The 121355-nt window shown below is 43.2% G+C and overlaps 3 protein-coding genes across 5 annotated transcripts; 1 reads left to right on the forward strand and 2 right to left on the reverse strand.

Annotated features, from left to right (window-relative positions):
- Positions 1 to 18993: 18993 nt before the first annotated feature.
- LOC118788939 (ecto-NOX disulfide-thiol exchanger 1-like) lies at positions 18994 to 69859 on the forward strand. Of its 3 annotated transcripts, none has more exons than XM_036545156.1 (15): positions 18994 to 19176; positions 45191 to 45346; positions 47182 to 47319; positions 52053 to 52220; positions 53666 to 53872; positions 54410 to 54643; positions 58817 to 59029; positions 60568 to 60674; positions 62513 to 62630; positions 63670 to 63866; positions 64228 to 64335; positions 65482 to 65535; positions 66307 to 66406; positions 68276 to 68361; positions 69096 to 69859. In XM_036545156.1, exons 2-15 carry the CDS (start codon positions 45337 to 45339, stop codon positions 69225 to 69227), a joined length of 1872 nt encoding a protein of 623 aa, XP_036401049.1. In that variant the 5' UTR covers positions 18994 to 19176; positions 45191 to 45336; the 3' UTR covers positions 69228 to 69859. The 3 variants fall into 3 exon arrangements, with proteins under 3 accessions (XP_036401049.1, XP_036401050.1, XP_036401051.1); XM_036545157.1 differs by having other exon boundaries at positions 47185 to 47319; XM_036545158.1 differs by lacking the exons at positions 68276 to 68361; positions 69096 to 69859 and having other exon boundaries at positions 66307 to 66717.
- Positions 69860 to 77021: 7162 nt separating this feature from the next.
- LOC118789030 (dnaJ homolog subfamily C member 15-like) lies at positions 77022 to 86831 on the reverse strand. Its single transcript, XM_036545313.1, has 6 exons — positions 86721 to 86831; positions 86240 to 86291; positions 84995 to 85068; positions 81859 to 81935; positions 79761 to 79831; positions 77022 to 77106 (listed from the first exon to the last, which is right to left on the reverse strand). Exons 1-6 carry the CDS (start codon positions 86829 to 86831, stop codon positions 77036 to 77038), a joined length of 456 nt encoding a protein of 151 aa, XP_036401206.1. The 3' UTR covers positions 77022 to 77035.
- A 26224-nt stretch (positions 86832 to 113055) lies between these two features.
- LOC118788650 (tumor necrosis factor ligand superfamily member 11-like) lies at positions 113056 to 119228 on the reverse strand. Its single transcript, XM_036544627.1, has 4 exons — positions 119034 to 119228; positions 116590 to 116625; positions 113981 to 114119; positions 113056 to 113516 (listed from the first exon to the last, which is right to left on the reverse strand). Exons 1-4 carry the CDS (start codon positions 119226 to 119228, stop codon positions 113080 to 113082), a joined length of 807 nt encoding a protein of 268 aa, XP_036400520.1. The 3' UTR covers positions 113056 to 113079.
- Between the last annotated feature and the right edge of the window lie 2127 nt (positions 119229 to 121355).

Genomic DNA, 121355 nt, shown 5'->3' on the forward strand with positions numbered 1-121355 from the left:
TTGCACTTCACTGCGCAACGACGCATTATTCGAATGGTTTCGGCCGTTGCGAGGCACACCCACGGGTCCGGATCAATTTGTTCTTTCCGCGCACGAGCTGCAGAATCATTCTGCCTAATGCGGCCGATGCCCCGCAGGAAAGCCCGGGCGCAGGAATGAGCGAGCTCGACGAGGTGGAAATCGAACAGCGGTCCTCAGCCTCCGCCAGCGCAGTGACATTCAGTCACGCTCCGTCTCCAGGCTGAGAGGAAATTACATCTCCCATGCGCTGGAACAAGGAGCGGCATTGTGCTATTGAAGTCAGCTGTCCTGAGACATGGAGAAGGCGGCTCAGCGCTGAAGTGCTGACGTTGCAGAGAAAATATCTGATCTGTTTGGTGGGTGCATTTTTTTTTTTTTTTGCAGGGTGGCAGATGTTTTTAATGCCCAATTGAGTCACTGATAAGATTCTGGACAATTAAAGCATACAATGGGAAGTTCTTTGAACAAAAGAACATTAAAAAAGACCTAACAATAACCATTTAATATGCATATCCTTATTTGGAGCTTTAGTTAATTGTTATGTTTTCTGGAAAAGGATAATACTTTGATAATAATTTGAAAATGAACCTCACTGACAGTATTTAGTTGGGAAAACAAAGTGCACTGAAGTTACTAGGCTTTACCAGGCAGATTTATACAGGATACAAGATTTGGCCCACATTTTATTCATTTTTTCTTCGTGGAACCACTACATTTAAATAGGGGTCATATCTAGAATGGTTATGAGTCAGTACGGTGAGTACTGCCTTGGAGGATGTTTTTTGCTTTGATGGGCAGAGGAAGTGGAGGTATGTAACATGAAGAGGTATGTCCCACAGCCCCACCCTGGAACACGGCCTGGGCCATCTGTAAGCCACCTGAAGTCTTCAGTGCCTCACCCAAACGCGCCACCCCATCTGTGTCCCTCTCCTTCTCCCCACCCGTAACGTGACGTTTGAAGAGACCATTCCTCATGGCGGTGCGAGGGAGGGGGGGGGACCGGGTGGCAGCCCGCCTTCGTCACCCCTGACCACCTTCCCGACTGCGTGCCTGTTTGACTCTCGCTGACGGCGCCTAATGAAAGCCGCTCCTGTTTACACGTAGCAGATAGCCTGTGCGTGCGACCAGCACCCCTCTCCAGGCGCTGCCCGCTCAGGCTTGGTGACAGCTGTCAGGGTGGATTCCGGGAGAGGAGCTTCTCCTCTTCAGCGTGCTGGCAGCGGGCCGCATACCTGGTGCTCTTGATGGAAATTGTATGTCAGCTGGAAGAGCGCTCGGAACATTCAGACTCGTTTGTCGGTGGCGTCACCCGAAAAGCCTCGGGTATTTCACAAATCGTTCGAATTCGTTCTCGCAACCGTGATCCAGTGTTAACCCACTGAATGTGAAAAAGAATCTGCTTACAGGCAGGTGCAGGTATGCAGAGACGCATAAATGTGCCACTCACGTGCGCAAAAACAAAATGACAACTTTTACGAGCTCGTTCATGGGAGATTTGGACTGACACTGTGCAGCTCACATCTTGCAGAGGCATTCTCAATGAGTTACAATTGAGCTCTCACACAAAACACATAAAGGCCCAACACAAAAACACAAGCACAGAGATACATACATCCTCCTCCACTTCTCTTCTGATCTCTTTCTCATATCTCCTATACAGCCATCCACTTACAGCGTCTCCCCTACAGTTTTGGCACAAATGTTTCCCCTGACATTTTTAAAGGCAGATTGGAGGCGAGAAGGAGTCCAATCTGATACGGGTGGTGTCATCACTGTTCTTTGAACAGTGCCTTCGATGACATGAATTTCAGTGCTGATTGTGGGATGTATCAGTCCAGCCAACGTTACATAACCCATAATAAGTCTGAGTTTCTTCACTGAAGTCAGATGCCCTCAAAGATCTGAAATAATTGGGAGTGCAGTGTGTGGGAAGCCCTGATTGTAGACTTCTTGAAAATTAGCCATGGGTAATTGTGTTTGAAAACTGCATAAATGCATGAAAATATAGCTGCGAGGGAAGTTTTCTACTTTTCTTAGATGAGAATTGAAAGAACTTTGGATCAATCAATGAAGGTAATGAAGTTAAACCAGTCCAGCATGCCTAACTGGGATCTGTTTGTGTTTTTTTGTTTTGCTTTTATTGTTTTTCGCTGCTATTAGGTTTGTGGTAGCATCACAATTTCCTGCATATCTGAAACACACAGACATGAGACTAACAAGGGCCAAACATTTAACCAGCTGCTCTTCAACTTGGATATGCATTTTTTTGCAACTTTGGAGTTGGTACACAGCTGGAGAAAACCAGATCACCTCTGCTCCCAGCTGTGTGCCTATGAATGAAAACCAATGAAAGAAATCTATTATTTGATTTCAGGAGCTTATGGCTGATACCTGTGAAGATCAGCCTGTAGCAGCCCCATGACAACACCAAAGTGAATTTGCAGTCTACTGCTTTTTCATCAAATCACAAGCAATGTACAGCACAAAGAAGTTACGTCTGTGATTCACACATCGTTCACTCCAAGAACTAATATAAAGAGGCTGAAAATACCAATAAATACATTCTACAGTTCATCACCTGGGTTTTAAGGCAAAGTCTCTTCCGCCTGAGTCTGTTCTTGGCACTACCCATGTGTGTAAAATGGTGGACATGTAGCCTGAGCATTGTTGCTGTTCTTCTGTGCTGTTACTGGCAGGGTTGTTTCCAGCACTGGGGTCTGCTTGGTAGACTCAGTCTGCCGTGACAATTCATTTTGTACAGCTGCAGGTGACACCATACTTCCCTGTTGTTTGCCTGTCTCTCTCAAGGGTCATTTTGGATGGTTAATGTCTTCATTTCCCATTTGCAGGCAGTTTTGAACACGGCTTTGTTTTTCTTGGTTGTCTGTCACAGTCAGATATTTCACTGGAAATTGGATCTTGCATATGTGCACGGTCTTGAGGGTTCACGGTCCATTCTTCACATTCAACATAAACAAGGCATAGGGACACCAGGCTTCAGTGTCTTGGTATTTCAGATACCGAAATGAACGTTTTCCCTCAGGATTGATGTGGGAATGTTTTCTGTCTCCTGGAATCATGGGATACATCATCTGATGGATGCCCATTAAAGAGACGGACTGCGGCCACGCCAACCCAAACAGGCCTGATTAAAAAGACAGCGGAGCTGCTGAGCACACAGGGCTCCTCTCAGAAAAAAAGCACGCCTCCACCCTCCTGCAAACCACATAAGTGCGTACGTACACAACCTGCACGTGTGCGGATTATTTGTCTAAGGGGTGGTGTGTGAGTGCTAGGCCTCGGCGGGATTGTGTGCAGGATGGCTCGGGGGGGGGTGCGGGGAGGGGTGGGTGGGGGGGTAGAATGGGGAGACTGTGCCAGTGGCCCGGGACCTGGGCGGGGGTGGGAGCGGGTTAACGGGTCAAGCGCTGGATTCCCTGAATTTTCCTTTCATCCCGAGTCGCTAGGAAGCGCCGATCGTGAGAAAGACTTAACCCTGGAATTTTATTTACACACATCACAGGGGCTGCCGGCGGTGAGGGGACGGGAGGCCAGGTCACCCAACAGCAGGCGTCTTGTCTTTTCCAGACTAAAACTAGGCGTGGGGATCACCAAAACGTTCCTGCTCCTCCCATCACAGACATAACCACATTGTGAAGAGCAGTGCTCCTACAGAAGCAGCCAGTGGTGGCCTGGTCAGTCTCAGCTCAGACAAAGGCGTCCAGGTGAAGCAGTTCAGGGCTGGTCTGGGGCTCTGAAAACCAGAGCGGAGTGGTCTACAGGATTGAATCTGCTCAGGAGAAGCTAGTCAATTCTACCTGGAAGACGGAAGTAATATTCTTTGGTGAAAGGCATCTAGATTTGCCCTTATGAGCAAATAGAGCCAAGGGCAAGTGTTTGGGTCCATTTAACAAGTGCTTATAAATCTGCCTTGAAAAAGGCAGTTGATGTGGTTTGTAGTTTGTCCTGAATGTCCGGCTAAATACTTTCCCTAGGGGATATTTTGAATCCCTCATTTCCTGTTTTCCTGAAAAGTAAAGTTACATATTGAAGCCTGATATAAAAGTCAAAATATAATTTAAAGTGAACTCTCAGTGATTTTTCAATTCTCAGCCCCTAGTAACACTAAAACAGTTTTTTGGCTTTAGAGACATCAGGTGACAGCCAGTGTTATTTCAGTGCTCACAGAGCACTGTACTTCATTGTTGTCCGCTCCTTGTTTCAATGCTTGTGTTAGTTTTTCTTTGTAATAAGATATGTCATGTTTTTTCCCCAGAACCCTTCATGTCAGGTCTGGAAAGTGCATAACAGGAAGTGGGGCTGAGATCCAATTGCTTCTGTTTATTTTATAAAGACGTGAGGCACAGTAAATCAAACAGCCTGACAGTAAGTCTGTGGGAGTATTTCAGAGGTGCTTCAGCTGTGAATGTTGAGTAACACCCAGCCCACACCAGCCGGGATTCTCAGCAGCTGTTCAGCTCTCCCACATGGGGGCTGCAGTAAGTCCCCTGCTACACGGGTCACAGCTCTGCCTTTCTATCAGGAACCATTCTGGAGAGGAGAACCATTCTAGTGTCCCCTAATGATGGCACTATGCACTGTAGCCATTAATCACAGGCAGCACAGCCTTACTTCTACACGATGACATTTTCGCTCTGTTAGACACAACAACAGGAAGGGAACAACTCTCACTGATCATGTGACTTACTGTACTGTTCATATACTTACCTCAGATTTCAGACTGGCCATATGACAGGTCACTTGGCTTATTAGTCCTCACAGGTTACTTGAGTTCACAACACTCACCTCACAACACTCACAATGTTGTTGCTGTAGTAGTTTTCTAATGTGGCATTTATGACTTTGGTGCTTTAAACGTCTTTGATATAAGTCTAATGTTTTCTACCCTTTCTATCCATTCTCATACTATAAACTGGATTTCAGGCAGAGCAACAGAGCGTCTGGTTCTGTCACAGAAAGGGAAACCCCTGCCTGTGACGTCTTCCAGAGACACACCATGTGACTGACACACTCAGCAAAATGGGACTGTCCTCTGTCACAGACAATATACTCAGAAATGACAGGTTCAGGATATAAAGGCCACTCACAAGCTGTGCGCCCTGGCTCTGTCCTTCCTTTCAGCAGAGGAGACGGTTCTTTTAAAGGTAATGCAATCACATGAAGCCTTTTAGCATGCTTAGCACAAGTCTGAGCTAAAATGAGGGCGAGGTCTTTTTCTGCAGTAGATACGATAAGCTTGAGATGAGGTGATGTCACTCTCTCTACCCCGGGCAGGTGTAATGTATCAGGGAGTTCTTGCTCCTCTCCTGGGTGTTGAGCAGACTGCACCAGCTGGAGGACCCTCTGACCCACTGCTCTTACTGGCTCCCAGAGCTTTAGCCAATTGCTTTCTGAAGGAAAACAACCAGGAAAGGAGAAGGTGGCTTCTCTCATTGTCAGGGGACAGGGGTACCTAAAGTACAGCTGTTCAAGTTCATGTACATCCAAAAAGTATTGCTTGGCTACTTTACATATTTATCTTTTTATGAGCTCATGAGGGTCATTACCTGACAGAATTATCGCAAATTATGCGGTAACTGATCAACTGTCATGTGTTGCAAAGTTATTTTTGCATGTCTATGGCATTTTACTTTTTAACTCATTTTTGTCTCGTAATGGATATTTGTCTTCTAATAGATTCTACAAAGAAATGAGTGATGCAGCACATCCTAGCCAAGAGTATCTTCTGCAAAGCATGTAAAGACAAATCTCCAGGAAGGGCCAGGTCTCACACATATGCTTGCCAACCCTGAATTATAAAGTCATTCCTTTAGCTATAACATGAAATTTGTGACCAAGAACACCAGTCCTTGATAGATAGATAGATAGATAGATAGATAGATATATTAATTAACAAAGATGGCAATTTGAACAATTAAATGGCAAGTAGGCTAATCCCAAAGCTTTCTCTTAAATGTTTCACATTATAGCTTTCTTGTGTTACAAAATTCAAATCACAAAACGAAGCAAAATTTAGTTAGATCGATTTAAATTACTGAGAATAAACTTTTAGGTTAGGTTGAGTGCGATGAACAATAACATTTAGAACACAGACCTCACAATACGCGATCGGTATCAATTATTCTGTGAATCATGTTTTATTGTTAACCAAGGAAGATAAAGGGGAACAGGTTGAAAGTAATGATAGATTTAAAGGTAATGTTTTAGCTTCTCCTGTTTCCAGCTCACCAGCTGAAACTGTAGATAGCATTCCATTGCGTGGCTAAGTTCATGTAGGGCAAAATCATGCTAGGTTAATAGGAGCATAGACGTTTATCACATGCAGGGATGAAAGAGTGACAGTGAGGGGGGTTAGAGAAATCCCATAATGGATGACCAACCTGAATTTACAGCAACAGACAGTAATACTGAGAATTTATTTGATTCTGTCAAAATGGCATCACCATAGAGCATTTGCAGTGTGCGATATGGAATGATGATTGTGAGCAGTTAGAGCCATTGATTACTAGGTATGAGCACAGAATTCAATCAGAATTAGAACAGTGGACGGTATGAGTGAATGTTGTTCAAAAAGAACTCTCTTGCTTTAAACACATTTTACCAACTGCTGTTTTTCCCCTGCCACACAGTGAAGTGAATTGTGCTAATCTCCTTCCTCTTCCTTACACAGTAGCTGCATGTGCCTGTGGGGTAAATGCATTGCTGTGGCTTATGAGAGATTTTGGCTGCCTTTGATGACCTCAGAGAGCACTCCAGATCTGTGATCCACAGCTCAAAGTGTGCAGCTTTGGGGAATTAGTGAGGTTTCCAATGATGTACCCTGTGTGCCTGCCCTGGGCTCCGAACGAGACTGATCCCAGCCGAGAGACATGGAGCATCTGCTCTGGGATCTGTCTTTCTCTGTGTGAAATCCTCCATCTGCAGGCCTGTCCTGCAGGGAGAGGGCAGTGGAGAGATCCACACAGCATCTTGGCCACTGCAGCTTTACACTTTTCAGAGTCAGTATTTATCTGGGCCCTGTCCCCCTCTCAATGCAGTGAGCCAGCTGGAGTTTTGGGGAGGTCAAGGTAGCAGCAGACCCTATACCCATCCCAGGTATAGCCTTCTGTGGACCACCCCTTCACTCCAATACGAGAGAGATATCCTGAAGGAGAAGACAATGGGACCAATGTTGCGGCAATGGAATATCTTTCTTTACTTCCTGAGGAGGCTAGGTCTTTGTTTCTGTTTAATCTCTAGCAGGCAGGTCTGGTTGGGCACGCACTCAGGTTTAACCCAGGAAGACTCATTCTGAATATATTAATAAGTACAGGGAGTTTAATATTCATTACATTCATTTACATAAGACTCATAGTCTTAGACATGGGGAGAGCCAAAAACAAGAGATTAAAGAAGCAAAGAAGTAAAGAAGCTCAGCTTTGCTGAAGGATGTGCCGCCGGTTGCAAGTGTTCAGAGCTGAATCAGGCCTGACTCGCGGGAGATGATCAGAGAGAAAGGTGCGCACAGACGGACCACTGAGAAATGAGTCACACCTGATGCCACCACATGTCCCTGGCACCTGCCGTCCCCCCCAGAAAAAGAGAGAGCCCTCACAGCTCAGCGCTGCCTCTTGGCAAGGATCAGGGCAGTGGGATACAGAACATTCCTCATCTACAGACCAAAACACAAGGGAGTCTCTGTACTGACAGCGGTGGGCTGTTGTGAGACACGCATGCAAATAGTGGACTACGCAAACTTCAAATACCAGAATATCAAGATATCAGAAATTTATGGAACAGATGGCAACAGGTCTCAGGACTGCGCAAAACAAAGCCTTACTCAGTAACAGGCAGTGATGGACAAAACAAGTAATCTGGCCGTATGACAGAAATTGTGCAAATGTATGATAATAGTCATGGAAACTGCACAACATGAGAGCAAACACTATTTTTTCAAGTACATTATGCAAGATTATATTGATGGAAATGATAGACCCGTGGTATTAGCAGTGATTTGGTGTGATGGCCTATTTGCCGAACATTAGCCCACACTCAGCCCTCGCGCTGTACCTTTGGCTCGTTGAAGCAGGGACAGTCATAATAAAAAGGACGCCATTTGCTTGGCGACTCGTTGCCAAGATGACCCTGAAAGCCCACAGCGTTTGACCGTGTGAAACATGCCGGTGCACAGTCTTGGCAGAAAATGGCCCACGAGTGTGTCAGCCCAGAGCACATTCTCTGCTGGACGAGGCGAGTATTAGGAAGGGAACATTTGGTGTCCTTGGAACCGAGGAGTCCATCGGCTGCCCGGTGTCTGCTGATTCACATGAAAAGAGAGGGGAGGGGGGGTGTCGCCAAATGGAACCAAGCTCCAGCAGACCCCATCCTTACAAGGAGGCACCTCAGACACCGTGCTCTGCCAATGGAGCCTTAGCACCCTTTATTACATTTTCTGACTGGAATTTATGACGTGTGTCTGTTGGACAAAATTCCCTCTGACCATGGATAACCTGCACCATGTTCCTGTATGAAGAACACAGTATATTCACAACTCTGATTCAAATCGCTGGGTGGCCCCGTTCTGTGACTGAGTAGGTTATTTATTCTTGTGAGTGAGTGTGACATATGTATGAGCAATGCTATATATATATATATATATATATATATATATTGGCCACATAATATAAATGTAAATAGCTACACAGTGCAACGAGGATAGAGGATTTGTAAAGGGGTTGTTTTCTCTTAATATTAATGAGATGTCCATATGTGGAAAACCACATTACAGAAAGCCAAGCACTAAAATTTACGTCCTGGAATTTTATTGCATAAAGCCCAATGAAATCTGTAGCTTCTGTTCAACGTTTATGGTACAGACATTTTTTTTTTAAACCAACTTCATTTGAAACAAAAAGCCATTCAGGACAGTTTATATTTCATGTGTAACTTTTTGAATATGCTGAAACGTCATATCAAATGGAATTTGTTGTATTGCATTTCCATGCCTCTATAATGAGAATGTTATTGCACCCCTGGATTAAACCATCTTTTACATAACTGTGAGACATAACTGTGACAATCATCCAAATAGTTTGCCTCCAGAGTCCTGTCTTTGTGCCCAACTCTCTGGTTGATTCTTGCTTTAATCCAGTTTCCATCTCGCCTTAATCCAGTTTTCAACATCAGTATTGTTTTAATTATGTAACTACCTTAGATAAAATCCATATTTTGTCCGACCTGTTCTTTTGCATGCCATGCAGGTAAGGTCAGGGGAGAGAGTGATAGATTCTGTGCAGCTCAGGACCAAACCGGATGTAACCAGCAGCAGGGTATCATCACTGCAGTACTCAGAACCCTCATGCTGTCTGTTTGCACGGAAACACGTTAGGCCTCGCTGTTGCGTGACTCTGTGGCTTACCGCGGCAATGCTGGCGGTGTGGAGTTTTTATTTTAGTGACTTTTTCTGCGTCTTTCCAAAACAAAGGCCATCAGGCCGGTGTTTTGGAAACACATTGTGTGTTTTTTTTTTCTTTCTCAGAGCTCCTCCTAATTTTACCTCCGGGGGGCAACGTGGGTGACCAGAAACAAACAGTGGGGTTCGTTAGCTTTGATCGGTTGGTTACAGACAACATGGACTGACTCACAGACGGCGAACAATCACTTCACCTTGTGCCCCCTTGCTTGTACTACACATCTCAAATTTAGTAAAGGTTAAAGGGTTAAACAGCAAAGGTAACAGTGGTGTTAAACAGGAGTTGTGATACATGACTGTATCAGTGATGTCAGGGCAACTTGCACTGTCCTGCAACATTTCATGACTGTTGCTTTTGCCATTTGATATTTTTTGCCATTTTTATGGACCTGCTTTATGCTCCCACTTAATTTGCACAGGGCAGTCCTTCTTTATTACCAGCCTCTTTCAAACCCAAAAAGTTATATCTTGGGAGATTATATTTTAGACATATATTTTTAGCCCAATCAATATATTTTGAATGTAAAAATAATTGCTGTTCTGGTATGTTGCAGTAAATGTCTGATTTAGATTAATATATTATAATGGTGTTTGCAATACATTTGTAGACTTCACAACATATTTGCTATTATTTTACAATATATATCTTATTATTGTATGGGAATGAACAAACCACCCATGCTATGAGTTTCAAGTTTGGTGAAAATTGCCCCTGCATGTTTATAAGGATTAGTGTTCAATTAAAAATGTTTTCCAAACCATGTACCTTTTTGCTTTCATATGTCCTAACCTCTAATGGCAAGAGGGCATCTGTGTCGGGACATGCCTGTGCTGTCATTCACTCACTGAAGATGATCCAAAACATGGCAGAGGATGGAGAGGATTCCTGGTACTCATAACAGCAGCAATAACCACAGGTGCCGGGGTGCAGCATTGGCGCCAGCCAGGGGCAGCTACCTTCACTGCAGGGGTGCAGGGATGGATGCGCCACACCCTCCTCAGAGCAGACAGTAATTGTCACAGTGAATTAAGTGAATCAATCTGCTGAAGGAGAAGACGAAAACACCCCGAGGACAGGGCATTCCACTCCTCTGATGGTACATGTGCAGACCTGGGACGCGTCTCCGGTCCTATCCCATTCCGTCCCGCCTGTCCTGCCACGAGCTCCCTTTCCCAGTGGGATCGTCACCCTGCCTCCCTAGCCCCGAGCCTGTCCAAAGCCTCCCCCCTGATCCTGACCCACTGTTGACACAGGAAACAAGGGCTTGCTGACAGTATTAAAATGTGCCCTCAATATGAGGACAGACATAATGGCCCCATTTTCTGAGGCGTCCGCATTCATTTTTGCTTTAACTCTTGAGTAACTCATGCAAACACTTTTTCTGTCCAGGTCCACACCACCCACATCCATTGGACTTAGGCTTCAATTAATGGGGCTTGAAATAAGTGCTATAAAATGCGCGGTGTCCTGCCCGTCATAGTCATACCCTTCTTTGTTAACACCTTTCTCTCACGTTTGTTATAATACAGCATTACCCGAGTTGTGCATAAAATACCAGATTTAATACCAAACACTAAGCACTTCATATATGAAGGCTCTTTATTCATAATCTGTTTGATCAGTGGTGCAGTACATGTTTAAACTCAGGGGGTTTGCAAATGTAAGAGGCTGAGATCCTTCTCTCCACTGCAGTGGTGTCGGAGAGCAAACTCTCATCAGTGTCTGCTTTCATGGCCCAGTGCCCAGCATCCAGAGCTGCAGGACAATGCAGCTCTCTCCTCTCCTCTGGCTGCCTGTGGTCTCCCAGCTCAGCTTTGGAGAAGATCTGCTGGCTCACAGTTTTTACACTCCAGGGCTCTTTCATATCTGGTAGTGCTTTGAGTGATTGATTGATTGATTGATTGATTGATTCATTCATTCATTCTTTCATTTTTATATTAAAGCTCAATGCGATTTACCAAAAACTCATAACAGGTACATTATATTTATCTTCACGCTGACTCGTCTGGGAGTGTTGTTAGCCTGGTCTGACACTGTTGCTCATCTAACTTGAATGGATACACTTCTGTTCTTTTGTGCTGGAAGTCGCTCTGGATAAGTGTGTCTGCTAAATGAATGTGATGTAATGTAATATTAAGTGTTTTTTTAAGAACCATTGGATTTGCATTACCTCCAGAGGTAGGAATGACTTTGTGCTGTTCCTGGCCAAATCAACAAACTATATATGCTATATATATAGTATGTTCTGATCATAAAGCCAGAAGTTAAGGCATGCATTTGCACTCTAATGTACTCAAAGAAATACTGAATCTGTGTGCAAGGTGTAGTTACACATCCCCTTCTGTAGTGGTTTAATGGAGGTCATTGATCATGTTTATTCAACCCATAATCCTCTCTGTTCACACAATACCCACTGAGGAAAATGCACACCACCACACATAATAATATAGCTAGACACACATACCCACACACACACTCACAATCTCTGCCTCCACCTTTTCTGTCTCCAGTGTTAAATGGTAAAAACGACTGTTGTAAGGTGATGACTTTCTTGATTTCAGTCAGTGTCACAACAAAGATCTGAATACATTATCTTCTGCAGCAACGAATACCATCACCAGTACACTCACATTTAAGAATTATCTACCTCTTCGTTGTGACACTATTGCTTTCCTACTCTATTGGTTTAAAGGTACGTGTACATTTTACGTGAGGGGTCAAGCATTTACTGCCATGAATGTTTGCTCAAAATTCACACAGTGGCAAGTTATGTATGCCAACCCATGTATGTAAAAGCTGAGGCGAGAAAGCAATCACATCTGGAAATGAACTGTCGGACCAATGGACAGATTACAACAGGCAGCCAAATCCTACCGCAATCATCCATTCATTCGCTGATAGGCAGAGAAATGAAAATGCCCTGCCAGTCTAGCGGCGGCACACGGGGGCCGTTCGAATGGGAACCTTAATCAAATGACAGCTCCAGCCATCTGCTTTCTATCTGCGCTGCCACGCCGGTTATATCAGAGTCATCGCGGCCCAGCTGATCGGCCTGTGAGAGAGTCGCCCAGGCAGTGTCCCACGGATTTGATGGGGCGGAGGGAGGTCACCCTGTACTTACAGCTCAAAACACCTATTAGCGGCACAATGGCTTCTGTAATTGCGGATGATTGTGTTACGGGGCTTGAATGCTTCGACTCTGTTGACGCCGAGACTTCCACGCAACCGTGCGTGCTGTATGGCCGGTTCCTGAAAATGCGTAGGTAATGATGAGTGGATTGGCATGAATTCGCTGTCCGGAACAGAGAGAAAACAAGAAACGTTTTGACGGCGATCAGGATGCAGCTGTAAGACATGAGTGACAGATGATTACGAGCGAAAGGAAATTGGTTGATTCAGATGGTCTCATCATGTTCCTCCCACAGAGAGACACAGGGTGTGCACTCCTCTGTGCTGAGGTGCACAGAGGCCCAAAAGCAACGGTTAACTCTAAGTTGGACTCTCAGGTTATCTGAGCCTGGGCTGACCCCCCTGCATCGTCCTGTGATCACACACCTAACCTGTGGACCCTGGAAGCCCACCCTGGTCCCTTCATGAAAGCCTGCTCCAGATAACCTAAAATGACCTTCACACCCGCAGCATAACAGAATGCACAACCAAAATACACTCTCACCCCTGCATCCTACTGCACAAACTGACCACACCTGACCCGGGTGTACCCCTGACCCAAGCTGACCACTTCTTAGTTCAACTGCCTAAAGTGGCCACCCTATGATCAGTTACACCTCATAGCTGTAACTGTCCAACATCACCTTCAAAATACGCTGAATTCAGGCAAATTGTAGTGCATCTTAAAAAAAAAGTCATGATTTCACCAGCAATTGTCTCCTTAATCACTTTACCACCCAGCCTTTCCCAGCTATCTAACATGTTTGTGTGACACAACAGGGCTTCTGATAAGGATAAAAGGCTGTTTGTGATGTGTCTAAATTGCTTTTGGATGAAAGCCTGAACGTCTCCAATTGAAGTAAACAAGCCGCATCACACAAGCGTGTTCTAATAGCGCCCCCTGCTGAATGTGACAAGACCTACAGGTATGTTTCGGACATTCCTATGGTGAGAAAGGGGATTCATGCTGCATATAATACACATGATGCAACACATCATAATAAACATAATAAACACAGCATGCATGTAATAATATTCAAAATTATATTGTTTTGTAAAATTTCTTCTATATCTGCAACTGCAGCATTGATCTGGAAATGTATATCTTGGTACAGAATGAATGCAGCATATCTCAGGTTTAGATTTAGATTTTGAGGCAGAATGTAAAACTCCGAGTAACAGCCTGTAAAAAAAATAAATAAATAAAAATTGAAGAATGCCACAAGTAATACCTAAAGGTTTTCCAGTTTAATCCAACTGCAATGCTTCGAAGAATGGAGGTACGAAATTTCCTTTGTGCCGAAACTTCTACCAGCCTACAGTTAACAAACAATGTTCTGTACCATACCATACCATACCATACCATGTGTAGCTGTAACTCTAACTAACCCTGTATCCCTAACAGCTCTAACCATACCATATCGCTATACTGCAGGTGGCAATACCATATCACAGAAAGATACTATATGATATCTGCTGTATATATCCCATAATACCCCTTCCATTTATACCCACTCAAATCCTGTTACTCAGTAAAATCTGACTGATTCTGCAACCCCCCCTACTGTCCAATGTTAGTTGGTGCGACTAACTTTGCAGAGGGGTCATTAATTCATTAAATGGGAATAACCAACTGTCAAACAGGCAAATAGGCAAAATAGTAACAATAAAGAGCATACACAGGTAACAGAGCTCTGCCGCTGTTTAATGATATGTACAAATGCAGTGTGTCTGGGAACACTTCAGCAACGCGAATAATACATCCATGAAATATTTCTGTCACAACATGTGTTCATAAAACAGTACGCAGTATCTTCTGTATGTAGATGATTCTATTGGCTCAGAGCAGATGAAATCAAGGTGGTCATCTTCCTCCCAAACTGCCAAAAACCATTATAGATTATAACCCTGACCCAAAATAAGATGTCAGGATGTCAGGGATAAAGCATGAAGTACCATCTGGTTTGAGATCACTTGTTATTCTTTACTAAAATAGTGTTATGCTCACACTCAGTGGTTTGGGAGTGCTGTTAGCCTGGTCTGACACTGTTGCTAATTCAACTTGAATGAATACACTTTTGTTCTGGAAGTTGCTCTAGATGAGAGCATCTGCCAAATGAATGTAATGTAATGTAATGTAAAAGCCTGGGTATCATGGTATAATGGGGCATCTCTTACAGGCTTAATACATGTGCAGTACTGCAAGTCAATACCGGTGTTGATAATCTAGTGTCATACTCAAAGACATCCTATCACAGCAAATGCAAATGCGACAAATCAATATGGGGCTTAGTACACCATTCTTAGTTCAAAGTTCTATGTCACGTCCTAGCCAACGTAAGACACGATGTACACGCAGAACCATAGCCAGAGAGATTTCCTGTATATGTGATATGAGGAAGAGTAATCTTGGCTGTTCAAAAACTCAGATCAAATGCTGGAAACCACAGCACTCTAAATGCAGTTAAAATCACACTTGTCCTTGAGAGGAACAAGGACTGGCCACTCCAAGTGCTGAAACAGTTACATATACTGCATAAACTCCAGCAGCTCAACTTGACTACACTTTGAAAGTCTAGGTTCCCCCTTTGCCATATTTTACGTTTCCCTTTCAACTGTTGGGCTGTCATTTGCATTTTAAAAAATCCCCATAAAAACTGTTTGATGTTATGCTTATTTTTGTACATGGTAGAGGAAGTCTGCAAAATTCAGGGATGAGCACATAGGAAAGAAAGCAAAACTTCAGGCATTGCTGCCAAGATCTGAGAGAAGCTTAGACCTAGATTCTTGAAATAAGACACTGACTCATTTTGGCAATCATAAAAAGCAAAAAAAAAAAAAAAAGATTTTGGATGAGCTTGCTTTCAAATCAAACTACTTCGGCAGTACCATTCTGTATCTTACTTAATCATGGCAATGTCTGTTTTGTCCGTATTCCAGCCTTTTAATCAGAGAATGAGTCACACACCAATGTCCGTCTGAGTTTCATCCCATCTGTCCTTTTCTTATGAGAAACTGAACAAAAAGGAAAACAAACAAGGGACATTAACGACAAGTTACATGTTGTGAATGGATGTGAGCTGAGGAAAAGGCCAGCTGAAGGCTGATGAAGCCTTAGATGTGGAACAGTATCAGGGACTACCGCTGTGTTCACCCTCGGGACTGTGAATGGCTATGTCAACATGATCACTGTTTCAGGGGAAAAAGGTAAGATGAACTGACAAGAAAGCCCCAGAAACACCTGCTAACAACCCTGCATGTATATAGTAAACAGATACCATGAAATGTTTCTCTGTAAAAACCAGTAATTTGAACATTTTAATGCAGCTTACTTAGAAAAGGGATCTCAGGGTGTGACAGACTCGACAGATGCGGCCTGAGATAGATTTCGACCAGCGGGGGGCATTATTTCCTCGTAGGGCACGTCCCTGAAGAGAACTGAACACGCCTCCGGCTAACAGACTGCCTCATCTGGACAGCGCTGTCTCACTGTATGTGACACAGTTCAAGAGATTTGGGGAGAAAAGGCACTGCTACTCCTGTGGAGGAAAAAAACTGACTGCTAACTGTACATTTCAGTGCTGCCTGAAAACAAAAAGCAGAGTGACGTCCACACTATCCCAGCTTGGATCAGAGTTGGTAACATCATAATTTTCCTGTGTCTTGATCGTTGTATAACTGAGGTCTCTTTTCACACTGATGAGAACACTCTTTGTCTCTTTCCACAACAAATTGTAGTTGTGTTTTTCACACATTAATATCTGTATCTCATAATATTTTCAAAGATATACATATGCCTGCTCCTTCAAGTGACCATACATTACGGTTAAATGGTGTCGATGCTGCAAATGTACACTGCATTTTCACTGTATCTTTAATAGTTTCTACTGACAGCTTGTTAGTAATTCCTGCAATGGGAATTTAGTAAACTTACTTCCATAAATTACTTCAGATTTTACACCATGAAGCAACTCTACAGCAAGAATCTTCAATTTTCACTGTTTGGTTTTTACTTTTTTACCCAATGTGACCAGCAGAGGGAGTAGGGGTACCACTCATTTGCAACACAGTAACATCTAACAAATTCACTCAAAGACATTATGCATTAATGCTTTCCATAACAATGCACCATTTACCACCTATGCATTTCAATCACAGTCTGTAACAACCCTTTGTATATTGTAACAATAAGTGTAACATTTCTCTATTGATATACTGTAAGGTATTCAACACCAGTGCCACCACATTTACATTATGTTGGGTTACTAGACAAGCTTGAAAGTACATTTTATATGAAAGTGAATAAATATTTAAACCCTTTCAGCTCTCTGTTGCACACATGGTGAAATCATTGTTCAAAAATGTGTGGTCACTCTTTTCTTCCACATTGCATGTTTGCCAAAACATTGCATAGCCCAAACATTATTTTAAAAAGGAAACTGTACGGGGGTGGGGGTGGGGTCGGAGGTGATACTTCACTATGGAGGAGGAGATTTTTGCTAAAATAATGAGTAGATCTCATTATAGATTAGTAGATTATTACTAACATACTAAGAAGAGTAAATTTCACTCTCAATTCACTGCCATTAGCCTAAAAACACATTAAATTTTATAGGTATTCAGCATATTGAAAACAAAATAGCAGCCAATGACAGTCCATGCTATCATTACTGGAATTCATAATATCCTTGGCTCCAGCTGACAAGGCTATTATGACAACATGACACTGCACAAATAAAGAAGATTTTCCTTCCTGACTGCTATATGGTTCACTGTATTGCATAAGCTGCACATTCAGAGCAATCAGCAGACTCCTGCAGGCATCCTAATTACTGCAGCTCGATTGGAGGATACTGTTGTATCATGACTGCACAGCATGGAGGCCTGGTCTAGATTTCATGGCTTAAGTCTGCAAAGTTCAGCTGAGCTAAGTGTGAAATTGAGGCAATTATTTAAATGAATATGCTGCAGTATTAGTTTTTCTGCAAGATCGGAAACAAAAGCAATTTATACTGACACTGTAAAATGCTGCATTCATGGCAAATAATAACTACAAGCTCCTTCTACATAAATCAAAGGCCCAGTTTAGCTGTGTATATCATAACTTCACAACTTGAATGGTACAGTCAATACATTTTCACTCATTTTAAAATAATGCGTTTTCAGATGTTGAACTTTATTACCTGAAAGTGTTTCTAAATAAATCAATTTGGCATGACATTTAAATGTAAATGTTGACCATAATGTAACCAAGGATGTTGTAGAGTAGTTTACCATTGTTCCAGTACAGCAGAGCAGTCAACTGTGAATAGTCAGTCACTAATAGTAAACTATTAGTATTTAACAGGTTATCCATTAAGGAAGTGCATACATTACAGACACAAAACACTACACAGCGGGACCCAGCAATTCCTATTGGGTTCCACAAAACATGCCTATGGCAACATTAAATCACTATTAGCAGATAGTGTACCAAAACTCCCTCTCCACTGCAAATTATTTGTGAAGATTTATTTCATTTCATCCTTTCAATGGAGTAAAATGTGCTTTGGTAGTGAGGTGATTTCTCAAAAATATAAAAAGTCCTTGGGATATCCATTAGCCCTGTTATCAGATACGCCACAGAAAAAAAGGAATTTCATTTAGGTTTGAACAGGAGGCAGCTGCTGAAACCTTGCAGGTTAACGGTTGAGGCATAAAATAGAACAGGCCATGTATTTGAGGCAAAATCTGACAAGGTCAACGAATTAACCCAGACATTGTAAAGGCTACTGTCTAGGTAATTATCCTTGCTTTAATAATAGACCTATATCCTTTCTTTAATAATAAGTATATAGTGTGAATATTAACGCTACATTCACTCCTGTTTCGGTTTTAGGGTAACTGCATTACATTTGATCCATGGCCCACATCCAGAAAGACCTTTAAAATTCCAGTAATGCAAACAAATTAAGATTCCGCTAGTTCCAATGTCGTTACTGCAACTAGGCTACAGCACTCTGACGTCCAACATGTATTTTTATCAATTGCAGCATTCAGTGCTACAAAAAAATGACACTTCAAAACAGTATATCCAAAATCGAATAGCACGAAGCATCATTGATAGGTCTGCGTTTTGGAAAAGCAGAGTTAATGCACACGTGGCGAGACACATACGATTGAACGCTTACACTGTGTTGTCTGCCCCTGTTTTATTTATCACGTACAACGTAGGCTGACATGTCAAAGTGGAAGAATTACAGCCCGCATGACGTGATTGGCACCCTGCGAAAGTGAGGGGAGAATCTGCCGCCGAATCGTGCACGCCGATCAGTGTAGCGCGCCTCAGTCTGTCAGAGGCAAACCAAGCGAGCTGTGCAGCTGTTTGCATCCGAGCCACAGCGGAAAGGCTTAGCTGCAACGACAGGAGCTGCACCGCCAGACCTTGGTTCACGTCAAAGGAATACATACCGCATCCATCAACAAAACAATTTGCTTCTCGCTTTGGAGACCAAAAAACTTCTGATATTTTACGGTAAGAAGCAATCTTACACAATGTTTTTTTCCCCCTCGTTATCTGTGCGTGGTCCGTATACGTATGTCCGTATGCTTATTGTATCAGAGGTTCCGCCGGGGACACTCATTACTGAAGCATAGACTCAGCAGGACAGGTTATCAGTGTTCACCAAGGATAGTAATATTATATTAATACATATCGAACGGTTACATATACGGTAGCCTATATTTACCTTACAATGCAATACAATACCAAAGTGGCTGAAACAGAAGTGAAGCAGTATGAATGCACAGGCAGAATGTAGTCGAACGTGTTGAATGCACGCATCTTAGCATTAACCATAGTGTGTAAGTGTACCTTTTCTTTGTGTTGTAAGACAATGCTAGATAAAGTGACGTGTTTAAGCATTCTCCTCTGTCACTAACTCATGTCAAAAATACAAGACGCACATGATTTACATGGAGCCAGTGTTCTGTTGGAGATGTTTTTTGTGAATTTTCAAGGACGAGGTTATAGATTGCACTAAACTTGGCAAGCAAAATGTCTCCATGAATTACAGTCCAAGAAATCCTTGACGACCTTGATCAGTTTCTTACCTGTCTCGCGTCATTCTGACAAGATCTTGATAGAGATGTGCAACTCCAGATACGGAAGAGGGGCTCAACAGTAACAGACAGAAAACAAGAGTTGCTTCCATATTTAGTGTGATATGGTATGCTTTCTGCAAAGTCTCCGTGATAAAAGAGAGTGGACAAATGCATTTTATAGGTTGTTGGCTGTATTTTAAATCAAACCGACGTCAATTTTATGTTCCATTGTAAAACAGAAGTCGTGAAATTATTTTCTTATTTACAAAAAAAAAAAAAAAAAAAAAAAAAAAATCGAATACACACAAACCAGCAACAAACCAAAAAAGAGGCTGCACAAAACGAAAAACTGTACAAGGATGGTACATTGCTGGGGAAACTCGTCTAGGGCACAAATGTCAGATATAAGCTTCGACCTATTTTTAGTGCATTTTTATATTAGTTTTATATTAGTTTAACCCGGTCTTTTAGACTCAGGAATACGATATCTGATGCATGATTTTTGTATTATGTCTTAACTTCTAAGCGTTAGAAAACGTCGCCTCAAGACATCCCTGCAGTTAGACGAGTTAACTAAGGCAACTCAACAGTGAGTGCCCTTGATGACACGTCACCTGGGTAACCGCTTCAGCACCATGGAGAGAGGACTGTTTGCGGCAGAATGGCAGCCGACTGGGGCTGTCCTGCTTTCTACGCAGGGATCGAGAGTCACGCACAGCTATCAGGTTTAAAACTTCATCTCTCTGAATATTAACGGTTCAAGTGTAATATAAAACAACTCAGATTATGAATATACATAAATATCTTGCTGTATTTAAACAACCACAACAAAACATTTAGGAGACTCCTCCTTAATAAATAACAGCTGGTTACTCAACTTTCTGTCAAAGTGTATATGCTATTTTGGCAAAAGCCCGGCTTAGGCTATCAGCCAAAGTAGTTAAATATCAGCTGCAACCAATCTGTGATTTAAAATGAATAGTTTCAAATCAGCTTTGCCTTTCCCTGTCACTCTCTGAATCTCTGTATGCCCTCTCTGTTCGTGGAAAAACGTCACATTTAACTGGGAGAGATGGTGTTGATGTATTATGTGGGATTCAGAACTGGATTCTGATTCAAATGAGTTAACAGTCAATTGCAGTCTGAATCATACTATAGAACCACTGGTTCAATGACTCAACATGTGTGTGTGTGTGTTTGTGTGTGTGTGTGTGCGTGTGCATGTGTGTGTGTATTTAGCACATCTATGACAGCTGTATTTTTTGATGTGGTAAAAAAAGTATTCAATTAAATAAATCAGGCTTATTTAAATATATCACAGTGTTAGTTCTGTCTGTGAACAAGCCAAAAGGCATTAGAATATTGTCACATCTCTCAGACATTTGTGAAGTTGCGAAGAAGAGACACTAAAATCATAGAAGCTCTATGCAACTTGACCACAAAAATCAGAATGGCATTGCAAATCATTGCAAATGCATGACTCAGAAAGCAGAATTCCACTGCGCTCCGTGTGCTGCTATGGGCATTACATAATTCTGTTGCGGGCTTGAGCCAATGAAGTTTGCGGATTATGATAACACCAACATCTACTATACATTTCCTCATAGCCTTGGGCTTGTTTTTCAAAACAAAGCATTTGAGCACAGTGAAGCAACAAAAGGCAAGCTGGAAACAGCGAGCACGGCCACCCTTAGAGACATAATGTGGTGAACATTGTTTTAAAATTGATTACAGCAGCGCACTGATACTCCTGTCAATAAGTTAAATGAGGAAGCATTTTACCTGAAAGGTTGTAAGATGAGCCAGTGTGTATGAACGAAAAAGATGGAAAATGTTCTGAAAGCTGAAAAATGTTCTGAGCTAATAGGCATGCTTGTCTGTTTATGTCATTTGCTAATAAGTGATATTAAGGATCAAGAAACAGTCGTGATTTATATGTTACTGTTACTGTGTAATTTATGCTTGTCGCACATATCATCACTCCACATGAATGAAACTGCTGTCAAAAATTATTTGTTTGCCATCATATTTGTGTTATTGTGATCTGTTAATAAACCAACAACCAAATTCGAAACAATGGAAATTTACTAAAATAAAGCACCTTTTTTCCCAATCCAAAGACCATCCTACTGATGCAGAGGTGTGCTATTGTTGTAGCCCTGCAGTGGATGAATAGTCACAGTGGGTGCTACATTCACAAGATACATTGTTCCAAGCACCAGATGTAGAAATGTATTATCGCTGTATGATGTCTTTGGACTACCTGGGTGCTAGAAAATACTGTGTGTGGAAATCTGCAGTTTTTAAAGCACAGAGGAGCACCTCTCCTTCCCTCCATCTGAGAGGATGATCTCTCCTTTGTTCCTCTTTTCCTTCTGCTGGAACGCGAGGCACATCACCGCGGATGGTGAGGCTAGCGTGCCCGTGTTAATTGGTCGTGACATGTTTAGCCTATGCAGGAATCCATGGAAACTGCTTCTCCTCCTTCAGCAACACAGTCATTTGTCATTGACATTGATTCATCTCTATATGAATAGATGAATCCACTCCGAGGGTTCACACATTCACATTGCAGAGGGATATTGTGACGATCTACAGTAAGGATCGGCGCAGAGGCAGGGATCTTGTTGTGACAACTGGAAGAAAAGGGTCACTGTGCCCTCAGGCCTTTACTCCCTGAATTGAGGAGTCAATGCGGTGAAAGTCGCCTTTGATGCAGGGACACATTCGCGATGGCCCGGATGCCATTATGAGGTGGCATTATTCTGAGCTTTTTCAACTCTGAGACGGAGTACAGCCTTCAAGCATCAAGTCACAGCCGCTCCATTTATAATGAAGCCAATAGAAAAGTGAGTAGGGAAGGCAATTTTCTATCTTTTTGTTGGTGGGATAAAGAACAGGTTCTGTGGAGGCAGTGGAGAGATAAATTGATTTAAAGGGGATTGGGGGGAGGGTGTCTGTATATAACCGAGCATCTGTATTGAAAACAGGAAAAAATGGAAATTGTGAGAACGCTGAGCCACATCTCCCTCTCTTCATTGTGCTATTTTACAGCATAAACCTAAACAAGATGTCGAATGTAGATTTTTATCTCTACATTTGTATGATGAATGGACAGAAATAAGAACACAAAAGGAGGTGCTTATAGTGATTTGAAACAGGACAGTATTCGTATTATTCATTGCAAATACAGCACACATCATACATCATCCACATCACACTTAAATACTGGTTTACCTTCTTTTGGAATGTGAAAGCTAAATTAAAATGTTTTCCATGTGTGAAGGTATTTAAAACACCCATGGTTATCTTTTCAAGTCTTTTTCTTAGCTGCCTTTAAAAAGTGTGAGATTAAAGAACAATGCCATTGGCTGGACTGGGACTTCAAAGCACTTCCTCATTTCAGAGATCCATCGCTAAAACGTTTAGCGCAGCAATGCTCGGCCGCTAGCTGTCTATCAATCTTTTATTTTTGGGTCAGCACAGCATGAGAACATTTTGCTCTCAGACTGGTAATTTCATTCTTGGATTCTGAAGTCAGATAATGGGACCATTCGCCTGATGGCCGTGATGGAATGCATTCTCAATGGCGTCCTCAATGGCTATCGTATGAATCATTATTTTTTTCCATTTTTCCTGGTAAGAGCAGGCAGAGGATGTTCCCAGTGAGAGAAAGAGTGAGGAACGCTGTAACAGATAAGCAGCGCTGATACAGCCCTCCCATTAGAAGGCTGTGAACCAGAGAGGTATTGCTGTGCTCTCACTCCCACTGGTTCCCCAGTGTCAGTAGAGATATCTCTCGCTCTCTGTAAACTGCATTGCTGGATATTCATTCTCTGAGTGTTTGCACCAGTTTGCTCATTCTGTGCCCCCTTTCCTGTATTATTTCCATTCTGATACTGTCACCCCGGTGCCCCAGGTTTTAGAATTGCATTTCCCACCGCGCTAAGGGAAGAGAATGGCGTGCAGGTATTGTTGCAGCTGCCAGTATTTTATTCGTGCCTGTGTTATTCTTGCTTACCGTAAAATGGAATGTATACTGTAATACAGCTACATTAGTAGCAAATAGTAGCCTTCCTCTGAGAATAATGTTATCATGCATTGTGGGCAGATGTAGCATAGCATCAGTACAGTCATTCAAGCCTGCAAGAGTCTTCAGGCAAAACCATTAATATGACAGGTTTCCATTACAGCGTAGGTGTTTGCTTACAGGCACAAAGCTATAGATCCCGAGACAATAAACAGAATATCCAAACTGTAATTAATCTTGAAACACAGACTTCAACAATTCAAAGAACAAAATGTGGATTGCACGAAGTTGAAGTGTATTGCATGAGGTGTTTATTTTTGGGATTAGCGTCTTCCAAACTCGCGAGTTTTTGGGATTCATCCGCACAGATGTTATATTAACAAGGCTGAAGTGTTCTGGGCGCAGTGCGGTTCGTCTTCACGCGACAGCGCCTTAGCTGCTCTGTGAGCGGGCGCTCCTCCGCAGCCTGGCAGAGCAGGAGTGTCTGGCTGACAGGACACGTTGCCTCTTAATCGGCCTCGCTTTTGTTCAGGTGCGCTGTAGGGTGGGATTACTGCTCTCTCCTCCTCGGGGTTCAGTGAGCCGCTGGCGCGTTTCACCCTGAGGAGCGGTGGCGGCGCGTACGGCTGAAAGGAGGGGGTTGCAGGCCGCCAGTCACGGCTTCCCTCTCCCAGGCCCGGACGCGCCGTGGCCCGGAGCCAGGATGCAGCACGCCGGGGAGGGATGGGTGTGGATCACACAGAGAGAGGGCTCACTCTCGAGAGACGATTTCAGTCTCTCTCTAGGAACAGAAAAGAACAGAAAAGGGAAGATCCAGTGCTTTTAGACATCTATGTGGCATGTGTCGTAAGCTTGATGTGACACCAGAGGATTCTGGGAAGCCGGATGAGGGTAGGGGGGTTGGTTAAAACCCCCCCTATGGAAGTTCCTGTGGGGCCCAAAGTGGTTGTGGATGGGCTGAATTCATTTTCAGTCATTTCAGGGAGTGAACTGAAATGGAATTCATGACTTGAAAATCGCTCATCAAGTTCCATGAAGATTTGTCAGTTAATAAATTGAATTTCAGTGCGTTTCGTGAATTGGCTGAACTGAAAACGGAGGTGACCCCGGCATTGGTCTCTCAGCCCTGTGACTAACAGTGCTGTCTGTGGGATGAATCGTTCACTGGACGTGCAATCCATAATGCACAGCTCTGACATCCCAGATTCATTTACTCAAGGACACCCTCACCAGCCTGAGGATGCCTGATAGAAGGATGCAGGAAAGTTTAAGGAGGAGGGAATGAGTCTGCAGACATTGGCCCCTGTCCTGCTTCCGGCACCCTCCACATGCCACACAGCTGCTCCTGATGTAGGGCGCAAGATGGCAGGGCCAGCGATCGCCGATGCCGTAAGTAGGAGGGCATTTTCGGGGTGGAAGCCAATGATGGGGTCCTTCCGGATTGTAACAGTCAGCCAGCCAAGAGGATCCACGCGGCCGACTTGCTCTTCCAGTTGGTCGCCGCTAATGACTGATGCAAGGTGAGCTGCTCCCTGCCCCTGGTCCCAGACCTGCTTTAAGAGCTGGCTCTCCACTTGCTTTCCCGTTTCACTCGTTGACTTCAAAAGCGATCAGCGGAGCTCAGGCGGCACCCTTGCAGCAGACATGCACGTTGTGTTCCTGAATGTGGAAAGAACTGCGGCAGTCGCAGCAGCGGCGGCAGTGCTACGGTGAAACTCCACTCAAGGTTAAAAAGCTCCACACTGGGACCAGACCCTTCTGACATCCTGCCACCGAGCTGCATAGGGAATTACCCTCACAATGGACCGGAATACGTTGTGTGGAATAGATGTATTTTTTTTTATTTTAGTTTCTATGTAATCCATGGAAGAAACGAAGAGATCAGCCTTGTTAATATATGCAGTGTCAGGAAAGACATTTGGGACTGCAGCGCTTTCTTCCCTCTCTTTTGTGTTGTAGTGAGTGAAAAAAGCTTTGAAAGGGAACGCAGACCATGAGAGCGGCAGTGGAGATCTGTAGTCCCCTTTGATTGTGCATTAGACCCAGAGCTGCATGCTGATGGGAGAGACTAGGTGGTGACAATGTGGGGAAAAAAAAACTGCTAAACAAGTTATAGCTCTGTAGGACCTGCAGTGGATGGTTTAAACTGAATTAACGATGAGATGAAATAAACGTTCCCTCATCCGGTTCTCTTTGCTTAGAGGATTTATACACATTCGTGGTTGTTTGTTCAGAAACATTTAGGACATCACACACCACTGAAAAATATGTATGTGTGAAAAAGCCACACACACACATACACACACACACACACACACACAAAAACACAAACTAGAGGTATTCTGCTAAATGGCAATTTCTTTTAAATGCAGAATTATTGGTCCCAATTTATTTTGTTTTGTAAGTTCTGAGTAAGATTTGTGTGAAAGGACAAAGCCTTTTCAAATCCCTTTTTTCCACTGTAACTAGTGTCCTTATGATCCTCTCTGCATTTTTCCATACCCCTCAATGAGTAGACAGCTGACTGATGCAAACCCAGTAGACCTGGGAATCGGTGTACATATCACAATCATTCAAAAACAGGGAGTGTGACATGTACCATCCATCTCACCAGAACAGAACAAGCAGATGTTTGCCCAGTGTCCAGTATTTGTGTGGTGCTGTGGAGGAATATCAATGTAACAGAAGGACCCTCAGACCAAAAGACCATTTATTCTGAAAGCAGTGGATGTGAGCAGCACAGTGACACGCAGCAATGGGAATGGTTTCAGTTTTAATGACTTTCGCAGGAGGTAGTAATTTCATTGGAAACAGCTGGTTGGCCTGGGTAGAATCTGTAATCTTCTTTATTGGAGAGAATGGTTTTGTGCTCCCTTGGGTTTTCGTCTTTAGCAGTCTATCGTCTATATTTTTGTGCTACATCTGATTTAAGGGGCAAATTGAAGTGAATGATGAAAGGGGCTAGTCTGTGGTTCAGTTTTTGTTTTGACTCTTTCTATCATGAAAAATCATTCTATGTTTCATTCAGACACCTATTATATAACTGCATTCAGCACACATAATTAGTCGGAGTAAAGATGCAAATACTGTATCAGCTGCAAATATGACACATGGTTATTGATAAAGTGTAGTCATATTTAGCTGATTCGACACACTTATAGCATGTGAAAATAAGTGAAAGCAAATGTCAGTATCATGACAGATAAATGAGCACAATGTCTCATCATTTTTTCTGTAGCAAAGTGGAGAAAATGAACATTGTGTGTAAAAAAATGAGTTTTAGACAGACACGAGGAAATAAAATAGGGTGAAAGAGTGCAGTCGGTTCCTGCTTTTACGACACAGTGCATTACTCTAAACTGTAGACTGGATTGATGTGATTTGAATGCTACAGCCCCTATCCACAATGTTATAAGCAGGGGCCACATTCCTGAGCCTGGGCTAGAAATCAAAGCTTTCACAAAAAAGTCAGCATAAATCTGGGTTTAAATGCCCATATGTTAGCAATGCTGCATACATATTTGTACATTTAAATATGATTCACTCTTATGTAAATATTCAATTATGCGACACAAACTGCACAATTATTGTGAATGATAGAACACATAGAACAGAGAGACTGTAATCATGGCCCTCAGGCTAGCATTTGACAAGGGGAGCTGGACTGCACGCTCACTCAAAGAATGAAATTAGTTGCAGTTCCAAATGAAGATTCGGGAGGAGAATTTGCAGACAATCCCCAGGCAATTAGCCAATCCTAGACAAACTGGTCCCGTCCATGACTTTAAAAATGGTACTTACCACTGCCACTCTGTATTAACTGTTCACAGCATTGTCCATCTCCACCTTTCTTTTCCTTGTTTATGATGTCCACATGGGGGTCAACAACCGCAGCCTGTGACCAGGTGTGATGCCTTTATTGGACTCCAAGCCAAAATGCACTGCTGTAACCACATCACATGCAACCTTCATGCTTTCATTGTATGTAAATACATACCTGCTGAATAAACTTTTTTCAGCTCTCCCCAACAGTTTCACTGTAACGTATAGGGAATATGACACAAAAAATGAAATGAAGAAGAACCCTCTGGAAAAAATTTCTTTGTTGCTTTCTCACTCTTGCTCTCATACCCCAGCCTCCCTCTGCTATAAATCAGGTTTGTTTTATTAATAAAGTCATGGTTTATTAAAAAATGTGGATCATTGACAAGTGGGCACTGCCTGTAAATTGAAGGTATTTTTTTCTGTGAAATGTAAATGGACTCTGAAGCTTATGATGTTTTTGTGGTCTTTTTATGTTTGGATTAATTTAAAACAGAAATCTTTTACCTTGATCACATCAATCAATATTCAGCCTTGTACACAGGCAATCAGACTGGGTTGAACAATCAGTCTTTTCAGTAAAATGGCTTGCTGTCGTGAGCACTTCTGTTTGCACTCTGGGCGTACATATAGTTCCTCTTCTTGTTTTTTATGGCTAGACTTTAGCTGGCAGCTAATCAGTTTCTGATTCTGTTCAAGGTTGGATGAAAAATAGAAATGAAGACATAGAGCATGAAGCTTACCTTGCGTTTGGATTAGCGTAAAAGTATGGAAATTGTGATGAATGGCCTTATTTTTCCTTTATTTCTTTTCCTTCTACCTGATATGCTGTACGCAGACAGAAGCAGTCTTCAGTAAATGTGAGCTGCATTCATTTGGCCCATTGGAAACTGCCTTCCACCAGCACAAGGTTTTGTGCTTCCCTGGACCACATCATTAGAGAGTGATTTATACGCCCGCGCAGTGAAAAATTGATTGTGCCAATAGGTGCGGTGCCGCTACACAGTGTTAGCTGTAGCGGAGCGGCGAGGTGCAGATCGCCCCTCTACTGCTGTGATTGATCATAAACAAATTGGCAGTACCATCCTGCCAAAACACACACACACACACACACACACACACACACACACACACACAATTAACAAAGCCATGATCAGAAGTGAGTGTAGCAACAGATGTGGTTTCAGAAGGAGCTGAAACAGTCATCACAGGGATGGAGCTCCATGTTGAATGAGTTTCCACAGAAGCAAAGAGCCTCAGCCAATCACAGTGCTCGCTGTTTGTGCCCTCAGCCCACACGGCAGTACAAGCATTTTACGGGGCTAATTGCTCCAATTAATTGTAATTATTTTTTGGTAATTTGCTGAACAATATTCGGACGCCTGACCATTACACCAACAGGGACTGTAATGACATTGTATTCAAATACATATACTTTAATATGGAGTTGGTCCCCCTTTTGCGGCTATAACAGCTTCCACTCTTCTTGGAAGGCTTTCCACAAGATTTTGGAGTGTTTCTGTGGGAATTTGTGCCCATTCATTCTGTAGCGCATTTATGAGGTCAGGCACTGATGTTGGACGAGAACGCCTGGCTCACAATCTCCGTTCCAGTTCATCCCAAAGGTGCTGGATGGGGTTGAGGTCAGGGCTCTGTGCGGGCCAGTCAGGTTCTTCCACACCCAACTCATCAAACCATGTCTTTATAGTCCTTGCTTTGTGCACTGGGGCACAGTCATGTTGGAATAGAAAAGGGCCTTCCCCAAACTGTTGCCACAAAGTTGGAAGCATAGCATTGTCCAAAATGTCTTGGTATGCTGAAGCATTAAGATTGCCCTTCATTGGAGATAAGGGGCCTAGCCCAAACCCTGAAAAACAGGTGTGGCCAAATACTTTTGTCCATATAGTGTATATAATATGGTTTCCACTTCTTCGAGACTGAATGGTTGAAGCATTGTCAGTGGTCATGGGTAAAACTAAATATATCACTCGGGAGCATTAACAGCAGCGTGTTGTGTTCTTTTCTGATTTCACACAGTTCTGTTGTTGCCAAGCACCCGCGTAAGTTTATGGATGTGCGTATGCCTCTGTGAAACTGCCGTAATTGCATGAGTGTAGACATATCTCTTCACAGGCGTGCACCCCTAGGCGTTTTCACTTTCAGAGTCCGCTCTTGTCCGTGGGAAATCTGAGATGCTGTCGGCAGGCAAACATTACGCAGAGATTGGAAGTGGTATCCATGGGAGGGGAGGTCTATAATCAGGGGTTGTGGGAGCGCTCCTGTGCTGTCTCTTGACTTCACCTCCCATCACGGCTTCATTAGTGTTTCCTGCACTCTGCACAATATATCGACTGTTGAGCTCACCTCTGGAAAGCCAAGTGGATTTTGTTGTATCAGGTGTCTTGATGTTTAGAGTGGGTTTGTGCGTTTGGTGTGTGTTAGCAATTGCGTGTTTGGTGTATGACTTTGTGCTATATATAGTCTCTTCTGAGCCTGTGATTTGTAGCAGTATTTGCTGGTTGTGTAAATATGGCCCTCACAGCACTACACAAGTCTGGAGCTGGTTTCCTGCATACTGTAAGCAGAAGAATACCTGCTTCCCTTTTAAATGCATGTGGGTATGGCACTGAAGAATATGCTGGGCTGGCTGTTGGTTGTCTGATTATGGGTGCCATCATCCATGTGATCACATGATACTGAGGGGTGATTGCCCTTGGTTTCACTGAAACAGCCCACCTTTCAGTTATTATTAACGTCAGATAAGAGCACCTTTTGAATCATGTCCATGCTGTAATGCTCAACGTGTCATTAATGTGAATGTAGCAACATACAGCAATTCTGTTCTTCACAAATAAATTGAACTGCTTAGAGCTACACATGCAAAGCTTTACGCACACATTTTCAGGAATTAGTATGTAAAATGAAATGCAAATGAATGCAAAAGACCAATTGGAGTTGTTTCTAACCTAGGGAAAAATACATTTGAGTCAGTTGTGCATTTTCTTTTTTTCCCTTCATGCAATGCAGATCTTTGATAGAAATTCCATTTACTGGTTATTTAATATTAATGTATTATTCTTGCCTTCCTTACTGAAGAACAAATAGAGCAAATTTCCATTTATATGAAGTAAATGAAAATGTATGTTGTATGCTGTTCATATAGATGTGCGTCCATACAAATAAGACTATTCACTGTTTCTGGTGGGTATTGTTAGGTTCCATTGTTTCTCTCTCTTACCATTGTCTTGGTTTTCTTTTGATAACCAGTGCTAGACAGTGCTATTGTTCTTCAGCAGATCCATAGCTGACCTCCTTTTTTTTGCAGCTCTTTATAGTCATACAATTGTAATGATTCAGAGGTCCGCCCTGTGTTTGGTCCCACTGAGTACGTCTGTCGTCCAGTGATGTAAGCCAGCAGATGTTTGGGGCTGTCCCGTTCCCTGCTCAAAATTTACAGCCCAATCCACGACCCACAACACCCCCCCCCCTTCCCCCACCCCCCAGTGCGTCTCCATCCAAAGCACTCAGCTGCTGCTCGGGGCCCTCTTTGTTACATTCCCCCCACCTCAGACACTGATGTCTTATCTTACGAGCGATTGGTGATCTCAGAGGGCCGTCCACACGGATCCTGATCCAAACACCAGTGCATTCTGGGAGAGCGGAGGCCGTTCATCGGCAAAAATCAGGGCTGTTTTCATCAGTCCTTGTTGTCGAAGCACTCCTGTCTCTTCACCCCGGCTCTCCTCGCGAGCACTTTCATTAAGACACTCAATATTGCGCTGGCATCAGGAGTATCGATTGGCATCTGCAGGATCTGGTGAGGTGTCTGCCGTGTTTACTCCTCTGGAGACAGAGCTTGTCTAATTGCCGTCCAACTTGCATGAAGCTTCCATTAGTAAAGATCTTAATTAGTGTTGTTGGTAGATAAATGAACATAAAGAAGCATTTAGCGCAGAAAGAAAAATGGGATGTACCAAGCACAACTTTATTTAAATGGCATCCTGCCCCCCTTAAAAACTGATCCAGTTTAGCAAATAATGATGTTCTGACTCCTACTACATCTCTCCCCACTCTTATTTTCCCCTAAAACCTTATACACCATTTAAGAACTAATCATTAAACGAAAAATAAGCCCTGTGCTACTAATGTTAGACAATTGAATTAATGCCCATATGTTTTTCCACAAGTGTGAGATAATAATCATGTTTTCACTGATCTAGTGCATTCAAACATTTACAAAGTGATAATAACTATATTTGCAAGCAGCGTAACAAAAAATAAAAACAGCTTCACTGATTCAATCTGCGGGAGATACAGTCATTTAATCTTTATTTTTTCATCTTTGCTGAGTTGAGCTGGCTCTCAGACAACGGAGGACAGTATCAGATGTGAGACGCCGCAGATGGCCAGCCGGAGAGAAGGCAGTAAAAGTGCATTGTGCGGGAATTAGCTTACTAGCGTTTCGCTCTGAACCTTCACTGCACCCCGCCTCACTGCTCTTGGCAGGCCCGCTTTGGAAAGCGCTGAGGACAGGAACGAGCCGAAGGTGTAATGGGTTGGGAATTTACATTCTGATCTATCAGGATCCTCCCCGTAAAGCGCGGGGTGATGAAGAGGCCTTTCCCGGCGGCGCGGCTGCGCTAAAACCCGCTTTGATTTACAGGGGCTATTACAGCCAGAGATGGTCATTCTAAGGCCACTTCATCTTGTTGATGTATGGGGGAGGAGAGAAAAAAGGGGGGAGAGAACGAGGGCGAAAACGAAAATGCACGGAAAGCATAAAGACAGCGATGTGGACATGTGGCGTAAGGGGAAAAAGAAGCAGACGGGATCCAGGCCTGATGGCTTGTTTTACAGGCCCCTGTTACCGTGTGCGCCAGAGGACAGTGTAGGCCAAGGGATGTCATGTGACAAGGGTGTGGGAAGATGAGAGGGACCGGAGGTTGACGCTTAGGTGGTGGAGGGGAGGGGAGAGGGGGGGAGTGAGTTGCGTGCAGCGTTCGCCTGTAGCCCGGGCACAAAAGCGATTTCCATGATTCAATTGTCCAGGGAGCCCGGAGCTTCGTGAGTTTTCTGAGTGCCGCTGATTACCAAGCACTGCCATTCCAGCTTATCAAGACCCTGTGAAGAGAGGAGGAAAATCAGCCTGTTTATGACCGGCCCTATTGTGCTGCTGACTTTCATACATAAACAATCACGCAGCTGGCTGCGCCTACCTGCATAAAAGGTCTGCAGTTACTGAAAGGCTTTTGATCTGTGCACCTCCATTCAGCGCTGCCAGGTTCGGAGTCTCTCGCCAAATTGGCAGGGTTGTTACTGATTTTTCACTGACTTGTGGGATTTAAAAGCCAGCTGGCGTTTCGGCTTTTTCTCCCTTTTTATTTTCCTTCTAAAAATAACATCTTAACAAAACACACGCAAATTTTGAGTAAAATGGTTAGATTGACTCGTTCCTGTGCGGAAATAGTCGTAGTTGTGTTTCCTTAGTGACTGCCTGGAAATGAGGACAGTTGCAAACTTACAGTTCTCATTGGTAAAAATGGTGCTTCAGTAGGATGTGGATGGCCGTGATGTGCAGAGCTGCTTGAAAAACCCTTGTCCATCATTGGTGTGTGGCTCGTTGGATTGGTGGAAAATCACTGGATCTGGCTTCCAAAGGCTGGAAAAAACCTAGAGCCCTGAATTTTCATTGCGTGAACATCTGTGCCCTCTGAACCAGCCCTCTCCGACTGCCAGTCTCACAGTTAACTGAAGCAGAAACATGTCAGCATGCCGATGCTCTCAGAGAAAAGCCAAAGGCTGGACAGCTTCATTAATATTCACTGTAACCGACAAAAGCAGATGACTTGTTAGAGGGGGAGCAGAGCAGGGGAATGTCATTCCTGAATACCGCTGTTTGAAAGCTGATGAGCAAATGCTAATGTTACAGTACACAACCGTCTCTCATACACAAACAGGGAATTTGTACTCCACACCAACATTTAACAAAGTTACATTTCATATTGCTACATGTATGTATCTATCTATCCATCTATTTACAGTGCAAAATTTGCAAAAATTTCTAAAATCCTGTTTTCTCTTTGTCATTATGGGGTATTGAGTGTAGATTGATGAGGGAAAAATGAATTTAAATTATTTTAGCATAAGGCTGCAGCATAACAAAGTGTGAAAAAAAGTGAAGGGGTCTAAATACTTTCTGAATGCACTATATCTACCTGTGTATCTATGTATCTATCTATCTATATATATATTTATCTATCTATCTATCTACTTAAAGGCATATATAAATACCCACCCAAACACGCACACAATTACCAGGACTCCCCTTTGAAATCCTGGTAATTGGATAAGAAAGCAATTATTCAGTATGGACTGAGAAGGACATGCCACCATCCTGAGGTCAGTGAGCAACCACCTCTCAATTATTTATCAATGTGCTGTCTAAGTGTGACCTTTCTCTCCGATTTAACGTTCCGGATACACTGAGGTGCATTGAGCCGAATTACATGTGAAGCTAAGTCACTTTACCACACATTGGTTCTGATTGCAGGTCCAGGTCTTGGGAAGTTCACTGTCAGAAAGAAGGCTTTTCTCTATGAATACTTTATGCAAGCTATGAGGAAAGACAAGGCCATGTCATTTTCCAGTGTGTGCTTGTGTAATTTTTCCTCGTTTTTATTATGTTAAAAATTGTAGACTGTCAAAACATTTTTATTTTTAGCATTTGGTATTTTAGTCTCGGTAAAAGTGTCTTGTGTTGAAATGTTTTAAATGCTTGCTCCCTCTTGATTGAGCGTGCATATACACTATATGGACAAAAATATTCGGACGCCTGATCATTACATTGTAATGACATTGTATTCAAATACATATGCTTTAATATGGAGTTGGTCACCCCCGCAGCTACAACAGCTTCCACTCTTCTTGGAAGGCTTTCCACAAGATTTTGGAGTGTTTCTGTGGGGATTTGTGCCCATTCATTCTGTAGAGCATTTATGAGGTCAGGTACTGATGTTGGACGAGAAGGCCTGGCTCACAATCTCCGTTCCGGTTCATCCCAAAGGTGCTGGATGGGGTTGAGGTCAGGGTTCTGTGCGGGCCAGTCAAGTTCTTGCACACCGAACTCATCAAACCATGTCTTTATAGTCCTTGCTTTGTGCACTGGGGCACAGTCATGTTGGAATAGAAAAGGGCCTTCCCCAAACTGTTGCCACAAAGTTGGAAGCATAGCATTGTCCAAAATGTCTTGGTATACTGAAGCATTAAGATTGCCCTTCACTGGAGATAAGGGGCCTAGCCCAAACTCTGAAAAACAGGTGTGGCCAAATACTTTTGTTCACATAGTGTAGTTTGGTCTGCCTGGGGAACAGACAGAGTAACTGGTGAAAATGGCATGCTAATGTATAGAGAAGTGCAGGGTATGATAGGTTACGCTTACACACATATTTGGATGCTAATTAAATTGCTTATTGGATAAAAGTTTCATATTTCTGTTATAATTGCTTTTATATGCAGGATGCAACGTGGATCCTTCTGATTGTAATGTAAAACAGCCCTGGGTGTGGTCAAGGACACTCCGAACAAGTAGCAATAGTAAATAACATAATGCCTCCAATCTCCTTACTTTCATACATGAATAAAAGTGCTCTGTTTTTTCCGCAACAGTATTCAGCGTCATGGCAACCGAATACCACTTCTTTCTTAATCGTCTCTGTATTGCAAGCTCAATTTTGATAATGGCTGACAATTTACTGTCTCTCAACCAGGCAGGCTGTTGTATTCAATATCAAACAGAGGACATTGCTGTGAAGAGTATATAGCCAAAAACAAACCATACCATTTTAACGCTAACGCCCCCCCCCCCAACACACACACACACACACACACACACACACTGTTCTACATTTTTTACTGGATATGTACAATATCAGATTCAGACTGACAGTTTCCTCCTTAAATAAGGTACTCAATGCACCAGCGATTCTATTAAAAACATTTCATTTCTTGGAGCAGTAAAAGGCTAAGAATAGACTTAATTCGGTCAGTACTTTCAAAGATTCACATTCAATTAATTGCAATGTTTTTTACCATGTGAGTTTCAGATTTGCTTTTATATGTTAATGAGAGATACTGTTGGCTTTTAGACCTGGTCCAGTAATACTACATTTTGGGTTAACTTTTTGAATTTGGAGTTACTACTACAACACACAAAGATCTGGATGATAAAGATTTACTTATAAGGCATGCTGAAAAAACAGAGGTAAAGGGGGATAAAAGTAACCGATTTATCTGTCCTTGTGGAGCTGCTAGTTCTCCAGGAGATGCTGTTCTGTGAGTTGCACTGGGTTTCTCTGTGATGGTAGCTCCATATTAGGCAATGGTCTGTCCATTACCTCAGCCTCTTCTGAAATGAAAGCTCTCCTCTATAGCAATGTGCAGAAAGCCTTGGATAAAATCTTAGTAATTCCGCCGCTCATGAGGAGCGTCGCAGGATCAGCTGAGGCCATGCTGCAGAGTGTTGCGAGACATCTGCTCCTCTGCCCTGCAGACTGTAGGAGCCTGCTCCAACCAATCAGAGGCAGAGGGGAGAAAATCTTCGATCAAAACAAAATTGAAGCTCAGTCCTTTTTTAAAGGTGTGAGATATTTCAGAATGCATTCGCGGTATGATACACCTGGCATTTGCGGCAGTATGTTTACTGGAAAGAGACAGGTTGCTTTGGTTTAAGAGAAGGATTTTCCTGGCTAATTTACATCAGGGTGGGACTGATGTAAATTAGTCTACAGCAGCTGTACGAGAATCTTGATCTCCGTTGGCCATATGCAGCGAAACTTGAATCGACGGGAGCCGCTGCAAAAACATTTATTTACATTGATTCATTTAGCAGACACTTTTATCCAAAGCGACTTACATAGGTTACAGTTCTTTACAATGTTATCCATTTATACAGCTGGATATTTACTGAGGCAACTGTGGGTTAAGTACCTTGCCCAAGGGTACAGTAGCAGTGTCCCAGCGGGGATCGAACCGGCAACCTTTCGGTTACGAGTCCTGCTCCTTAACCACTATGCTACACTGCCGCCAAGCAAAAACATCCTAGTATTAAAACCACAATCCCGCGGTCCGCCGATTTGTATTTAAACTTGAGACTAATTAATTGGGAAGGGAACATACGGCACTGCCTTAGCCCACTGGCTCCGTCAATCAGGCCGTTTAGCGCAGATACACGCGGCTCTGAAGACCACAGCTCTCGCTGCTGTGGAGAAATTAGGCCTGCGTAAGAGCCACGCGCTTACGAGATGTACAGCATTTAAAGCGGCTGGTACAACAGCCGGAAATCTTTTGCGGGTTTACGCATTTGGTCTCAGTTGTTTCAGTTCAGTTCTGCTACTTTGTCAGCAGATACGTCTTCTCGCGCTGCCTCCCTACACTGTTGACCGGACGCAGCTGGGCCTCTGCCAATATTCCGCTGCTGTTTTTGACAAAAAGATAAAAATCTGGTTGTTGCCATTTATATTCAGTCTTGCTCAGTTTCTATTTGTTCTTATCTGTTTTTTTCAGAACCAGGCCAGTTTCTGTTTGCCAAAAAATACTGTGGCAAAATGTTTTTGAGCATTAAAAATGTTGTCAAGGCAAACAGGTCATTGTTACACCTCACAGCTGAAATAAGCAAGAAAGAAATAAATGAAATAAGACTAGAAAGCATATTGTTGCATAGTATGTATGTTATTGTGCATTTATGTATATATTAAGAGTAGTGCAGTATATATAACTGACCTATCTTAATTGCGATGCATCATATTTTAGCATGAATATGGGGAGAAACATGTCATGTTTTGTCGCGATGGAAGCCTTGTCAAGTCAATTGAATGTTTTGAGTGTTCATGTGGGAAAAGATTTTCTGTTTGTGGTTGGCTTTAATGGCAATGACTTTTTGGTTTAGTCATCACACATCAAAGGTTACAGTGCAGAACCCTGTGTGAATAAGATACTTTCAAAGACTGCTCTGGAATGTGCCAAGTCAACAGTTGGAGGGGTGTGTCTACTGTATGATGAACTGGAGGACACCTCTGTTTTATCAACAGAAGCATGATTTATGTTGCGCTGTTAATGAAAATATTTTTGTCTGAAAATCAAAGCCAAGCATTAATGCTTCAAGGAGGAATCAGAGCTGGTTTTCCGTAGCTCTCGTTCAATTCCTGTTATCTGGTTTCTCCATCCCCCTTACCTGCTCTCCGTCTCACCTCTGGAACCTGTCTTCAAAAAGGATGAGCCAGGGGTGAGTCGGTTTTTAGGTGTGCGTGTGTGTGTGTGTGTGTTTGATGGCTCTGTGCCAGCCTCTGCAGTTAGTGGGCTGCTGGTGTCAAAGTAGGAGACTCTTAGCAATAGAGCTGCACTGTGAAGTAGGCAGTGGTCACAATGTCATGTCTGGCAGTAGAGATGAGCTGTGGAATGCTGGCCACAGTTTTTACACTCAGTTAAAGCTGCGCTTATGGAGCACTGGTCAGAGTCTCACATTCAGCAGCAGAGGCATATGGAGCAGCAGTCGGGGTTGTAAGTTCAGTGGTAGTGCAACACTATGGTGCAGGGGTCAAAGCTGTAGAATTTAATGTCAGTGCAGTTGTAGCAATACAAAGCAAAGCAATAACCATTACCTTTTCCGGGGGTTCTGTCACAGTTCTTCAAAATCACCAGCGCCACAGTCCAGACTGCTCCCTCAGGTTGAGCGGTTTGAGACTTGGGGTGGAGCGTGGGCTGGCACGGCTCTGTAAACAATATCCTCCCTGTCCTCTGGAGCCTCTCCAGGGTAAAGCGGATGCCTGTGCAGCTCTGGGAGCAGGCGCAGAAGGCTGCCGAGCTGCAGGGTGAAGAGAGGGGCACTCTGTTTTCACCCTCTCCTGTGGAGTGTTGACTCAGCACAACCGCAAAGAGCCACTGAGCACGCCTGGATTTTTCCACCCAATCATACGTTCATTCAGGTTCTTTCAGAATGCTCTGGGTCATGCTACAGTACTGTTTACATGCTTTTAACGCTCTGACTAGCATTTTATGATGCTTGTGAAATGGTGCTCTTTGAATAAGATTGGTTTTGTAGTGTTCATGCTATGCAGTTCATGCACAGAGTAATTGTTGAGGTATAAGACAAGACCTATCTTTTAATGAGACCTGAGTCTATTTGGGGTTTTAAAATTGGCATTACTGCCTCTTCAAGAGATGCATCTTAAATAAAAATTAAAAAAAAAACAATTACTATGACTGGTGCTGTGTAGCAATGAGAAGAGAAGAAGGTGAAGTTGCGTTTTTGAGTTGAGTTTTGAGTTGGGCTTTTTTCCTTGATTATTTCCCTGACACTCTTCACTACTCCCTTCCAAAGCTGGAGTCTGTGGAGCTGTTAGATGCTAATTGCTGCCGCCGGAATCGGCGCTTCAGAGGGGAGGTCTTTGAGACGCAGGCCAGTCGCGGCTGAAGGAATGCCGGACCTCGCTCACCATCTGGTCACTTTCTGCTCGCCGTCCAAACGCTGTTCCCCTTCAGCACTGTCTCGCTCTTCAGCTCTGTCCTCACGCAAAACCAAGCCCTCGCGGTGCTGTGGGGGAATTTTATAGCACAGCCTGTCTGTAGTTTGGAGCTCGAGACGTAATTGATACCGCTTTATGCTTCGTGACTTAAGTGCCTCGCGGCACAAAGCGTGGCTGTACCTCCTGAGGTTTGTACATTAGGGCTTGAAACTCAATAAAATGCCAGTTTGAAAAATGGCTTGGCATTCGAGGTAATGAGCACTGATGCAAAAAATGAGGGCTGATATAGAATATCAAGGAAATGGCCTAAAAATATGAATTTGCGAAATGTGGTTGGTGTTGGAACAGTTTTTTTTTTTGTTTTCAATTGTGTGAGGTGCTGGCTTTTCTGTCCTTGAGTGGGAGTTGGGGATAATGTACTCAATTATGAAAACCAGGGAAAAATACTCTAATCATCAGCACATATATACTACCTTTTAAGTGTTCTAGTGGTGCAGTGATGTAGATGTGCTTTGGTATGTTATGAATAACCCTAGCAATTAATGAAGGAGCATCCTGTTCACCAGAAATTATCATTAAAAATGAAGTGGAATAGAAAACATGCTGGCATAAATCATAATGGAGGTCTCATGTTTGCCATGTCTTGTGGTCTTTTGCATTATCAGTATTATTTTTATTGATGTTATCTTAATCTCAAGGTGATACCCAAAAAATTCATTGTCGTTGAAGGTTTGCTCTCCATTGTGTTGGGGTGTATAGTTCATTGGGGTTGTGACGGAGAGACTCAGAGTGGCCATGTCTGTTTCTGTCTTCCTGCGGTGTGGCCAGCAGCAGAGAGAGGCCGCAGATGGGTGGATATCATTAATGAGATCTGCGGTGGTGGAGTGGGGTGGAGCTAAAAAAAACATCCAGTAACTGAACGTTGAGTTTAGCGGTGACAAGTGAGAGCATGGCACCAAATGACAGCCCCCTCAGAGGAAAGTGAATAAAAGCACAATGAGGACTAAGACTCTGCAGACATCTGCCACACAAGGCTTTGTTTCAGAGCTGTCCTGTCATAGCGAGCCCATTTTGTCCTGTCACAGTGACTCCTCATTATGAGTTAAGAGGAGCTGTGTTTCCTGACAGTGGCGGGAAGGCAGTACGCAGGGATTGGTATTCCACTGTACCATGAGTCCTGTGTGCACAGAACACATGGTTTCATGCCTTATACTGTTGCCAGCTTAAGGTTCCTGCCACCCTGCAGTGTATTATGAAATCAACGCGCATGCTTGCATTAATGGTGTCATCAATATTTCTGAGGTGTAATTTGACAGATGAGCGTAATTAGAAATATGTGTTGACAATAATTTCTCTCAAATTGTAATGCGATGTAGCTGCTGAGATCAGCCACAAGCCATACATTGATCATCTTGATGTCTATCAGTTTACTTCTTAATGACTTCATGTTAAGCAGTCACACATAATGTAGAGATTTATTGATTCATTTACCTGTTTTCAATATGAATTATTTAGCTGGCTCCCCTATACAATTAACATACTTTACATTTAATATATTATCCATTTATACATGTGAATATTTATATATCTCACATTTATACTTATCTCATGTGGGTTCAGCAGTAATATATTTTTACAGTATGTAGTATACTATATATTGAATGCTCTATAATGCATTGATGGCACAGTAATCCCCCGCTCTGCGTTGTCTGAGGGCAGATAGCCACTGTTTATTACCCTTCTCATGATTTCTGCTGATGAACAAAAAGATTAATATCAGTGCTGCATACTCCATCGCCAACTTGTCTGCTTTTCTGTAACTCCCAGACAGGCTGAACACAGAGATACACACAGATAATGGAGCGATTCGGGCTTGCTGCCGTTTGCCCACAGAGCTGAACGGCCATTGATTCGGCTGCTGTTGGACCGCTGCTGTTTCGCCCCCTTCTGCAAAGTGTTCATTTACATGCAATCCGCTCCAGAGGTGCTCAGTGTCTGCTCGCTGTGGCAGAGGCTCCCTCGGGGGGCCTCCGCGCTCAGCCTCATCACGTCTTAATCTCTCCTCACCATTAACTTCTCTCTGAGACCGGAGGAGAGAGAGAATATGTGCGATATGTGGCGTGGGCGAATGCATACCCTTATCAATAAGAAAGAAAGGACATGAGAAAAAGAAAGGCTGAGCCAGAGAAAAAGAGAAAGAGAGAGAAAGAGCATTGACTTTTGGAATATAATAATAATAGGAAGAAGAAGAAGATGATGATGATGATGATGATGATGATGAAATGTAACTTGCTTTTATCCATAATTCATGTGGCTCATATGGTTTGTTACTTATTATGTTTTACATATCAATGTAAGTTGTATATACTGTACATATGTATGTGTGAGCTTTTGGTTCTGTATAGATGTATGTAGAATGTTTACAGTATTGTTTACATTAGTGCTATAGTTTATCCTGCCAATAAAGCACCATTGAAATGACCAGCTAAAATGACCTGAAGAAGAAGAACTGAGAAAGCATTATAAACTCCGGCGTCGGCCACCTCCCCCTGTGTAGTGTTTCACTATGTTATGGCTTCTGTGGGCGCGCATGCAGGGACAGTTACTGGGCTGACGGACCTTCTCCCTGAGCCCCGAGGCAGTGTGTGTTGTCACTTGTCATTGTAGTTACATCACAGATGCCCTGAAGTGTGCCCCTCAGACTTGCTTTGTGTGCATCTTCTCCTGACTGGCAGAGCACATTCCTGCAGTCTTGTGCTATTATCGTGGATAGAAATTTCTCTAACATGTCATGTTGATGCCCATCGCTGCGGGAGTTCTGTGTCCTGTTGAGCTCTGCAGTAAATGGCGATATTGTCCCGAATCGTTGATATGACTGTGTATTGAATTGTAACGTCTTCGACATAATTGCTAACGAAGCAATCTTCTGTTAACGTTGTAAGTACCTGTATCGACTCTAACGGACTGACACGAAAGCCAATTTACCATCGACAATGAGTTAAATGTCGGTATGTCAGCTAAAATGTCAGTCACATTTTAGCTGAAGCCTGCCTTAAGGAGTCCATGGACTTCAGGAATTAATGCCTTTGGATGATAAGAGTCAGTAGAATGACTACATCTGTGTGATGGGTTAATGCCGCTTTCAGATGCGCGGCAGCAACGGCGACCGCTGTACTTTAGCCATCTGATGAATGCAGAATTCCCCATTGTTTCCAGTCTATTGCCTGCGTGATGCCTGGTGAATACTGAGCGCAAGTAGCGGCTCCGACTCCCGCAGCTGTGACTGGTCCAACGCCTTCCCTCTCCCCCAAGCGCGGCACAAGAGCTCAACTCCTTTGTTCTGCAGCCGCCTGTCTCTGAGAGTGCAGTGCCATGTGTTTTAATGTTTTGGGTGCCAAACAAAAAAGGAAATTGCTGTTTTGCTAAAGCTGCATATCAGCACGGTGCATGTAACTGCCCCGAAATGTTAGCGCTAATTGCCAGTTATGCTAAATATTGACGTGTAATCCGAACTGTGACTGCTTTAAGAGGCACGGTGTCTCTGGGCTGACAGATTTCGCAGCAGTTTTTGTAAATGTTCATGGATGATGTGAATCTCCAAAGCGCAGGAATTTGTACAGCAAATGTAATGGCCCTCTGAGGAAAATAGCAGAGATGTCAGACTGAAATGACAGACTTTCCCTGTTGTAATTGGGCTCTTTATAATTGCAAGCATATACATAGAGAGACATGGGAACACAATATTTAATTTGTTTCGTTCCGCTTTGTTAACTTTGTTTTCTTGCCCAATGCACCTTACTGATATTTAAGGTCCAAATTTGATTTAAAAGAATGAAATGAATCCCAACACTGGAGAGTGTGCATAGCTTTTTTTCTTCCATCACTCACTGCAGTCTTTTTTCATGAACCAATGTGTGTTAAATGGTGCCATTCCAAAGCCATTATTTTGATCAATTCGCTTTAAGCTGTGACTAATAATGTCATCATGACCTCTTTTTTTTCCATTGAGTGGTATAGCCTCCCTCAATCAGCTAGCGCTCTCACAGTCACATATCCCAGAACTGGTTGATAAGAAAGACAAATGGTCTGTCTCTGTGCAAACAACATGTGACTCACCTGGAAGTAAGATTGCATTATCTGGTTGCCTGTTCCTTCATTTGCCGCAGCTTACATCTCTTATATGTTGTGCATAATGTCCTTTTATGCAGCTGGATATTTGCTGAGGTGGTTCAGGTTAATTACCCTGTTCAAAGGAGCAACAGCAGTGCTCACCTGAGAATCCAGTTCCTTAATCACAGTGCCATAATGATGCCCAAAAGTCTTTCCCATCATGCATTGCCTTATTTGAATAAAACATTGTATGTGCACCTGTAATATTCAGGCAAAATAGTTTCAGTAGAGCTCCCAGGTCCAGTGACCTCCCAAAAAATGATCAACAGCAGTTTTTATTCAGAACCATTGAGCCAATTTAAAAATCAAGTAGACTGCAATGAATATAATCTAATCACGTTCAGTGCGATTGATGATCTTGTTTCTGTGGATGTGTATTAGATAGATGAGGATAAGCAGTGGGGGTTTAATGAGACATGACAGTTCTGTCAGTGGTTTTTTGCAGTCAGTCAATGGCATCTGCTGTCAGAAAAGAATGGTGAAGAATATGAAGAATGGTTACAAAGGCCTGAGGTATGAATACCTGCAACATCAGGACCACTTTTCACCCATCCACATCCACTGGACCCATTAGCGTGTGTCTCTTCCATTCGAATGCAGACTCAATTCTGTCTGTCAGTTTTTCCTCAAAATCAGAGCTTTGGGAGCGGGACGCCACTTTAATGATTTACAGATGTCAAGTGCTCTCATGAATAACGCATGCCCACAGGGGTGACGGAGTGAATGTTTCATGGAAGGAGAAACTGAGCCTAAACACTCAGTGATGCGTAGGATCTGCACCCCCAAACCCCCCCCCCCCCCCCCCCGGTTTGGTGACGAGATGGGACGCCCCCTGTCATGTGTCACACAGCTTCATCACGCTGTTGAAACAGTGGAGAGGTGGCAGCTGAAAACACGTCTGGGGTACAGGGGGGCCGTGTCTGTGACGCTACATTAATCTCACCGCTCACTGCCATCAACGAGGAGAATCACCTGAAGAGAAAGTCATAACTTATATGAGGATGAAGATAAAGAAGCCTTTGGGGGAATCTCTATATATGTCCTGAATGATGCTTTTAGATGGATCATTATTTGTGAATCAGTGAAATCAGCCTGTTCCATTTATTGCTCAGAATTGTACTGTGTTCATTTAGCCTAGCCTGAGCGGGCGCTGAAAGCCAAGTGTTTTTGCATATTTCACATTTTTCACTTAAGTGCGTTTTTGTGTGAGTATTCTGGTGTCTGTCACCGACTAAGTGAGTCCACACAGTGCTGAATGAATTGATTTGTGGTTATAACACATTGGCAGTACATTCTTCTGATGGTTTTTATTTCATTATTTCAGCCAAACCTCAGAAAAGGCTGGATCCTCAGTTTGCTAACTATGCCACTAACGCTGATGTGATTAAGTCTTGATTTAATGGTGTGTTCTCTCCGTAAATTGATTTCCGCATGTCATACGCTATTAAAACGATAATTACTTCAGCGTAGCGTGTGACCCTCTTCCTCCGCGTCCCGCTGGGAGCGGAATCACAGCGTGTGCCTGGCTTCTTGCACCACGTCTCTGAACGGATGGCGAGACGCCGCAAAGCCTCTCATGCATCGTGGAAGAGGAGGGTTTGAGGGAGCGGTTGCTGTGTGGGGCTGAAGGACAGGTCAGCTGTAGCTCGTTCTCCGAGACGAGCTGACAGGGTGGGTGTAAACTGCCTTTGACAACTCGGATGTCACACGGAGCGGAACACAACGTTGTCATTCCACCGGTGCCTCCCTGCCCATCATACCTTTTTTTTTTTTGTTTCCGTCATTACTTCTGCGAGCCTGTTTGTTTTAACACAGCGGAGCCAAGCAGCATCAGAATGAGTTTTAACTCTGTGTATAAGGGAACAGGAAGCAGTCCTGAGCTGTTTGTCTTCTGTGGTTCACAGGGCCGAGTGCACAGAGATGAAATCCCGCCTCTAATAGACAGTGACCTCTACTCCCTGCCCTCACCCCCCTCCCGCTCCCCCTCATCAGCGGCCAGAAAAGGAGCCGGAGCTCTGATGACAGCAGTGAGGAACGCAGAGGACCTTCCATGGCTAGTGGTAACGTATCTCCGTCATTAATCTCAACCTTAATGAGTCTGGCCCGCTTGCCTGAAAGATGGTGACGTCTCAGTGTTTCTGAACGGGCTGCTGTTTCTCCCTGCCCAAAAACCTTATCCTTAACAGCCTTGGAATCAGTACATTTCCACTTCTGCACGTCCGTCAGTCCACACTGGCATGCTGTTTTATCTCGTTGCTTCTTAAGTAGGTAATATAACATGGCTATTTCCACTGCTATTACCTCATGTTTGTGCATTTTAAAATGTTTTAAATGTTGAAGTGTAAACAATTCTGAACCGAATGTTTTATTTCTGGTATTTTATACCGTTTGTTCAATGAAGAGACAGAGAATGACAGAGAACCTTTATTTGACAGAGTGTAGGGGTTTTTTGAGGAAAAAAGTTGGAAATAAAAAATGAATGAATCATTTCAAAATTCAGTAAGGGTACAGTGCTGGGAAAAAGCAAAAACCTTCAAACACCATATATCCAAGGCTATGTGTGTTACATTTAATATGTAATATAAATTGCTCCACATAATAACTATTTTTTTCAAATAGCAATTAAAGATAAACAGAAGATAAGCAAATGCAGTAAGCCTGTTTAATATGCTGACACATTCTTTGCCTGCTAATATTGAGGGAGATCAGTGACACAGTAGGATTTTGTGAATCACACTCATTAAAGCCACATTAGTGTTCATGATAATGAGATAAACAAGGTTATGAAATGCAGTGGAGTTGGTTAAAGATGGATCTCATGCTGGGGAGTATTAGTAGTCTCCAAAGAATTGCACAAGTTTATTAAGGTGGTTTCTTTAATTTCTAAATGATTACCAGCAGGGGTTAAAGTTTCAGTAGTTCTTGGATGCCCCAACAGTCAACCATCTCTCTGACACCATATCACTGTCAGTGAAATAGTTGCTCTGTTTTCCACATGAAACTTCAGTTGTGTTGACACATGTGTGGGCCTCTTTGTACATAATTTTGAGAAACAAACTGCTTGTTTTACATTTTTGTGTCCCGCAAATGTTAAGTAGTTCATGTTTTTTTTTTCTTTTCATTGGGCACAGAAATCATGGTACACCAGTGATAATAAAACATAAAAAATAATAAAACCACAATCTACTTTGCCCTTCTCTTCTAGGAACACGTTTAAGAAAGAGCTAATCATGTTTTCAAGGCATGAGTTGCATTAGGTTACATTGCATTAATTTACAAGATGCTCTTATCCAGAGCAACTCCCAAGCCTTGTCTCCAAGCCTTGGAAACTCAACTTCATAATTATTAAACATCACAATTATATAAGACCTGTCTAATGTGGTTAATGCACCTGCATGACAATGGTGCAGTATACTTTGATTGATATACTATGTGTAAATGCACTGTATTTTGTTCAACTCTGCCTATTGCTTACTGCAAGCATGGCGGCAGAGCCAGCTTAGAGACTGGGAGGTGTCGGCCATGTCGTATCTGAACACAGCATCCCCTCTTTGGCTTATGTCTTTATCCAGAACATCTTTATCACTTTAGTGCGGCGTGACAGGGGGTTCAGATGAGCGCATGATTTCACGGTCTATTTTTCAATGCTCTTTGGACTGAGGGCTCGTTTGCAAACATAAGAGGGTGGGGGGGGCACCTGCTCTCATGCGAGGCTCTCCCAGCGGTGGCTCAGCCCTGCTACCCCCTACCCCGTTCTTATTTTCTTCCCTGCGCCCCCGAGCAGCTGTCTGGGGGAGGGCGTGCTTCCACGGCTGTCAGAACTGTGGGGAAAATGCTTCGCTGACAGGATGGGGTTTTCAGCGCTGGTTTCTGGTCTCGCTTTCTCTCTCCCCAGCAGCGGACGGTTTAGGGAGCGCAGGAGCGGAGCAGACCAGCCTCGGCGTGCCCGTGGCGGACCCCGGCGCCTGGGCCACGGCCATGAGCAACCTGGGAATCGTGCCCATGAGCCTGACCGGGCCGCAGCTGGTAGCAGGTAGGCCTTTGTGCCCGGCACCCAGCATCTCGTTACCACAGCCTTAGACAATCACACATTACATTACATTACATCGTTGGCATTTAGCAGACGCTCTTATCCAGAGCGACTTACATAGGTTCCAGTTTTTTACAATGTTATCCGTTATACAGCTGGATATTTACTGAGGCAATTTTGGGTTAAGTACCTTCCCCAAGGGTGCAGCAGCAGTGCCCCAGTGGGGAATTAAACGGGCAACGTTTCGATTACAAGTCCTGCTCCTTAACCACTATGCTACACTGTTGCCCCTACACACAGATAAGGGACAGCTTATAAGAAATGAAACTCCTCTTACCTCAGGGGTCAGTCAGGTTTGGTATCTCTCTAAGCAAGGATTTATTAATACTGAAAGTTAAAATACCCCCCCCCCCCCCCACACACACATTTTTGGAATTGCATATAGGCTCATCTGACTGTAACAAAGGCTACACTTGCTCAGAAGCGACTGTGGGTAGCACATGCAAACCTCATATACACTCACAAGCATCCTCCTATACACTCACAGCCTGCAGCAGCTAGTTTTCACACTTTGAGTACCACAGTGCACTGCAGTGAAGCAAATGCCAATGAGTGGCGAGGCGCATCTTCACTAATTTTATCTGAGCGGCTCGTGAGCGCCTAACGAGTTGCGCGGTGTGTGAAAGTAGTGAGATGAAAGCACACTTGCTGACAAACCCAACCCAGCCCCTGGCGGAATGAAACCAATTTGTTCTGCCACTGTGGGCTTCTGGTCACTGTCTGCACATGGCAGGGTTGGGCTTGAATCCGGGCTGTAGGAGTACAAGCTGTGTGCTTGTAAAGAGCGTCTTAGACAGAGCCGGTCAGGACACCCCTCCAGTACATTGTGTAAGAGTGTGTGAGGTTGTACAGTATTCTTAAGAAAGCCTCTGGGGGGAACACTTTCCTGGAAAGCATATAAGATCCTGCAGTGGCCTGATTCCAGTTGAGGAGGGTAAAACTTTGGCCTTTTGCCTCATAACGATGCAGTGTAATAAGCTCTGACCTTCTTGACTTAATGTATGAGTCAGGGTGTGAAAGTGAAAGTAGTTCACTTTTCTTACTGACTTACTGCGCGATAGATGGTCTCCTCTGTGACTTAACACCTGTTATCATTTTCATGGTTGTTTTGAAACACGCAGTAGTGTTCAGGATATGAATAAATGACTGAATGAACATTAATGATTTCACCGTTAACTACAATATAGGCTCTTACCTGAAGCCTCCCTCCATCGATGCACCTGACTGACACATGAATGAAATGAACATGACTGAAACCTCCCATGGGACCAGACCACACTGGTCTCCAGCAGGCCGCTGTATCTCTGTCGGTGATACTGGTCACTGTGCACAGTGTATTTATACTGTGGTAAAGTAGCAAAAAGGGGGTTTTGGACATGGTAGGAAAATACTTTCAAAAACATTTTAAAATTTTTATTCTACCATTAATCAGTACAGGTCACATTGGAGAAAACAGAATAGGGCATGCAAACAAGGAATGAGGCTGCAGTTCTCTAGCCATACACATTTGCCTTGAACATTCTGGTTGCCTTTTGAATTTATGGAAAATCAGGTAGCACTGCATCCCATTGTAATTACCATCACGAAGGGCAAGGAAGTCACTGTAGACCGTAGCAAATTAGACTCATACTAAATGCATGAACGCATTTCCAGATCATGCATATTTATGGGATTGTCTCGTACAGTTTGGAGAGCTTACATCATTTGAATTGTATATTTGAAATGGCAGCCTTAAATGATTGTATAGTCATTCAAGACCAAATTTGCTGTGATTATCCTGTTAGTCACTTTGCAAAGAATAACTTCTAATAGATTATTACTCTGGAGATAATGTTTTTTTTTTCCATTTTACACTGGTCCTTCTTACAGCTGGTATAATATGTAGACAGATGCAGACAAAGGAATAAAAATAACTGTAAGCTAAGTTATAATATAGACGGGACAGAGAGGATTCCCTTAGGCATTTGAGACAATTATAGTTTTTTAAGACAAAACCAGAGGATGACTATATATTCAAAATTCATGTTTCCATTAAATTGTTCGGAAAACATATGACAGCTACAATGGTTTGGTTCTGATCACAGCACATTGGTCTTCAATTCAGTTGACAAGCACCCTTTGAGTGGTTTTAGAAAGCATTCCTTCATATTTCGCATCGTGTGACCAACAAATGCTTAGAAATGTGGTGTTAATTTTAGAAAAACGATGTGGAGTATGAATGCACATCCCATGCCTTAAAGCTCATCTATAATTGTAAGCCTGGATTAAATGATCAGAATATTAAGTAGTTTTCGCTTACGGTGATAATTTGCATGTGGTACAGATTATGGAATAATTATGGTAGCTGTGTTGTAAAAGATGCATTGGTGGATTTGTGTACGCCATCACAGAGCATACATACGCAAGCCACTCTAGCCAATTATCACTCTATCAGTTATTTTTATCATTCATGTGCCCGATCATAGCCTGAGCCAACACCTGGATCCTTTATCTGATTTTATGGCTTATCCTCACGCATGAAGTATAATGTCTCAAAGCCCCATAATTTGTGAATTAGAGTTTCATTGATTCCTTTAGTGTCCCTCCCCCCACCCCATCCCCCATTTCAATTCCATCCAAATTTAAATATTTGGAAATGTCATCATTTAAATTAATCTTTTTAAAGTCTGTTTTTATCCTCCGGGATTTGCGGAGCACCCAGATGGTGTTACTTTAAACACGGAGGATATTCCTGCTGTGGGAGTTGCTTTTGTTGGAGCTGAATTGTGAGATTTAATAAGTGAGCTGGGAAAGAGATTTAGGGTTACAATTTGTGTAAGCCTCGCATTACTGTGTGCAACCATTTACTAAAAAAATCACAAGAACCGTAACTTGGATATGAGAAAAAAAAATTAATTGAATCATCCAAGAGGCAGTTAAACAATTTTCATGGTACATTTAGGATATGAAGTATTAAGCTAACATTATTGTTTTTTTTTTGTTTGTATCTTGTCAGTGAGTGCACTGTATGGAAAAGCTTAACCATGTACTGGAATAAGTTATAAAGTCGCAAGTGACGAACGATCAGCGTGAATAAAATCTAAATATTTTGCCAGTATTTTTTAGTATAATTCATTAGAATCTAATTTTTTTCCATTTGTTCTCAATGTCAGAGTTGTCTGGTCTTTTAAAACAGTAAGTGTTTTTAAGACAAAGGCTGAATCTTGATAATTACTTGCAAAAAGCCTGGTATCGAGGGACCGTGGCAATTACTGCAATTATCAGATGAGCAGTTCAAATGGATCAAACTCATAATGGCAGTTGGTTAGTTATTTGTATTCAGTGGGCAGGTCCATGTTTTGATCTTATCTGGTCTGAAGTTGGAGGTGTGAGGGTTGGGTTGCAGATCACGTGTACCTGGTGATTGGAATACATGCACACAACACCTCTCATCATATAATTAAGACCTGCTGTTTGAAGTGAGATGTAAACCTCTGGGGCTTCGCTGGTGACCTAGAGAGACCCATCTCCGCTGCAGATAAAACACTCTAATAAAGAGCAAAGCCCTGTTTTAATTAAATGTGAATGATGAAGGCGATCAGAGGCTCTGTGTGGTAGCTCCTTGCTGGCGCATCAGTTAGAGTTGAATTACTTACTGTGTTCTATCTTGGTCTCGCATCATCTCTCTGACTACGGCGGATAATTATACATCATGAATACAGCACAGGGGAGGAGAGCTTGTTCTGTGCCACATTCACGGAGCCAAGGAAAAAGGGAAGATCTCCTCCTGGGTTATGCAGTTCATGTCAGAGCCCGAGGAAATGTCACATGCATAGTGATAGTGTCTGTGGAGGTTACTGACTGATGGCATCTCACCTCCAGTAATTATGGGCAGCTGTGTCTTGAACTCCTGCTCTTTGAGTCTGCACACTTTGTGGGGAATCTCATTTCTGGTAGAGAGAGAGAGAGAGAGAGAGAAAGGAAAAAGGCTACAGCAGCATTTCACCTACTGGCAGAGACGACACAGCCTGGAGCCAGAGGAATGAATAAGACCTTGAATGAATTTCTGTACAAAAAAATGAGGAAATGATGAATGTGAGGCGCCTGTGTAATTTACCTGTTATTACCATTTAGTTTCCATTTTAATGAGCTTTCGCAAGGACCTAGCGGATGTCAGATTTCTGCTGGTTTTGGCATGTGGTGTTTATTACTGACTTTTTACTTTGAGGTGTATGTTGTATGTATAATTTTTACATTTTCTGACACCTACTTGATTCGGAGTTGATGGAATAAATAATTAGCAAAGGACCTGTTCTCTTTAATCGGGGTACATTAAGCTGGATTCCACATTCAACGTCCCCTGAAATTCAGATCTGAGTCCACATTGGCATTGTAGGATCTGTACAGTTTAATTATCTACCGGACATTAAACATACAGTATCTACATAGCAAAATAAATTTTGGTAGTGTTTTTTAATGTCAGTGCATAGGTGATATTTTGTCATTATCTTTGGAGTCAGTAATAGCCACCCACCTCACAGTGCTGTACCTTAAGTACAGTGTCAGCTCTGATCCTCTGTCTCCTCTCCAGTAAGAGATCTGAGTTGAAGTTACTACAGCACACTGTTTTCCTGATTGTTTACAAGTTCAGCCTCAGTGGGTAATAATGACTGCATACTCATATGTGCCTTTCTCAGATTCTGTCTGCATCCCGGGATTTGACCCCAGCCTGGGCATCATCGCCCCCATCAACCCCATGATGGCGGGGATCAGTCTCGTGCCGCCCCCTCCCGTGCCGGTTGAGCTGCCCGTGATCAAGGAGATTATTCACTGCAAGAGCTGCACCCTCTTCCCACAGAACCCCAGTAAGTGGACCCCCTCAGACGTCCCCCTCCCACCCCCTCACCTTGCCTTCCTTGCTCAAACACACTTATGCCCCCCCTCACCTTCATCACCCTAATCATCATCAGTAGTTAGTCTTCCATAAGCAGGAAATAGACGAGTTCGGATTCAAGCACATCCTATCCCCTTGCTAGAATGTTAGCCATGCCTTGAGGTGAGTACCACGACATGGACTCGGTGTTGAGCTGTGTGGGTTTTTTTGGGAAGGATGCTCTCAGGTGTGAGGGGGGCACACACATTGAGGGCGTCCACCGTCGATGAACTGACCAAACACACGCTCACGGCTGCACTAATGGCAGTTGGACTCTGTGTTGCCATGGAGACATGCTTCACTTGTTCTTGCCGTACCGCAACTCTACATTTTCATAAGAATCTTCTTTTTTTGTCCCAAATTGACCGGGCAGTGTGTTTTTCCCCTTCAAGTGTGACTGCATGTACCAGTAGGGGATGATGCAATATAAACTTTCTAGAAAAACCTTATCTGAAAGCTTTTTTTTCCCTTTAAATGTGACTGAATGTACCAGTGGGGGAGGGAGCCTTATTTGAAAGCCTAGAAAGTGCATTGGAAGCTGTGAGAGCAGTGGCCTTTCCTCAGGAGAAGGAGGTCTTTTCTGTAACCTCTGAGAAACTACAGTGTGTGTGTGTGTGTGTGTGTGTGTGTGTGTGTGTGTGTGTGTGTGTGTGTGTGGGAGACTGGCAAAAAGCTGATGTACAGCTTTATCAAGTGGAGTTTTAGTGGCCTTGAAGAATTTAAATGTTCCCCTGTCAGTGGTATACTGGTAGTTTCGAAACTACTAAAGATTTGCCAGGATTTTAAAATATGTTTTCAAAAATTTGGTTTCAGAGAAAGATAAGAAAGCTGAGCGATGAGTTGTGTGGACTACAGGCAGTTAAATTGGCTAATCTATTATTAGTTGTTTTCAATGCTTATTTTATTTTAGTTATTTAGTTACTTTAGTTTTTTACTTATTTAGATTCAGGGAGTGAAACAGAGGAATATATAGACAGTGAATCAGCACAGGTAAGGTTTGCTCACAGTGACCTGTTCTTCCGAGCTGTGAACTGCAAGCTAGGTTTTGTTCGGACAGCTGGATTTACCTGTGAAACTCCAAACTACAGCCATTTCTGCCACTCCATTTTGATGAGGTTATCAGTGGATGGCTGCAAGCTGCAGGCAGTAATGATTGCAGTGTTTGATGCCTAATTTTACATGACCAGATGAAACAGTAGATTTCAAATCTGAAAAAATTAGAATGTAAAAATATATACTGTACATTTTGTTACAGGATAGTACAGTCTTTGTCAGTCCTATCTCCATGTATGTGTTGAGTAGTATCAGGTATATTTGTTTCCCAACTGCTTTCTGACAGAAAGGTTCTGACACCCACCCCCCCATCCCCCTTGCCAGATTTACCCCCTCCCTCCACCAGGGAGAGACCCCCGGGGTGCAAGACTGTGTTCGTCGGGGGGCTCCCTGAGAATGCTAGTGAGGAGATCATCCGAGAGGTGTTTGACCAATGCGGTGACATCATCGCCATCCGCAAGAGCAAGAAGAACTTCTGCCACATCCGCTTCTCGGAGGAGTTCATGGTGGACAAGGCCATCTATCTGTCTGGTGATTCACCCCATTCACTCTACACCCACACCCTCACGTCATCGAGAACAAGGGAAGGGCAGGGCAGGGCAGGTTAGCTGTCAAAGGAGCAGAAAATCATTTGAATCTGAGATTATCTGAAAAGGAATCAGTATCCATTCATCTACATCAGACAGCTGAGGTAATTCTTGTGGTTTATGACTGGAAAAAAAGTGTTTTATTGTTGATTCTCAAACTAAGGCGTAAAGTGAATGGTCAACATAGATTTTTGTTTACTCAGCGCTGTATAAATGTTACCCATTTACACAGCTGGATATTTACTGAGGCAATTCTGGGTTAAGTGCCTTGTCCAAGGGTAAAGCAGCTGTGCCTCAGTGGGGAATTGAACCTGTAACCTTTCGGTTATGAGCCCTGCTCCCTATCACTGCGTCACAATGACCCCCCCATATTATGTCATTATCAGTCAGCCAGTATGGCAGCATTTCAACAAGTATGGCACTATGTCAACCAGACTACGTCTGCATCACATGTACCATTCATTGCATTGTGTTCCTCCAGGGTACCGTATGCGTATTGGCTCCAGCACAGACAAGAAGGACTCGGGGCGCATACATGTGGACTTTGCCCAGGCGCGGGACGACCTGTATGAGTGGGAGTGCAAACAGAGGCTGCTGGCCCGCGAGGAGCGCCACCGGCGCAAAATCCAGGAGGACCGACTGCGGCCCCCCTCGCCCCCTCCCATCATGCACTACTCCGAGCATGAGGCAAGCCTGCTGGCTGACAGGCTGAAAGGTAGGCCTTTTCTCTCATCCAAAAAACCATTTAAAACTCCAAGTAACCCCAAGCGAAATGGTTCGCTCCTCCTGTGGGGTATGTTGTGCTGGACTTGAGCGTTGGGTGCTTGTGATCTCTGTGCTGTTTTTGGCACTGATGGCTTTTTGTGTGTGGTTTCGGTGTCCTTGCTTGTGTAACGTTTTGTACCATTTTATTACTCAAATTTGTAACTTTGAGAGTCGTTCTGGGTAAGAGCATCTGCTGGATGTCAAAACTGTAAATGTAATTGTACTCACATCATTGTCACTAGAAAATTCTGTCTGGTAGATGAGAAAAATGAAACATAATGTAAACTAAGCGATTACCTCATTAAGCCATTCTGGAGAATAATGTAAACAAAGGAAAACAGAGGAAGCCAGTGATGTAGGACAGGTGTCATATTTGATTTAACCAGAGCTATAGAGACAGTAGCTTCCTGGGATGATCTGCAAGATGTTGAGTTTCTAACGCTCAGTTCATGTGGATGTCGTTCAGCTGCGTCCCTCTGGGCCCGGAGTGATTACTTAAAAAGTTTAATCTGTAAGTCTTTCCTCCTCTCCCATTGTCTCTGTAAAGCTGGCTGTTCAGTCCTTTCCCAGATAGTGTTACAAAGTGTCTCTAAGATGAGCAAATATGTATGAGTTGGGCCAGACAGGCCCTGAGCACAGACAGCTGTGGCTAATTTAGAAATGGCACAGAGTCTGTGCACTTTGGGAGTGGGTCTTTCGATAATTGCAACCAGTATGAGTTTATGCAAAGACTGTAAAAATAATGAGCGATTTCTATAAATATGTGGTGCCTTGTCACATTAGAGTGAGCCATAGTGACTTACTGTATCCGGACTGAAATATGCAGGAATCAAAATCGACAACACAGACCACCGCAAACTCATGCCTTTAAGCAATTCAGCGCATGCGTTTGAATAAATACATTCTCAAATAACATCACTCTTTCTAAAACACAGAGGTTTAGACCAAAAATACAGGCCAATGGGTTTAAACTATAGAAGCCTCTTTTTATTTCATCTCTGTACAAGAAGATGTTTCATACGTAGCCAAGCTTTGCCCTCTGACTTGGCTGCATATAAATGTGAAAAGGTTTTTCAGTGAAAGCTTTGGTAGCTAAAGATTCTTATTTCATATCATGGCATTTTTATTTGAACCACCTCTCAGAAGACTAGTAAGCTTAATGTCAAAGTATTGTCTTTACAGGTAAGTGTTATCTGCTAAAATGTTTATCACTTACTGGTATCAAAATGTGTTGAGAGAATTGTATGAAAACAGTAGCTCTGCAGAAATACAGTGTATGCAATTTCATATTGATCCCCCTGTTTAGAAGGTTTGTGTTGCTGCTATTTTTATTCCTGAAGCTTTTTCTTTGTGCTAGAACAATGGTGAATGTCCTTAGCTACCCCAACGTAGAAAAAAAAATAGGAACAAAGCATAAATTCTTCAACTTTCATGCACAAGTTTTTTGAATATTTTAAGCAAACATTTTGATTTGGCAATGCGTTTGTTTGTGAAATCCCTTGTGAGGGGACCTGTGATTCAGGTTTTGTTTTAGCCTGATTCCAGCTAGAAAGATGGATTTTGAAAGTAGAGGTGGGGGTAGCTGGTCCCCTTCTCCAAACCCTCTCGCTGTGGAGATACTTTATTGCTCTCATAAGGTTGATGGGAACCTCTCTGTCCATATCAGTATTTCCACCACGTTTGTCAAACAGTGTCTGTCATCTCTCATCAGAGCATCCTGGCTCTTCCTTGACCCCGTTGGTCGGTTGGGCCCAGCCGGCAGCCGGGTGATGAAACTCGATCAGGCTCAGAATGGAATTTCGACATTGACATTAAACAGGCAGCCCTTCCAGTGTCTCACACAGTGTTCAAGCTCCAGGAGTTTACTCTGCTTCTTCATCCAGCAAATATTGAAATTCCAGTCTCACACACGAGACTATGAGCTCATAAACCATGCACATAGACAGTGAAAGCTCATGCATGGCATTGTATCCGACGATGTGTGTGCATAATATGACCTTTCTGTCACATGCTCTGTGCTGCCAGTGCATTAAAACGCAGCACTTCTGTGAAGGGCAGACACGGTAACCCCCAGTGTCCAGCTAGCCTACATTCCCTCATTTCATTTTGGTAACCAGCGCATACCTCCGCTGCGCTCCTTGCTGTGGGGGAGCTTATCGTCTGACAGTTTTCTTCTTCTCTGTACTCATACCATCCACTCCCTTCACTGTTCCGAAAAGCATAGGGGGAGCGTCATGTTTATGCTGATCCCGCTCCTTCAAACAGACCGTGGTTAGAGTTTTTTATTATTACTGTAGACAAGCAAATGCATTAATCATGATCATTAAAGCTTTATCCCCTCTCTGGAACTAAATATATGTGTTTTCTATTACAAAGTTAATAAAGCCCTTGCACTGCATTGTGGGTGAGGTGCAGATGCTGGAGAGTAATGGGGTGGGGGGTGTGGAGGTGGGCTGGGTGGGGGTTGTGGGTTTTGGGGGTGTGGAGGCTGGGGGTGGGGGGTTGTGTTTAACATTAACACATTCGTCATTAGCATTCTCCTCCTTGCACCTCAGGGTTGGGGGGGGGGGGGGGGGATCCAGTTTCATTTCTCCACAGGAATTATTTTTGAACGAGGAGCACCGTTGCCCCTGGGGTTAGGAAAATGATTTGCTTCATAATTATTCTCGTATCTGAGCACCGGCTTAACGAGAGGGGCCGTCTCCGGTTTGCTAGGCGGCTTTGAGGAAGACGGCAACCCCTGGGCTACCCCCTGTCACCAGGCACGCGCTTGCCAATATTGAAATCAATAGCGCTTCAATTAATTAAAAATAGATGATGGGTTGCTCCCGGTGCCACATATTTAAAATGGATTTCTGTTCGTCCAGCACATATTTTCGGTACAAATTGCTGGCAGAAATACATGTAGGCTTGTTCTGTTGTTTTTTTTGAGCTGTACAGGAAGGTGGTGCAGTACGGCATTTGGGATATTCGATTTGTAGCGGGCAGGTTGTAGTTGTAAACCCCTGGCACGGCAGCGCTGTGGTATCCTTGAACGAGGCACGTCGCCTTTCATAAATATTTAGCTGTGTACACGACTACTATATGAGCTGGGGACGTTGCTCTGAATTTATATGGAGGAGTTCTTGGACTGCCTATGAGGTGTGCATGAACAAGCCACCTGCAATTGCCTCTGCACGGGATATATTTTCGCTGCTTTTAAATAACAGACAAGCCTTGTTGTCTTGGGTATACAGATTCATTGTGTGGCCTCTAAATTACTGCCAGCTCTAGTGTCTGCTCTCACACTGCGACAGATTTTAATTATCATCAGATTTGCACACGGCTCCCTTGGAGACAGGGTTATTAAAGTCTGAGAGAGGCAGCGCTGAAGGACTCCTGTTCCCATTACTTTCCTTCAGATGACGCCTCATGTTTTCTCTCCTGGAGTCAGCGGGCTCTGACAAGCGGGATATACTGGTGTCCCTTAGCTGTGGAAAGCAACATTAAATTGTGCAGCCGTGTCACAGGGCTGCGATACACTTCTGTGTTTGGGCAACTTGCCTTACAACCATGGGGTTGCAGAGGTTTAGATCCCAGGTGAGCCAGTGCTGAATTACCTGTTGTAAATAAGTGTCTAGACATCCGTCAGGTTAAATACATAGCATGTAATGAAAGCATTGCAGGGTTCCAGGATAAGGTGGCCTGTTAAGCATACGGGGGGTATGTACAGGCAGCAATGTGGCGCAGTGGTAAGGAGCAGAGCTCATAACCGAAAGGTTGCTGGTTTGATTCCCTTGTGAGGCACTGCTGTTGTACTGTTGGGCAAGGTACTCAATCTAGAATTGCCTCAGTAAATAGCTGTATATATGGATAAAATGGTAGCTTATGTAAGCCATTCTGGATAATAACATGTGCTAAGTGAGAATAATGTGGTATAATAGCAATGGCAGTGTTGTGGAATTGGTATTTCATTCTGTTCAACTCGTGCAAGTGCAGAAAGTGAGGTGATGTCACTTCAGTCTTTCATATTTGTTACAGAAACATGCTCTTACAGCAACCCAGACACAGACAGGTCTGGGTAAAATAAGTGGCGTCCGGACTCACTTTTGGGCCCCTCCCCTCCCACCGCCCCCCTCCCCAGATGACAACAAGTTCAGCGAGGCCACGGCGGTGCTGCTGACCTGGATAGACCGCGGCGAGGTCAACCGCCGCTCCGCCAACCACTTCTACTCCATGATCCAGTCGGCCAACAGCCACGTGCGGCGGCTGATGAACGAGAAGGCCCTGCACGAGGAGGAGATGGAGCTGGCCAAGGAGCACTTCAAGAATGCCCTGCTGTCCATCCTCACGCAGTGTAAGGCCCTGCCACACCAGCACCCTAACGCTCCGCACTGTATCCAAAGCACTGGAGCTACCCTGTTAGCATTAGTACACTAACTTATCCCACTTACCACACAGATTGTGGCTAATTCTCGATACTTTAAGTAGATTGCGTGGCTCATTTATAAAGACAATCCCTTCTCATGCTATTTCTCATTTGATTTGAGATGCTATTAATAATACGTTTCTATAATCAGGTTACTCTTAAAGAGACAGAATACCATTACCACAAGTCAAAATTACAAGCCTGATTCCATGTATCACATGTACAGACCTCAAAACCTTGATCGTGTAAGCTATACGAAAGCAGTTATAAAGGTCTGTACTGGTTGTCACTTTTAAGAAGCAACACAAAACACAGTACAACAGGCCCGAGTGTGAGTGTGACAGCCCACCAGTGGGTGAGGACTGTAGTATTGTCCCAAGACAGCTGTGCCATTAGTCAGAGTCACGAGGGGGGCTCTGATTGGGTAAGTACAGTTACACTGGCAGCTGACTGACAACACGCCAGGGGTGGGGCCTGCTCCACTTAACTCCAGCCCTCAAAGGTAGGTCACTCTTTCATCTCCCTTCTTTTGATCAGGCAGCCTCATTTTCCTGAAATGTTTTTAGCTTGTGGCCGGATGTTGCAGATAGGTTTATATCAAAACATGTGGCATTTACAGCAAATGGATTTCACTAAAGTGGAAGATTAAATGTGTGGCTAATATTTCCTCTGCAGAAGTACTTCAATGACTGTTTTTGAAATGCATTCTTGAGAGCCAGATGAAAAAGGAGACAAAAGTATGCGTTTTTGTTTCATGTAACTATTTTAAATGCAGAGGAGAAAAACAGAGTAGTTATCACAGCTGGCCCAAAGCTGTAATTAAAGATGCAAAACACCAGTAGGTAGCATGTCTGAAGTGTTTTAGAAACAAATTTATTCTTTGGAGGGTCAAAGGAGTGACTGAATTACATACAAAATTGTATACAGGCTTAAATATACAGAAATACCACCACAGTGCTATGGCAGAATGACTACATTTTTAGTTAATCTAGTCTGTCTTCTAGCAGAACAGTGATGCTGTTTGTCAATTCCTGTAGATTCAAGGGAGTATTGCTCATTATAGCAGTCAATCAAAACAGGAAAATAAGAAGGCAACATTTTACTACGGGTGGGAATATGTAAATTAAGATTCGTTAGTAAGCGGTAACCCCTGGCAATAATTCGAGTTATGCAAAACCTGCCATCTCAGTAGGTCTCCTGGAACATTCTGGCTCAGCCTTTGCTCGTCAGCCTCCCTCTCACTGTAAAATGTTGCCTGCCCTCAGACCTGAAGGCACAGATTCTGCAGGTGATGAACTGTAAGTACTGTGTGGCAGAGGCTCCCGGGAAGCTGAACCGAACTGCCGCCAGCGGCGTTTTTTTTTCCGCGTTCAGTTTCCTCGGCGTCTCTGGCCGCTTGGTTGCCGGCGGTACCGGGTCACTGCATAAAATGGCTTGTCTTGTCTTGACTCCCTTATTCGCCGAAGTCGAGCAGATTACGGCCGTTCTCACCGCCGCCACCAGGCAAAAGGCATGGGACCATTTCTCAAAAGCGCAGCGCAGGAACATAGACATGTGGCGCAAGCAGTGCGAGGTTGGTGCCCTTCTTCCCTTTACTGTCACGCAGAACTCCGCAGGCCAGGCTGAGGCGGCAGATGTTGATGTAAAGACGTCTTGTGTTCCCGTTGGCCCCCCCCCCCCCCCCCCCTTTCCCCCCAATGTTGTCCTCGCGGACCAGCAGACTAGCAGGGGTACCCCGTGTGCTGCTCTCGCTGTCCCCTCATCCCTCTCAGACCCCTCCCGAAGAGAGGCGTGCTCTCGATGCTAGAGTTTCGCCCGCATGCCGATGTAGCAGCTGTTGCTGCCCCCGGAATATATTAGGCACTGCCATGGCAACGTATGCTTCCAGAGCTGAGGAGATAGTTATTGATGACGGGTGTCGATTAATTATTCAGCGCTGGGAAATTAGTAAGGGAGGTAAGGATTAAAAAAAAAATACCTTGTCCCATCTCCACATAATGGTTCATCTTGTGGAATGGGAATATGATTTTATATTTTATTTATTTTACAGTTAAACCCAAAAGGCTTTACATCCCATCTTAAGCTAGCCTGATGCCAATAGTCTGTGTGTACCCATGTGCAAGAAGTAAGAAAAGGGATGACTGGAGAATCCCCCATGAATATAATATAATATAATTGTGTCCAAATGATTTTTGATTAATTAAATCTACATTTGCAGTTTGCACTTGGAATCCTTCTCTTGCCTGTTGTTCAGATGACAGCTTTTCTGACCTTTCTCTGCGATCATTTTAGCCCCAGGCAGAAAGCCCCCCCCCCACTTTACTTCTCCCACAGTGCATTCTGAGATTGCTTGTGCATCCAGTGTGAGACCTGGATAACCAAGAGATTGCCAGTTAAAATGAAGCCCTTTTGCAGGACCCTGCTGTGATTGACAGATGACTGCCACACCCGTGGGGGTATGCCATATCAAGGGGGTGGAGCTAAAAGCTCTGTTGAGGTCAAACACCTTGTGACATTCACTCCTTTCACCAAGGAGTGAATGTGAACGAAATTGACTGTTTATTCTTAGTTGTTGATTCTTCCGGAGGTAAGGCCCTGCTGTGGTAAAGACGACTTTTGCACAAGAGATAAGTGCTATTTCATTCACGTTGTTGTCATGGCTCTGTGGTGAAATACTGCAAATAAGAAAGGCTCCACGGCTCACCATCTTGATAGGTCTACACCTTAAAAATCATCCAGCTTCCAATGTGCAGCTAATAGTGTACCAGCTCCATGTGTGCTGATAAGTCCACATCTTCAAAGAGTGTTTTGTTTGGGAATTCCAGCATTTCCAGAATCTATGCAAGTCTGCTTAAGCACACAGGGTTAGCGCTGAGATCAATTAAAAACTATACTGTATCTGCCTGCAAAAGTCAATGCCAAGTAGAGAGGGAAAGGACATCTTTGCTTGTGGATCCGACAGCTGTAATGTTTTCTTCTCCTCTTGACTGTGGCATCAGACAGCATATTTATTTTTTATAAAACAAAAGATATTTCACATTAGCAACATTACACTTCTCCTGAGTTGATCCTGGAACGGCTGTCAGGGGAGCACTGATGCTGGATGTTAGCGAATGAGATTTTTTAAGATACATTCTCAGCTTGCGGCAAACAGAGCCATGGACCCTTTTCAGTGTTTTGCAGTATTGAGAACACAGAGCCGTGACAGAGTCTCTCCCATTGTCAGGATTGTCTTCCTGTGTCTGCCAGGGGGGCTTAGACACAGAACTCTCTCTGCTTTCCTGTGTGCTGTGTTCTTTTTTTTGTGTGTCTACTGCTCTTAATTGCAAGCAGTGATACAAACGAAGCGATCCAGGCCATTAACCACTAAGCGACTCTAGGGGGCGCTGTCCCTGGTTGTGGTGTTTGCAGGAGCTGAGAAATGCACACAGTGAAGAGATCATGGGGATACGCAGGGAGGAAGAGATGGAGATGTCTGAGGATGACTCAGATGAAAACCCCTGCAAGAAAATGCGTCTGGATGACTCAGGTATGCTGAGACTGGAATAAACAGCACTACTGTCTTTTTTTGCGCAACTGAAGCTCTCAGTCATATGAAAATTTGTGATCCCTGTATAGAGTATGCTGCCTAGGAGGAGACTGTGGGCCTTACAGCTCTGTGTAATCATCATATCCTACTCTCTGCCATCTTCTTTTGGGAAGCGGGGTTATTGAGTTTTCTCTCATCTTTGGCCTTGAAGATTACTTCTTTCAATGCTGTTTGAAATGCGTGACACTAGGCATATTGTTATTTATAGTGTGGTGCTTGTTGTAGTGTTCAGATTGCTTCTCCTTGCTGGTTTGCATGGAGAAAGTCATTGGCAAAATTGTAGTAATAATAATAATAATAATAATAATAATAATAATAACAATAATATTCATATTGAAAAATGCTGTCCTCAAGCCTGTCCGGTGATTCCAAGCATAGTGATATTTCCTGAGTTACCGAGCCATACAATCTCAGAATCCTTAAGAAAGCATTTTAAATTGAAATAAGAAATATCTATCAACTGAGATGAAATGTCTCCCCAGACAAGTTACAGTGTCCAACGCTATTCAGCAACCCTCCGAATCAATTACGGCTACAGCCCCAAACAGCAATTTATTTCAGCTGCTCTTGAAATGACAGCTGTGCTGCCTCATTTTGACAGTTGTGCTTAAAATATGATTTTGGGATTAAATGTAGGGGGAAGAACAACAGCTATCACTTCTTCCAGTGAAAGAGTAAACAAGATGTTTTCACAGGCTTGTGCCAATGTGTGGTTTTGTACCAATGCCAAGCAATGTTTGCTGAAGAGAGGGCATCATTTTTCTGTTTTTAAATCATAGCAGTATTTCAAAACATCAGTGTTTTGTTTTGTGAAGGCGTGTTCTTTTGGGTACGTTTGTTTGTGTGTGTGTGTGTGTGTGTGTGTGTGTGTGTGTGTGTGTAAATGCGTGTGGGTTTGTGTGAACATATGAGTGTGTGTGTGTGTGTGTGTGTGTGTGTGTGTGTGTGTAACAGCACTGCACTCTCTCCTGGTGTGCAGTGCTAGCTGGGCAGGCCTACGCCCTGCGCGAGGAGAACGACAGCCTCCGCTGGCAGCTGGACGCCTACAGGAACGAGGTGGAGCTGCTGAAACAGGAGCAGGGCAAGGCCTTCCGCTGTGACGAGGACCACGCCCACGAGCAGCAGCAGCAGCAGCAGCAGCACTTTCTGCAGCACACGCTGCAGGGCGTGCAGCAGGTAACCTGCAGCCAGAGAGCGCCGCAGCTAACGGGGGCTACTCCGCTCTCCGCTCGGGGCTCGCGTTCGCCCGTACGAATGCTGAGGGTGTGCTCTGTGTGCATTTACCGCACTCCCCTCTCGCTTTATCCTGCTCTAATGCTCTCTGATATGTCAATCCCGCTCCTCCAGTCTTCAGAAGCTCTCTCTCAGTCACCGGGGCTTTCTCTGAACGCTCTGTTTTCATTTGTTTCCTCAGTTTCCTCCCCCAGCACCGCTGATAGTTGCAGTTGTCAGGGCGAGCTGCCACTTCGGCGGCTCGTCTCTCTTCCCGACTGCTCCCCTTTCATTCCTGACAGCGTCGCTCACTTCTCCTCCACAGCAGCTGCTGGGTCTCCAGGAGGAGCTGAATAGTAAAGAGCTGGAGCTGGAGCGGGCCAGGGAGCAGCAGAGGAGCCTGGAGAGGGAGCTCCTCGCCCTGAAGGAGAGGGTAAGCGGAGCCGGGGAGCGTCCCGTGGGCTCATTAAACATCGCGCTGCCGAGGAAAAACACACACTCTCGTGGAATTATAACATTTATTTGTATGAACCATATCTGTATGGTTATTAGGTATTAGTTTTAAGCCACTTCTACTCCCCTCTACAGAGGCCAACTTTATTTTTCTTCCACTTTTCACATTAAATATGTTAAGTATCTATATGTCTGTTTTTCCCAGCTTTCTGCCTGCCAGCACATCTGTATTATCCATGTAATAGATTTGTTGTGCTGAAATAAGAGTATGATATATAACGATAGGTATCCCGACCAGTTGAGTGCTTCTACAATCCGCTAGTATTTTTAAAGCAGACCTCTTTTGTTGGATCATTACAAACTCATGGAGTGGCAGTGGGCTGTCCCTCTCCAAAACTCGCTCACTCCCCATTCTTTCAGTTACCTGGAGGAGAACAGAGTCACACAGCTTGGATGGACCGGTGTAGAATCTGTATATCCTGATGTGAGCGGGAAAGTGCTCCTGCACAGAGAATTTGGCCTATAATTCTTTGATTTCCACATCCACATAGACCCTCAGTAGTTTGTCCTGTCGCGCTGCTGTTGAGTCTGAACAGGCCTTTTCTAAATGACTCATAAAATCTATGTGAAACAAACAGGAGATCCGTGCACACGTCAGGAACTTAACCAGCAGCAGCACAAGCTAACAAATCACCAAGCTGCCCGATTGTTTTCACACTGATACGTTTTATTGCAGATTTGTTATCACAAGAGTACTGAGTACCACCCTTCCCTGATTTATGTCCATTACACATCTGAAAACAGTAATGGTTCTCATTAACGTGATGTAGTTAAAAGTATTGCCAGCATGCGCTGTAAATCTGTGGAGTACATTGTGTTTTTCAGCTCTTAGTTGAACTGTTTTGTGTTTCCATCTGTACTAAACCTGAGGTTTTCCAGCATGAAGGTACTGTACAGCACCACTGTTGGGTGCCTTTGCTTCACAGCGTAACAGGATTCACGGAGGTCCGAATCAGACCAGTTTCTCTCAGTTTCACACTCTGTAAAAATCAATCTCTCGCATGAGCATCAAGCCTGTATTGCGATTGGCTCAGTGGGTGTCTGTTATTTGTTCCCCTGTTGGTAGCTGCTGAACAGCTTGGACGCCACAGAGCTGAGCACAACGGAGGTGGCGGAGAAGGTAGGCCTGTCCCGCTTGGCTGCCTGTTTCGCCCACCGGGAGGGAGGGAGGGAGGGAGGGATGGGAAGGAGTGGGGGAGGGAAAGGAGGAGGTGATGCTTAAATACATGCGGGTGGAAGCGAAACCGAAGGCTGTAAAATCAGCTAGGTTCTAGCTCTAGGCTCTAGGTAGCAGATCACTGGTGCACATCCGCCATCAAATGAATGTTTGATCTGCATCTGGCCTCCTGTTGGCATGGTCTCTGTACCCCCCTACCCCCCCCCCCCTCCCCCATTAGACCCATCTGAGTGGAAGGAAACAGAAGAGGGTGTATGTGCCACTGTAGCATTGCATTGGCACTCGAAAGACATGCATGTACTCCTAGATTGATTGGAGCCCCTAGAGGAATAGAAGAAAGCACTTTCCTCTTTCAGTGAAGTGTTGCACATATATCATATATATATATTCAGTGGGGTCCCCATATATAGGACTTGAACTTTTAACCCTGGCTCATTGATTTACACTAACTGTGTGCTATATTGCCTGCATTAAATGTATCTCAGCTGCAGTGGGGCGTGAAAACAGTGCACTGAGGGGTGAATCCAGTAAGCAGAGCTGCAGTGATGAGGCATACTCAACCTGATGCCGGCTTTACGGTGTGTTTGGTGGCTTTCGGTTGCAGCTGCGATTCATTGCTCCGTATGGATTCACAAGGCATAAAATAGTGCTTCTGTGTCTTTGGGTGCGTGTCGGCTTGTTCCTTCATTTCGTCCTCTTTTCCCGTGTCGACAGGGAGTGAACGGCTTCGCGGTGTCCTGTCACGGCCAGGAGAAGAGTGCGGAGGCGGTCGCCCGAGGCCCCCTGCGATCGGAGAAGGAGGCCCTGCTCCTCGGTAATCGCCCGACCACCTCCGCGCCTGCCCTTTTGACCTCCTCCGGCCCTTGGAAGCGCAGGGAATCGTGGGTAATGCCGCTTGAGTGACCCGCAGGGCAGGGCGATGAAGACCGAGCTCTCCGGCAGTCGGTAGGATTCGCGAGCTTTGCTGAAACGGAGCCCCTGCGTTTCAGCGGTGCGGTGTGGGACCCCCCCGAGCAGCACGGTAACATGCCTCAGAATGAAAGAGGGAGAGGGCCGCGCGGTGCGCGCAGGCCCGCTGTCATGTTCTGGTATTATGATCCTGCGGAGCTCGGCAGCTTTGCGAGGGCGGCGTGGGCGGGGAGGGAGGGCTCGTCTGTCTGTCAGCCAGGCCGCTACACTGGCCAAGGACCAGGGCAGCCAGGCCTCCTCAAATCCAGCACACACGCACACACACACACACACACACACACACACACACACACACACACACACACACACACACACACACATACACATCTCCTGGGGCTGCGTCTGCCCCTGGTAATGCCTTGCTTGCGGAGAGAAATGCACTTGTCGGACTGAACCGGGGGAGGGAGAGGCAGGAGAGGAGGCCCTCAGCCAGAACGGCTGGCAAGGTAAACTCCTTCCGAGGGAAAAGAGAGCTGAGAGACTGACAGCGCAACACAAATCGCTCCGTTCTCCAGTCACGACCTCGACTCCCAGAGCCGCAGTTTTAACTCAAGGAGAAATACCTCTATATTCGCTCGATTCATTTGCGTCAGCTTGCTGTTTTTACGTACCACTGCCTTTTTGCATGTACGGTTATTTATAAAATTGCTCCTCGATGCGCAGAAATAATTCTCATTCTAAAACATGGTGTACACTGTGATGAGGCAAGAGCGCGTGAACACATTTCTCTCTTAGCGGTGCATGAAAACACAGTCACCAGCTCCGGTAATTACAAAAACAAAACAAACAAAAAAAATAACGATCAACCACGAACAAATAGTATTGTTATTACGTTTCAAGTCCTGCTTACTGGACTGGTTACCAGCAGAAAGGCACCACCAAGGCAGAACAGACTCTCATTGTCAGCATGGACTTTGTACCACCCTGTTGTGTATTTCACTTAAAACTCAGAGCGGCATCTTTAAGCGCCTCCCCTCCTCCTCTGGAGGGGGAGCGCTGGTCCATGAAAGGAGGCCTTGTGCAGGGAATTGAATTAGGTTCCCCTGTAATTGGCAGTGTTACGCCATATAAATCAAGGAAATAAATATTGGCGCTGGGCTCCCCGGAGATAGGACTGCGCTCTCTCTCTCTCTGCGTCGTGGCCACAGCACTCCGGGACCTCTCGGAAGTAATCAACGTGAGCGGGGCTTTCTGCTTAGCCAGCAGGTTCCTGATTGTGTGGACTGTATTATTGCCTGACCGGTCAGTGACACGGCGCTTCAGTCATAGACACGTGCGATCGATCCCCATGCTGCGGGCACGGGCGCATTCAGTCAAGCCCTGGGTTTAGATCACAGGCCTGTTCAATCGAGCCCAGGGTTTTGATCACAGGCGTATTCAATCGAGCCCTGTGTTTGGATCACAGGCGTGTTCAATGGAGCCCTGAGTTTAGATCACAGGTATGTTCCATTGAGTCCTGGGTTTGGATCACAGGTATGTTCAGTTGAGCCCTGGGTTTAGATCACAGGTTTGTTCAATCAAGCCCTGGGTTTAGATCACAGGCATGTTCAATCGAGCCCTGGGTGTAGATCACAGGTATGTTCAATCGAGCCCTGGGTTTAGATCACAGGCATGTTCAATCGAGCCCTGGGTTTAGATCACAGGCGTGTTCAGCCGAGCACCATGTTTAGATCACAGGTATGTTCAGTCAAGCCGTGTGTTTCTGCTCTCACAGGAATCATATCCACCTTCCTTCACGTCCACCCCTTTGGAGCCAACATTGAGTATCTGTGGTCCTACATCCAGAGGCTGGACACAAAGGTAAACCCACGCAGCTGAATGTAATTTAAACCACTGTCATTGAGAGCAAAAATCCCATTGTGCTTCTGCTTGTGTGCTTGGGCTTGCTGAATGCTGTGCTGAGACTCTGCCTCCCGATCTTCTAACAGATGCACATTACTGTCATTGTCGGAACAGTAACATACCCACGTATTTTTAGCTGGAGGTGATAATTCCTGTAAGAAGCAATTTTCCACACAGATAGTTATTCATGGAAGTGATGAAAATTTCAGTAAATGGCCATATGGTTTGTATTGTTTTATCTCATATTATCCACTTTTGACTGTGTGTTTGTGTTGTTAAATGTCCATAACTGCATGTGTGGAGATTGATAGGCAAAGCCAGGCTTTTTCTGTTCAAACTAAAATCACCTGTAATGTTTAGAGGTACAGGAAAGATTAACAAGGCCCTTCTCTCAGTTCTTTCCTGCAGTAGTTTTCTTCAGACATTCAGCAAGCTAGCATAGCCATACAACAAACTTCTGTACTTCATTTACATTTGGGCTTTTGCTCTAGGTTGCTTTTTTCTTTATGATCTGCTTAACAGATGCCTATATGGCTATATGCAGATGCCCTAACCACTTAGCTGTACTTACTGTTGCTAGACCAGCCACTCACTGGAAAAAGGAGTCTTAAACAAAGCTATAATAAAAATACCTGTAGTATGAAGCAGCGTCATGTCCCCCTGAGGCTATCCCATCATGCACCCCTCCTCAGGTCTCGGCAGGGGAGCTGGAGCGGCTGATGGTGCGGCTGCCCCGCATGTTCAAGCAGGAGTTCAGCGGTGTGGGTGCCACGCTGGAGAAGCGCTGGAAGTTCTGCGGTTTCGAGGGCATCCAGTCGGCATGACCCCGAGCGCGGGGCAGGCAGCCCCACAGGGACACCTGAAGGTGGGGGGGGGGGGGGCACGCTTTCTCCCCCCTCCCACCAGACCCCAACCCCAGGGGCGGAGAGCGGGCGGCTGCTCTTCCTCTGAAGACGCAGACTTGGGAGAGCGGCGCGGACACTGGCACGTGAAACTAGGACAGATGAGCTCACTTGAAGTGGGTCGCTTCCGAATTTTGGCTGGTTGCGTAACATTAACGTAACTATCTGCGGTCCCCCTTGTGCTGGTGGAGAGCCAACGGCATGCAGCTCCGCTAAGGCATGGAAACCCACTTGGGCAGGGCTAAATATATCAAAGAGTATTGTTTCGCTCTTCATCCCATACTGAAAACTACATTTCCAAAGGATGTTCCCTCCCTGAAAGATACAGTCTTTTTCCGTCCATCGTTATAAATGATACTCCACCTGATATGACCCAGTCGGGGGTGTGCGTGCTCATATGAGATGTGCCATTTTGAACTTCACCTGGGGTATAAACCGTCTCTTTTATTCACGCCATCCCCTGACTGTATACTAAGTGTGTAATGTACATTTGTGCTATGGACACACTTGTAGGTACATTATCCACTTGTGTAAATTATTTTTAACAAATAAAGGTTTTTATCCAGACTCTCCCTGCTTATGCATGTCGACATCACTGCCTGGGATCAGAGCTGTCAGTCTCATCTTGTTTCGCATTGCACTGGATGCGTTTGTGTTGATGCAGAGCTGACTGCCACACTCTGCGAAAGGCAGATGTGATGCCATCTCCCCCTGCGCTGAGATTATAACACACGGTTAATAATGGATGGAGGGGAGGGAAAAGGATGCCAGTGGGCTAACTGCACTGTCTTCTGTTCTCTTCAAGGGTATAGTGATGCTGATACACCTGTAATGATAGGAATAATTTACTGTACTATCTATGAACTGTTTTGAAATAAGAGATCCTGTTTCCAAGGCAGAGAGACAGACCTCATATAGACGATTTGAGGTGGAGTGAGGGGACTCAGTTAAAATGCTATGATAGTTAATAGAGTGTTACTTTATCTCACACATCATCACAAATTTGGTGGACTGAATTAACAAAAAAAAAATTATAAGGCTCAAGAACAAAACAACAATAACAAAAACACATAAACAAGGTCAGGAGCAAGGCACTGTCATGGTGGGACTGAGTTTTCACAGCCCAGTACATCCACAATAGTCGCTATTCCCCTGGGAGGGGCAGTGACATGCGGCACAGCGCTGTCATCAGCAGTCACGCAGTCCAGAGAGGCAGGCCAGGTCATCAACCCAGACAGGACCGGGCCTCCCTGCCCAAACTGCAGGCAGGTCGAAGGACACTGATCATATTGATGTAAAATGTACTTTATTTCTACCCAGCGCTCTTCATTTCGAACCGCTGGCCTGAAGCGGAAGTCTCTCATGCCTCCACTGCGTTAAAAATGATTCATGAAACGTTACTTCTCAGTCTGTGACAGGACATCGGCATCAGCTCGGGATTAGATCTGAGAAATAAATGTCACGGGTGAGAATTTATTCAGTCTTGGATGTCCTCTCCAGCTCTCGGGATGTAGAGGTGCCACACTTCATTTTGTCGGGGGCCCTGAGTCAACGGAGCAGGGAGAACAGCTTCGGCAGCTTCGCAGGGAAAATCAATGCCTCCTGTTTTTGACGCATCCACACCATCCGCTCACAGAGAGAGAGAGAGAGAGAGAGAGCGTCAGCTGACGGTGCTGTGTCACCCGCTGCGGTCTGAGGTCCATAAAAATATTGGTAACACTTTGCCTTAAGTGCACCTGTGTGTGGCTTTCATGAAATAAGCATAATGCGCTCACGAGTGAGTCATTACTACCTCATAAACCATTCATAAGCAAACGCAGTGAAATACAATGCTGCCATAGCAACATTTCTTTTTTGATACACTATGTGGTTTTACTCCATATTAACCACCATGGTTAAAAACAATACTGTAATGCTCATAATCGCACTGTGAATGATTTTTGCCTTATGAAAATACACTTAGTGTAAAATGTAACAAAATAGATTAATTATACCACTTCTACTTTTGGATAGTGGAAATTAAATTACATAATTACATGCCAGCAGGTCCACTTTACCTCTGTTGTATTGAAGCAGCCCACTGAAATATACTTTTTGGAGGGGTGTGACTCATTCTTACAAATCAGGGTATTATTGTTGGAGCAGTAATTACAGATAAAAAGTAACTAAAACATGCATAGCGGGCCTTGCCCAGCCAAATAAAGCTGAGTAATTATAACAATAGATGGATTTAAGGCCTCGTTCTGGTTTTAATGTAAACCCTGAATGAAGCATGGGCTGATATTTCCTCTCTTCGCCTCAATGTTGGACTCACTGAACATTGCCCGATACATCACTTTGAATTTTACTTGCCTCTGAAATTGTTGGCGGGAATTCAGGCTACATGACTCATATATCTTCATAATCAGAATGACCTACAAAACAGACCCAACAATATCCACCTGAGATTGTTGTATCCATAATAGTATGTTCTTTACTGCTTGATTTCAGTTGTTCCTTATATGATTCCCCAGTTAATGCAACGCAGTGTTTAAATGTATTCCTTTGGATGCAGTGAAAATTCTGCATTATATCTGCAAAGATTTAAAGCACTCATAACAAAACGATTTGGAAAAAAGACAATATACTTTTTCCCCTCACATCTGGCTTTTCTCTTTTTCTCTGGCTTTTTTTTTTTTACCATTGGCGCTCGCCAGTAAAATAATAGATGGCCACTGACATTGTTACAGACACAATGGGCTATTTAAACTAGCAGATTAAGAGCCTGTCTTGTCTGCATACTTTGGATCCCTCCCTGTTTTTCTTGCCAGGTCTTGTTTAATTGTTCTCCTCTGTCTCTGGTTACATCATGCAGATGGAGAGGAAAAAGGTCTTGTGGGCGCAGTGAACGTGCCTATTGTCTTGTTATTGATAGGATCCAGGTGATTTGAGGGACTCGGAGTCTCTGTGATTGGCCGACAGCTCTGATTGGCTGACAGCTCCGATTGGCTGAGAGCTCGTCCCCCTGGACGGGAGTGCTGAGCTCTGGCTATCAGTGAGGAGGATAATTAGCAATTTTTTGCCCTAATATCACAGTAAGTTGATGCGATCTTAAAGACCTGACGTACTCCTGGAGCACACAAAGTGTCTCGCCTCCTTGTGCCCGTACATGCATAAGCAGATGAAACGGTCTTATTTCTGCACGTTTTTCAGGCCTCCTCCGTCGAAACCCAATGGAAAAAGGTGCCAATTTCGAGCCTGTAAACGGGGGTGACTGAGAACACTCATCTACATAAAAGGGAGTAGGAGCCGAGAACGGCGTAACAAGGTATCCGCCGCGCGGATGTCGGCTAATGAAGCAAACTGACAGCAGTTAATCTGTCACAGCCTTTGTGCGCTTTGTTTACCGGGGGTGAGGAGGCTGACATTAAAGACGTTTCACAACGCTCCAAATGTCAAGCACGCTTTGCGTGACGGGCAGGTTAACACGCTGTCGTCGGTTCAGTTTCACACCCCTCCCACCCCCCCCCCCCCCCCCCCCCCAACATCCTTCACGTTGACACGGCACCTTCTGCAAAGCCGAGGTGTATCCCGTGAAATATCCCACACAGCACAATTGTGTAAACACCTATCCCAGTGGGTGATTTTATTATTTCTATGGCTGCTGTATATGGTCTCATATTAACTTTTCCAGCTGCTGCTATTGATAGCAATGTGAAATGACCTGCATGAGATTCAAAAATACTGTATGACTTACAATTTAATGTAAACAATTCACATTTAGCATTTTACACCAGTGTATGTATGTAAAGTATGTGTATTTTTGTACATGTATATGTATGTATATATTTTATTGGGGTGTATTTAATAGCTTTTACCAGCCAGCAATTGACTGAACATCACAGGGAGCCAAAGCAAACATTTCACACATTGAAAAAAAAGAAAAAAAAAAACAGCATTGTACACAACAGTTGCTTAGCAACGAGTCTCCCCAGTTCTGAAAACAGCTCCCATCTTCTGGCCAAGTCTTCACATGGAGAAGTCAAACATTACAGTGTTTCAGTACATTCATATCCTTTCAGAACAACCCTTGACGGCATACGTGGTCCGATCTACTGTTATATTTTGACAGGTTATATAACCATAAAATGGTTTATATGACCATAAAACTCATTGAACAAAAGATCCAACAATTACTTGAATCTAAGTGATTTAAATTTAATTCTGGACTCTCCCCCAACTGTGATTGACAGCAGCATATTTGTAACAAAACAATAGCCTTTCCTCATACCAGCTCTTAAGCAAGCTATCATGGGACAGGGAGCAGTAGTGTATCAAACACAAGCGCCACTGGAAGAGCCAGAGTTACTGAACCGCTGCGCACTTTATGTAGTTTTCTACAAGCAGCACATATAGTATCCCACTGCAAACTAAAAGCATCAGCTGTTTTTAGAATAATGAGTAATACAGAAATGAAAACATCTGCGGAACTGGTGTGGTGCCACATTAATTTATACTGCTGGATATTAGATTGGAGCCATTGAGGTTAAGCAGGTTGCTCAGGGGTGTAATGGCAGACCTGGAACCTTTGTAAGCCCAGAAAAAACACTACACCAGAGTTGGGGGGTCAAATCCATTTCACTTCAGTTAATTCAGAGATGGAACAGAAATTCAATTCATGAATCGAAAATCGGCCATTGTTTTTAATGATGATTTTTCAGCTAGTAAATTGAATTGAACTGAAAAAGGAACCGATGTGGACTCTGCACCGCACTGCTAACGTAATTCCATGGTAAAATTTCAACGAGAGGCTTGATTTAGTAACGCGACAAAACCCCAGATCTCTTGCATTTTGTACTAATCCCGTTCTCTTGATTCCAGAAGGTGACATCACCACCTGGATTTGTGTACACACTGACGACGGCTACGATAGCCGTTTCTAAACACAGATCACTCACCATAAGGATACTAAAGCACTTTCTGACTTCTGACATCTGATGGTGATGGAAACATCATCGAATATTTATGTGTTTGGCAGACGCTCTTATCCGGAGAGACCCGCAAAGCAGTCAGGAAGGGGAAAGAGTGTTACACATTTGACATTCTTGGCAAACAGCTACACCAACCAATGCTGAAGCCAACCCTGTGTGTGAGTCCAACTATCACGGCAGGGCTTTGATTTTATGACCACTCGTACATTCAGATCATACAAGTCAACAACACACTGTTAGCAGCTGCTGGCAATCGAGACACACCTGCATTGTATCACTGGTAGTGTTTCTGTAATATGAATATTGTATTATTATTAAAATAGAGGTTTAAAGCAGAGATTTCATAGCGGCTGACGCTGGGGGACATGTGGTGGACAGCGCATGGAGAAAACGAGGGCCAGACCATCTGCGCGGCGATCTCGGCCCACTCACACCACATGGACTACAGCGGCAGAGGACAACGCAGCCTCATTTCCACGTCAACGCCTCACCCACCCACTTCCTCCATCGGCCTCGCTGAGATTGATCCGGTACAAACCCACCCTTGGCTTAGGGTTGACCCTGGGCAGAGCCAGGAAGTGCACTTCCCAAGGATCAAGATCATGATTAGAGTTCCAGCTGTCGTGACGATCTCACTCCATATTAGCCCATTGTTACCCCCACGCTGGCTTTGCTGAACCACGACACATACTGCAGGAGGGAGCTGTGAAGCACAGGGAGCTTGTGTAATAATAATGGGAATTACACACACGAAATAACACCGAAGTTCCATATTTTTCAAGCCGTAAAAAAAACATGACTTTTATGAAGTGCGAGTTATTGAAAGCGAGGAATTCTCAAAAGAGCCCAAGCAGTGGGTCTGCGATAGCTTTTGTTCCAGCCTTGCCAAACAAATTCTTTCCACAGCCTGTAGCTGTGGGAAATATCGCTTTTATTTCCCTCAGTCCTGCTCTCCTCGCACCTCTTAATGGAAATACACCCAGTGGAGAGCGCGCAGGGAGCTCGTGAAACCCGCCCTGCGCTCGCAGCTGGCGGACGTGACCAAAATAGCTGCGCACCCCTCAGGCGCGGGGGGGAAACCAGAGCCGGCCGCCAGGACCCAAACCTCAACACGGCTCCGGCGGTGTTCACTGCACCTCTCTCAGAGACGCATCCACACGTACGCCAACCAACACCATCAAAACACCAGTAATGCCAAAGTGCTCATACTTGGTATCGCTTAGTCTGACATTAGTCTGAGATAGTGTATCTGGATGGGGTTCATGTTAAGTTTATGGCCTACCCCGATCATCCGGTTTACAAACGCAGTGTTAACCTCTTACGCAAACTATTGTAGCTCAACTACCTTGCCTTACTAAAAGAATGATTATTTTAATTTGGGCTGCCAAACGCTGGGAGAACGTGCCTTCCCCTGTTTCAAGCCGTTTCTGTGTGTTGCATCACCAATCTTTATAATTCAAGAGAGCAGACCATATCACCTCCCACCACACTGTGTGACCTCTGAAGTATAGGAGCATCAGGCGCACACACACACACACACACATTACACTGAAAGATTAACAATATGCTTCTGCCATATGCCAAGGATGTCCTCCATTTTAGAGCAACACAATTCAACTCTGATTGTTGTATGACATTGTCTAGTGTTCAGGTATAAATGCTTCCTGGAACAGTTACAGTTTACCAATCTACACTTACGATTGCACTTTTTACTGAAAATGGATTTATTACAAAACTGCCATTTCAAGTTACATGCTTATGGGTCGGTATCTGAAGTACTGAATGTAATATTCACATACTGTGCACAACACACTTACTGTGAGTGGTTACAATGCTCTTATTCTAAACTGTGGCTTTCAGATGGGGTCATGCCAAGAGAGAATTGTACCACGAACCAATTACCTGATTGGCAGTTTCAGTCAGAGACCACCCATTGTGTGACCTGATTGATCGGTGTCAGTGGAGGTTTGTGCGGCACAGTCCCAGGGCCTCCACGTACACGGAGTAAAGTGAATTGTACGACTCACCTTCTGGGCTGCCACTGCAGCCATGAATAAGTAAAACAAATGGCTTCTCTTTCCATGGGGCAACCTGTCAGCGGTTTAGGACACATTGTGCATTAAGGTGGTCCCTGAAACTCCACACTGCCAGCAGGACTGGTGATGCAGCACACACTGACAAACAAACAGTTTCCGCATCAAACACAACAGGGCCATTGAAAACGCCTTACAGATTTAGATTTCTAAAGGGCTTTATTCAACAATCTGATATAAATAATTATAATGCATGTTCTCTTCTTACACATGAGCAAACCCTGTGGGATTTGCCTTGGAACGCACTGCCCTTACACACTTGTAGATAAATACATGACAGAAATAAAATGCCACAATATCCTCAGGAATATATATCTATATGTTTTTCTGGTACAGTTAATTGGAAAAAATGTATTGCTTCCACAAAATCAGACCACACATAGTAAAAATATACCTGTACGCATAAATAGTACAGACACAATAGCACAACTGTATCAGTACGCTGGGCTCACTACCAGCATGTGTCCATAAAAAGGAGACATCTCCCCCTAGTGGCTGACTTGTGAAAGATCGGGGCTGGGGAAGTTCCAAATGCTTTGTGACCAGGAAAAGGGGCAGAGAGCTCAGATGGTGGATCTGTAGCTGTATGCGGCCCTCACGGTGAAGCAGCCATGAAGAGCAGACCCATCCTGGCGCTGTGATATTTCAGGGGGGAGGGAGAGCCAGGTCATCGGCGCGAGCCAGAATCCAGCAGGTCTTTCGCTTCGTTGATCTTCGCCGCCAAATACGGAGAGCCACCTGTACGGGGAAAAAAGAAGGTTTTTCATCACGCTCCGCCTTCCCTCCCCCATCCCTGACATCAGGCCATCGGTCCATCTGCTCCACACGGGCAAGCAAACACCACACCGTGTACCCCACCACATTCTGCAGCTCCATGCACACTGCAGCACTGAACACATTCCATTTATTCACATTTTAAATGGAAAATAACATCTCTAAAATACAGGGCACTGTTAACTTAGAAGTACCCACACATTCTTCTAGCCCCCAAAAATGCCTTAATTCCAGTATGAGACAAAAACTGACCTATATTGTCTTCATCAGGTGAATTGCATCAGGTGAGTTAAAAATAAATGACATTTTAAAATGGTTGGCTGTGTAGCATAGTGGTAAGGTCTTGTAACCATAAGGTTGCCGGTTTGATTCCCTACTGAGACACTGCTGCTGTATTCATGGGCAAGGTATTTAACCCACAACTGCCTCAGTAAATATCCAGCTGTGTAAATGGATAACGTAAAAACTGTAACATACGCATCTGCTAAAATGACAGAAATGTAAAAATATATAATGATTTATGTTTTTCAATGGCCACTAATTTATGTTGACTTTTTTTTCCACTAATGTTACAATTTTTTCATGACATATTTTCATGGATACATTTAACGATGATTCCTTTTTTTGGACAGGTATACTCCCCCACAGACAGGAACATGTTATAGACACGCAGATGCCATTTACTCCCCATAGAGTACCAGTGATTGGTGCAAGCCAGCCTTTCCCAGGAGTTTACCTGGTGACCCTTTTGGGAACTGTGACAGGCTGAGAGCTGCAAAAACAACATCTGCCAGCGCTTTCTCAGCTGTACTGTCACCTATCTGGACCTGGGCCAGACGTAGAGGTCCCCGTTTGGACTCGGGCCAGCCGTAGTGCCACCAGTCTGGACTCAGGCCAGCTGTACTGTGCCTGGTTTGGACTCGGGCCAGCCACATCATTGCCACACTGGATTCCGACATGGGTCGTGTGTGATGGGTGGGAGGGGACCTCAGACAAAAGCAGGGGCAGAGAGTGACATGGTGACAGAATAACAGCCCTCCAGTTCTGCCACAGCAGGCTGGCTAATTGAGGGGTTCCCTTGCTCTGATATCAGCCTGCAGGCTGAGGCCCCAAGGGGATGGAGGAGGAATGGCCCTGTGTGGTGACACCTATTTGCTGAGTTCCCCCTGCTCAGTTTAAACCAGACACACTCATGACAGCTTCTGTCAGAAGCACCGGGAAACAGCGAAAGCTGATGAGGCAGCAGAGAGCGTAGCCTGTGGAGGGTGCTATTCTAGCGCACCGCCACAGGAGGGAGCTGCTCAGCCACTGGAGTGACACCCATCACCACGCACACATCCCGCAAAGGCCGCACCAAATGCAACAGCACTAAAGCAGCTTTAGGAACTGGTGGGGATAGGCGCATTTTTCTGGTGCAGCTACAGTTACAGATTTAGAGAGATTTCCCAGAATGCCACTCTGTGAGGAAAAACAAGGCGCAATTCCGATCTTTGTGGAGACTAAGACTTCTTTATCTATAGGAACGGCAGTTGTCAGAAATACGTGAAAACGCACTCTGGGTTCAGCGGAGTCGATCTGAACCCCGAGCACTCAGTGAAAGCTTTCTTTATACTGATACAGAGCTTTGATCAGGATAGACAATAATTAGCATACATGTGGTGAAATACAGGAGGTCTGGTAATTAGATTATCCTCCCTAGCAAGAACAGTTCTCAATCACCCATCACCAGTTTCTTTGGAAGTATCAATTGCCGGAATGGCTAGCTGCGGCCAAAGTGACAATTGAAGTCTGCGAGCAGAACAGTGGCTACAATAAGGCCATCTAGACAAATGAATACAGGTATTTTGCATACCTTAAGTGTGAGGATTTGTGCTATTTTATGTTGCATTGAGTGAGCTCGTTTGGGGATTTGGACCAAAATCTTACAACTCCTTCACAACTCCGAGTGAGAGAATTCTTAGTGCGAGCTTCTTGCTGCTTTGGTGCCTAACCCAGTGGCGGACTGTGGGACACACCCGAGGTGCCTCTCCCCCGAATCCTACCCCAAGGTGACCAGGGGGGATCCTCTAGCAGCTCTCACCTGAGAATCAGAGGGGAGCCTGAGAGCACTGCATGTCACGGCCCTGAGCTGTGAGCCCCAGGAGAGACGCTGGGGGAGGTGGAGCTGCCCAGGTGGCCTATGCGAGAGCTGTGCAGTAGGATGCTTCAGTACGCCAAAGCATGGTGGGTTCAGCATGAGGTCCATGAACACACATGTCCACTTAACACTTCCACAAAGGCAATAGCACTGCAGTGCCAAAGTGAAGAGGATGTGGCTTTGTGTGTTGGGGGTGGAAAGTATCTAGTGCCTTAATTTGAGAGGAATGATTATGGAAAATAACTGTAACTGTTCTTATGAAGTATTCATACTCTAATCAAGATTCAAGTGTTCAGTCATCAGAAACATAGATTACCTCTATAAAAGCGTATCATACCTGTATCTTAAATGGCTCAGATCTCACTGCTATTAGCATCAATTTCACACTCGCAAACAGCAATTCAAAATAGGATGGATGTGCAGAGCACAGCCTAATGGATCAGCAGTATAACCTGGGTTTATGGAACACCGATGCACTAACCTTTATCTGGGTGATTTAAAACCATGATCCTCCTGTGGGCTTCTCGTACCTTGGCCTTGGTGCTGGTCGGGCTGTGAGGGAAAGCATAATTTAAGCAAAGAGATGCAGCTCCACCTAGTGGTAACACTATCACACACAATCATAACGCAGCCCCATAAACCCCAACACAAATCAAACATTCAGGCAGACCGTTTTATGATTTCTCCCACTTTATCTTCTCAAGAGAAACAAAGGGGGAGGAATTGATTTTCATCCAGGACAACAGACTGTTTTAATTTTTTAGTCATGAAATAACATGCTCTTTTTCACAGAACAGTGAAGCCACAAGAGAGAGAGAGAACACAGACCGTGACACCATATAACACAGATGCATTAAAATGGAATCAACTTCTGAAAAAAGGTGCATTTTTACTGGGATGCCGGGCCTCTGCCAATGCTAAGCAGGTCAATGGTTAATCCCCATGGAGACGTGCAGTATTGGGACTGAATCCCTCTGAGACCCCGCGTTATCCTTTCCAGAGTGCAGCTGTCACCCAGCCAAGGTTAACAGCGGATATCAGCGCCAATCAGCAGTGAAGACGGGGATCAGTGGAGCTCAGACGCACGCAGTCTGAAACTACGGCTTCACCTTACGTGTCTCCTGGAACAAAGAAAAAAAGGGATGGGGCTGTGGCAACGAAAAACATGACAAGAGGGTATGATGGGTATGATGTCTCCAAGAATCCTGCCCCTGAACACCTGCTACTTGTAGTACTTGCTGTTTATTTTATGTGTAGTACTGCAATGTGTTTTGAATTCTGTGATCTAGTGACTAATATATGGCAGTATACTTGGCTTCCCTTGTCTAGTCAGGTTGCGCAAGTTAACTTGTGGTAGGGCTTGAATAGTGCTATTCTCACACTCACTGGTCTGGGAGTGTTGTTAGCCTGGTCTGACACTGTCGCTCACTTAACTTGAATGGATGCGGATGCACTTCTGTTCTTCTGTGCTGGAAGTTGCTCTGGATAGGAGCATCTGCTAAATGAATGTAATGTAATGTAGCCGTCACCAATGACTTTGGCCAGGGAGTGCCAGAATCAGCATTCCCGATCTGAGGGGAGAGGACGAGCTAGAACACTCCAGATGGGGGCGACGCGCTCTGACAGCTGGAACAATCAAACTCACTGTAATGAATCACTCTTGTAAAAGGGCAGGAGCTAGGAGTCAAACACAGGAGACCATTAAACAGAAACAGATGTGAAGTCGAAAAAAAACCCTCAAAAAAAAGAAAACCCCCCCCCCCATCACTTTCAAAGACAGGGGCGACGTCAGAAATCAGCCACCCATCAAAGGCAACTTCAAAGAGAAATAACGAAGTAACGAGAAATAACAAGGCAGATGCTTTGGCCCGGGACTCGGAGCGGCCCAACAGCCAAAGGGGAGGAGGAAGGGGCTGTGGGCGCAAAGCTTCAAAGGGACGGGGCGATTGCTGAGCGAAGCAGTCACCACACCGATGGAACCCCTGGAAGTTTTCACAGTGGCGTGTGTCAGCCTTTCATCATCGTCGTCATCATTATTGGCGTCATCGTCGTGCCTGGGTCACACCCAGGAGAAAGAAAGTGGTGTGTTTGTGGAATCCTGGATTCTGAGCGCCGGCATGGGAAAGAGTGAAACTAGCAGCCGCAGAGGATGGCCAGTGAGAACACACAGGACGTGAGAAAGCTGGGGGAACTCCCACACAAGGACTCTCCGGAGCACTCCATGTGAGGCCTGGCTGGGGGGGGGGTTGGGTCGGGGAGGAGTGGTGGGCTGTGGGGTTACACACAATCCACTCTCCCATTAAAGGTTTGAGCAGAGATGCTTGAGGTTTCCCCTTCGCAGTTCGCAGGGACATCAAAGCCGAGACGCGCTGCAGGTAACGTCTGACGGAAAAGCCCTGACCCCCCCCTTCCCGCTGCGAAACCACAGGCGCTTCTGGGAAAAGGCATTCTGGGTGGTGAGGTGTGGACGCCGTGTGACGAAACGCTCTCGGGAAGCCCTCGCGCGGCCGCCGAGGCGACGAGCTCGCCCCGTCCCTCCAGCACACACTCGCAGGTAATCCGCGGTGGAGCAATCCTACCTGATCCCCAGGATGAGGCTGGCTTCCCGTTTACTCATCCTCTGCTCAAACCCTCCTTTGTAATACGCTGAGAATGCCTGTGGAGGGGGGAGAGGGAGAGAGAGAGAGAAAGAGAGGGGGAGAGAGATAGAGAGAGAGGGAGAGAGTGAGAGAGAGAGGGAGAGAGTGAGAGAGAGAGTGAGTGAGAGGGAGAGAGAGATGGAGAGAGAGAAAGAGAGGGAGAGAGAGAGAGAGAGAGAGAGAGAGAAGGAGAGAGAGAGAGAGAGAGAGAGAGAGAGAGAGAGAGAGAAACAGTGAGACTTCTGAACTCAGGTACTGACAAAACCTCCTGTACCTCCCAAGCATGCGAAACATCCCTTACATTTAACTAAATACCCTTCAGCTTAATTAAGTAACAAATTTGCCACAATATTAAATGTGCCTTCTAATATTTAGTCATCTGACAGTGATAGACTGAAACAGATGGGGTTCAAACTGACTGAAATAAAGCCTCCAGAGGACAGCAACCGGGCCTAAAGCAGCATGAAACATAAAAATAAAACTCAGCTCCAACTCATGAAGGGTTTAGGGTGGGGTGCTCTGTTCCATGACTGGGTCGGAAATCAGAAACCTGCCTGACAACAAAGCTGGGAAGCCACACCGCACAATCCAAACTACTGCCTTCCTCAAAAGGAATTTCAAGCCCAAATTTTGACGAGTAAAATCAGCCGTGTCAATGTTTTGGCACAATCTTTAAAATGAACATAGTGCTCTCTCCTTCAAATTGAATTAATTTCAGAAATACTGCACACCCTCTTAAAGTGACCTTACTTCACAGACAGCATCACACTGAAAATACCGCAGCGCTGTAGACTCTGCATAACAATACACATCTGAGACGTAGACAAAAAAGAACAATGGATTTGGTCCCCAATCTCCTGACAGTTGAAGATCCCTGTCAATCAGCACCGCTATAAAAAGAGTGGCAATACGAGTTCAGGTCCTTTGAGTATGCCGCTTCTAGCATGTGTCTCCCTCTGAGTGTGCAGATCACAAACTCTACTCCTGTCCCCTAGATAATTAGTGATGTGACCACTGTCACAAGTTAAATCGGAGAAAGTACGGTACTCAAGCATGAGATGTGAGGACTGGGTGGACCCAGCGACTGACCTTAGTGCCTGACTACAGGCAGTGCTGCACTCAGATGAAGACTGGGCTTAGAACACCAAATGCTAATAAGCAGCGATAATATTCTGCTGGTGTTATGAGAGACCCAGCTACATCACTTCAACACCTACAACCTTACTTCCTCTCCTGTCGATTTTGCTTTCATGTATATTATATGCACATTACATATGTTTTCCTTCATACAATGTGTATAGTTCAAAAGATATTTATATCTGAAGGGTTAGCAGTGTGGTGTAGGTGTAAGGAGCTGGGATTGAACCAGCAACCTTTTGGTTGGGGCACTGCTGTTGTACCCTTGGCCAAGGTACTTAACCCAGAATTGCCTCAGTAAATATCCAGCTGTATAGATGGTTAAGATTGTAACCTATGTAAGTTACTCTGAATAGAGTTTCTGCTGGTTTATTCCTCAGCAAGAAAATAACTAATCAGTAACCAATGGGACAAAGATGCTTTGGCGATTTAAAAAACAAAATGCTAGCGTCCTAGCGGTTATTCACTGTTATCCGAGTGTGTGTTTGTCCTGTACGATTTGGAACACCATGGCAACAGGCCTGCAGTTTCCAGCAGGGCTCCCACTCACATTAGATTAATACTTTCCATGATTCCTCAAACACATTTTAAGTATAAATCTACGCTTCTCTAGGATTATTAGGAGACACATTACTTTCAAAACATTCTGCGCCTGCCAGCAAGCCACAGAATCTGTCAGCAGTATCGGCGCTCTGCGCTGGAGCGTTAGGAAGGAAGACAGGGCTAATTTAATTCACTGTCAATGGAATAAAGTAAGATTGCTCTGACTGTGAAGACAGGCGAATATCTGACCCATTTCCATGACTTTCCTGGATGAAAATATTTTACAGCGTTGTCAGGCACTGTGGGAATATGGTGGCAGCGTCAATGGGAAAAAATTAATAAGCGACAAGCCCTGGAATGGACTGCATATTCAACAAGAGTCAGTGCTTGTGTTGTGGAGTGCATGCTGTTATGGCAAAGATTAGGCATGAGACGATACATTCTGCTCATGGTACCGTCTGTTTCACCAAATGAAGCTGACGATACTAAATCATCATGAAACAATATATCCCCCAAGAAAAAAATGCTGATATGAGAATAAAAACATAACATGGCTGAACAAGTTTTTTTTTGTCCCTTTTCTTTCTCTTCTTGAGATACAAAGCATCTTGCAATGCCAATATTCGTGAGGAACCACAGGTTTTAGTGCCATATTGCTTTGATAAAACAGCCCCATAATTGGCTGAGCTCTGCTATGCTACATTACTTTACATTACAGGCATTTAGCAACAACTCTTATCCAGAGTGACTTACAATCCAGAGTAGGTTACAAATTTTGACATGTTACCCATTTATACAGCTGGATATTTCACTGAAGCCATTCTAGGTTAAGTACCTTGCTCAAGACTACCGCAGCAGTGCCCCAGCAGGGAATCGAACCAGCAACCTTTTGGTTACAAGCCCTGCTCCTTAGAACTACATCACACAATGGATCAGAAATAAAAGTTGTATAAAGTACTACTTATTATAGCACTGCTGAGACCTTACTGACAACATAAAGCAAGAAAAAAATCCACTAACATGATATATTTTAATAAAAATTAGGTTATATTCTCGCTAGTTTTAATCTAATTTCACAGCATGCTCTCATGACAAAAAGTCATTTCATTTATGATTTCATGAAATTTGCCGTCTCGTGCCAAGTAATGATCCAAATCAACAAGCACTGAGTCAACCAGCACTTGGCTGAAAAGAAGCGATGGGGGTGCTGTGTCCATGTGCTGTTATAGATACTCACATGTATTAAGTATCTATACACGACTGCAGAGTGACTTTAAAATCCATTAGCGTTGTATGTTACTTGTTTTGTGTGTGGGGTTATGTATAAGTGATTGTAATTTCAAATACCAACTACAAGTGCAATCAAACAAATAGGTAAGTATTAACAACTCCTTACTGAGGTAGGTATTTTCTTTGCTGTTTCTGAGATGACTTGTCCTAACGGCTTCCATAGGTGGAATGCGTAGCGTCCTATAAACAAAGGAAAGAAAGCCCACAATTACCCAGAATTCAACAGCATTTAAAATATTGTTCACCTTTGATTCCCTCCCCTTTGCGTAAGGTATACAAACAGATATTCTACAGGTGAGGCCAAATAGCAAAGCTGTTTCCCTATTTAATATAAGACTTTGTTCCTTCAAATTTGAACACTAACTCCCACACTTTTCAAGACAATACAAAATGCAGTCAGGACTGCAGTTAGGACCTAAAGTCTTAGTTATTCAGTTATCGGATTAAGCTAGAGATAAGTAGTTGTGCAAGTTCACACTTCACAAGAGCTCGCTCAAAGTTCAGTTCACACAGATTAAAATGAACAAATTCACGTTCATCGTTCACAATTTTGAATTTTGAACAAGTTCACAGTCCCAGTTCATTTCTTCCATTTTTTCAAATGAGCTGCTCCAGGGATTTTATGCGTACGTCTACATGGGCAGTGTTTGTTACGCGGCATATGGGCAGTTGGTTGCGAGCTGTCTATCTGATGAGTTGCACTAATAAATAGCCTACGTCTCAGGTATGGAATAACGCCGTCCGTGTTTACTCATCAAGCAGTAACTTTAACACACCCAAGGATTCCGAATCTCACGCAATCCTGAACAAGCTCAAGCTCAAGTTCATGTTCTTTAGTTGCAAACGGATACGTTCAAGTTCACCGTTCACCAAAAAAAATGAACACGTTCAATGAACGCGCTCTTTTAACGCGTTCATGCACAACACTGGAGATAAGAACAGCCTAGGGCTAATGATATTGGAATAAGAATGAAATTACGTTGAGAGTGATGTAATCATAGGGTAATTGTCATTTGATGATTCATGCAGGGCAGGAGAGAAGGGAAGTATGTCTCCTTCAACAAAGCGCTACTTCTTATCCACATTATAGCTTCTATTCACAGCAATGTATTCACCGCGATCTTTATTTTACAGGCATTTATCTGAAGCCTTTATATGGAGTTGACATAGTTGTTGACAAAGTTAATTAGGGGGTGTGCAACAGTTTAACGACACGGTACTCATATGTATCTGAGCTCTCCTTCAATATTATGGTTTAACAGTTACTCAATGTAACTGTAGTAGGGTCTCCAGCAACACTCTTTCACGGCCGAAATCCCTAGTGTCAAAGTAAGGTTAACACTTTCCTCACCTGCAAAAGCAGCAGCAGCAACCCCAAGGCCGACGGTGATCAAAATATCACCCTGTAAAATTCAAACGTCAATGTGCAATTCATCACTTCAACGTTGTCGAAAAGGTTGCCTCAAATTAACAGAGGTCAGTGTACTCTACAACGCAGCCATCGTCAGATGACGTAACGTAAGTAGCCTACCTTTTGAAGCTAACTACATAGCTCCAAAGGATCGCTAGCATATAATCACAGTTTTTAGCCGAAAAAGTATTACTACATCACAAACACTGCATAAATACATGAGTATCAGACAAACAATAGGTGACAAACAGTAGGTGACACTGACACTACGGCAGGTAATAAACAGTAGGTGACACTGACACTACGGCAGGTAATATCGTTAGCGACACAGTCTTAAGCCAATTTAAATGGCTAGCTCAGTCTTTATGAAGCCGCTAACTAACGATAGCCATCTAATGTTTTCTAAATGACTTATACTTACAGCTCTTTTGTCATTGTCTGTTTGACTTTGAATACTCGATTTAGGAATATACTCCCCATATCTCATCATGTCACCCTCCAGTTGCACTCCATCACCACCTGCCTCCGCCATTTTTCTGTCACAATCAGTACGAGAGGCGGTACACTGGAGTACGGGATCGGGATTGGGACAAAATTATTGTTTTAAAAACGCGTATATTTCAGTCGTGTGATGTGATCGTTTCAATTTAACATTGCATCAAGTATATTGCAGGGTTGCCAGTACTGACACGTTCATAGGGCCAGACGATCTGAGGCTAGTCCTCGCAGGTTCAAAGCCTTAGTGTCATGGTGAGAGCGTCAGCTGACCATCCTAAATTGCATTATATTGCTCAGCAAACAACACTTACAATCTTACATTGTATCCATTTATGCAGCTGAAGATTTACCAATACAGACACTCAGTTACATACCTTACCCAAGGAATCAAACCAGCAACCCTTTGAACACAAGTTCTGTTTCTTCCCACTATGGTACACTCCAAAATCTAATAACATGTTCTGTTTAGCTTTCTTTGTAGATGGAGGAACTGACCCACAGGCTGGATGGGAGTATGGCCATCCTGACCAATCCATGTGGTTAGAACTCCCATGGACAAAGAGCTACAATATTAAAATCATTTGAAGGCTGTAGTCTGATAATATTTACTGTGGGGCAGTCCTTGTCTGCACAACAGAAGAATACATTGTATATTTTTTTTCTCTGTTTGGAGAGCATTGCACTATATTGGTTTAACTCAGTATGTAATAAATTACACACCCTTTTTGTGACTGGATAACCCCCTTGAGGTAAAATCCTATCACAATGGATAAATTTCGCTTTTTCTGATTTTCCCTGCCATTGCCCAGAGGTCTGCGTTACTCAGAGGGCAATATCTAATCAGACATCTCACATATAATATTGTGTGCAAAGTCAACAGCATTACCCTTTCCAGATGGAGGTGTCTCGACAGATGACTGGCTATGTTCCAGGAACAACAAACCTAAAGCGAGTAGGAAGTACAAGTAAGTGAGTGATAACAGTGGTGGTGACAGCAGAGAAGAGAAACCACTGCAAGAAAATGTTCAATAGCGTGGAATAATGTAAATCAAACAAACGAACCGTCCATTGCTACAATACACTTAAGTGCTTGTGGGAATGTCCAAAAGTCTCTGTGGAAAGAATGATACCCCCAACCCGCTGTTATTTTCATTGCTAAAATGTCTGTATTCTGAATATCCTGAAGGAGAACACAACGTCTTCTTCAAAGGCCCAAAAACCGTCAGACTCAGCTCCAATGGTGACACGCCGCTCCCCGCCAACATCATCTCGGGTAAGGCCGCGGCACAAGAATGCATAGGCCTGGGCTCAGGCCTCCAGCCGCATAACTGTGGCGCTGAGGTTGCAGCCCAAGGCACTGCAGCAATTCACACCAATTGATCCGTCTTTGATATATGTTTTCTGAGTAAATATCTTTTGCTTTTGAGCTTTCATCGGCTCCGAATGTCAAATTGCACTTGGATGCCTACTCGCATTGGGTTTTGGTCCCTCCCCTATTATCTCCTTGTTATGTCAACAGCAGAGAAAGGTATTCTGGTTCGTGATCAAAATTTAGGTTGTATAAACATAGAGACTTCCCTTAATGGTTTGCCAGTGGGAGAGCGCTTGTACTATATTTGGACAGAGAGACAGGAGGAGTTCAGGGGACTTCCCAGAGTTCATGGCATACAGGGGAGCTGAGTGTGAGAGGGAGACTAGCCAGAGCAGAGTGGAATTACTTACATTTAGCCTGTTCAAGTCAACGTCTCTGGAAGGGTTAAGGTTAAGGGGTGCTGTAAAATATTGAAATTGCAATGTCATCCATATTGTGCAAGCTTAGAATACATTGTTACTCATTATTGAAATAACTGACATTTTGCAGTGTCCACCGCAGAGTACAGAAAAATCTTGCACATACACATATTTGATACTCATAGTGAATTTCACGTGGTAGTATTACATCAAGTGGTACTGTCAATAAACATAATTCACACCCTTAATTCTGCGCACATGTTTGTTTTTCATGTAATTTTACCTCTCCATGCTCTCCATGGAGAGTGGTCATGTTAGGGATGTTTGAAACACTTCTGGGTAGACTTTTGTGTGGGAAGAAATACATATGTAAATGAGTTGTCAACAATGTGATATTATGAAAGAAACAGTCTTTGAAAGTTGTTCAAGGTATTTGGTAAGAAATGCATTCATAAAATTGCATGCATGGCTTCTGGAGTGAACATTGAATGGTTTACTTGTCTCGCTTTTTGAACTATTGTGAACTCTTCTAAACCTGGAAACATGATTTCTGCATAGCAGGAGTGACTGTGAACCACATCTATCTACCCAGAGAGACCTCTAGAATGAAATCACCATCATTCACACTCATAGTCATGCAAACTATCATTCTGGCTGCCAGCACCATGTTACGCACCTGTAAGTGTAAAATCATCTAAAACTGGACTAAATTTGGAAATAATTTGAACCAAGAAGATAACAATGACTCCAGGAAACTGGTATCTAAGCACCTAGAAACATATTTTCAGGGGTATTTTAGAAAGAATAACAACACCAAAATAAAAACATTGTATAAAGTTTAAGAATAATGATACAAGTGCACAGGTGCACAGTGACATATGTTTCATCATACCTTGACTCAAAGATGCTCCATTAAATGTATGTGAGCCTAAATTATAGTCCTGTTCTGTGGAGTGATTGGTGGGTCATAGGGTTGAGCATGCGCCATGTTTAATGACCATATTGTATGTCAAAGAGTTGGCCAACATGCTCTCGCACACCTTCTCAGACGTGCACAAATGCATGCCGTCTGCTGTGTCTGCTGGCTTTTTAGCCTTAGCTTAGCTTTTTTTTTAGGCATTTTTCCATCACCAAGCCAGTACGTGTATTTATATGGGTTGTATGAAATTTTCCATGATGGCTGTGGGTTAGCCAGCAGTGTCATCATTTGTGATTTATAGGTACATTCTCCCCTTGACCAGACACTCAAACATACTCAGACTGAAACTAATTGAAGGAGAGTAGTAGTTACTCTGCAGAGGCTGTGTGTGTGGAGGGGCTGGGTCAGCTCAGCTCAGTATATCTTACTGTTATCTCCATTGCGTCAATGAAAACAATGAAGACTTTTTAACACTCACTATTTTTCTTACAATGGGAGATCTTGGCATGGATCTGGAGCCTGACGGCCATCTTGAATTTAGCACATCCATAACTGGATGTCATCCAGATGCTGCTTTAAATAATATACAGCCCGTTTACAAACTCAGACACTGTCTTCCTATCCAAGACTAATTCAAGGGCTGTCATCATCCCTCTTCGTCACCACACATTCTGACTTCCTCTCCCTTTTACGTAACTGGATTAATTCCAGGGTTCTTCCTCTACCATCTGCATCAAGGATACTGACCTGCCAACTCTGGGAAGCCTGAGGGGAAACCAACCCTTCAATTACCAGAAAGCTTCCCCCCTAGAACTCTCCATTGAAATCAATGACAGACTGGGACACTGTAAATCCCTTTTCAAGATCCACCTATTTAGACCGTCAGTTGACTCCATGTGGGGTGTTCTGAGGTGAAACAGACTGAAAAGCAAAATCAATTCATTTTGCATTCTGTTCTATTATATTAAGCAGGATACATCCCAGGCAGAATTAAAATTCCTTTTTATATAACTCCTGGAATAGAGTAACTCACTTGTACACAAATATCTCACCATTGTCATGGAGATGTCTCTGTTTCATTGCATCTCTCAGGGTATTCGCTTTACTTTCTGGACGGACTCCAGAGAAAGTAACAAAGCTCTCCAACTTAAATGTTGTACGCCTGAAGATCAAAGTGCATGTCGAAAGACATAGTCTTGATGTGGTTTCATAAATATTCAGATTTGTTATTCTTTTAAAGATGGTTCCATAAGACTGATTCATCTACTCCATATCCTTTGTTTATGTGAGGGTTCCTTTGTATTTGATTCCCAGCTTGCGAGGTCCAGGTCGCCCCACTTATTCGCCTTAGTCTCTGGCCATTCCAAACAGTCTTCTCCCCTGTCCTCAGTCTGAACAAAAACACAATAGTTCTCTTTAGCTCATAACTCAACTGGGCTTCACTGTAAATTCTAAAACTGAATGCAATAGACTTACTGCGTGCACGCTACCAGTCAAAAGTTTCGACACACCTGGTTTTGATGATGCGAAACATGCATTCAAAGACATTTTGATCTAAAGACTTATGCATAAATGGTTGAAATTTGTTTCTTAGGCAAATATAAATAGTGTGTTGATGCCTATGTATGAATTTCTTTCCAAAAAATGTATATATTTATTAAATATTAAATATATATTAAATATTTTTTGGCCACTAGGAAGAATCTAAAATATAAGATAGTTTTGGTTTGTTTGACACTTTTTGGTCACTGCATAATTATATTTGTGTTATTTCATAGTTTTGATGTTTTTACTATTGTTCTAAAATGTGGAAAATAGTGAAGATATAAAAAAGAAAGGAGTCTCCAAACCTTTGACTGGTACTATAGATGCAACAGGGTAGTCCAAGAAGGAATCAGGCCTGCAACCATCTAAAACCCATTGCACAGCTGCTGATGAGAGATAAGATAATTGAACAACAGAACACAAGTTCATCACATGGGGAACACATCTAAATCTTTGACTTTAATCTCAGTGCGGTGATGTCAGTATCCAAAGTGGATTCCATGTGATACAGTATGTAACAGGTGACTGCAAGAATGGGAGTATAATCTTTCCTTGGGTCTGGCTATGGCAGCCACTCTGGTTTCTGTCACAGATTTTCATAACTATACAGCTACATTTAGTCCAGCTGTGTAAGACTTTTTGTCACCTGCACAGGGAACTGTTCTCATTTCAAAAAAACAGTCCTAGTTTTAATAACAGTCCCAGTACTGGACGTACTGGGCAAAAGTGTGTTGTAGTGGGAAGGAGCAGGGCTCGTAACCCAAAGATGGCTGGCTCAATCTCCTGCTGGGGCACTGCTGCTGTACCCTTGTGCAAGGTAGTTAACCCAGAATTGCCTCAATAAATATTCAGCTGTGTAAATGGATGTAATGTAAAGCACAGTACTGCACTCATACTTGGATTCTTGCAGGACGAGCCTGCAGAATGCAGGAGTATGCATTACTGTCACAGAAGGAAGGGGAACAGTGGAGGAAAAGGCAGGCAGAATGAAACACGCTAATTTGCATTTCACCTTTCTTGAGCAATTAGTCAACAGAAAATATGATTATGATATGCTTAAAATATGCTTTCTGGTGAGGTAAGCTCAACATTCCAGCCGCAGTAAGCGAGAAAAAGAATGATGGGTACAACAGCAAACATGCAAATATGAAATGTGTTTTCCAAAGTAGGACTGCATTGATAATTTCATTGGAAGAAAAAGGTAATCAGATTATTTGTGTGCTATAAATGGACATGGTGACATGTATTCCATGTTAGAAGGTGATTGGATTATTGCCAGAATCTGGAAGCTTCCATTGTGGTGGATAGACAAGGTTGAGATCGAGTGTCAGATGATGCTACTGTGTTAGGAGTGGTGAGGGGTTTGTAGTGTTGGCTACGCCACCTAGAAGTTTAAACACTTAAAAAAAGATCAAACAGGTTCGAAACACGCTTAAGACCAGCGACGTGATTTCACAGATAATGTACAAAATTTTATTAACAGTTCTATGTAAAATCACAGACAAGCTACCCCAACAGTTTATTAACAATTCTATTTAAAACCCACAGACAGGCAACCCACAATTGATAGGGCGGTACACTGGTAACAGCTTAGGGAGACACAGACAACAGTAACATACAAACAAACCGCAACAAGTTAGCTGCACATAAAATATTGCACAGTGCCCTATAGGCCCAGTAGCCTACTAATCAAAGCAGAGAAAGCCAGGAGGAGGGCTGGGGCTTACTGCGGCAGAAGAGACTAGCTGAAGGAGAAGGGTCCTGAGGCTACACACCACATGTGAATACACACCACAATCAAAATAACACCCTGAATGCTCCACAGTAAGGGACTCCACCACCTGGGAAGACAGCCTGCCACCCGCTTAGGCCCAACAGGTCCTGTCCAGTGGGAGAGGAAGGAGAAAGCAACAAAAGGAACAGTTAGCAAAATCATGCAGTGTGGGGGGCAAGTGGGCAAACGGATGATAGCCGGTTCTTATTTAATACCGAGGCCACTTATCTTTTCAAGCCAGGATGAACACCGGCACTGCCTTCCAGCCACCCCAGCACAGCACGGTTTACCAGGCCAAATGAATACAACCACAAGGGTCAACTAACTAAAGAACACACATTAAGCATACACAATAACGCTGAGGTACAATTAAACCAAATGGGGAAAAAAAAAAACAACAGACAATAAAACAAGACTAACAAAGCCAGGAAGGGAAAATTAAGCGGCCAGCAGTTGCTTAGCCACATGCACGCCTGGCAGGAAACAATAACCAGCTGAAAATACAAACACAAAAACTAATAATAATACAAAACAAAATCAATGTAAAGACAAAATAGTAAAATCAACGTAGAGACAAAACAGCACCGCGCCGGGGAGAGGGAGCAGTAAACTTGAAAGACTATCCACCGTTGTGCACAACTAGGACTATGAATGCTAGGGAGCAGAGGCGGGGCTTCCCAAACAGCGAGGGGGTGAGAGCTGCAAAGGTCGCGGCTCAATCGCTCAAGCAAAAGCGAAGCTGCCTCAATGAGAGGCTCAAAGCGGAACAATGCTACTCCGTGTCCGTGGTAAAGAAACGAGCCTACATTAAATGAACTACACTAAAAGTTGTTGGAAAAACAAATCGCGGAGAGACACGGCGACTCAACCAGCCAAGCTAAACTGTAGACACACCACCAACACGGAAGCCAAGTTCCCAGGAATAGGAGGGGAATGGGAACAGATGAACATCCAGGAAGCAGTCACCTGCCTAGATATAACGCTGAAAAGGGGACCGCCCAGTAATTAAGGTGCCCGTAAATCAGTACCTTCCACACAGGGACAGTTAAGTGAGCAGAGAGAGGAGGAGAACCTAATCTGCTACACTACTGTAAGTTGTAGAACAGGTTCAATCATCAAATTTCTATAGTGTTTAAGCAATGTTGCTGCTTTGTTTTCATTTATTTTTTGCCATCATCTGGACTGTCACTGAAATACACACAACGTGCCAAGTAAGAAAGGACCACGCCCAGTTCAGCTAGTTTTATTCCTGACCATACACCCACCAGTGGGGAACTCTACAGTTTAAATCTGCGTCAGACCAATGAGAGAAAACCACCACTGCGCTGCCGTACAGTCTCTGGAATGTTTTGTGAAATTACACTTGATATGATCCAGAGATTATCTGCCGCCCCAAAACCAAATCTCCATGCCATAAATATTTCCCAACTCCATTTTGCCAAGTGCACAGGGGCACTGAAAGAAAAGTTTCCCGTACTGCCCTTCCTTCAGGGTGCATGCTACAAGACCGACTTGATTAATGTGAAGTCTATCTTGCATGGTTGTGCCTACTCTGAAATTTGTAATGATTCCTAGTGCTTTGTTGTTTCAGCCTCAAAGTGAATCAAAATCAGAAAGAGAGCGCACCAGCCATTATTGGGAGCTCATCAGATCCTCCCAGGCATTGCTTTTCAGCTTTGCCTCTGATTGCCAGAAAAGTTATATACAGGTCTCGCTCGGAGCCAAGTCTGGGTCAGACAGACTCTTGATTGGCAGCCGTTCAACACATAGTCGCACATAGCCTGGGGTTGATCTCATTTACAAGTCACTTGGAGACGTAGGGCTCCCCACACACACAATAGCAGTCTGTGTTCCATCTGTTTTTCACACTCTGCTTTCCCGGCATCTGCTTTTTTTTGGTTGCAGAGAGCTGGCATCACATACTATTGTTAAACACTTGGATAGTGTTCATTCTATTACTTAAATGATTGGGCTTTAGGCCATTCACCATTTGTCTGGCTCAGTCTGTGTCCCTCAAATGTACTGCTTGTCAGCGAACTAGGTATCAGTTTCCTCTGCCCAGCTATTGCGCTCCTGGGAGCCTAACTTCAGTGAAATCTCTGCCCACAGACTAGTCGGCACTACCAATGGCATGTAGTGGTACATCACCCATCAGGGACGATTACAGTGGCTCTGTAAAGTGTAACAAAATGTGGGCCTCCCCATAACTACCTTTTACCCACTGCAGGACAATTCACCCAAGCCCCTCAAGCACTCATTGACAAGGTGAATAGATATGACAACGTCGTGTTTAAAAATTCATAAAATTTCACATATTACATTGGATTTCTAGGCCTGCTGATATGCTTCACCCTGACCCAGAAGTGCGTTCAACGGGTAACCATGCTCTTAGTCCACTGCACACATATATATTGACAATCACTCTGTCCACCCCCTACTGGCTAAGGTAAAACACCACGGGCTTAACTTTACCATTATACACAGCATAACAGTACTTCACAAACATCACACACCACTAGGCTCCCAACTCCGATGAACAGCCCCTCTCACCTGCGTCTCTTAAGGGTTGGTGTGTTGCTGCATTGCTGTGTCCTCCGCCCTCGGCAAGCTGGTCTTGGCCAACAGGTAAGTTGCCGTGCAAACAGCACATGACCCACTCATCACATGCGCACTGCTGATGATATTTGGGCCAAACACTTTCCTTTACCGCACAGGGACACCATCCTGATGTTCCGTTCAGCGTTCCATGCCAGTCTAACTCATTTGTCGTGTCCAGGTAACTCCCCAGCCATAACTGTCCACTGACTCGCCCCGTTCCGTCCTGCCTTCACTCCAGCTCACCTCCATGTCAGCTGCCACCAGCACAAAACACGAAACGCAACCCTCCGGGCACACCACAGAGGGGACCGCTTGCCTGCCAGTGTTGACTGGTAGCCAGTGAGTCAGCTGCCTCATTAACCACACACACTGCTCACTCACCCCAGTCTGGAAAACACAATGACATAAAACATAAACAGCTCTGAAAACAGAAACAAAACATTAAAATTTTAGACACACACACATACCAAAAATGAATTATGCAACACAATTCCATGCAATTCTATATGTATGAAATGCGCGTTGCTGACTTTTGTTCATTTATTCCAGTTTATAGGCCATAAAGTCTTACTCGATGAGTCCAACGAAAAAACAAAAACTTCACTTTAAAACTGTTGGCGACAGACTAAATTTAAAGTGTTGAGGCCATTGTGACTCAATGTAATGGGAACAATTAGAGAATGGATTGTCTGTTTCATTACAGAGGGGCTATTAGCGGTTCATATTTCGCACAGATAAACATGGATGAATAGCATTAGATACTGCGAATGGATGTGGCCTCTATAGAGGAATATTTTGTCATGACCTTTTGCTAGCTATTATAATCAAATTCATATTAGATAATGTGCGGAGCACGACTAACTCCAAATGACTTAATTACAGCCATGCAGATGTAATTTACACCACACTCAGTCAAATTGTATCACTGGAAAAATGTGTTCCTAGCATGACATAATGTCTGTTTTTTAATTTGTTTATAGATACTGTACAAATAAATCACCCATGTACAGTAGTTTTACTTTCAGAACAGACCTGCAATATAAAATATACTGTCACTGCCTTAACCTGAGTTGTTTAATAAATTATTCATCTATTATTTGTTATGTCCTTGATCTAAGTGCTGCAATTCATCGGTCTTAAATAGACCTGGCTGTGTTTGGATCTGTGTGCTACATTTCAAGGAAGTGCAGAAATATTTGTAAAGGGAATGTCCCTTTTGTGGATCATTAACAGGTATGCAGTCACTGTGAGAACTGCAGATAAGCCCATACAGTTTTAAACACAAAAGACCTGTCTGACCTTAACCATTGAACCTTGCCACGGGCAAAGTACCTTATCCTTTTTTCTCCTCCGGAACAGCATAGGTTGGCAGGTACTAATACTTTCATTCTGGTACTCCTGGTAAGTAGTGTCTAACATTGGTCTAAAGTGTGAAGCAGTTTGAACAGTAATGGTTATGTTACAGGATTCCAAACTAGACTGGGGTCGCCTTTTTCTGTGTTATTTTACCCAACACTGCCCTTTCATTTAGTGAAAACCAAAATCACCCCACGGGATTCTGTCACCCACCCACCCAACAAGGATTCTCTGGTTTCAGCCTCAAACAACCAGAGTTTTCATGTTATATGTACATTGAATTGTTTTGGCTGGATTTCACCTGCAGTGTATCCATTGCACTCTCCCAAGCCCTTCAGCTTCAACTATTCAGATGAAGTAAATACTTCTTCAATAACAAGCTTAATACTAGTTCAGAAGAACCTATCAAATGACAATGGGTTTTGTTGTATGTAATGGTGAAGATAAATTGACCTGAATCTGGAGAAAGCAGTTTGTTATGACATAGTTTGGCTGCCTTTAATAAAAAACAAGCAGATCCACCAGCAGTACGAGTCATGCCAACATTATGTTTATAGAATGGCTTGGATGAATAACAGATTCTTTTTAATAACAGATTTTTTTAAATTGGAAAACAACAAAACAAAAACTAGCATTCACATATGGAACATCTCCCAATGTCAAAACAGGAATCCACCCATATATTACAGTACAGTTAGTCTGATAAATTATATAGCATCAAAGTTGTAAAGATGTTTTACATCTTTTTATTCATTATGAAGCCTAGATATGATTAATGTCTAGCCAATTAATTTAATGATTAATTATATGGCCATCCGACCTGTGCCCAGTCAGTGAATGTGCCAGATGGCCATGTCCTTACCTTGTCTGTGAGGCCGGTAATGGAATCGCCATAAGGGGTCAGAGGTTACTTGGGCTTGGCAGAGAGTGTATCGTTTTGCTCCTGTCGTCACAGACAGAGAGAGGAACCACTGTGGCTGTATAAAAAAAGGAAGATATAAAAATAAATTGTTTCTTTTTTATTTCAGGACAATAGAACTAATTTCCTCTGCGTTATGTGCAGTGATGAAGAGGTAACAGGAAAAGGCTGGTTTCTCCGGCAGTAAGGGGCAGGAAATGGCGCATGGATGGGCCAGACAAATAATTAAAAAAATAAACTTAGAGCACAAAGCTGGTCTTAAAAAATCCTCTTATTACATTTTTATTCTCACTAATCCCATTCACATTGTTTCAAAGGAAGGATGTTACCTACAGTTGATTGTTTAATCAGCAGACTGTTTTTTTGTAACCTGTAACTGATCTTGCTATAGGTAAGGAATAGTGGAAAAACAGAGGAAAAAAAAAAATAGAACAGTAGCACATCACTGTTTGGAAAATAAAGCATACATAAGAATAAGCTAAATCATAAATTCAGTTAACTAAACATTTGTTATCAATAAATATGTTTTTGGCTGACGACCCAATCTTTATACTGAATTTTATGAGTTTGCATTGTTCTCTGAACGTAATACAGTAAACAGCGATTGTGATATTACTCCTGTCTTTCGTCTGAAGAGAGGGGGGTATGTCAGGTGAGGACCCTGCGGTGACCTGGGAAAGTATGTCAGTCGAAGGGCTGTGACATCAGCAATCTCCACACTCGACCGCGGCTGACTCACCGCACTTCCCAGGGAAAATTCAGCTCCACAATAGCAGCTGTGGAGACCCACCCCTGCTTCTGGCAGTCTGCAGCCACACCAGGGCTTTTTTTCCCACACGGGCTTTAAGTGTGCGTCCCTCCAACGCAAAGACTCGGTCCAACGTGTGCAGGGATAACTGTTTGCACAGCGGCGGTTTCCGGTGTGTCTCCGTCACCTGATTGGTTAAGCCCGCCTTCTCGTAACAGCAGAGAGGGTTGATTGCTATTGTTTTTAGTGGACGTTGGTCCGGCTTCACTAGTGGCCTATTTATAAATTCACCCTATAAAGTGTTCCTTTAGCAACATCGTGCAACCCCTCTCTGTGCGTGTTGAGGGGGAGAAACATGGAACGATCATACATCTCTCATCTCCTCCACGCTTCTGTTTGATTTTTGCAGTAATGTTGGCAGTCCTTGTTGTTTTATGCTCTCCATTTCCCTCTGTGGGTTGGTCTCCTGCCAGCCTGTAGTTACGCTGCATGGGACCTGCAGAGCCGCAAGACTAGAATAATATTTAGATTCTCTGGTCTGGCAGGAGCGCAAGCCTGAAGCCTAAGAGAGATCTGCGGTGCTGCATAGTTAGGGGTTGTCTGTTAATCCGCACTGATGTTTTCTCCCATCCCAGCCTGGCAGTGAGTGTTCTCACAGGTAATGCCAGCCTTGTGTGGGTTGATGAACTTCCTCGGCCCCAGGTCCTACAATCACACAATCCTCTCTGACCTGCAAACATGGTCGGTTTGAGGCCGCTGCCCGTTTCCCCAGACCTCGTAGCTGAGGAAAGAATCTCCCGCTGTAAACCGCTGTGACGCAGCTCTGTGGATGTACACCATCAATATAGTAATCCTCATGATTTACAACAGCGGGCCCCCTCGCTCAACATGGGGAAGTCATGTTTTATGCTTTGGAGGAGTTGCACTACACCGGTTTTGGGACTTGTTTTCTGAATGTTGTTTTGGTTTTATCCTGTAGCTCCTGAATGTTAAGATTCAGGGCAAAAAATGTTTGGAACTGATTTCATTGCTGATGTTGCCCAAAGTAGCCTTTGGGAGTATGTTTGATTTAACAACCAAAATAATTAATATTGTATAATTACTATTATATTTTTACATGAATTTTACATAGAGGATTTTCTGTCCTTATCTGTAGAGCATTCCTCAGAATTAGTGTGCATTCCTCAAAATTAACTTGTCTTCAAAGCAGCATAAATTTGAAGACCATTTTGTGGTCCTCTCTCTGACTAACACCCTCAATGATCTGGCTAAACTCAATGTTGTACGGTAGCTTGTATGGAGTGTAATTTGTCCAAAAGCCTTGACATATTGCTGCATCTCCCAGCCTCCACTGATTCATTTTGTGATTTCCTCAGAATTCATACTCATTGGATGCCGTATCAAAGAGCAAGGCAGGCGGCATGGGTAAAATCAGGACCAGTAGTCATCAGTCAAACTAAAGGGTAACTGTGAGTGTCTCTATCTATACCCATTTGATCTGAGTAAACACTTCCCACATAGATCAGAATTGCTTTACACTGTCTGTGTTGTTGACTGTCATGAGGTCAGTGGCTGTTTGAGTTAGCTAAAGCAAACCAAACAAGAAATAACACGAAAATAAAGTGTACATTTGCTTAACACAGCTATGTGGTTTGCAACAGCAAAGCTCCACCTGGAAAAAAAACAAGAGGATTATTAATACCACTTTGCCTGGAAAATGCTGTAATGTCTGTCTGTATGGTCGGCCTAGTCTGCAATTACCTTAACCATGAGATTAATATCTAATGATCTTCTCAGAAGTTGCATGTCCTTTGCCTGCCTTGACCCTATTTAGCATACGTGTAAACAGCAAGCTGAAAGGAGGCTGATTACTGTCATAATCCTAGGTGTCCTTTTCTAATCACCCGGTATGCACCCCTCGGCATTCATTTCTTTCTATGCTGCAACTTGCAGGGAGAAGATTACAGTCAGTCGGTCCTGGAATGCACTGAACGTGCTCACGTAACCTTCTGACCCAAAAGTGGCAGAATTCGTATCTGGACAGTTTTTTTTTTTCCTTTCAGCTGAAATGTTTTTCATCGACTTTCAGAAACCTGCAGTCTCCCCACACTCTGTTCCATGGTTCTGTTGAAAAATAGCGGTGCCTGGAATCAAAGACAGTTTGGTTCAAGTGCCAGCACCAAACCGCTCCCATAATCCCAAACTACCCTCTTTACCCAGAGTTGTTACCAGCTCGGTAAGGGTTTCCACAGCCACTGATTGTGGTTTGGAACACAATGTGGTGGAGCAGGCATCAGATTCCAACCTCCCCAAAATTATACTGCCATTGGAGTAATTCGGATCTGAGAACGGCCTCTTCTGGTACACTTTCTCACATCAATATCGTTCACCTCACACTGACCACTCTGTCACAGCAAGGCCACTGATGCTACAGCTGCACATTTTCAATTTCACAGCCTTTTAACCAGCAGGCAAGAGCAATAACATCCAGCATAAACAATACTATGAGCAGATTTCATTTCATTGTCATTATCACACATCTCTGATGGAGTGAATGCTATGAAACTGTGCCCAAGTCATTGACCTTCGTCATTCTGACATCTGAACAGTTAGGCTGCATAAAAATCCTCCTTCATGCTGCAGACATGTTAGATCTGTGAGGCGTAACAGACAGGGTCTCATTCATAAGAACCAGATGTCACATGGATGTAGACAATTGTCCCTGCTGCTGTGGAAACAGGCATGGGAAGGTGAGCTGACGCAGGAGGTCTTGACACTTCTCTTCAATATTGTATAAGGTTGTTTACTGGTTTAGCAGACATCCATTCTATAACTTTCCATTTTGTATTTGAGGTCAAAGTAATAACAACTGAAGTTTGATATCACAGACACTGTTGTCAAGAAAACAAGAGAACATCTTAAGGGACCAGCAACCATTTACTCACAAAAGATAATATTCACTTCTAAGTCAGAGGCAACTTCCCTGAACATATGTGCAGCACTCTGTAAGGTGAATGAGTGACAGCCTGTTACAGTAAATGTAATAAAATGTAAAACGGATTCAAATGTTACAGGTGTGTTGTAATAACTCCTCAATGCTAAATTTGACCTTTTGGTCCAGGTGTTTCATTTTGTCTGAGAGGGCTTTTGTTGTGGGTTTCTACATGTGCAAAGTGAATTGTTCAGACATCTGTTACGATTCAAAGCTATTCAATTAACATGTTTGAAAGTCTAAGGCACCGAAGAGGCTGACTCATCGTAATTCGCCCCTTTGATCACCAGGTTCCAGGGTCGAGTATATTCTCCTTGCTTTTGTGGCTTCTGTGTTGCTTGCTTTAAATGCATCAATATTATTTATTTAATCACTGTATCTCATGTTATTATTTCAGAGCAATTTCCATTTTTTAACACTTGCCGAAGCAGCAGTAGCTGTGGTCTAATTAGATTCAAATTCAGTGTCTTCTGAGTCCCCATAGCATCACACACAGAGTCACTCATTGGACATCCTCAAACCCAATGGAGTCCTACATACTGAAATATGAAAGTCAGATAATAAAAGCAAGGCCACAAAAATTAAGTCCACACAAATGCAAAACACATGTTGCCGCTAATATTGCTATCTGTCGTCAATAGTTACGTTTGGCTCATTCCTATGGTTGGATGCCTGTACAAGGTTTGTGCTGCCAAGGTGCTGGATTTTATTCATAGTAAACTTTAATTGAAAGTCGGACTTTGTTCCTTCCATGCATTGCTAGTTCTCAGATTACTGGTAACACAAATCTCTTTTCCAAGAGCATATGCACACAGAATTAACCTAATCATGCAAATTTTATTGAATGCTGAACTTTAACAAAGGAAATCTAATAGAGTGCACTATTATACTTGGTAAACACTGAGCACCTGAAACTGATTTGAATGCATTTAAAAACCAGATAAGGTATCTTCCTGTGTGATTATCAGCAGGGCCAATGTGGGCTGTAATTTTCACTGTTGCTCTAACACTTGTTATTGTAGATGTGTGGAATATTAGCGAAAGTGAGAAGCTGAAAACCAAGTCTGAATGAAAAAAACAAAATTAATTATAAAAATACATTTCAGTGCAACACGGAGAGCAGCTCTGTAGTTTTTGCATAAACAAATATCAAATATCAAAATGAATTTAGATGATGTTGTGTTTCCTAATTGACAAGACACAATGGAATTCCACTTGCCCTATTTTGGAATTGGCAAGTGGAGATGATACGTTTGTCTCATCATGACAGCCGCTATACTCCTACATGAGTGGTCTGGTGTAACATATGGAATCTGCCGATACATTCATACACTGCCACGGCTGTTTTTCATGTTACATGTCGCCCAGGGCACTACAGTGAGTGCCAACCTGGAGAATGGGAGTGGCTTCACTGACATTATCCAAGCAACGTGCTGGCATCTGATGAGTCACAGGGTCCCTGACAGTGGTGAGACGAGCAGCCCTTGCTGACATACCTACCCCCACCTCTGGCAAAAACGTGGGATGTGGGCCCCTGCTCATGGTTGGCCAATGACACGGCTGGGAAACTACCTTGGGCGCAGAGGTTCACGTGTATCCAAAGCGAGTGCCTTAACCACTGAGCTCCTAAGCAACCCCTGCATTCAGTGGTTCTGACCTGTCTCCGATAAGGTGGCGCCATTTGGTTTACGAGAACATGTAGGTATCTTATCAACCCACTTGGTTTCGAAAGGGCTTGATTATACTTGTTTACCATTGCTTTTGGTGTTGTGGTAGCTGACAGGAAACATACCACGACATACCGAAAGCATTGTAGTTCCCCTCCTTCTGCAGTGTCCTCTGTTCTCTACTCATGGGTGACCTGCTAATAGCCACCCACAATAGGACAAAACTGCAATTTATTGGAACCTTCTTTCTCTGGTGGTCAGGCACTGGATTTTTTTTTGGAATTACCTGTAATTTATTGCTACAAAAACATCACTTGTGCTGTGGTTATGTTTTATAGGAGCAGCAATAATCCAGCAATAGTAATTAGAGATGACATACAGTATTTATGAATTTGGCAGACACTCTTACCTAGACAAATTTACAAGCTCATAATGGCAAAATAGTTTTACAGTCCATTACACAAGGGCAACACATCCAAATACATAAGAAAATAATAACAGGAGACAGAAAGTAAGAACAGAGATACAAAATGGTCTTTGTGACAGTAAATAAACATTAGACAGTAATAAAATGTGAGTAATAAAATATGAACATACTAATAGTGCCTAAAACAAAGAACAATGTATCTACATCATAAATGCACACAGAGGATAGCAGTTATATACAAAAGCAACATTAGTAGTATTTTTGTCAATATTAGTTATGTGTGCTTAAAACATGGTTATCATATTTCCTGTACTTTACATGGTGTGGTGTAGAACCTCAGCTACACAGACCACAGGTATATCTTACTAGATATGAAAGCACACATGACACAGTCAACAGTTAGAAACCTAGACACAGCATGCCAAAGATTAAAACCTGTAAACCTTGGTAGGTCTGGGAAAACACAATCTAATTGTTATAATTCACTGATGTAATCTTACAACTTTTTGTTCTTTTCAGGTAATAGTAATGCCACCCACTTTGAAACTTTATCCATGAGACATTTGCGGTTGTTTTGTTTGTGCATGCAAATACCAGTCTAAAGGTAAATGTCCAACATGTTGAAAACTACCACAGATTTTTTTTTTTTTGTATATTACACTGTGTGAACTGTGCTTGCTTGCGGCTAGCCAAATAATGCAATTGCTCTTCTGAAATCATTGCACATACATGGAGCATATTAATCTAACCAATTGAAATGAGAGATTCACCCAGTTTTGAAATATTTACCATTACACTAGATCAATTGCACAATAGCCTAGCTTTTGTGTATCAGTGAGTGAAACGATATCAAGATGAATCAAGACGTGGTGTACTGTGACATGGAACCGTGGCCTCTGATTGCAAACAGCTCAGAGATAGAGTTAGAGCACAGATAAACATCAGACCTGAAGCTCTGCAAACAACTGCCTCTGAAATAAGCGTGCAGATGATCTTGCCCCAGTTTTAAATACCAACAGAGATTAGAATGGTAGATATGCACTTTTCTTCAGAATGGAAGATACAAGCCAATGTATAAATAGAGAAAGAATGAATACACATCACGGTTAAGTTGCAACAGTAGAAAGGAATCCACTATGCAAATGTTTATAATACACAGCTGGAATATGAAGATTCAGTTGTCTTCCTAGTGACTTTTTATGCCTATATCTTGCATCTATTTTTAATCATTTCAGGTATTTTGTTATTCAGCCAGGGAAGTGTGTGTGTATGTAATGTATATAGTTATACATTATATTTGGTATTATATATGAAATGATATGATATATATGATACATAATATATGGTATTAAGACACTAAAAGTTAAGACAGTAAAAGCTGAAGACAATTATTAATTGCTATCTCAATACAACACAAAAATGAGGGAAAGTCAAAGTTTTCAAAATGTATATGAATATAATAATCACTGGTTTACTTGTATGATTGACCTAACAAAAACAGCAAGGGTAGGAGACATCTAGTTGGAAATCACTGGCTGGATATGTAAAGAATGTGAGGCAATTATCTATTGCTATACTTGACATGCTAGTCTTAAGTGCAGCTTACTGTTAAGATACACAGTGTTCAGCTGTCTTGATTACACAATGTACTGAAAAGCAAAACAATTTTCCATTCACTGTCATGAATTCAACTCTCTACGCTCTGCATTTCTATATATGGAAACTGCTGCATGGACTACATGCCCTTTCCGTCATTGAAAATACTACTTTAAATGAAGGTTTGCAACATCTTGTGAAATAGCCCTTGTTACAATACAGCCGAGGACCGCAAACTCAAGGTATTTCTTATTCAGGTACACTCAAAGCAACCTGGAAAATACGTGCAAGTACATTCAATTTATGTAACATTATGTAACATTGCAATAACATTGACACTTTTATTGTAGTTGATAAAGTGGATGATGGAATTTTATCATAATGCAAGCAGCAAATACCTCTGTCTTAAAGCCCCGAGGCCCCCCTTTCAAGTCTCATGTTAAACCTAAATAAATATTTTTGGTGCTAGCCTCCCACCCTTACTGACTCCTGCCAAATTTGGGTCAGCCAGCAATCACTTTGCACAGAGGAATGGATGGAAATAGAATGTCAATGCAAGCACCCCATGCTCTGATGAAATCGTGCTGTCAATTATTGTGGACAAAAACATATTTCAAGAATGGATCCGTTTTCTTGAGATATTTTACTGGAAGTGTTTAAAAGTCAGAAGTAAAACAAAAACAAACTGTTAAACAGAATAAATATTTATTTGTTGCACCGTAGTGCACTGTTTAATTTTGCTGATGGAGATGAATTCCCTGCCAGTCAGGCAGAGGTAGTGGTGAGGAGGGGGGTTCCTTTTGTCCAGCTCAAAGAAAACAGTATATTAAATAACTATCTCTCTTTAGTGCTATGAGCAGAGTAGATGTGGACTCTTATCTATCTCATGCTATATGATGGAGGGCTGCTTCCTCCAGCTATATGCAGCATGCATAAGACTTGTGTTAAAATGAAATGTGTTAAATTTCTGGTTCAGGAAACCACGCTCAGACACATAGACGTTTGTGCTGCGTATCATCCATAGATCCACAGTATTGACCATCCCACTGAGGTCTTTCATTCTGAGTTCGCTAGGAGCTTTGCAGTGACAGCTGAACAGCACAAGTGACCTAAATTAGACTCTGTGTATGTGCATACTGTATGTATGTGCATGTGCATGCATGTATGGTATGTGCATGTTAGCTGTAGTTCATAATCTTGATGGCTGCCAACATCATTCCCACAGGAATGATTTTGTGAGCTGTAGAGTAACGGAGGCTAAAACCAAAACACCTGCCAACCAGTACCAATGCAAAGCACTTGGCACCAGTGCATTACCAGAGTATTACCATGTGGTAATAGTTTACACAGAGGATAGAACAAAGATGGGGTTAATTTAAGTTACTTAACCTATTTAGACTTAGCAAGAGGAGATTTAGGGGTGATTTAACAGAGGTTTTTTAAATTTATAAAAGGACTCAATAAGGTTAACTACAATACATTTTTAGGGTGAGTTCAGTCTGTAGAACAAGGAGACATAAATGGAAACTAGTTAAGAGTAAATTCTGCACTGATTTAAGGAAGTATTATTTTACACAAAGAGTTATCAATACATGGAATAGGTTGCCAGCTTATGTAGTTGACGCAGAGACCCTTGCTGTGTTCAAGGCCAGACTTGATGCAGTTTTGGATTCTTTTTAATTGTAATGGCGAGCTTAGTTTGGCCGAATGGCCTGTTCTCGTCATAATATGTTCTTATGTTCTTAAAGAAATCAATACCATTTCAACACAGTTTGATTGAAGGGCAATGATCTATTTGTATCACAATATCCCTGTAGATTTATAATTAAATGAATGAATTTCATATTCCGATTGATAAGTACAGTGTCAATGTACTCATTTAATTTTGACAACCTTTATTGTTGCCATCTTTGAATGTGAGCCTCAGAAGTAAAAATGTGTATTTCACTGTCTAGGACATGCTGACAGAAGCCTTTACAAGGGCTGAATGATAATCGTCTCACTTTGTACTCTGTGTTCAAATGAACCTCTCCCCACTTCCTCACCGTCTCCAAAATCAATCAAAACTGTCAGCCTGGGGGCAGAAATGAGAGGATGTACTGTCCTGTCTCGGTGCCTATCATTTCTAAAGCGGCACGTTTTACAGCAAGTACAGTGTGTTCCAGAAGGATTTGCATTAGGCAACATATGTCTCCACTGTCTGGCTGGGGAGCAAGACAACCGGCTTCTATGACTCTGCCCTGGCCACCGGTCCTCTTTTGCAACGCAGGGGGGGACAACGTCGGAGAGCAGCGCTTAAACCGTAAGAAAATATTGAAGTGAACATTTTTAGACGAAGGTGTTATTTAAGAAAAGATGTGTCACCCCAGAGGAAATCTGTTTTAATCCCTGGTGGCCCATCAACACATTAGGCACATAAGTAATTACGTCTGAGTCACCAGACCTGTTTGAATTCACCTATCCCAAAAAAAAAAACAAAAACAAAAAGACGCCTCGATGAAAGACGCAGGGATCCCGGCGGGATGAGTGCTCCATCTGTGTGACTCAGACAGGTATTCCCTCTGTGACTCTGTTCGGCCGCTCAACTTCCTGTTTTTTCAAACGACCTATAATTGTTTTTCCTCTGAGCACCATTGACTTCGACAGGGACATGATGCTGTATGACCTATCCTCTTTAACACCACGCACATGGAAGACTCTACCCCAGAATACTGAAAATGATACCTTAATCTCACCCTTTTTTTTGGCCTGCAGGGCAGAAAATCTCTTCAAACGGCTTAGGCATTTATTTGACTAATTTTGAATGTGGATGGATGTGATTGATGTGACATTAGCCCTTTTTAGAACGCAGAGAGCAGACAACAGTAACACAGAGTACAGTATCGCAGCTGTGTAGCTGGAGGTAAAACATTGGCAAGGACACTAATCTTTTCACAAGGCTTACTTGTTTCAAAGCACTTCAGTCACAAAAAGGAATCTCTTCAGTGCAATTAGAGGACTAAGCTCACAAAATGTTTCCTAATTGTAAAATGTGGTTATATGTAAAATGTAAAATTGTTTCATCTTCTGAACCCAAGGATAGCCTGAATTAACCAACAAAAATAACAATTAGTTTGCTCAGTATCCAACTATTTTAATTCCAGGCACCAAGAAGTACAAACTTTTATATGGATTAGCACTAAATGTGCCATAAGCAATGGCATCTACAGGGATTATCAAAGCTTTCATCAACATGGCATTCTTATCTAAATTCAGTGTACACCAAACAGAACCTATAGCTGTAATCTTGAAGAAGTATCAGACATTACTTTATTAGTGCATGTATCACATCCAAACGAGATTTAGATGTAAGCAAAACAGAAATTAACACATTATCAACAGACACATCGATACATTATTCACAACTGTAAAAATGTGCCCTACATTGAGATCATTGGTGTTCAACAGATTTCAGAGTTTGTGTTGACATTCATCAGGGGAGTAGGCATTTGAGAATGACATATATGGAAGTGTGTTCACAAACATAGTAAAGATTTGAAGTCCTCTATTGCAGGAAGCATATCATTTACTGGATTGCTTTAACTGATCTGAATTATGAAAAGTGTGTTCCTTGTTAAATTCTCAGGTAGTCAGTGGTTTGTAGTATTATACTACATGCTGCTCTGAAAGCTTTTATTCTCCCTTTGTGTGCTGTGATGTTGGAACCTAATGAGGACTACCCTGCATGATAACATGTGTCAATGCAAATTCATAAATACATAACTGAAGTAATGGACCTATTAAAGTGTGTGGTAATTGCTTGCACTCTATGCAGTTAAGCTTACACCTTAATAGCTGCAGTCAGCGTGGTGATCTTGAAATACTTCAGCGTTCTTTATTTAGCCCATTCGTCACCGATGAAAGAACTGCGGTTGATAAAAAGAAATGGAACATGAACACAGGATATCACTGTTCGGGCATAAAGGTATGACACAAAAAGAGTGGAACCGGAGTAAAAAAAAGAATTTGCGGGGCTGATTCAGCTGTCTGGAAAGATGGCAAAAGTTGCATGCACTTTAAGCACCTTCTGTCAATGAACAACAAATGAAATCAGTATGATACAGAGGTATTTATTATGGAGGACACTAGATGGCTGATAATGACTTAAGAACATGGTGTCAGATTTCTGGGGCTTTACAGTTGCTCTGTATGGTTAGTGATGCTGATGAGACAGAGATTTGTATGCACATTTATAGAATTAACCTAAAATCTTTAGGTACTGAATGACACCAACTCATTGCGTGCATGATAACAGTGCATGCCTACTGACAGAAGCACAAATCAGTCACCGACTGTGGAAAAGGCTCTTGGATCAAGGCAAGAGAAGGACGTCTTTGGTCAAGATGGTTAGCACCAGTTTGAGGCATGCTGTCCATGGTGCTGAAATAATCCCAAAGCACTGTTGTTCATTTTTAAATCAGCATTTTAAATCATATTTGTGGAATTAGCAGGTTAGAATGTCACTTGGAAGGTCACAGGTTGGAAAGATCACTCCCTACATGGACCACTAACTCCTAGCCTTGGCCTCCAGCAACATATTGAGCTACTGACCCCCACTAAAAAACATATTTGGTATGCTGTCTCTTTGTCAGAGTATTATTGGTGAGGACAGTTACAGTTTTCAAATCTTTCTCTCTCTGACTCTCAAACAAAGGTTTCTATATAACTTCACTGACCTCACTAAAACATTATCTGTTGTCTGAAGCTTTATATCTGACTATCCTCATGTTCTATTATAAATAGATATACATATTTTAAGACAATACAAACACGTGTTTAATGGTAGCAGTGTGTATTGTTTATCTCTTACTACCTCTGGTAGTAATGGTATAACTGTTTTTTTTTATACTGGACCATCTGTTTCCCATTTACAACATAAAAAGTTATGAATTGGTGATAGTCTTCCTGCAAATGTTGAATACAGAATAACATTAAAGTTTGCCGACAGGACTTTCTCTACATTATGATATTATCCACTCTTATTTAAGGCAGATCAAGATAAAAAAAAAATGCACACACTGGCACCGCAAGGCAGAAGTGGAGGAATGCTTTTCTGCTGTGCCATTTTGATAAACATATCATTTTCAAATGTCAAGACAGATTAGAAAGATTATGGAAAACGAAATGGACCAAATGTAATATTCACAGGCTCTTAAAATATCAACACTGAAAATCAGAAAGCATTGCATTCAGTTTATCGCACTTGTAAGTTTTGCGTCTGAAAGGTAATGGTAGGGAAACCATATTGATTGTCATAAAAAACCACATGAACGCTTATCAATATCAGGAATCTCTTGTATCAGTACTCAGGTTTAGACAGAAAGAGGTCTGACTTTGACAATACTCCGGCATACTATGTAGTTACTAGAGCAGCGTTTCCCAAACCTCTCCTGGAGGACCCCTTGTCCTGTATGTTTTAGATCTCTCCCTGCTCCAACACAGCCGATTTAAATGATCAGTTTGTTATTAAGCAGCTTCATGAGTTCATAACGAGATGATCATTTGAATCAGCTGTGTTGGAACAGGGAGAGATCTAAAACATGCAGGACAAGGGGTCCTCCAGGAGAGGTTTGGGAAACAATGTACTAGAGAATTGAGGACCCCCAAATGGCACAAAGCAATGGCTCCATTGTGACTGCACTGTAAACCTTGTGAACAAAATCCAAAATGACCCTATCCCACCATCAGCAGCACTTACAGATAAAGACCTAACCACTTCAAGAAACATTACACTTTTTTCTTCAAAAAAAATATATGCAGACAAAAACAGTACTGTACCAGTATTCTATAGATGAATTGATTTATAGACATTAACCAGTCTTTTGAAGGTCTAACCAGTTACAGTTGTAAGTTTCCACAGTTAATGTGTGCTGTTGGACCCTTGAACTAGGTAGTTCACCTGAATTACTTTGGTAGGTATCAAACTGTATCAGTGGACAAAGTTTGCAATGTGGGTGGATAGGAATGTCTGCTTAGCAAGTGAACAATAACAAATCAAATATAGTATACTTGTAACACAAAGTGAATATGCAATAACATGATAATAACTGTCATTACATTTTTGAGAAAGGAGGTATGAATAGACTTTTTAAATTTAAAAAGTCATGCCTGTGAATAATGGGATTCCTGCTTTTCATCCTCTGATGTGTTTTAGAAATGATCCATTCCATTACATTATTAGCATTTAGCAGACACTCTTATGCAGAGCGACTCACATCAGTTACAATTTTTACATGTTATCCATTCATACAGCTGCATATTTACTGAGACAATCCTGGGTTAAGTCCCCTGCCCGAGGGTACAGCAGCAGTGCCCCAGCAGGGAATCAAACCGACAATCTTTTTGGTTAAGAGTCTTGCGCCTTACCACTATGCTACACTGTGGCCCCACTGTTTAAAAATCACATCCACTCAGTGTATAAGCTGTCGTTGTTTTTTTCCTCCTCAGAAACCACAGCACTTTGCTAAGTAATGTTTTGATGTCATGCGAGGTCTACGCTCTGTCAATGTGTGAATGCGAGCCATCCTAAAATCGTGCGCTGTGTCACAAAGAGACACACGCAATATACGAGTGCATCACAGGCCAGTGATTTTCCACTCAGCAAAGCCACTCGGCAAGAACCCACTGAATCATCATCAGTTAGCGGTTGAAATATTCCAAGTGAACACTGCACCCTTTCAGTAAATCCTCTTCTGTTTCGCTCTGTTTGGATTTGAGCTCCATAACAGCATGTGGCGGACAATTATCAGAGCAACTGGTAGGTGGATTCAGTACATGACTGTGGTTGGTCTGCTGGTGAAATTTCAGTTTGATGACATGACGAAAGTGAATGACAAAACTTATACGAGAAAATGTGGCAAACACATGTAAATACTTCCATTCAGTACGGCCAGACACAGAACTGTACTGTATGTGTAAAATTAGTTTGCTTGCTGAGCAGCAAGATGTGAGGACTTGGTAACACTAATGAAGAAATCAAACTACACCTGAACAACCCCTGGAAACATAACTCTTCTCATGGGCATAAACCAGAACTGTTCCTCTGTAAAACAGGGACTAAAAATTGTTAGGTTACAATTGTTATGAAACTGTAAGTTTTTGTAACTTTATGGAATTCAAAAAGAATTAAAAAAGCATATTTAGAAAGTCACTTTATTGCATTACCTTATGTGCTATAAATAACACTCACAATGAAAGAAAATATTCAAACATTTTTTACATAACTTAAAGGATAACCCAATGCCCATTGTTTTCATGTTTTCGAAAACTATAATATTTGAGAATGATTTTTTTCCCTTTGAGATACAATGCAGTCTCATTTTTGAGGCAGGACACCTGTGTTACTAAAAGCGTATGTACAACCATAAGTGCAGCCTATCTATCTATCTAGAAATATAAAAGCAATGGAATGCACGCATAATATGTACATTCAGGCTTCAAAAGACAGAACATCCTACAAATGTGCTGTCAATGAAATTTTCAAACAAATAATAAATAAATACATTTAGTGCATTCTCTCATGTCTCTCTACTTGGAGGAAAACAAGGAGGAATATTCTTTAATTGTATACCAACTTAATTTGGTTACACAGCAATTACAGAAAAAGATCTGTAAGAAAAAGCAGTTCTCCCACTGAAAGGTAGACAGTCCAGCTATCTTTTAATTAATCTTCCACTTCCTGATATAGTCCACTGTCCTTCCAATCCAATTATTTTCTGAAAACATTTATGTGAGAGAAATCCAGGTTAAACACTACGCTGGCAGGCAACCGCACATCCTTTTAACGCACAACCCTGTATCATCTGCCCAGAGCCCAGATCTCTTTCAAAGGAGGGCACCCTAACCAAATACAATACAAAAGTCAGTGCTCAGTGCTCAGTGGTTCTTGACCATTTTGAAAAAGTTCATAAGGCAGGATCTCACCCATACACACACACACACGCACACCGTTCAGTAACAGGCAAAATGGTTTCATTTGCTTATCTTGAAGGCACCAAAGTAACTCCCTTCGGCCTCCGGGTCCAGCATCCAGGGATTCGAGACCCTGACATAGAGCCCGTCCCCCTCCTTCAAGGCAAAGGTCCCGCCCTGCTGCTCGCAGTACATGTTGTAGTCCGTGGTCTTCCAGCGCTTGGTGCTGCCGCTCTTCATGAGAACGATGGGCTTTATGGGGTTCTGGGTGTGCCTCTCGTGGTAGATGTACTGTATCAGCTGCGTGTTGCCGTCCTGCAAGTACCCGGACGCTGAGCCTGCTTCATGCTCCATGTCGTAGTAGCGGAAGCAGGTCTTGGCGTAGATGTAGTACAGGCCTCCCTCCTGGACCAGGATGCGCCCGTTGTGGTATCTGAATTTTTCTAGATGTCCCTGGGCTTCGTTCCACTGGATCATCTTGGCCTGAATCTCTCCTTCTGCGAACACAGTGGCAGAGGAAGCAAGACTTTGGAGGTGCTATTCAGACTATTTATAGTATATCATAAAACTCGACCAGCATATTTGAACAAGCCGGTTTCTACACAGATCACACATTTGATGGCCATTAGTCATAAACACTCTTGTCAAAGCTAGGCACAAACCATAAAACAGGACTGACTAAACCCGTTTCCTCTCAGACTGTACAAGTCACGGACTATTGACACAGAAGTTCTGGTAACAATAAATCAAAGGGTGTAGACAGAGTACTGTAGAGCACCACATTCTGCAGTATAGCATCACTATGCCACCAAGAATTTGGGCTACCTCAATGAAAAAAGTTTGACCAATAATCATAGCTACCCTTTGTACTTTTACTGTGGATCACACAGCAACTATCTACTCTGTTCTATTCATGGCACAGGCTACACGGGAAAGCACACAGTGCACCAGATGGACTTACTCTGGACATAGTCAATGGGTGCTCTGATGGGCAGGTGAGCCACTGGTACAATATCCCTCTGATTCTTTCCGCATTTTGACCGGTCCTTTTTCCTGGGGTCCTTCAGCGCACCAGCTAGGATGGGCCCGGCCTGTACTGCCTATGAAAGCAGATGTAACATGGGAGGGAGAGGTGGGTCATGACTCTTTCATATGCAATTCATTATTCCTGACAGAGGAAATCAGCAGGGCCACAGCAATAAAAATGATCCTTTTGATCTGAAGAGATTCAACATCCAGATGTGCAAAATGAGATCTAAGCCTTCCCAGAAAAAAAGGCTGCATAGACATAAAATAAATAAAACCCCAAAGCTGGGAAAATTACCAGGGCCACATCATCTATTGTGGCTAAAAGGTAATCTAAAAAATATATTCATAAACCGCTACTGCAGTGCCGATAAATGCTAACACAGGGATTATACAGTGTGTTGCCAATACCATTTCAAAACTACACCATCACATCCTGCAAAAGCTGGCCGAAATGTCATTTCCTCCTCCAGACAATGGCAACTATATGCCAACATGTTGCAAAATTATCAGTAAATAGACCTTGTAAACAAGTCTAGCACTGGCAGCAGGAAATGCAGAGCTCCACACAAGATGGTCAGATGACAAACTTTGTGGGGCACGTCTCTGACATGTGTTCAGACATTAAACCACCTAACACAGATAAGTAAAACTGCAAAATAGTTAATTTCTATGACACTGAACCTACTTCAATATCACCCTAGCAGAAAAAAAGGACTTAAAACTATCATAACTGGCCTTGAGAGATATGACTGTACAGGACTGGCCTCTGAATATTGTTTTCTCAAGTTACAGTATGAGCTTAAGAAATGGGGAGCTTGGAAAATATGAAAATTCATATCTAATTATCACAAGTCTAATCATGTTGCTATGGACTGAATGTAGAGTATGCTGTACTTTGCCCCAGATGCTTCAACGAGATAAAACTCTGTGGAGGATGGGGTGGCTAGGCCTCACACTGAACGCAGGCCAATTTAAACAACGCCTTCTCGAATCAAAGGGTGTTTAAATAAGAACAACATGAGATATGAAAACTCAAATCCGTATTTATTATTTTTTATAAAATGTAATAATTCAACCCTTTCCCAAGGAGCTTTACATGTCCCGTGACAAAACTTGCATAATACAGGCATGGCCAAGCAGAGTGTAGCTCAATAAACTTGTCAAACTGAGACAATGCAAAAATCACAGTGCATGGTTAGAATTTATTATGGCCAACATTACAGACCTCATCAAACAATGATATCTTATTCCAAGGAAGACTGGGGTTGTTTATATAAATGTTCCTTTGGGGTACGACAAGCAGTCTGGCTCAAGTCAGCTGTTAACTACCGTACAATTTTCTTTTCAATATCTTTGTGTGTGTATATGCATACATACATTTAAATACACACACACACACACACACATACACACACACATGGACATTCTTTACATTATATGTAATATAAAGAATGAGCCTTGACCCTAAATATTCACATTTCCACTAATTAAGATAAATTCAAGAATTCACAAACACAGACAGACAGACAGACAGACAGACACACACACACACACACACACACACACACAAACACAAAAAAAAACTGTAAGAGCTGAAGCTCTTCCCAATTGAACAGCACACCTATCTCTACAGATGTCTCACGCACAGACTGTATTGCTTTACTAACTGCAGGAAGGCTAAGAACATCGCCACAGCCTCCCCAACATGACTCACAAAGAAACAAGCGTGAATTCCAACAAAGCCACATTACAAAGCCACTGATGCTGATGCAGCAGAGTGCATTGTGTACAAGAATCCACTTAATATGGTGACTTTACACCCTGGAGTCAAGAGGAAGAGGGTGATTAGCCTGGGACCTGGATATTTTGCGCTGTGACGTAATCCTATCTCTTGTTAGGAATGCTGGCGTGTGGTTGCAAGGACCACACTGGCTACACTCACGATGACTGGCCTCAGGTCTGCAGTGTTACCTCTTGAAATAGTACTACATCTGACCACAGTGGTTATGGAAATGTTTTTCAAGCAGCTGTTGTATGCAGGAAAAGTTAAAAAGAAGGTAGTTTCCCATGGCTGGAATGTAATCAGAACTTGATTTGCTTTGATCTGCGCAAATCACGAACGTGCCCCTCAGGATATTTAGTTTGCCACGAGAAAATGCCTAATTTTATCTGGTAAGAAACAATCAGCTTGTAATTTGTGGAATGAGTGAGTGAATTTGCCTGACCTAACCCAGAAGTGGATGCTCTGCACTGTATGTGTCAAAATGTGGCCAAAAAAACATAAGGTTGCAAAACAGCGAACAAACCAAATACAATATGACCCTATAACAATATAGTTTCTCAGGAGGCTGACATCACACGGTGGCATGCCTTTGGCCAATTCTGGTTCTGACTCCAGTGAAAGAGATGCATTCCCTTGGAGACAAAGAGTGAATGCCTTGCTCAGGTTTGTCTCCCGGTCACGGTGCCCTCCTCTCAATCTGTGATGGCTGTACAGTCAAAGTCTTCAAAAAAAAAAAAAAAAAAAAAAAAGCAACTCACCTCAAGTGACTTCCGCTGGACAGAGGAGAAGTCTACCTAGAAAAGGACAGCGCAAAACCCGTAATTAACTGACACATCTCACAAGACTGGTACTATGTACTGCAGACATTGCAGTCATACAGGTCAGTGTGTGCAGTGTGAAGGGACTTGTGTGTGTGTGTGTGTGTGTGTGTGTGTGTGTGTGTGTGTGCAGTGTGAAGGGACTTGTGGGGAGTTGTAGCTCAATTTATAAGAAATGCAGTGTTCTGGTTTGTTTAGCAGGAACAGCGGACTAAGCTGTAAACTAAGCTGTAAAACTCTAACTTTATCCGCCTAGGGGCTTTGTGAGAGCACCTGCCGTTTTGCTGAATGTCTGTTTAAGGACAAAAACATGCTGAGTGGCACACTTCATAAGTGCTACAGGTGTTTCTGGGAGAGCTTGATGTGGTATGCCATACTGGTTCCCACTGTTCCCAGCAATCTCATGACTAACTCTAAAGTATTAACAGATGCAGATGTTACCATAAAGAGGCTAGAAAGAACATCATCCAAAGTGTGATGAGTTGTTTTTTGATTTCATCATCACATAGATGTCTATTTTCTGTAATCAAAGTCAATGAAACAGCTGTGGAGGGCATTTTTTAAACATATATTTTAGTTCATATGAAAAACGTTCTTGCTGCAGCTGACTCTGAAAGCAACATCCGTTTTGTACCGGAACCAGCTGAAATTCATCATCTCCTTTTCCCCAGGTCAGACATTCTGGCTACACTCCAGGACATAACAAGCATACAGCACACTTACAAATAATACAAAAAACCTGCCCTGTTCATGCCAAAGCCTCATTAAACAAAGCTGTGCTATTCTTCACCACTTTCGGACTCGGATGAGGAAAGCTGGAATTGATCATAGGAGAATGCTACTGCTCTCAGGCAACTGGAGCGGTCTTGCTTTGTTTAAAACTGTTTTCCCCTAAACTCTAAAACTACAGTGTAAGCAAATCAAAATCTCTATGAGAACTTAACCCCTTCTTCATACCGCTGCCAGATATACAAATGTGCAAACGTTACGGTACACTGTGCCGCCCAACACTCCTGACAATCGACAAACTGCACGTGGCGTTTTATTGCAAGTCGTTTTTAATGAGGGCTTAAAGAAACGTTGTTTTGCTTCTGAACGTAACTCTGGCCCAGATTAATTTCTGTTCATCTGAAAACAGTGTGTCAGGGGAACCCATTTCTACGCTGTGTGTGCAGAGTTTTAGTAAGAGGCTTCAAAAGTAGGTTTACTCAGCGGTGCTGGGTCACCTGTCTATTAGGTGAGCATGGATGTATCTCTTATTCACACTCGCCTGTACTGCAGATATTATTTCTGAATACACAGTTCCATACAGAACATATGGGTTATTTGAATATTGAAATACTTCTTTAAGTGTTAGTTAAGATTTGTACATATCACTGATGTACTCCTCTCTAAAACTACTACACGGATAGAATACCCCTTGCATCTGCGTTTGCTTGACCTACCCTTCTTTCCCAGTTTACATTTAGCTGAATCAACATTCGATACAGTAAATGCAAAAAAAAATATGACACCAAAACCCTTATAATCTGCCAACAGATTATTGAAATCCCAAAGAAACCGCCATCATATTACCAAGTATAAAACTGCAGACAAATCTCACAATACCTCCCAGCAGCAACTCATAATTAAGTTTTTAATTCCTAGATAAGAGAATAACGGGTGTCATGGTCACGCAGGTAACCGGTGTGGTAATTTTTTTTTTATCGATTTTTGCACAATGGCAGATGTAAAAAAAAAAAAAAAACACTTATTCGTTTAACCTAGCCCGTGCTACGGAAGAAATGCAATTCAATACTGCAACATTAATGACGGAAAAAGCCTATCCGCTACAGACTAGCGTTCAGAAGATGTTCTTGTGTGTAACTTGTTGAGGCATCTCTGTATCGCTTCGGAAAATCGCAAGAAAGTCAGATGATAATTCCAGTTAACATGAAAAAAACGCGGGACAGGACGCGGAGAGTGCCTATTCGTTTTATTAGTTTAGACAACGTGTCACCGCGTTGCAGTTTAGCAACTCGGCGAAAGATTATCAAAAAGACTAACAATTCCCCACCGCTGCCAAGTTACCGCACATGCAAGCCTCTGCAAAGTGCAGGGAAACTACTTACATACATTTGGAAATAGCTCATTCTAACAATCAAGTAAGCGCAACTATTTCACTCCTAATTCTTGGCAATGCTTACATTAAAGCATCTTACAAATAATAAACTTTTACCTTGTTACGGATATAGTATCAGTATGTAGCAAATGAAGTGAAAGTAACAGCTACGAGACAAGTTCAAGTTCAGAACAACAAAGTCTAACTGCAAATCGCATCAAATGCTCTGCCAAAACCACTGCTGCCTAAATGTGGAGAAGATTTTTTTTTTTAGATCGCCTACCTCATGGAGATAACCTGTTAAGTGCAGCAAGATCACTACACTCGATGCGACCTGAAGCAATCCCATGACGAAGAGCGTTCCAAAAATAAGTGCTTTGCAACGCGGCTCTGCACTCTTGGCTGAAGGCAGTCGCGGGTGACTGTTCTCCATTTCAGAAGGATTCCGCAGGTAACCGTAATTGTCATTAGCTGCCATGGGCTCTTGGTTTTTAATATTAATCTAAATGGGAGGAAGAAAAATTATGGCAATGGATTGATATAAACAGTGGGTGGGCAGAATGGTTAGCTTCCTTTACAGAGAGAGAGCCAATCAGATTGAAGTCAGCTCAATCATTAAACAGAATACGGCGGTACAGGTTAAACTAGACGGTTCACACCATACCTTGCGTCACCTTTTGCTAAAGGGAAGCTACATGCCATTTTTTATGAATTTTCTGAAAGTCCCACAACTTCCAGTTAAGTACTTTAACTGTATAACTCGCTATAAATGGCGTGGAGGGAAATGTTTTATGCCACAGCGATAAATTATTCATTAGGTCTACAACAGGAAATTAATTTAACTTTCTAAAATAATTCCGTTCCTCAGAATCAAGTGAAGGCAGCTATCTTCTGCTCGTGTATGCTACAAAAGTTCTGCTAATGTGTTTGCGAGTATTCCAGCAACACAAAGGTAACACCAGTAAGTAAGTAAGTGTGGATTAGGGATATGTACAGATCATGTAAAGATGTGAATATTTATGATGGCAACAAACGCTTCAGAGTGTTAAACATGTGCTTTAATAGTGACAAGAGTGACGAAAGTTTTATCTTGATTTGGACACTTGATGTGATGTGCTTTTACAGAAAAAAAGCCATATCTGTATACATACAAGTGTGCAATGTATTATAAGACTGGTGACAGAGGAATAGGGCCTCAGATGTTATTTATGGTTCTACTGGATGTGACAGAATGTGATGCAACAGCCTGGGAGTTCTACAGCTGTTCATAGACATGCTTGTTGGTGTGATTGCATCTGGTGATGGATGATGGAGTAGACTACTGGTGTGGGTTATCCAGAATGATTATTAAACAAAGTGACGGACCACCCTTTTGCTCAAACTAATAATTCACTGTGTCGGAGGAACAGCGACTCCTCTTAAACTGTATATAATACTATTGCCTTGCATTTGATTGGTTATTTTCCAGGGACAGAAAAAAGTAACAACAGGCTTGTTCACTATTTAAAAATAAGCACATCAATCATGAATTGAAATTGTGCAAGAAGTTTGATATTTCGTGTAGTTTCCTTCCAGTCAGGCACCAAAATAATTCAATATACAATTGTTTCATCTGTTTGCTCAGACCATGTATTGCTTCCAGTACGGTATGTTTTAGGTAGCATAATATAAGATGATTTGACAGTTTGAATTTCAACTGATGGTGTCCCATCTACCATTGGTACTTGGACCAAAAGTTGACTGGTCTTTTTGTAGTTTACCTACGCCTGTCTATATTGTGGGTGTTTGAAATTAACTAAGCAGGATCATTTACTGAATTTGTCCATATGATCACTTGCTGATGATGAAAGAAGAAATTTTTCATCACTCCTGTGCTTAAAGGCACCCTTATGCCTTTAACACTGGCTTCACAAACCATGACAAAAAGATTTCAACAACTGATAACATTCAGAGCTGACATACAGTACAAAATGTATTTTCTAGCCTGAAAAATCAGGATGTGAAAAATCCCATGCTATCTGCAAAGATGCTAGAATTAAAGGAGATTTTTCAGTTAACTAGTTCTCACATACAATAAATGTGCCTACTTGTGCTTGAGTTTCCAGGGCAACCGACTGTCTTACCTAAGGCTGGCTAACATTGATTTTGGCTCAGCTCAGTTTGCTGTGGAAGGGCCTTGACCACGACGGGGACATCTGGGTGGTACCGTGCACATACCCCCGTTTTCCCATCTGAGCTGTTCGCGGTGGGAGGCGGTCGGGCCGACCACACCCTGCGGGTGTCAGAGAGTAACAGGGTGCCAATGCACCACAGCTGTCGAGAGCAAAGCTTCCAAAAACCGCTGGCAGACACTTTCCCAGTGCAAGGGCACGCCGCTGGAGGGTATTCATACAGTACTTCCCCCCCAGGACTACTCTAGTTGTTGCATTTTAGGGAAGGAAGCATGCGAACTGTAGCATGGAGAAACTGATCATTTATTTTTTCAGAACATGTCTCATATAATGCCTGACCCCAGAGGAGGGCAATGCCAGATGTTTTTGTTTTACAGTGCTAATCATAGACAGTTCGCAACCCCAACATCCTTGTCAGCAGACATGATGACTAG

The sequence above is a fragment of the Megalops cyprinoides genome, chromosome 14 (assembly GCF_013368585.1).
Source record: "Megalops cyprinoides isolate fMegCyp1 chromosome 14, fMegCyp1.pri, whole genome shotgun sequence".
NCBI lineage: Eukaryota > Metazoa > Chordata > Actinopteri > Elopiformes > Megalopidae > Megalops > Megalops cyprinoides.

What these genes read in the sequence shown, in the direction of transcription:
- LOC118789030 (XM_036545313.1), bottom strand. Translation starts at nt 86,831, where the DNA reads ATGGCGGAGGCAGGTGGTGATGGAGTGCAACTGGAGGGTGACATGATG. An exon ending in AGCCTCATCCTGGGGATCAG is followed by an intron (nt 79,832 to 81,858) that starts GTAGGATTGCTC and finishes TTTCCCTCACAG; the next exon opens with CCCGACCAGCACCAAGGCCA. An exon ending in TTTAAATCACCCAGATAAAG is followed by an intron (nt 77,107 to 79,760) that starts GTTAGTGCATCG and finishes TTCCCCGTACAG; the next exon opens with GTGGCTCTCCGTATTTGGCG.
- LOC118788650 (XM_036544627.1), bottom strand. Translation starts at nt 119,228, where the DNA reads ATGGCAGCTAATGACAATTACGGTTACCTGCGGAATCCTTCTGAAATG. An exon ending in TCCAGCGGAAGTCACTTGAG is followed by an intron (nt 114,120 to 116,589) that starts GTGAGTTGCTTT and finishes CTGCTTTCATAG; the next exon opens with GCAGTACAGGCCGGGCCCAT. An exon ending in ACCCATTGACTATGTCCAGA is followed by an intron (nt 113,517 to 113,980) that starts GTAAGTCCATCT and finishes CTGTGTTCGCAG; the next exon opens with AAGGAGAGATTCAGGCCAAG.
- LOC118788939 (XM_036545156.1), top strand. An exon ending in GCTGTCCATCCTCACGCAGT is followed by an intron (nt 59,030 to 60,567) that starts GTAAGGCCCTGC and finishes TATTCGCCGAAG; the next exon opens with TCGAGCAGATTACGGCCGTT. An exon ending in CAACGGAGGTGGCGGAGAAG is followed by an intron (nt 65,536 to 66,306) that starts GTAGGCCTGTCC and finishes CCGTGTCGACAG; the next exon opens with GGAGTGAACGGCTTCGCGGT.